Below are 144,179 nucleotides of genomic sequence, written 5' to 3' on the forward strand. Positions count from 1 at the left end.
CCACCTTTAAAGTTAAAATAAAGGAAGAAGGAACACCTGGGTGGTTCAGCGGTTGAGCGTCTGCCTTCAGCTCAGAGCATGATCCCGGGGTCCTGGGATTGAGTCCCTCATTGGTCTCTTTGAAGGGAGCCCGCTTCTCCCTCTGCCTATGTCTCTGCCTCTCTCTGTGTCTCTTATGAATAAATAAATAAAAATAAAATCTTTTAAAAAATCAAATAAAATAAAGGAAGAAATTTTCAACTACGAAACAAGTTTTTAGTAAAAAAGGGGGAAAAGGCAATAATCATAAGAGGATTCTAGGACAGTGGTTAACAGCAAAAGCTTTGCAGTTAAACAAATTTGTTTCAGATTCTGATTCCTCTCTTCTCACCTGTGTTACACAGGGCAAGTGACCGATTCTACACCTCAGTTTTCTTGTCTGTAAAATGGTACTGATAACGTCTACTTTATAGAGTAAGCATTAGCTAATGTGTGGGAGATTTTTCAAACAGCATCTATTATATATAGTAAAGGCTCAATAAAAGACAGCTGTTATCAAACAGTTAAGGTTTATTCATTTACTTAATAAATATTTACTTAACACATACTATATGCCAGTCACTGTCACTGATATGAATAAATGCAGATGGGCCTGTGGCCTCATAGAGCTTCAGGGTGAACTGTGAAGAAGAGCCACAGTCTCTTTGCCCGCCCCCACCATGCCCTTTGAGTGCCTTCCCACTTTGAACTTGGCCATGTGACTTGTGTTGACCAATGGAATGTTAGCCAACATGCTCCAAGCACAGGCTTCAAAAAACTTGTGCTTTGTCCTATCTGGCCGCTCTTAGAACCTCTGCCACCACCACCATGTGACAAAGCCTAAGGTAGCCTGCTGCATGTGACAAACACAAAGGCCCAGTTGCTGCTGTCTCCCTGGCCAACAGTGCAAGCAAAGCCATGCCAGGGGCATTGCCTCTGGCTGACCCACCCCTGACCACAGGCACATGGGGGAGCCTGGTCGAAATCAGCTGAGCAGGCCTAGACTGGAAAACCTGCCTAGCCAGCTCGGAGAACTGTGGCTAAATAAACGGTGTTTGTTTTGAACAAGTTTGGGGATATTTCTTACAAGGCCAAAGCTAACACAAGCTTATGGCCTAGCACAGGGGTCAAGAAACATTTTCTGCAAAGGGTCGGATGGCAAATATTTTGGCTCTGTAAGTCATGACGTCTTCATTGAAACCAATCAGCTCTGTAGTTGTAACCCAAAAGGAGCCATGGATGGTGTGGAAATGAAGAGTCGTGTCTGCTTTGGCCTGAAGGCTGTTGTTTGCTGACCCCCATTCCAGCACAGGAAACGGACACTATTCAAATAATCACAAAAAGAAATATGTACACAAACTATAAGAGCTGCCGTGCAGCCAAGGCACAATCACGCTGCTTGAAAGAATACCTGAAGAACTTGTCTCAGGCTGGTAATGCAGATACAGCATCTTGGTGAGATTCCCCCAGAAGAAAACCCTGAGACAAGGATTTGAGTGAAAGCAGTGTGTTTGGAAAGTGGACTCAGGAAGCATGAGAGGGGAGTGGCGACCAAGAAGAAAGCCCATACGGACCAAGTCAGTGAATAGATACACCGTAGGCCAATAAGGCTTAGTCTGCTGGGGTCTCTCAGAGATGCTGGAGGTCACTGGGCAATGAGGAAGCTAGACTGGATATTCTCTGGCTCCCATCTGCCGTCATTGGCAAGTGGCTTCTGGAGGTGTTCATTCTCTGGTGTTCTGGCCCACCCTCATCCCCCCCGCAGCCAGCAAAAGTACTCAGGCAGAGTGTAGCAGCTCCCAGTAAGAAGCTGAACTGGTAGTGAGGAGAGCCAGCGATGTGGGCGGACACTGACAGCATCTACTGCAGAAGCTTCCCCGTGGGAGTCGGGTCTGAGATGAGCGCTGAGATTGGGGGTTACAGGCAGAGAAGCCACGGCTGACATGTGGATGTGGAGGAGGTCACTTAGGGAGGAGGATATGTAGAGAAATGAAGAGAAGTCTAGAACTAAGTGTTTAGGAAAACCAACATCTAATGTAGGATGAGCCTAAAAAGAGACTGTATTCGTTTCTAGGGCTGTCATAACCAAATACCCCACATTCGATGGCTTAAAACAACAGATATTTGCTTCCTCACAGTTCTGGAGGCCAGAGTCCAAAGACAAGGTGTCAGCAGGGCATGCTTTCTCTGAAGGCTCTCTGGGTGTGTCCTTCCTTGCTTCTTCCCAGCTCCAGGTGACTCGTGGCAACCCATGGCATTCCTTATATTGTGGATGCATCATGCCCGTCTCTGCCTCTCTTGTCACCTGACCATCTGTGCCTGTGTCCAAATTTCCATCACTCTTTGGCTTAGGGCCCACTTCCAATGACCTCCTGTTAACTTGATTCCATGTGCAAAGACCCTATTTCCAAATAAGGTCACATTCCTAGGTACTGAGAGTCAAGACTTCAGCATCTTTTGGAGGGAAACGATTCAACCCACACCAGAGACTGAGAAGGAGCACCCACAGCCAGGAAGAAAGGCCAGAGAACATCATGATGTGGACACCCCCACAGGAGAGCAGCACCTTGGAGGGAGAGAGCATCACAAATACAATGAAGATTGGACTTTACTGGATTCCAAGACATCCACTGGATTTAGAAACATGGACATCGGGGTTCTCTCCAAGAGCCAATTCTGTGGGAAAATCCCAAACCACCTGGTAACAACTACCAACTGCTCTGCCCCCAGAGAGAGCTGTTGCTCCACATTTTTCCAGTATTTCCCTTTCATTGCTGACCCTTTACCAATATTTATCAACAAATGCCATTTGTGTCTACCAAGGTCCTGTCTAAAAAGATCATCCTGGGAGAAGGGAGCAGAAGGGTGCAGGGCTTGCATGGATACACGCATTATTCTATCAATCTCAAAAACAATCCCCACAGGAAGGCAGGATGGGATTATTACCTTCACTTTACACAAGAAGAAACTGAAGCTCCAAGAAGTAGAAGGTTTTAGACTAGATCATGTGGACTTAAGCCCATACACTTGGATACCTTGTTGGGGCTTTTTCCACAGCAGAGCTGGCTTCCTCAATGTGATATTAAGGGCAGTTTAGAAGTTACTTGAGGACAGGTACATTATGATTTCCAGGAGGAAAAGGGACATATTTTTTCCAACATTGGTAGGAATATTTACGGCCTTGCTTTCCTAGGAATAATGAAGGGGGCTAGTGTCTTATGAACCAAATTTACCTTCCTTAAGAGGCTGTACAACCAAATGATCCAAATGAAATTATACAAGTGCTGTTTTCCCATCATCTTAGAGTATTATCCATCCAGCAGACATTTACGGAGCTCCTACTGTGTGCTAAGGCTATTCTCAAGGACTTTGGAATCTGGGGATAGGCACACACATGCATGGGCAGGCTACCTTGGCCGTGTGGAACAACAAAATGATGATGCTTCAGAGAAATTTGTAGGATGCAAAGTCTACAGGAAGGAAGGGGAAGGACAGGAGCAGGCCCCAAGGGAAGAGGAAGGGAGATCAGGCCAGGGAGCCACACTAATAGCAATAACAAAATATATTTGCACGGCATTGACAGTTTATCAAACGCTTTTATAGATTTTTTTTTTTTTTTCACTTAACCTTCACAAAAGTCCCTTGAAAGGAAAACCATAAAGCACTTTCTCCCCATACAGGTAGCTCTAGGAAATGAGATTTCCCTAAGCAGCAGTGTATTCAAAATGAATAAAGTAAGAAATCCACCCATATTATACTACATATTCATTAGACTTGTGAATTGCGTCTGACAGCTCCCGCCTCACTTGGGGGGCGGGGAGGGGGAGGAGGGGCTTTGCCATGCTTAGTCCAAGCAGCACCGCTCACCATCCTGTCTTAAAGATTCCTAATTCTGCCAACTAAACCCTGAAAATTGGTTGAAGCGAGGCCCCGGCTTCCCCCACATTCCGCTTCCTCCACCAAATGTGTGCTACCTGCTGTGACACCTTCCTGTTCTTCCAGATGAGATCACCGGTGTGGGCTCCCCCTGGGAAACTCATTCAGGTGGAGGTCTAAGCAAGTCTCCTAACGTCCTTCCTGAAGAATTGGTTCATGCACAGTTCATTTATCGATCCGTTCATTTGATCCATGCATCGAACGCCACCATCTGCAAGACACACGGGTACAGGTTTTAAAATAGCAAGATGTGTGCAAGATGTGTGGGGAGAAGTAGAACAAATAACTAACATACAGGTCAGAGAGATAAGTGAGAAAGGAAAGCATTTTATTTCCTTAGCCATCACTTACAAAGTGGTGATTATGGGAAAGGAAGTACCCAGGTCCTGCCCCATATGTCACCTTAGTTAATTCTCCAGCAAAGCGGTAGATGCTCTTAACTCTGTTTTACAGATGAGGACACCAAGGCTCTGGTTCCTTCCTTCCATTCAGAAGGGCTTTGTGGAAGAAGTTTTTGTTCCTTTGGGGGTTTCTTTGTTTTGGTTGGTTTGTTTTTGCTGCTGCTCAGGTTTGAAGGTTGCATGGGATTTTAACATATGAGTCGAGGAGGATTCATAAAGCTTGACCTTCGAGCACCTGAGCTTACATGGGTTCCTTTCAATGTCCTAGGAGGAGCCAAGAAAAGTGTTCACATTTTCTCGTGCTTTTGTAAAATTTGCCAAAAGAATGGAAGTGAGCTTTCTTTTTGTTAAAGAAGCTGTCCCACCCACATTGTGCACGCATCAGGTCCCACAGAATCTAGATACTCCCTGCACTGAAAGATAGAGTGAAGGGCACGGGGAAAGCAGACACAGTGAGCTGGAGAAAAGCCAGTCATGCAGGGGGACAAGTGCATGTGGCCCTTTTCATACAGGAGGACTTGGAGGCAAGGCTGGAAAGGATGAAGCGGTGACTTCCCCAACTCCTGGCCTCAAACCCCAGGCCAACCTGCACCTTCTGCGTCCTGTCTTCCTCCTGGCAGCGGTGAAAATGGGAACTCTTCTCCCCAGGTTCTGATCCCCTTCCCTGTAGGGATGGCCCTACAGGGACAGAGGACAGAGGATCTTCCCGGGCCCTTCCCGGGTCTTCCCCTGCTGCTGCTCTGCTGGCCCCTTTCCCCGTGTAACACAGTCAGGATCCCCTGTTAAGGGTGAGAGAGAAGGAAGGAGGGATCGAGGAAGAGGGGGAGGGAGGAAGGCAAGAAGGAAAGAAAACCTCTTTTGAAGATATTTCCTCTCCAGACTCAGTTGTTTCTTTTTCTCCCGCCTTCTTGGCTGAAGTTCTTGACAAATTCATCCTTCACTTACTGTTTGCCTTGACTCACCTTCTCAACCCGCCACTGCCATCAGCTCCTCCCGGGCCAGCGCTAACCCCCCCGAAAACTCCCCCTGCCATGACGGCACATGCTCTTCCCTCCTCATGCACCTTGGTGTCCTGACTTTGGGGACCCACTTCCCTGGCTTGGCCCCCAGTGCGGCCTCTTCCCTGTGTCTCCGGGCAGAGCCCCTCCCCATGATCATCCTCAAACACTGGTGTTCCTGGTCCTGTCTTAGGCCCTCTGCTTTTTCTCCATCATGATGACTATTTCTGCTTGTGTGTGTCACAGGCACAGACGTCATTGCGTCCAAAGCTGAGCCATCATCCGACAACCCCACCCCCTGGTTTCCTTCACCCAGGAAATAGACCATCGTCCCCACAGCTGGCCAACCCAGAAACCTGTGAAACCTCAGATAATTGCCCAGATTTGCCCACTCGACATCTCCAATCTCTCTTGAACCTGTGCGTTTCCATCCACCCCCAATGCCATGATCAGTTTTGCCCAGATTCCTGAAAGTGCTTCTGACTAATCTTCCTGCCTCTTTTCACCCTTCTCTCCAGCCATGTGTCCAAACTTCAAACAGAATGGTCTTTCTAAAATGCCAGTCTGGTCCTATTACTCTTCTGCTTACACCCTTCTGTGGCCCCTCTGGTCTCAGGGCTAAGTGTGACACCCTGACACACTCTGTAAGCTGGACTCAGCACTCCTGCTGCCACCTTACACTTGCAGCCTCTTGCCCCTGGGCTTTTCTCTCTCTCTCACACTCATTCCATTTCCCTGTCCACCTCCCACCTACCTGTCTTTGTCTGCCTCCCCCCATGCCTTCTTCAGGTGACTTCAAGGGACTTTGGACAAGTTTCTGACTTCCAGGAACAGCAGCAGGGGCTCAGGTTTTGTGGTTCCATAGCACCTCCAGTGTGGACTCCACTGCACTGTGAGATCCTTGGAAGAGGGCATGAGGATGTTGTCATTTTGTGTCCACCATGGAGGTCCCACTGCCAAGCACATGGAGGAATGTGCATTGAATAAGTTACAAATGAAAGGGTGGAGGAAACTAGACACCCATGTGCATTGAATGCCAGCCTGGGGAGACTGTTTTAGTCTGTGAGTGAAGTGAAACCACTGCCAGATATGGAACAAGGGAGAGAGTGGACCCCACCTGGTTCCAGAAAGTTCCCTCTGGGGTGGGGTGGGTTGGTGGCTTGCTCAACACAGATGAATCCAAGCAGGAAACCCCGTTAGCAGGCTCTTGCCAGGGTCCAGGCAGAAGGCACCCAACCCGGCGTGGGAAACAGGCAGTGGGATGACAGAAATGTGTGCTCTGTCCTCCAAGGGTCCAGGATCTGAGACTTTGTGCTTCTGCCCCAAACCCTGGTGTGGAGAGCAGATCTTTGCACAGCATTGGGTTGTTACTGGTATATTTGTCGTTATTTATCCAAACAGAACTTGAAGGATGGAATCCACAGTGGCTTGCATGGGGTTGTCTTCCCACAGAGACAGCCTAACTCCAACCTCACCAGGACTAAAAGAATATCTGCAACAGAGGATTGTGGGTTTGGCTTTTTATTTTGTTTTTTAATCTTTAAGTGCTTTCTCATGCCACTTAGGTGCAACTGTCTCCCTGCTCACTGTTCCTGGGCAGTGGCTGTGGCCACCCACAGTGTGGGCCACCAAGCCGCCGGTCAAGTGGCGGCCACCATGCCCACCAGTAACAGAACCAGTCAGGAGGTCCCACAGGCTCTCCACTGGGTGCATTTGGCCAGGAGCTCACATCTTCTCTCCAGCCTCCCACCCAATACAACCTTCAGGGCACAAGGTTAATTTGAACATGATTTGTCATCACCCGGCACAGCCTGGCCGGGGATCCTGTGTTCAGCAGTTTCACTAAGCCTACTATCTCTGAAGCACTTATCTCTGTTGGACAAGCTATTACTGATGAAAGCAGGAAGGGTAAAGATGGGAATGCTTTCACTGAGTTAAATCGGACCGTGTTGCACTCATAAGGTGACAAGACTGAACACAGATCTATGATGGTTGCAGTTCCCGGTGTGGACCTGGAGGTCAGACCACCTGGAATCAAAGCCCAGCTTTTCCACTCACTGACATCATGACCTGGGGTAAGTCATTTAACCGAACTAGACCTCAATTTTTCCAATCCCTGAAATGGGTATGATAAAGGCAATGATGCCCAGGATTTTGATGAGCATCAGATGAACCTGTAGACCCCTTTGGCAAAGGAAATAAGTCTAACTTCTATCGGATTCCCATTTCTGGTTTCCAGGCCTCCCCATCCCCATGGGCCTCTTCTTAGTATTCTTTTATTGTTTCTCAAAGAAACTGTATTCCTTCTTGAAAAGAGTCTCCAGAATGTAACTGACCCTGGAAATGGTCAGTAATCACTTTTCCTTCTCTTGCTTTTTTTTTTAACACTCTTAAAATCGTGATAAAACACAAATGTAAAATCTACTATTAATGACAGTACATTCACAGCATTGTACAACCATCATCACTGTCTTGTTCCAGAATGTGTCATCACCCGGAAGGAAAGAAACCCTGTTCCCATCCACCCCAGCCTCTGGCAACCACTCATCTGCTTCAGTCTCTGTGGATTTGCCAATTCTGGTCATTTCTTACTAAGCGGACTGCTCTTTTTATGCCTAAGACAAAGCTTCATTTCTGCTTAGAAAGCTCAGTCAGGCCTCCCCAGGCCTGAGCCTGGTTTTGCTGCTCTTAACCATATGACTGTGCTGGTTGTTTCACATTTCTTCAACTTGGGTTCCTCCTCTAGAAATCCAAGATGACAGTCACAGGCTCCTCAGACAGGGTTGTGTGAGGAATAAGCAAGATGACACATGTCCAGTACTCAGTAAGCATCTGCCTGTAGTCAGCGATCATTAATGTGATTTTCAATGACACAAGTGACACAGGTTTGTTGAAAAAGATTTAAAAAACAGAGATGTATACATCAAAAAAGAAAACCGCTCATGTTCCCCAAGCACATTGCCGGCTGAAGGTCAGAGACCATGTCTTACCCCAGCGCGAGCCCCCGCCCTGGAGCAGGTGTTGGGGACCAGAGGAGCTGCGCTGCCTCTGCACTGTCACTCCACAGATGACCTTGGACAGGTCACTTACCTCCTGTGAACCCTGTTTCCTCATCCATCACAATGGGAAAACATCTACTGCATGAGGTCGATGTGAGAATCAAAAGGGATGTTCAATGTCAAGTGTATGACTCAGAGTAGGGTCTGAGCAGCCTAGGGCAGGAGCAGGGCCCCAGGAGTGGGATCGAGGGGAGGCAGCACGTGAGCATAGACACAGGCAATGCACACAGGGGTAGTGCAGAGCCAGGGAGGAGGCAGGGCCTGAAGAGCAGTTAGAATTTCTAGAGTCAGAGAGCGGGAAGGACTTTGCAGGCAGGGAGACGTTGGCGAGCCTGGCAGGGCCATGAGCTGATTTCTGTCCCTCGCTCACCTTCATACTCTGTGGCTTCCCTCCCAGGATCCCGTCCATGGCCTCCAGGTCCCTGTCTGTGAGTGGCGCAGAAATGGAAGCCTGGGTAAATGGCAGCAATAATAGTAAAGCTAAGCGAGCACTTCCAGAGCCTTCCCTGGCTTCATCCTCTACTCCAAGAGAACGTCTGCGGTAATGGCCTGAGTGTGAAAGGGGAGGCAGCCTGTTCTCCACGGGCCTCAGTTACCCCAGCCACACCTCCTTGCTGTGTGAGAAGTGAGCCCTGGCTGAGAAAGGAACAGCAAAGAAGGCAAACGCATAGACCTCTATGTTCAGTTCAGAAAGGCTCTAGAAAGTATTAGGGCAGTCTCCCCCGGGAATGGGAACCTGCTGTGTGAAACTCAAACTCTTAGGCCAAGGCTGCATTCTTTCTTCAGAAAGCCAAAGCAAGGCTGCCTCAGCTCAGAATATGTCAAACTTCAATTAAATATAAACTAATCCCTTAATGCATAGCAGTGGGGCTGAACTGGGCGAGGCTGCTCACTGGGTCTTGCCCACATGGCACCAGGGATGTCCAGCTCCTGGCACAGGGTACATCGAGTTGGCTATGGGCACCCCCAGAGCGTGTGAACTGTTGGGAATGATTGCACTACAGGTTGCTCCATCAAACAGAGGTGACTGCACTCGTTCCTAGCATTTCCATGGGCCACAGAACCTGAGGGCAGAGCCACCGCCTGTACAATGTCAAGGAGCACTAAATGGCAAAAGGTGCAGTGGGCAAAACCGAGTCTCATCTCCCCACCACGAACCAGCTGTGTGGCCTTGAGCCAGTCACTTAACCTCTCTGGTGCTAATTCCCATGCTTGATAATGAGCGATTTGGCTCAGGGAATCTAAATTCCTTCTGGCTCAAAATTCCTTGTGGGGGCCTTCTCACATCCACTTTTGGAATCACCAAAGCCTCTGTAGCTGCATATTATTCTAGATAGAGCAACAGAAACCTCTGCCAGCCGAGCTTTGCACTGCCAGCTAGGGATGTTCCTGAAACTGTGGAGGTAAGTCAGGTGAGTGAAAACTCTATCATGAAAGTTCTAGAATCACTCAAAACTTAAAGGGTTAAAGAACCAAGTTCTTTTGCAAAAGGAAGAATACATTGGTAATGCACCAAATGCCCTTTCACCCATTTTTTTAAATTTAAATTTTGACAAGCAGATTTAATAGGCTTTGGAGTCAGCAGAACTGGGTTGGAAAGCCTGGTTCCTGGAATAGTTAGTCACTGCACTTCTGTTTCTTCATCTGTGAAATGGGTGTTCATACCTATTTTGAAACACAGTTAGGAAGATTAGCAGGAATTAGTAAATTGAGTGACCCAGAAAGGTGTTCAACATGAGGTGCCGGCTGCATGTCAGCATTTTTGTGACAGTCTTAAAGCAAGACACATGGACCTCCCTGTTCACCTTCTTTCTAGACTCTTTGAGGTCCTCCAGCACAAGAACAGTTTCTTATTCTCCCTGATAAGCCCCACAGGGTCTTGAATGATGCTGATGTAAAAAATAAATGCAGCATTTAATGAAATTACTTGTTTGCTCTTCCTGAAAGTTTTGCCTTCCCAGAGTTCACACCATCTCCCCCCTTCCTCACGACAGCTTGGGTGGTGTGTTGGATCAGTGTCACAGAATCTCTGCTGCAAGCCTATGAGAACATCCCTTTATGGAGAGGGCTCCGGATGTGTGCAAATCCCATCAGGACACATTTCCTTGCACATGCATGTCCCCCGAGTGCCATGAGGCTTCTGGCAGCCTAAAGGTGGTAACCAGAGGCCTCTCCACTGCCCAAAAGAGCAAGCCAAGCTCCCAGTGGGGCAGGATGTAGTGGACCCTTTCCATTTTGTGCAAGGCCAGACCCAGAAAACCACACAGGTTTTTCTGTTCTCGCTCTTAAAACATGGCTCTAAGTACATAAGAGTCTAGCCCTGCCCTCTCAGCTAACCAGAAAAGAGCAATAAGCAGGAGTGAGAGGGACATGGCAAGAGATGGGCTGAGGACAATGTGGCTGATGAAACTGGAAATCGGCCTGAGAGGTAGAATGGGCGGATGGCTTTCTGAGGAGACACTTTCCACCTCGTAGGGCATCTAACTCGAGCTTCTCCTCACTTTACTTGCAGAGATGTCAAAGCCAGAGTGAAGCCGTGACGTCAGCCTATTGGGAGAATCCGCGGGCAGAGAGAACGTCCGTGGCCCAGTGAAATCCACAAATTGCAGCAGGTGGAACCAGTGAGGTTGCACTTTGTGTTCACACTAGGCCCAGCGCACTCTGAGTGTTTGCCGAGTGAGTGGTTGTGGAAACGCAGCAAGCGGTGAGTGAACTGATGAACTGCAGCAGGAACTGGATGAAGCGAGTACTTCAGGGCTAAGACCACCCATTTCACAGCTTGTTTGCTTTCACAGTTTGTGCTACTTCAGAGTAACACATGAGAGAATGTTTGTTGAAGGGCCAGGATGGGGAGAGGGAAATTTGTGAGCGGGTCCCAGGAGAGAAGGGCTGCAGGTGAGGGGCCAGCTGGCCAGGAAGCAGATGGGAGTGAGGTGGGTGGTGGGAGCAGCTGAACCCAGGGGGGAAGCCCCGGCAGGAAAGGGGGCTGGTCAAGCTAGGGAAGGAGGGGGAACTAGTGCATGTGGGGTGCCCACGTGGTGCTGGGCTCAGGGCCAGGCACTCTTTGCAAGCTATCTTTACGTTCTTCCCAGAACTATGGGAACAACTATGAAGTCAGTTTTGTGCCTTCGGTTTATTGAGGAGGAAACGGAGGCCCAGAGAAAATAAGAGACAATCAAGGTCAAGAAGCTGGAAAGTGAAAGCATTGGGATTTGAACCCAGGTTTAGCCAATTCCAAAGCCAACATTCTTTCCTTCTCTCAGGGCTGTCCTCTGCGGAAAAAAGTAATTTGCAGGATACATAGCATAACGATACACATTCCTCAGGACAATCTCTCTGCCCTGTGTCCTGCCACCTGCCACCCTACAGCTCATCCATCCCCAAATCCCCTTGACCTGCTTTCCACTTCTTCCCATCCCTGGCTCAGCTACTTCCTTAGGGCAGCCCCTTCTCCCTCCCTCCTGAGCCACAGCAATGGCCTTCTGATAGACCACAGTCCTGCTTCCCTCTCACTGCTCACCTCCAGTCTGCTTCCACAAAACCACCACCACAGTGTTCTTTCTAGAATTTAATCTGAAACATTGTTGACCTATCTAGGATGAGGTCTCAATTCCCTAGGACCTGGCCTTGCCTCTCAGCCCAGGACATCTGTCGTTACTCTACCCTCTGTCCTGTACTGGATGGTGGCCCCCAAAAGCTATGTCCACTTGGGAGCGTGGCTTTATTTAGAGAAAGGGTCTTTGCAGATGTAACTAAGGTGAGGATCCTGAGATGAAGGGATCATCCTGCATTACTCAGGTGGTCCCTAAATCCAATGACAAGTGTTTATAGGGAGCAAAAGATGTGAAGACAGGAGCATGAAGGAGAAGGCCACGTGGCAGTGGAGGCAGGGATGGGAGAGTAGGGCCACAGGAGTGCCTGGAGCTGCCAGAAACTGGGATATTAGAGGCCAGAAGGACTCTTCCCTAGGACAGCCCTACTGACATCTCGATCTTGGACTTCCAGCCTCCAGAACCATGAGGGTACATTTCTGTTGTTTTGAGCCACCAAGTTTGTGGTAACCTGTTATGGTGGCCCCAGAAAACAAATACACTCTCCCCTAAAGGGCTTCAGCCCTTCAGGGAAGTAACTAACAGGCCTCTCAAAGCTGTCTGGTTCTCTTTTGGGCATCTGCACATGCTGATCCCTCTGCCCCAAGCACTCTCCACCCCATTATTGTGTGACCAACTGATATTCCCATGTCACTTCTGCTGGAAAGTCTTCCCTGACACAACTGCCAGGCTGGACTCCCTCCCCTTGCTGTGCATTTGAACTCACTATATACTCTTTTTATAATACTTATGATGCTTTACTCATTTTTTTTGTTTGTTTTGTTTAACCCATAAGTTCCATGAGGGCAGAGATTTGCTGTACCCCCAGGGCCAAGTATACAGTAGTCACTTAATTAAATATTTGCCCCCTGCAATATCATTTTTTTCCTACCATCCCACACCCAAATCAAATTTGTCTTCTCTAGACAGGAACCCATGAACAGAATCTACCCCTGTCCTTGGGTCCCTGGTGAAATCTTCCCTTCAGGGTTGAGCGCCCTCCAAACTTCCTGCAGCTCCACTTCCTCCTCTGGGCTCTTGAATCAAGGCTTAACTAACAGTGACTGTAAGGAAGCTATCACGTGGCTTGGGGATAAGCACATCATCTAGGTCAGGTTAGAATTCTTCACTGGGGGTTTAGATGCAGGTGTTCAGAGGAAGCCATCCCCTTCCCTCTGGGCCACTTCCTGGGATGAGGCTGGCTGGCACCATCTTTGTCCAGCCTGGTTTCCTCATTCCGTGAGGAAAGCCCATCCTCTGCCATAAAGACAGAAGTGAGTGAACCCAAGAAAGGGCAGGGAAGAGAAAGAGAATGACTGAACCTAATGCCATCATCTGAGTCCTTGTGCCCTAACACCCCCGGGGCCCTGGCCACCCCAGACTCTCAGACAAATGAGTTAATAATTTCTTTTTTATTTTCCAGCTAATCTGAGTTCACTTTCTGTCACCTGTGATGGAAGGGTCCTGGCAGGTGCAATGCTTCCGTTGCCTGAGAGGCACCATCTGGCCAGTCCTCGGGGCCCTTCTGAGGGGCGGCTGTGGGATCTCTGCTGGAGAGAGGAAACATTGACCCGAGGCTCAGTCTGAAGCCTGTGCTGCCTGACTTCGAAGCACAGACTCTTCTATCTTGGCTTCTCAGCTGCCTCTCGGGAGGCACCCAGGAGGGGGCAAAGCCCAACCAAGGCTGGAAAAGAGGAACATCCAGGAAAAGAGCCTCCAAAGTTCCCCAAATGCAGGTCACAATAACATGGGGTGGGGAGGGAGTAACAGTGAAATCCCAGTACCTAGCAAAAAAATACTCATATTTGTTTTCTTTACAGTTTGAGACACCCTGACTCAAGGAGCCTCATGCTTCTCCACCTTTGCCTTAAAGACCTGAGTCTAACCAGGAGCTTCCTTCACACTGAGCATTTTACGCCTTCAGCAACAGGGTGGTGAGGAGCAAGGAAGGTCTCTTCTTCCTCCAGGCAGGCAAGTGCATGTCCCAGCTGTGACGCTGGAGTCACCTGGGAGGCTTAGCACCGCTGAGTTAGTAGGTGACCCCCTGGCTCATTAGCCAACACTGGCCTTCCCCGTCCCTCCCAGTTCTGGACTAACAGACTCCTGTGTCCCCGCACAGAGGACACACATGTCTTGCCTGCTAAATATGCTCTTCATTGCAGTGTCCTTCCTAGGTCCTAAATGAGGAGAAAGGAAGCGTCTTTTCCATTCACTGTGCTCTGTTGTCTGATCTCCATCAAATTGTTGAAAAATAAGGTCGGCCTTGAATTCCATGGGCTCACTGAGATTTCACAGAATCCTTACCTGGCTCCAAGATCATCAAACGATAGGGAATTTCAGGGAGATCAGATGAACTAAGTTAAATGAAAACTAATTAATATTTTATACTTTAGAAAATAAACGTTATTCTGCTTAACTATTTGGCCACAGATTAGAGATTAGTAACTGCTGTTGAACCACAAAGAACAATACATTATTCTAACTTCCAGATAAATAATATTTGTTCATAGTTTCCCTTTGATTTCGGTAGAGAAATGCAGTGGGACCCTACTGTCCCCACTGTCCCTTCAGCACTGGCCTCATCCCCGCCCCCCTGGAGACCATGCCCCTGCCTCTCCCCCTACTGGGTGGAGTCCCCCCGCTGCTCCCCCACAGAGTGGGGTCTCCCTTCATGGTGCAGGGGTGGAGTCCTACCTCGGGGACCTCAGGCCTTGCGCTTGGCACGCCTATTGGTTGAGAGGTGGGTGCCCAGATCCAAACAGGCCAACCAGAACCCTCCCCCAGGATTTGGGAACCGTAAGTGACAAAAGGAATCTGAAGATAAAGACATGGAAATGCAGAAGCAGTTGGCAGCCCGTACCACCATGTGGACTGAGGGACGGTAAATGCCAATCAGCAGAACGGGAGTCGGAGGCAGGGGGAGAACAGACCCTGACAGCCTCTGAGCTCCTAACTCCAGCCGCTCCCAAGGCCTCCCGTATTGCTCTCTCGGATTCCATTGAATCCAAGGAGACTTATAATAAAATTCCTTTTTGGCTTTACTAGCTTAAGATGGATTTCTATTCCTTGCAACCAAAAGAATTTTAACTAATATAAGAATGTAGGCCTATTTCGGTCTTACTTACATGCTAATCTTTAATTCAGCAACCATTTTACTTTGTAACTTCAGAATGAAAAAAATAAAAGGGAAATATTTGAGTTAGACTCTTGAACAAATTAGTCTGCAATCGTTCTCTTGGATTGTTTTTTCTCACACGACGTTCTAGTAGGGTTTTCCTCCATCCTGGGATGGACAGGATACATGCTAGAAATACGGGGAATGACTAGGTCGGTGGCCTGGATGTGAGTGGAGGAACATGGGATTTTTATGACAGTCCCTAAGAATTTGGTTTTCTTTAATTTCAGAATCTGTCTGTGAGTATGGTGTGTTTCTCTCAATGATCAACATAATTCAAGCGATCTTTGTTCTGTAGACCCATCACCAATCCCCCAGGACACTCCAAATTCCACGAACCACACCCAGGGCAATAGTCTTTGGTGTGCCCCTTCCTATGGAAGCTACTAGAATTAGCCTTTTCATATGCAAGGCCCTGTCCTGTGCTGGAAGGTGGCAGGGAGCTGTCCAACTGGGACTCTGCAAGGAGCTGAACAAGCAGAAAACCGCTTTGCAGTACTAACAGGGATGACTCCTCTGCCAGGTGTCCTCTGCACGTGTTCGCTGCTAGTTAATACGATGAGCGACAACCACGAGGGTGAGAGTGTCCCCTTCATTTTCCCAAAAGCAGGGTGCAGCGTAAACAAACCATAGACTTAGGCGGGCTCTTGCCTAACATCTCTTCAGGATCTCTCAGCTTCCTCCTATCAGAAAACAGGACCCCAGACCTGCTGGGCTTGAAGAGAGACAAAGAAGGACATCCACTTGTAAATACAGTAGACATTAAAAATCCATAGGCTAGTGGAAACACTCACCTGCCCTGCCCGTGGCCCCCTCTTATCTGAGTGAGCGTGCCTTTCATGGTAACAAGGTGAAGCCCAAGTGGTGAGTTAGTCACCATCTCTATTCTAATTGGAAAATATTTTCTGGTTAATCAGCCCAAGTTCAATCAGCATTAAACAGGTAAAAACAAACAAGCAAAAAACCCCAAGAATTTAGAGCTGAAAAAAAACCTCAGAGTCAATGGCCCAAGAAGTGGTTTTTTTTTTTTTTTTTTTTTAAGATTTATTGAGAGACACATGAGAAACACAGAGAGAGAGGCAGAGACATAGCCAGAGGGAGAAGCAGGCTCCCTACAGGGAGCCCGATGCAGGACTCGATCCCAGGACCCTGGGATCACACCCTGACCCAAAGGCAGATGCTCAGCTGCTGAGCCACCCAGGCATCCCCCAAGGAGTGTATTTTAAATATGAAAGGGGTGGGAAATGCCCAGAGAGAATGAAGTCATTTGTTCAAGACTACACAGCCAGGTAGCCAAGGACTGGAGAGTAGTGTGCATGACGCCCTCTCCTAGCTCTAGGCTCTTAGAAAGAGGGGCCACGCAGAACACTTCCTGGGCCCCCTGAAACACCCGGCTAAGGGACAGACCCGCACGTGTGGAGGCTGCAGATGTCCAAGAAATCAAGGACACCAGCTCTTCTAAATTCTCCAGGGAGAAAGTTCTAAGGCGCTGGGGACCATTGTGGCAGGATTTTCAAAGGCCTGCAGCAGGAGCCCTGCTCGCAGGGACACGGTCCAGATGTCCTCATGTCCCCTCTGCAGACACAAGGCTCGCACTGCTGCAGTCCACCCCACACAGCCGCAGAGCTGCATTCAGCTCCTGATCCCCGGGCACACGTTCAAAACACACCTAGGGTCACCGCCGACCTGCCCACCTCGGGGCGGGGAAGGGGGGAGCCTGCCCCACTGCAGGGGCCCCAGGGCTCGGCCTTCTCTTCTTCCCGCCGCCTTCCTACCCTGGTCGCTGGCTGTGGCATGGCACGAGAAAACGATGAAACGGCAGGGCAAACAGAAGTCAAACTGACAACTACCCACACTCGGAAGAGGGGGCCCGATTGCTGAGCAGCTTGAGTGGGATTGTGAGAAAACCATGGGGTTTTCACAGAGCAGGTGGAGTTCAGCGCAAATCCAGAGCGGCTTGCTAATCTTTAGAGATGGCACCTTTGTTCAGTTTCAAGAAGCGCAGTTTTAGGGGCATTTTTTTTTCCCCTTGGAAAAGAGCCTGTAAAAACAATATAAATTTGTTTAAGCTCAAGATGTGAAGCAAACTGATGTCATGCCTTCTCAGCTTTCTGAGTGAGGGACGGCGGTGTCACCTGAAGCTAAGGCTCACCTGAGCAGCATCACGGATCGTCAGTGACTCCCCACTCACCCCTCCAGAGCTGAATCGGATTCTCCTTGACTCACACACACACTCACACACACACACACACACATACACACACACGTCAAGAAATAGCCGTCCTTCTTCTGGGAGGGGGGACAGTTGAACAATGGACGTGGCCAGGCCGAGGGGACTGGGCAGCTGGATCACTGGGAAGGATACGGAGATTTCTCTAGGTGGAGGGCTCCTCGATCCCGGTTATCTCACTCACGGTGTCTGCTGTACGTGTCAGCTGCTACCTGAACAGAGGTGGCAGATCCAGAGAAGCTGGCTAAGAGAAGAAAACTGTTCTCACTCGGGTTCTATAAATTACTCGTATTCTCACTTTGATATCAAGTACGGTATGTATTAGAGTGCATGGTTTTGGCTAGAACCAATTTGGAAGGCTGTCAAATAAAAAACAAAATAGGAAAATAAATCCGAAGTAAAATTTATGACATGATTTTCCTCCCATTACATTCCACTTAACAAATGCATATGTTTTACAATATCTTTAATAATAATTATTAAACATAGTAAAATACTTCCAAACTTGGCTCATTGCATAATTGTACTTCGAGTGAAAAAAATTATCTGAAGCCTTGTCAATATGCCACTTCCTCCTCCCCCAGCTTTTAACAGAAGCAGCCTCCAGTGGAATAATCCAAGCTGTGTTCAAGAAGTTGGCAAGTAGGTCCAATTAAATGTGGTTTTACTGTATTCTGGCGTTTGCATATCTAGTTTGCCAAGAAGTAATCTTTCACAAAAAAAAAAAAAAAAATCTGTACTGGCCCAGACACAGCCTGGATGGTGCAATGCATCACATAACTTTACCCCATGACTAAGATAATCTTTCTTTCTTAAATAGCTGTGGAAAACGTATCATACATCCATCATATTCCTATATGAATCACAAAACACCATCCCTTATGGAGCCTCTTACATTTATACATGACAAACTGAAATTCATCTTAATAGCCCTGTTTATTTTAATTATTAAACTCGAAAGGGGTTCGCTTCTAGCCACCTGAGCTCAATGTATTTATTCAGGTGTACTCCAGTCGGATTATCTGAATGGAGCTGTAAATGATCCTATTGACTATTAAATGCCACCGTGTCAAACTGCAGACCTAGGTACCTGCAGCTTAGGGAGGTGAAATGCTGCTCTCAGCTTTACAGATGAAATCTGGGGCCATTCTTTGCTGATGCTTACATGCTCCAGATCCCTTACGGAGGAGCTGACTCCCGTAGCCCCTTCCAGCTAACCAACGCTCTACGTGAACGATCAGCCGTATCCAAAGTCCAGATGGAAAGCTGTCAACAAAGAGACTCCTTCCGCTCTGCCTACTGCATGATTCATCCCTGGCATGAAGACAGGCCCGGAGATGGCCCCACCACCTTGACTCCCATAGGTGAGCCAAGAGCAGAGCACAGGTGCCCATGCCTCGGGTCAGCAGGGAGGGAGCAGGTCAGAAAATGCAGCAAAACGCACAACCTGGCCTTTGTTAGGAACCATCATGAGCTCATTAAAAACACATGCAGAAATGGTTAAACAAAATCCTCTAAACCTTTTACAAAATTGCCAGTCTATTAGAAGGACTGAGCTCACAGCAAACTCTCCTTCCCAATGTGTGCAATGGAGCAGCTAATGTCCTTTGGACTCTTGTCTATGGCACTGAGCGGCGGGGGGGCGGAGGGTGAGGGGGGACTTGTTTGTTTTTGGCTCTTGTTGTTTTTCAACTTTTTTCTAAACCAAACTCTTAAATATATCAACCCAAAGGACCATTTCACCAAACATGTCTTGTTAAAGTCACTGCCTTTTAAAATATCTATGAAAATCATAAAACAAAAAGGAAGGTTTGTGTCATTATATCAAGGGGAGAGAGGAAAAGAGAAAGAGATGTGTGGCACGAATCCTTTTGTGAAGTGGCATTGCATCAAAGCGCAAAGTGGACTCTCTGAAAGGGCTTCTCGACACCCGCTTATGCGGACAGGATGGGTCCTAAGTCTGTTTCAGGCAACAGGGACTCAAAGTTCCCTTATAAGGAACATAGCAGCTTTGCATTCATCGAGTTGTGAACTTGGACCAGGTGCATCTTCCCCTAAAGGGACCTGTTCGCTATGATACAGTATGACCAGAGTCTGTCCTTGTACCACAAATGGCTCTAACAACATGTAACGTAGTGCATCTGTGATGTGAGGCCGGAGACCGAGATGCTGTAAGCTGTGATCTGGCCTGTGCCACCCTTCCCCTGGTGAGATCGGAGGAATTCATTTAAGTCTCTGGGTAAATCACTTTCGTCTGTGTGCTTCCCTGGGGGAGCTATGCCTGTCCGCTATCATGATGTATATTAATCATGCTGTTGTTCATATTATGACACAAGTATAGACATGACCTGAAGCTTCGGGCTTGGTCCCTTCAACATTAAGGGGGGAAATATCTGTATTCAACTTAGGTTTTTGGATTAGATAATCAGAGAGTTGAAAAGGCTCTGAGAGCTCTGGCAAAGGCACCAACAGTGGGACGTGAGTTATATGAGGTTCGTGTGCGTAAATGTGTGTCCACCTACAAGCCCACCTGGGAATGTGCAATCCTTTCCGTTAGTTACCCTGGTGCTAGAACTTTTTCCGTGTTTCACGTGGCAATTGCTTTCCTCGGGGCCTGCTTAAAATGGAAATAAAGTTGAGACGGTAAGCACTCAGTGGATTAAAATCATAAAAAGCCACACTGAGAAAAAAAAAAAAAGCCACATTGGTCAGAAGGCTTTCTGATAAAGAGCAAGTTCATCCTGGCGCAACAAATAATCACAATGGTAATAGTGAGGTCACCTCAGATGTACAGGATGCCTTGTTTCTGAGTGTGATGCTTTGCACATCTGCTTTGGCATTCCTCTAAGGAAGAAGGCGAGGTGGGTGTTACCACTTTGGTCTTGCAAACGGAGAACCAGAGGTATCAGGGCACGGTTCCTCCCGTGTCATTGGTAGACCTTCCACAACTTTCTCTTCAGGCTTCTTTTCAACAGCTGATGCTGAGAGAAGGAGGTGAGAAACATTCCAAGAACCGAGGCCAATTTTCAGATTAAGTGGAAAACTATTCAATTCTCCCACTTGGGCAGCAAATGAGTTCCGAGGCTCCTGTCTGGCTGCCACCCGGCCATGCCATCATGTTTCTTCTCTCCCTCTCGCACGGCCAGCAACAGCTCTGTCAGCCCCGCGCTCGGTAGCCTGCAAGTAGCAGTGCCTCGTTGTGGTTGAACAAATAACATGTTTTGGAAACCCAAGCAACCCTTTTTGTGGCTGGGAGCAGAGAGGGAGAGCGTGTCAGTCAGCAGAAGAATCCTGCCAGGGTTTCAGCTCTTGGGGAGCCTAAGCAGAGGGCCCGAAACTTGTCCTCCTCTGACACCAGGAGAGAGTGTTCTGCTATAACATTTTTAAAATAGTCGAGAGGATCCAAGTCAGGAAAGGAAATAGTATAACTCCAATCTTGGGTTCAGTTTGTAAATATATATAGCAGACAATGGTAAGCGCAATGATGGTAGATATATAATTACATAATGCAAATTTGATCCCTTGGGCATAACCAGAATGTTGACTTCGGATTCAGACTCCATCAGAGATGCACCCAGAGCAAGGGACTCAACCTTCGTGCGCTCCTAAAGAAAGGAAAATCTCATGTCTGAAAAGATAGATAGCCAATGGGTTGGGGAATGTATGAAATGTTTGCAAAGTCCTCGGAGCCCCTTGCCTTCCCCTGTGCCTGGCCCTGCACCTGCCTCTCCATTTCCAGGATAAATAAACTGGAAATCACTTTTGCTCTTTCCAGCTCTAAGTATTTTTTTGTGATTTGAGATTGGTCTCTGTGGAAGCCCATGTTATACGGCAATCTGTAAGGGGTGGGGGGGATATCGGCCGCACCAATATAGGTCTTCAAATAATGGAGAATAATTGGACCATGAGATTATTTTCAAATTCTGGCCGTTAGATTTCTGCAGTTTGAATAACAAAATTAATTCGTTATTTCAAGAGCAACCAGTCCAGAATGCAAATTTTAAAATTCAGGATACAGATGTAAGCTTGGAATTGTGTTGGTTTGTAATGCCTAAAAGTTCTGTTATTTTTGGAGAGAGAGAAAAAAAATTATATATATATATATATTATTAAATAAGAATAATAATATGAGGATTGATTGCCTTTGAGGGCGTTACTTGACTGACTTTTAAATAGAAACACTTCAATCATTAAAATCTTTCCATGCTGGTCAAGCCTACAGACTGCCTGTATTTTGACTCAAGTATTATTTTTACTGCAAGATAAGCACCTTTACAAAGCAAGTTGAACAAACGATGACAAACCCTCCCTCCCTCCCCCTTTTGCACATAAGTGATTCTAGTACCGCTCTGAGGCATCCCTCAAGTAAAATAACATATAAATAGAATGTGAGAAATCACCACATTTTCTAGACTCCACACTTAGTATGAAAAACAAAACTTCACTGTGCCCCAGCATACCCTCTACTTTTGTCTCCTCTTCACTTAAAGATTTCATCCTGTTCCATGTCATTTGTTGTAATAATTCCCCTGAAATAGGAAGTGGCCCCTTCATCCACATGCTCCAGCCTCCCCTCCCTGGAGATGCGTCCTTTGCTGGCGCAGACTGGCAAGTAGGGCCAATCTCAAATGTGGTTTTCATTTCAAGATTGTTGCCATTACTTCAAAATGGTAGAAATTCAGACACGAAACCAACTTGGTTGGAAGATGCATCGGTGCAAGGGTGTCAAAATCACCCCTTGCGTAAAATGTGCTCTTCTATTATTGATAAGAGGCCATGGGGGGAATGGAGAGCAGACTATGTAAAGTATGAATTATAGTTTGTGTCTCAACAGAAATAAGAACCTGAAGGGATATTCCACGTGCCCCCCTACCTTCACTTTCTTTTGGTTTATTCAGTTGCAAAATCTTAGGGATTTTGAAATCACAAACAAATGCTACACTAAGGGATTATGTATAATATCTAGACTTTGAATGTAAACTTGCACCATTCCTACACACACACACACCGCCCCGGGCCCATCCTTAAGAGGCTCTCTCTCTCTCAAAGGCAGTTAGTTATGGAAACAACTTTATAAATTTGCTCTTCTTGGGATATGGTTCTGGGCTCAGATTTCTTCAACTTGATGAGGACTTTAAATGACAGAGAAACAGTTTTAAAATAGAGGAAACAGATTTTTTTTTTTACACTACGGACAAATAAATGGCACTGACTTCTATGGCTATGGCTCACAAGCAATACATACTTCTCTTAAGTGTTTTAATTATCCGTTATTAGACCATTGTGCTTTTCTGAAAATTGTCCAAATAGACATCCTTAGGAAGCATTGTTGTCTCTCTAGTAAACATGAAACAAGCATTTCAGTACTACCAAACAGCTTGTTCATAGAATACATTTCCAAAGAGATGGTCTACAGAAAAGATAGAGGTATATTTTTAGTCTGCTTTTAAAAACAAAGGTAAGAGACTCACATGAAAAGCCTACATGTTCTTCCTTTGACCAAAGATCATTTCAGAGCATTAGCCATACAAAAATGTATCTTTACTAATCTTCTCAAAGGTAAAGTACACACTGCATTGAGGACGATTCTTTAAATGAAGTGAATATATCCTTATTTACAAATATTTTAAGTAATACATATATTTTAATTACATAGGTTTAAGATGCATTCTTTTAAGCCCGGTCATATATCAAAGTTAGCACCAGCCTGGCACAGCACAGAGAAATAAGCCTATGCCATTCTTTCAAGTGCAGTACTGTTCTCTGTGCATTATGTACGGAAACAACAGATTTAATCTACCCTATAAATGCTTACTAATATTTGAATACATTTTCCATGCACCACTTCCTGTTAACTACAAATATACTTCTTAAAAACTTCAATATTTAGGCCAATATGACTTCTTAAATTCCTCGATAGCCAATATGAAACATGCAGACTGACATTTAATACAAACGACTTGATTTAATGATTAACTACAGAGATTATGACAAACTGTAAATAAGTCATTTCCGTGAATGGACTCTCTATGGGTGTCACACGGCCTCTCAAAGCCACTCTAAATATCCTCACTGAAACTGTTACTCACTAATGCGCTACATTTTAAAGCCAAATTGGGTTTTCACTCTTCTCTTGCCAAAGGAACTAGAGAGAATGCTTCCTATAGCAAAATGCAAGCTCCACTGCAAACCCATTCCTAAAGATTAGAGAGGGAGAGAGCCTGAAAATTCAAGAAAAATTTCAGTTTTCAAGAAATTGTTTTGTAAAGTACCCTGCAAGCCAAGGAAAATACCGTGCTCACATAAACCCAGCAATTGTGATCAACAGTAAACCAGCAAATGTAAAAACAGAATCAGAAAAGTTAACTGGTAAATCCATCTCTCTCTCAAAAAAAAAAAAAAAAAATCCGATTTCAAGTGCTTGAATATTTTAGGAAAAAGCTACTCTGTGAGCCAGAGTTATTTGGATAATTACCTGAACAATTTAGTGTAATAAGGCATTTGGGCTTAAGAGAGAAACTTTTTCAGCTACTGTTTCATTTTTATGACATCACCCTTTCTCGTTACAATGCTTTAAATTTAAAGAGTTCAGCTTCGTTAACAAACTACAAAAATTGGTAATACTCGTTAAGAGGTCAGTTTACAAAAATATCAAAAGTTTAATTTCTAAAATGTCTCTGAAAATAAATTACTATTTCTAACCTCCCAGCCCCAAGTGACATCAATAAGCTCTGATTGGTTTTGCTTAACCCTTCATGATATTAAGAAATCTAAGGAGTAGGGAGGCTGGAAACATGTTTCATTCTCGTCTAACTGAACCGACTGGAAGTCAACAGATAGGTAGTTCTACATTTTAGACCAAAGGAGCACATAGAAGATATTTTGCCACGTTTTGTAGGCAAAAGGTAGAAAAATGTTAACATAAGGGCCAAAATCTTGTCAGTGTAATAACCTTGGACTAGAGCCAAAAAGAAACTCCTAAAAGCTATTTGCTGTAAAGAGACAATAATAAAACTATTGCATTATTTTTTCAAATGGTATCATCTCTGGCATTTTAATGGCAAATGGTTGTACTGAAAACGACTGAGCTCTTCTGTCCTGGATTTCAAAATTCACACTTACACGATTCACTGTATTTATCAGCAATTTCAAGCATTGTAACAGTTAGACAAAAACTTAGATTAAATCTAAAATTATCTGAGTTTCCTAACCAGAGGTATATAAAAGTTTCCTGGATCATATTAGAAATCCAAGAATGTTTGAAGCTTTACCGGAATGTAGTCATGCAATACAGGAAATTTTGAGATCTTAGGACTTTTTTCTGAATTCTTATCTGATACAATGGGATTTGTAAAGTCTAATTTTTGTATACTTGTGTTTCATTGCTGAAACTTGTAAGAGTCAGGGATTTTTAAGTAGCATTACTTCGTGGGTAAAAGACTCAACTGTTTTCTTTGATGACAGTTCAAAACAAAAGATTTCCTTGAAAAATTAGTATTTTGGCCATTTTATTGTGCACCATCATGTCATTTTAATACAGTGTTCACCTTTTCCTAGGCTTCCAATAACCCATTTACAGGTAATCATGACAAGTCTGTTAAAGAAAAATCTCTACTTGATTGACCTATTAATCTGATAACATAATTAACTAGAAAGGAAATCCAAAACCAGTATCCTTAACATTATATATACTTCTCGGATATTCCCTAGGGTAGAACTAGCACAATGCTGGACTCACACTGATCTAAGGCATAACTGATTATCTAAAAAAAACAGATGGTTTCAAAAGTAAATGAAATCACATAGTTAAAATACACTTAGACATCAGCCAGATGTCAAAGGGGGGGATCAATCTGAATGGTTTCCAACATGATTACATGACAAATTAATTTCCTTTTTCTTTGAAACGTAGTAAATGAACAAGTGATTCCTTCACTTCTCTTAACAAGTGTAGTGATTTGTGTACTTAATATTCCATTCGTTCTAGTTTTGCAAGGAATGTTTTAAGAAGTTATTTCTTCCAAGTCACATGTCAAAATACTATTCTTATAATCAAATCCGGCTAAGTTTAGGACAATGCTCCTCATTTTAAATTAGATGCCAGTCAGTGAAACTAAATGATAACTCTCAACATATTCAGACAACTTTTGAGGTACTCTGACCAGTTACCACAGGAACATGAGATCCACCCTCTCCACCCTGCCCCCACCTCCAGCCCTTTTTAAAAATAAGCCTGTTTTAACTGCTGAAGAAATAATTTCGTGGAGCCCTTTCACGTGAAACAACGTTTGGTTGGTTAAAACCAAGTGTGAGCTCCATGTGATAGAAATCCTGCTTGGACAACAACAGAAAAGGAAACACAGGGATTCCAAATAGTAAATTATTGATGGTGCTCTATGATAAAAAAAAAAAAAAATCTTTTGAGATTCCCATCCCCAGCCACCCGGGAGCTTATGAGTGTATTTTGAAGCCCTGGACCTCATTTCCCACTTCTTCTACAGAAGCTAAGAATGTTCACATTACTATTGGCCACGTAATATGAATGTATTTTGTTTGACGGTAGTCATGTAAAAGCGTATCTTTTAAGGCTGGAAGTCATGGGGCAGATGAGCATCAGGATTTTACAAAAGCGCACACACTGTCCAGCACATGTGTGTTCTGTCAATTCTGTCAGTCGGCAGCGTTTCTCACCCTGACACACCCAAGGAGCCCATCATTTAGTCTGGATGATAGCATTAGGGTCCAGGAGTCCTTGAGATTGCATTTGCAAAGTAGAACTTTGTGAGAGTTACAAGTTGGGAACTTCTGAGCTCTCCCAGCAATGGAAAGGATGCATACAGCCAATCTTCAACAATCGAATGCCTGCTAATTTGATTGCCTAGAATTCCAGTCATTAGCCAAGCAATCTTCCGAATTAAGACATCCGGTCTCCTTCAATCTTCCACTTACACCAGAACACAGAATAGGTCTGACCGGTCAACTTAGGACAAAATTACCCATGAAAATGACTTGGGGTGTACATATGAGGAGCTGGTGGCACAGCGTATTAGGGAAAACCCCCACTGCCACCTGAAGTTCTGGAGGTTCATGAGTTTCTAGGGAATGAATGATCTTAACATTCTTGATCTAGGTGCTAGAAAATGGGTCACATTTTTAAAATGTGCGTTAGTATCTTAAATGACTGAGAGCCAAAATGTTTGCACATTTCCACCGGAGTGAGTTAAGGCATCCTAACAATTTCATAAGCCCGGGACAGGATGGATATTGAAAATAACGACGCCCGGTACAATGCGTACTGAAGATCCATGTAGTCCATAATCACAATGAAAATAACACACACGAGGTTCTCAGTTCATATAATTTATTGCAGTTAGCACACAGTTTAAAAATTCACCAACACACCAATAGTACAAAACTAAACAGCATTATAAGTTATTCCCCCCTCAGGAAAATAAAACATACTATGATTGTCAAAGCTAGATGTCAGTCTAAGGTTTAGAACAAAGGAAGAATGTGAAACTAATAAAAGGAAAAAGCAATCACTCACAATGACCACAAAAAAGAAAATCCAAAAGAAAGTCCGTTTTCTCAGACATTGATTGTCTCTTCTAAATTAATAAAAATTATTTTAACATAAACTGTATTTAAAAAAAAAAAAACTAAAAACTCTTCAAGTAACTAAAAATAATGCTCCAAGGCCATTTTCACAGCTTTTTTTGTTTGTTTGTTTGCTTTAAATGCCATTACAGCCAAATTAACACACATTTGACCAAATATTTCCAAAACAGTCCAGCAACACACAATGGAGTTTTCCATTCAGTATCTTAAGCACAAAAATAGGCTATGTTTACAGTAGTTAAGGCGATCAAATTTTAAACAAAAGCAATTAAAAAAAAAAAAGGGAAAAACAGCAAACGTTTTCCATGCTACTCCCATAGACCTTATTTGTAAGTGCAAGACAGGAAAACAAACACTGTGCAAAATGCTTTTGCCCTGCGTGTTGGTCATGAAAACCACACGTTGGGCTGCAGCCTCTGCTGCCCCGATACACAGAGTCCACTAACCCCCTTCCCCACCTAACCCACGTCAATCAAGGCAGTCCAGTCCTTTCAGCCCGGGGCTTTTTCAGTCCATAGAATCTTTTCATGAGTTTGGGGGGGGGGGGGGGAATGAAGGGGAGGGAGAGAGGGAGGGAGGAAGGGAGGGTGGGTGGGTGAGGGAGAAGGAAGAAAAAGAGAAGGGGAGCCCCCAAAAAAATCCCAAAAAAAAAAAAAAAAAAAGAGAGAGAATGACCTATTGTCAATTTGTGCAGTAGTTACTCTAAAAATGCTCAACTGGGTAAATGTGTACACCTAAACTTTTGAGCTGGCATGGGTTTTGTGCAATTAGAAGTTTGTTATAAATGCACACTGCACATGCAAATCTTTAAGCCGTTTGTAAACATTTATATTTTCCTTGTTATGTAGCGAAGTTATCAATTTGCAGCTTAAGTTTTTATTCAGCTTAACAGTTTCAACTTAAGGACAGTGGGAAAGTCAATTTAAATTATATAAAATAAAAATAAAAACAGTGCATTTACGTTCTTCATAACACCAGTTTTTTTCCCCAAACGGTGCTATTTTTTTTCTAAGGAAATTAAATAATTTTAAACTCACTCGTTAAAGTTATACAATGCAAACAAAGACAAAAAATATATTGAAACTCATGCATTTCTGTAGCGTTAATATTTACTTTTCAAGACTCAACTAAGAGCATCAACACAACCTGTCAAGTTCTTTGACACCCCCCCCAGCCCGTGTAATCAGTTACAGTATACAAGAACAGTAATTCACATTTTTCAACACACAGTTCAACACTGCTGAAGCTGCAATATCCTTTTTCATCCCAAGCAAACCTTCACAAAGACAGCGTCCCAGTGATCCCAGTGTACTTTCAGAATTTCTCTCATTGGGAACCGTCAGAAAACCAGAAGTTGCCACAGAAAGTTTTAAGTCAACTGCTTGTTTAAAAATAGATAATCCAGCATTTCAGAAATTTTCCATTTGGGTCTAAAAGCATTCAGGTTTCCAACAGCCAGAAAAGATTCATGCAATTTGTGACATATAAAGAGGCTAAGAAAACTGGAGGGAATTTCTACTCTGAAAAGGAAAAAACAAAAACCCAAACAAAACCAAAACAAAACAAAAACACAAAACCAAAACAAAGTGGAAAAAGAGAGAGAGAGAGAGAGAGAGAGAGAGAGAGAGCGCTCAGAAGACAATGCAGTGTCGACAAAATTAAGCCCTGTGAAAGCATCTTGTGATAGGACGAGTTGTTTCCAAGGTTCTTATTGGCTTCCTTCCCCTACCCCCTCGAAAGAAAAAGCCCTCTCTAGTCTCCGACTTGCTCGAAAGTCTCTTTTACCAGAATGCTAAATTAGTGAGAGTCTCATGCTACTCTAAAGTGCAAAACCGAGTTAACACCCCGACGTTTTAGTTCCAGGAAACAAGGCTGCTTTTAGACCGTACCACAACTAGATAGAGATCTATGTATATATATGTATATATATATATTATTTATATATATATAAAATTATTTCCAGAGTTCTTGAGAGCTATCTTCTAAGGTCCAGTCTCTGACAGTGGGCAAGCTCAGGGCTTCGCTTTTGACAGACAAGGAGTTCACCAACTCACAGTGGAACTTGCGGATGTGTCTGTACAGGTCCCCGGACTGCGTGAACCTGCGCTCGCACCACTTGCAGGCGTGCGGCTTCTCGCGCGTGTGCACCACGGCGTGGCGGCTCAGGTTGTGCGAGTACTGGAAGCTCTTGCCGCACTGCGTGCACGTGTAGGGCTTCTCGCCCGAGTGAGTCCTCTCGTGGCGCTTGAGCGTGTACATGCACGAGAAAGTCTTGCCACACAGCGAGCAGGTGGGCACGTTGACGTCGGCGGCCGGCTTGCTGCGTAGCCCGTCCTGCTCGCGGAAGTGCGTGCTCAGGTGGATCTGCAGGATGTGTGGGCTGGGGAAGACCTTGTTGCACAGCGGGCACATGAAGATCTGGCCGGCCGGGCTCAGGATGTTGGACACGTAGGGCAGCAGGCTGCTCTCCATGCCGCCCTCCACCGGGCCGCGCTCAGCGTCCGGGGTCATCATCTCGTCGTCGCTGGCTTTGTCGTCGCGCTCGAGCTCCCTCAAGACCGAGTCCTCCCTCAGCGGAGCCAGGTGGGCCGGCTCATACTGTACCCTGGCGTTAGTGCTCACACTCTCTTTCACAGCGCTATGTTCCATGTCATAGTCATTAGTGCCAACCTCGCTCTCCTCACAGGAAGCCTCTTTCTCCACCTTCACCTGCACCAGGTTGCTTCTCAGCACGTCCTGTGAAGAGAAATAAGAGCTGTTCAGATTTTCAACTCCCGAAAGGCTGGACTTGACAGACAGGTCCAGCACACAGTCAACATCTGCCGAATCCCTCACGGAGGTGACAGACCTCTGGGACAAAGACTCTGTGGAGCTGCAGGGGCTGGCGACTGTTTTTCCAGCTGCTGTGGCGTGTGGCTCGGCCTCCCCGCCTGCCGGGGGGATGCCTGCCGAGTCGGAGGGCAAGCGCATCCACATGTTCCCGGGCTCGGCCGCCAAGTCCCTTTTGCTGGGCAGGAGGTTCAGTTTTTCGTCTTCGCCCTCGTCCTCGTCGCTGGGCAGATCGCCGGCCATGTGGCTGCTGCCGTCCGAGAGGCTCTCAACTTTGTCCGAGCAACTGGAGGCATCTTCCTCCTTCTTGGTGCTGTCTGCCTCCGTGGTGGCTTTCTCTTTCAGCTTCTTTTTGCACACTTTGACAATGTCATACATGTGGAGATAACTGGCAGCTGCTAGCACGTCTTCAATGGGCAAGTCTTTGAACTGGAGTTTCCCTTCATACATGAATTCAAGCAGGAGAGCGAAAGCCGGGGCTGTAACAATGTCGCTGTTCAGATGAACAATGTCTCTTTTGTCCAGCTGGTCCTTGTAAAAGAGGTGGAAATACATGCTGCATGAAGCCAGTACAGCTCGGTGCGCGCGGAACTGGGCATCTCCCACCAGAACAGTGCAGTCACAAAGGAAGCCCTGATGCCTCTGCTCGCTCAGACACTGCAGCAAATGTCTACTGTGGTCTGGAAACTCCATACTGTCTTCATAACCTGGGGAGAGAGAGAGTTCTCATGAGAGCCTGCTCAGGAACAACTTTCCAGTGCTTTAGCCCCGTGCAAAAAAAAAAAAAAAGATAGTGACAGTGATTCGGCTCTGGCCGCCCGAGGTACCAGTCCCTGAATTTTAATCAGGCTCTGACCCGGGGACTACCAGATGACTCGCACAAAACCTAAACGTGAGAAGGGGGAAAGAAAAAATAAAGTGCACTTTTCAAACTTGCTCGTCCCAGCCCAACAGTCCCTGACGCATCTTCACCTTCCTGGAACTTTCAGGCAAGTTTTAAAAGTCTTAATTTCAGTGCAGTCTCTCACCGAGATTAAGAATTGAGATCTCTTTCAGAAGAAGTGAACCTACTCATCAAATCATGTCCCACAAAACCTACAAAACAGCTTTAATTTCAAAGGGAACAGCACATAGAACAGACAAAGAAAAGTCCCAAACACATTCTATAAGATTCACAAAAACTTGTTTGACCGTCCTTTTTATTTTATTACTTTGGATACATGACTGCACTTAGAAAGCACAATTTTAACACACACACTGGCTGAATCAAGGAGGAAAAAAATGAAATCGCATAATTAGCCCAGAAATTAGCAAACAACTCACTTTTAAAGTCAGAGTGTTACAACAACAAAAGCCCTGTGTATAAAAACAGATGTTAATGCCTTAGGATTTGCAGGTAGAGCACACATGTACGAGATCAGAAAGAGCTACACCAACAGATGGAAAAGATCATCTTTACTATGAACAAATCCAAATATTTTTTAAATGAATTGAGGGAAAAAAACAGTAACATTTCTTTGTAAAATCTGTATATCCAGAATATTAGGAACCAGAAGGGCTTCTCTTAACTCTGCAAATTCTCATCTAAACTTTGATCCGGTGCAAAGCAAATGAATTCCATACTGAAATTATTTCAAACTTTTAAATGAAGGCATATCGTATTCAAATGAAACTCAAAAGCTGTACAGGTTCAACACCCCCCTCCCCCCCCAAAAAAAAGCCTTGCAAGAAAAAGAGAAACTATTTTTTTTTTCTGACTCTGCCTTACCTCATTCAACAGAAAATACTTTGTTTCAATAAAACTTGATATATTTTGTTTTCCCACTAGCTTCTATTCTTTCAAATCTGCATTGCTGCCCTTGTTTTCTGGTGAAGAAGGGTGAAATGGAGGGAGAGGAAAGGAGAAGATGTACAAAGGGTCAAAATTCAACTCCTTAAAAAAAAAAAAAAAAAAAAAAAATCAAGAAAACGCGACTTCCCCTTTCCTGTGACCAGAAGCGAGGTTCCACACCAACCATCTCAGAGAGTGCATTTGGGGAACGGACACACAGCAATTTAATATTCCAGAAATTACCTCCCTTTCTCTCCACTTTGTCCAAGATGGACTAAACTTTCATCCTAGCCCCCAAATACCTTCCGCACGATGCCACCGCTAGAATAAACCAAGATTTACAATACAATCACTTTAAGTGCCCCACAGCTAACATCAATCCTAATCCTTGAGAGGGCTAAAAATAAAGATTGGAGGGCAGCTCACAAGGTAGCCGTGATCAAATTAGGAGGCTGGGAGGACAGAGAGGGCCGAAGAAGGAAGCTTATAAACATCTGATCCAGCTGACTGTGGCCATATGGCAGCTGCTGCCCAGATAAAGAGATTAAGAATAGAGGAGTGCGATTACAGCTGTCTGGCCAATTCAGGCAGCTCAAATCTACAAGTTCTAAATTAGTCGCTAACACAAAAACTCCTGCAAATAATTATTGTTATGCTGAAATAAAAGCTCTCTTAAATATATATTTGAAAGAGAAATGAGGAAACCAGTCAAACTATTCTCCTGGGGACAAAAGTTTTTTTTTCCCCCTTTTTAAAAAACCTTCGGTTTCAAAAGCACTACAGCTGTATGTTTCAGCAGTGCTGCTGAATGTTTTGAAGAATAAAGTTTCACAGTGGAATTAATTACACAACAATCTAGCTTCTTAGCTAGAATAATCTTCTCATATAAGTTTGAATGCTGGATTCCAGACAGTTTACTATTTCTCTCCCCCCTCTACCCCAGAAGCAAAAGGAATCTAAATAGCAGTGAACAACAACAAAAAGCATTTTAATCCCAAGTGATCTCAAAAAGCAACATCTCAAAGCCTTTCTTAACATTTCAAAACTTGAAATATTTCTGTGTATTAAAGTTATTTACTTGCTCGAGCAAAAGGGATAAAAATTAAAACTACACAAGCCCAAGACTTTCAACTCCAATAAGATGTTCATTTAATACTCGGTTTCATATATTATTCCTAAACTGGGTTAGAAAAGTAATGTGATTTTTTTAATTAAATCAACAAAACACCAAAACAGAAATATGCTCAATCTAATCTCTTGCTACTCCTACCTTTAGGACACATAAACCTGATTAAGTCCTTTCCTCTGGGTCTCGCTGGCTCCAGGTCTGTTACATCGGTGGAAAAAAAGCGGACTAAGAGAGACAGATGCAAAGTGGAGATGATGTTAGAGAGGAATAAGATACCTTCTCCACCACAGATCCGCACACACTAACTCCCTGTCTGTGTGTTAGAATAAAAGGCTGAGGGATGGCAGGCTGTCAGCTGCTCTGACATCATGTTCAGATGGAAATGCTACCTCCAGCTGTGCTCCTTTTAATGCCATATGCTACTCCTCTACACTCCTGCCACCAGCTTTTTCTTAGGAGAACTTTTCTCTTCTGTTAGTATAAACAAAATACTTCAAAGTCTCCCTTTTTTTCCAAACTTTCTAACAGAAAGAAATTGAAAAACTCAGCATATGGAGTTCTACTGTATTTATGGAATAGCAACACTTCTGTCTTAAGTTGGTGGACTGGCTCACATACTGACAGCACACTCAAGCCACGGTGCTATTCAGGAAATCCAGATTCACTTTTATTCAACTCCAACGTTTAGTTTCAAAGGCAGCTTAGGGATATTTTTAAACCAACCCAATTGACATCTCCAGTCCCATTTCAACATTATTACGGTACTTTCATTTTTTTTTTTTTTCCTGCCAAGATAATGGCATACATGTCTCAATGCTGGGAGACTATACAGAACTATTACTACAGCCGGGTTCACCTTATTATTTCCCTCTTAATTTTAACTATTTGTGTCCTACAACCTACTCAATAAAATTTCTACATTGCCACTACATGCAAATTTCAACTCTCACTATCAACAAGGTGAAACTGCACTTTCTGAAATCCTGGAAAGTACTTCAGTTCAATGAGACAAATTAATAAACTGATACAACCTGCTACGGCCGCTTAAAATGAACACTGCACCTGCATATCTGATCTGACTCTCCGCTCAGGGGAGAAAAAAAAAATAAAAAAAAAAAAAAGCAGAACTTTGTCTTCCCCTTGATCTGTGTCCCATAACAATCTTTTTTTGGGTCACTCTGTGATGTTTCGTGATCACAAGAAAACCTTTCAGCTTTCAGTAAGAAGGGGGGGGGGCAAGTCTAGTAAGTTTGGGAACTTTTCAGCTCGACTTTGTGGGTCTTTTTCTAATGGCTGATGAAATCATAACGTAACCCGGGCTGGGCTGCCCCGTGCCCTGCAAGGTGCTGCGACATCTGTGAATGTCAAAGCCATCCCCACGGGCTCGGGAGGGCGAGGCGCAGCGCAGGCCCGAGGCGCGAGCGTCGCAGCCCTGCTGGTCACCGCCCGGTCCTCACCCGAACACCGCGGCACAGTTAACCAGTAACAAACACCGGCGTCTCCGTCCAGTCTCCCTCGCTCTGCCAAAGTCACAGACCGAACTTTCTCTAACTTCGCGGTGAATGACAGGATGACGAACGCCTATTGCGGGAGGCACTCTTCGGGAGCCACATTCCTTCCCAGCCACACAACCTATTCTCCACAAATGCCCTCGCCCCATTCCAACGTATCAGACATTAATCACCCCATTTACCCGGTGGGGTGGGGGGTGAGTGACAGTTTAATGAGTCCCAAGCACCGCAATGGGCCAGCGACTCCCACCCCACAAATCAACCCCTTCGCAGTCCTGCTACCGCGGGGTCCAGGGACGGACTGTGAGGCTGGGCTTCTGTTTCTCCCGAGGGGTGGGGGCGAGGGTGCGGAGTGGGGCCGGGGGTGGGGTGGGTAAGAAATGCAAATCTCCACGTAGTTCGCCGTGCATAAAACACACGGGGAAAGAGGAAGGTTAAACCACAGGGAAGGAGGTGGAGGGCGGAGAGCCGGTGCAGCAGGAAAACACCTTCCACAGCAGACGAGAAAACAGACCCGGGTCACGGCAACAACAAAAGAAAAGTCGTAAGAAGCAGCCCGCGGGAGGAGGGTGGCTGCTACCGCTTCCCCGACGCCGCGGCGCGCGAGCCCCCGGGGCCTCCCGGCAACTGCACCAGCCCGGGAGGGGCCCCTCCCCCGCCGGCCCCCTCCCCCCCGGGCGCCACTGCAGCTGCACCGGTCCCCGGAGCCGCGGCCGTCCCGGGCGCCGCTGCAGCTGCGGCGGCTCCCAAGCCCCCCTCCCCCAGCCCGCCGCCCTCCGCACCCGGGAGGCGCCGCCGCAGCTGCACGGGCCGGGAGCCCGCCCCGCGCCGCAGCTGCACCGGCCGCGGGGAGGGGGGCGGGGGGCGCGGCGCGGAGCCGGCGAGCCCGCACCCCGCCCGACCCCGCAGCTGCGGCGGCCCCGTCCCCGCGCCCGGCCTCCCGCAGCTGCGCCGCCCCCCGCCGCCCCAACCGCTCCGAGCACACAAACTAAACTCCACTCGCGGGGGCGCCCCCGGCCCGGCCCGGCCCGCCCTCCGCCCGCCCCGGCCCGGCCCGGGCCGCACAGCTGGCGCCCCCCGCCCGCCAGGGGGGCCGGGCGCGGAGGGGGCGCCGGGTCAGGGGCCGGGGCGGGCGCCGGCACTCACACGGAGCGGCCCTAAGTCACCGCGTCCCCGCCGCCGCCGCCGCCGCCGCCGCCGCCGCCGCGTCCTCCGCCTCCTCCTCCTCTTCCTCCCGGCCGCCGCCGCCGCCGCCGCCGCCGCCGGACTTGGTGGGCTTCCTCCTCCTCTGGCCCCCCTCCCTCCCGGCCCCCCCGCCCCCCAATCCCGGCTCCGTCGCCCGCTCCCCCTGCCCCCTCCCTCCCTCCCACCCACCCCCGCTGGCAGCCGGAGGAGCGCGGCGGAGCGAAGAGGGCCCCACTCTCAACGGCTCCCCATGGCAGCAGCCCAGCGGCGGCCGCAGCCTGCCAGACACAGCGAGGGAGCGAGCGAGGGAGCGAGCGCGGAGCCGCCGGCCGGGAGGGGGGGCGGGGAGGGGGGGCGGGCGGGGGAGGGGGAGGGGAGGGGGCGGGAGGACGCACCACGCACGCACGCGGCGGCGCCGGCCAGATGTTCCCCCCCGCCCGGCCTCGGCCCGCCCCTCTCCTCCCCCTGCCTCCCTCCCTCCCGGCGTTGGGCCCCTGCGATTGACCGTAAGCGGCTGGGCCGGCGCTCCCCGCCCGCCGCCAGCGCGCAGCCTCCTCCAATGGGAGGGCGGCCTCGCGGGAGGGCGGGGGGAGTGGCGGGCGACCGTCGGACTGACAGGAGGGCGCAGCCAATGGGCGAGGCGGGCCGGAGCTGCCGCTCGCGCGAGCCAATCGCGGGCAGGAGCTGTTGCGGTGGGCGGGGCCCGGGCGGGCGGGGGGCCGGTAGCGAGGCGGCGCGGGGCGGAGTCCTCGGGCGCAGCGGCGGCGGCGGCAGCGGCGCCCCTCTGGGTGACTTGGCCGTGAGAAAGTGAAAGGAGCCCGCAGGCGGCAGCGACAGCTGCGCTGGGAGGGGCCTGTCTCCGGGCTCCGGGGCCTCGCGCGCCCCGGGGGGGTGCGGCGCGACCTTCTCGGGGCGCACCGTGACCACCAGAAACACACTTTTAAAAGCGCTGGGGCCGGCGTGCGCCGAGTTGCGCAGGTATCCTCGGGAGGCAGGGCGCGCGGGGACGCGGGGGACGCGGCGCAGTCGTGGCCCGCCCGAGCGCGGGGAGCGGAACCGAGCGGCGCCCGCGCTCCGTCCCGCCCCCCGCCCCCCGGTGCAGGTCGGGGCGCCGCGGCCGCGGGCTCCGGGAGGCCAGTCGGGGCGTCGCTCCCCGGACGAGGTCTGGCTCCGGGAGACACGCCTGCGGCCCCCGCGGCCCCGGGGCACTCGCCCTCTCACCAGCACACACTCCCAAGCGACCAAATTCTAGAGAACTCCGGTAAAATTGGTAGTTGTGGAAGCCGTAGCCGGATTCCTTAATTGGTACGTATCAAGCCACAGCGTTCAGCCACCGAGGGAAGATGTGAGACAGACTGCGGTGCCGCTGTCCCCTCCCTCCAGAGGAACTTTTATCTGATCCTGCCTCTTGGCTATGAAAGTGGGTCCATCACGGCAACGGAGAAATGTAGAGACTTCGCAAGAAATTGCAAATCTTGTTGAGGCGGGGATGACAAAGTGGAGCAGCAAGGAGAAAAAAAAAAAAAAAAAAAAGGTTCAAGAATGTACAATAGCAAATTGCACAGTAAGGAAGTCAGTGCACTAGTAATTGTCACATGAAATGTGTTTATTCTTTGCTAACTGAACCGGGACTGGCAAGCCTGTTGCTAACCAACTTGCCAGGAGACCTTTCAACTGAGCAAAATGTGCTTTCACTTTGTTCCAGGTCAAATGGGTAAACTAAGTTGAGAGCATTGTGTGGGCAAATCAGACATGTTGAATTACTAATGAAGTCCAAACAGGAGCACGTAACATTCCTGGAGCTGAAATACAGTTGGGCTGTCCTGTTAGAAACAATCCGATGTTCTCTTTCCTGGGCTTTTTCACATGCCCTCGGGATGGATCACTGAGATCAAGGCCATCCTGTGATAATTAGTTCCTTAGTTCATGAAACATACCGTTGTATGTACGCTTTTGGTGAATTCTAGATCTTTTAGTCTATTGGTAGAAGGCCCAATTTCAGTTTGCTCTGTTTCCAGTTAGGGAAATTTGTAAATTTTCTTGATGGATGCAACATACTATTAAAAAAAAAAATGTGAAAAGGAGCACATGCTTTGCCAACAAGTTGAGGAAGGAAAAAGGAATAAAATGTTTGCATTCTCAGAGCTGTTCCTCACCTAAGAAAAGTTCAAAATAAGGAAAATAACAGATCTCTGGATGAACAGACATGAAGCTATTGTGTCAGGATATTAATAAGTTCGTGAGAAAATTAGATCCTCCACGAAAAGTTTGGAAACTTAGCTCTGTGGCATAGAGAGCAAAATCACAGCTGTACCAAAGGGTTTAATTACCTAAGTAGAATAACAGCCCCGGAGATGAGCCAGGGGTCTGACACGTCGATGCCTCCGAAGTTGTGAGCATTGTTTCCTAGATGGGGCAGTCATTACTAGAATTCATTTTTGAGAGCTGAGTTGTGTAGCCAGAAAATATAGATTAAATGGATATTTAAGGAAGCAAGTATGTCATCCCTCAATTATGTAAAGGGTTTTATAAATTTATGAAAATGCATGGAATATTCATACGTTGTCAGAATCAATAAAAACATTTCTGGAGTATTTATTGTGTTCAAGAAAGGCATTCTGATGGGATGTGAAAGATGAACAGAAAAGCAAGAGGCAGGTTCTCTCCTTCCTGGGGTTTAAATGGAGCTGGGAAAGAAATGGTGTGACTGTATAAAAATCTGGAACAACGGAGAGACTAAACAACAATATAATATGAATGTCAGAGCTAAATGTAATATTCAGTTGTTACAATCATCTTCCCCCGGCCCCTGGTGAGGCTGTATTTTTTCTGCCCCATTTTTTACGTTAAGAAAATGTTTTACTCTCTGAATTTATTTGAAAGTGTCATAAACTTACTACAAAAATGATCCTTTTAATCATCTTTGGAAAATCATCAGCATACAAATTGTAAATAAAACAAGACTGATGTCAGAGGTGTCATGACACAGAACAATTACTATTTTTACTGAGTGCTCACTGGAACTGTGGAAAGTAAGAAGTCAGACCCAAATAGCCCCCAGGGTAAGCTCCTCAAAGTGGGGTCTATTTACCTCTACCCAACAGGCTTAGCAAATTAACAAGATTAAAAAAAAAAAAAAAAAAGCTGCTTGACAGAGTTTGAAAGCCAATATTTTTTTCCCTCTCCCACAGTGAGGAGAAATAAAGTGTAAAAAGTACAATCTCTAAACTATTAGAAAAATGTTCCATTACTTTCTTCTGAAAAAAATCCCAATCCTGTACAGTTAACAGTTAATGCATACTTTTCTAAGAGTCCTGAAATTTAAAATGACACGAGCCAATCTAACCGTTCATGGTTAGATTTCTCACCAGAGAACAAGTTTTATGTTTTAATAATACATGGATTTCAAACAATAACAATCTAACACTATAAAATGTTGACAGACCAAATAAAGATTTAATTTGATGGGCAACTCCATAAAATGAATGTCTGACTTTTAAATGTGAACCACAGGTCAAATCTCTGAAAAACTTAACATCTTTGTTAACACTTTGTGAGATAGGTCATGTCAAAAAAGTTATCCCTGCAATTGTATGCTTTATGAACTTCATGTATAACTGGGGTCTTTTTTTCTTAAAAAGTCAAGGAGGCAAGCATTAAAAATAAAAGACCAGATATTCCAAAGTGCAATATTTTACATATAAGATCTATAAAACGTAACAAAATGTGGGTAGTGGTTAACCTGATTTTGAATCTAGAGAGAAAAAATATACTGAATTGAAACGTGTTAAAGCTTCTTTTAAGCCCAGACTCTTTCAATGTCATAGCACACATGAAATTCTATTAACTTGTTTAGATTCTCTCTCTCTCTCTCTCTCTCTCCCATTCTCTCTGGCTTTCAGAAATGAACAGGTTGAAATGGCCTAAAGATAAAAAGACACAGAATCACAGCTGAGACCATAGTTTTAAAAAAAGTAGGTGAACAAACTGGAACACACACTACAATAATGACGTGAACAGGGAGCATATTTCCCCAAAGCATGGTTTTTAAAAAATGTGTATGTTTATAATTCTGCAAAACATGTTATATACCAAATCATTCTCTGGGTTATAAATGCTGTAATACTCGAATCTATTTCTTAAATTCCTCAACTATGATAAGCCATAAATAAGAGATAATTCATCCTGATTCTCAGACCTGACGACAGAAATAATATTATCATAAACTCTTGATGAAAGATCCTTAGCAGATTTATACAGGGCGCTGGGGACCCATACACCCCCTACACTGAAAGCAGAAAGAGCCTACACCAGTAATTCAACCCTGTTTGAGGGTTAAGGGGAGAAAAGGAGCAAAAGATACAGTCTTCCAGTGCTTTTATGTGACCATCATAAATCCAGAGACCGCATAATGGGTGAAGGAGGCTGATAGGTTAGGCTGGGTTGACACCCAGACTAGCCACCCACACCTCTAATTTTCTGTCTCTCTCCCCACTGCCCACCTCTACTCTTCCTAAACAAAATAAATTGGGATGGACAAGTCTACTGCCCTTGAAAAATCACACAGAAACTCCAACACCCAGATGTTGGAATTGTCCTGTTGCTGTGGAGGCTGCATTAATTCGGATCAGTAGAAGATGCATTCATTTAATCTGTGGAGTTTTTTTAGATTTAATTTTTAAAAATTAATCTGATGAAACATATCACTTTTCCAGATGAATAGACTCTATAGCAGAAAGATCTGATATGAACCTCTGATATTTATGCCCCATTTTTTAATAACGTAAATCTTTGAGTTCTGTTTGTCCTAAAATTCTGTAAAATATATAGTCAATAGGGGTAGTTTGTTTTGTTCAAAATGAAAGAATAAAATTTCTAAATATGTAAATGCTAATATTCTTAATTATATTCAGTTGCTTAAATTGGGGCTTGTAGAAATTCAGTGCAAATGAACTTAGCTAGAAAAGCTGAAGAGAATTAGATTTCCAGTAGGTGTTGTCGCTGTGCACCTACTAGGTGCCAAGTGGTGTGCTTCCAACCAAAAGAAACATCTGCCTGTCCACATTTCACTGCAGGAAGAAGTTTTTCCTGCCTTTTATGTTTGTTCCACCCTGCAATGCAGTACTTTCTTGGACTTTAAGTGGGCAGAAAGGAAAATGATGCATCCCAAAATTATTTACTGAGAACTTACAATACATTAGAGAAATGTGGAGCTCCCTTTCATGGGTCTCGTCAAATTTCCACCGTGTGCTAGGTGCCAGCAATACACGAGGCAAGATCATCCCTCCCTTCAGGACTTCATTATGTATAAATGTCACTGTGAACACACTAGACAAAGAGACAACATTTCACTTTTTGTGCAGTGGCTAAGAAATGCATACCGATCCTAACTATTAAAATGATATAAAACTGTCTTAATAAAAATCTTTTCTTACACAGAAATTCTATACATTTAATGCAAAAGTCTTGATACATACCAAATTCAAACTATTCCTGGTAATAAGAGCAGACAGAAGGTAAAATCTCACTCCAGAAATTTACTTCGCCCTTAGCGATAACATGCAACTCAGGAAGTTACTTCCCTCACAAAGAACTAGCATTTATGCTTAAGACTAAAATGATTATTTTTAAAGTACTCATTTTACAATGCAAATGTGTATCTAAATTAAACTCAGTAAAAATAAGCATTTTAAATTGAAGCTGCAGTAATGACTTTACGGGAGACAATAGGAAAAGTGGTTCTTGAATATGAACTCAGAGAAAACAGGCTTCAGATTTCTTCTATGTGTCGGGAAGCTTTTGTTCCCTGGCTCTGTACCTTTAATGTATTGGCACGTGTTTAAGTGAGAACCCATTGCTCTGAAGTTGTTTTTACAAAACTGAGGCTTTTCAACAAGATCACAGCAAAAATAAATAAATAAATAAATAAATAAATAAATAAATAAATAAATAAATAAATAGGAGGTTGTGAGTCAAAAACCCTCAAAAAACAAGAAACTGACAACCGGTCCACATTGCCAAGCCATGCCTTAGCTCGTGGAATACGGGACAGGTGCAGGAACACAAGCTCACTAAGACAGAACAGCAACGAGAGTCAACAAAGATGCGTGCATAATAGAGCATTTTAGACAGAAATACTAAGAGAGAAGAGCAACATAGGAAATAAGAGCTTCATAGGGGAGAGGTAGGGCTATTAAAGAACAGTGAGAAGATGGTGGCAGTCTAGAGGGATAATGGAAGAGAGATGAAGAAAAGGAAAGATCCCAGAAGGAAGTGGTCTGTGGCTAGAGGCCTTGGTTTGTGGATGTGGTGCTGGTGGAGGTGGTAGCGGCAACAAGGTAAATATACGGAGATGTCGATATTCCTTCCTGGCCCTGCTGATCCTATGCCACTGTTTTGTTTTTGTTTTTGTTTTTGTTTTGTCAGCTCATATCTTGCTCTTTGTCCTTAAATACTGCTTTAAGAAATAGCCAGCCCCAAGGTAAAGAGAATTAGAATATACTTGGTATTTAACTCTTCCTAAGACATTAAATTGTCTCATCAGGGCAACTGCCTACTGCATAAGTGTGTGAGCGAGCACATGTCTCTAGATCATTAGTTTATTGGTTTTTCTGATAAGACCTGCTTGATATGAACCCTTGTAACGTAGCATCCGAGTTTCAGAGCACACTCATTACATGGTATTCGGTTTGACCCTATGGAGAAATGGTGGGGAGGTTTTGACATTTCATTGAGGAATATGAACTACTTATCAACATAACTAACCATATTTTAGAAATTCATTCATTCAACAGTCACTAAACATCTAGCATGCATAAGGCCTGGCACAAAGCACATCAGCCTGCATATAAAACATCTGGCCAGGATTATGACCAGATGCATGAATTAGCATCGAAGAGAGAGAAGACTGAACTGCTGGAATCAGGTGAACCAGGAAAAATTGCCATGATCTAAGATATTGACTCTATGTTTTGTTTACTATCTTCCTCAATAGGATCTAAGCTCCCCTCATTTGGGGACATCTTCTATGAAAGTAACAACTGTACCCTTAGCAAGCACCCAGAATGGTGCTGGACATAGAATACACATTCAAGAAAGATTTGTAAGCAGAGAGGGACGGAGGTGGGAAAGGCAGGGAGGAAGGGAAGGATGGAAAGAAAGAACTTACACCTTTACGTTTTTCCAGCTGGAGGGAATAGCGGTGCTTTACATTTACAACTGCTTCCTTCAAACTCAGGAAAAAGTGAAAAGTACGGCTGATTCTACAGATTACCAGAAGACTGTCCATTTCCTTTCTTGGGAGTACTCTGACCCAGGAGAGAAACAACCCAGACGGATGTGGTGCAGACTTTACTTCTGGTAGAATCATAGCAATTCCCTAGCATATGTAAAGAGTATTTCATCTTTGAGGCATTTTAGAAATGAGTTATTGAGCAATACCTCTTATAGGCAGAAATTTTTTTGTTATTTTTGCAACTGGGAGAAGAATGTTTATATGGAATGGCTAAGTGGCTTGTTCAAGGCCCAAGATTGAGATTGGTGAGTTGCAGAACGAGTTAGTCATCGATTCATTAAGTCATTGTTCTTCAGATATTTAGGCCACTCTGAAACTAAAAGAAAAGCCTCCATTGTTTTTCAACAAATTAAAATCTGCTGTGCCTTGAAAGAAATACAACCTACCAGGTCTTTATCCTTAAGGGCAAAGTCCATGATCTCAACGGAACCACACAGACAAGTTAGACATAGAATGAAAGGAATCATTGCTGACTTTTCAAGTGTAGCTCCAACTGGGTACAAATGCCACTGGTGGACATAAAGGAAGGAGCCTCCCAGCAAGGGATATTTTCCCGTCCTACAGATCATACTAAGACAGTAGGGTCCTAATAGCAGTAAATCTGGTGCAGAGGAATCTATAAAACTGTATATATGGGTGCATCCTGTCACTATGAAATATAAAAGATTAGATTTTCATTTGCATGGTTTGCTGGGTTTTATTTGGCAGATACAATAACACAGGCTACGCAGAGTCCATAAAACAAAGTGAGAACAGCAGCTCATTTGGTGGCAGAATGTAATGGTTATGGCTAAAGGGCTTCCATAATTTATCTCAAACCCTTATGCCTACATTTATTGTTGTGTAAATGAAAATCAAACTCTCACGGCCATAAGGAGGGATCTGGTCCGAAATTTGATTGAGATCCTTTCTTCTCACACAGCTTCTGAGATTAGCAATCTGTAACACTTAAAACAGCTACAAAAATATCCAAAAAGAGGCCACTTTACCTAAGCACACTAGTGCTTCATTACTCCAATTGTGCTTCTCAAAACAATCCTATAACTCCTGGAGGGTGAGCATGAGTGAGTACTCCTGGCCCTGTTCATTGTTCTGACTCCGGCTTCCTCGTTAGAACACTCCTCAGCCCTGGTTAAGAACTAATGTTTAGCATTCGGATGATGTTCCATGCAAATAATACTTGGGGGTGGTTGGGGGTGTGTTGGAAGAGGGCAATAAAGCAGAGTCAAAGCATGTGATATTGGCCCAAACCATTTCATACAAGTATGGTGTCTTTTAATATTATTAAAAGTACTTATTTTATAGCATATATCTACAAGATTATATTTGAATTCATGATCTTTAATCACTTTATTCTTGTTCTGCTGCAAGAGTAGAAACATTGGCTCTCAAACAAGAATGCTCAAGGCTGGGCATTTTTCTGTGTGAGGGGTAGATTTCTATTTTTTATTTTTTTAAAGATTTAGACTGGAAATATAGTTTGTTACAGAGAAGTCTGTACCATTTTATCAAATGTACATCTGGATAAGGTTTAAAAATATCAGTGATTATCACACCAATGTAGTGGGAATGGAACCATATGACAGGTGTAAGAAATAACATTATAGTTTTATTTTCTACAGATAATATATAACATATACAATATTGATATGTAAACATATATTTTATAATGTTAATAAAAATTCCATACCATTCAATGAGATGGAAGTGTTTAGTATGTCTGGGCTATTGTTATACTCATAATTAAAATTGTCTTAAAAATGAAGGAATAAATTAACTCATTTTTTAAATGACCAACAGACCGTCAACATACATTTTAAATGGATATGAAAATAAATAAAAACATATGGCCTAAATTTTACCAACCATGAACAAGTTGTTAATTTTGAAACTGGGTTATCCCTCTTGGTCTTAGAAACTCTTCATTATTTTTAGGTAAGTCAATATGCATATTAAAGTGATTAGCTCAAACTTTCCAAATATGAACATTTTATGCCATATAGGTTGTTACTATATACATACATGAACCAATTTGGAGAGGGAAGACAAAATTTTTTAAGTTATTTTAAGCCACTTGTGAATGCAAGTAAAGAATTCATTTTCCAAATCATGAGATAACTGACAGACTTCATCTTGCTTTGGGAGTAAACCCATGGCACGTGCATGTGAGGTGTGCGCGTGTGTGCACGCCTGTGTATGTGTGTGTGTGTGTGTGTGTATGCATCACTTTCATTGCATAGTCCTCAAATTTAACAGGAAACAATTACAAGAAAAAAACAAGGAACATTAAAAACCAAATAGATTATTATATATTTTCATTTCAAACTGAAGTGTTACTGTCATGAATCATTATAGTCTTGTGTGTTTGCTCTTCTCAGGAAGATGTTTCCAGGCTAGTCCACATACATCTTTAGTCAGCTGACCTTGATGGCCTTCTAGTGGCTGCAGGAAAGATCTGGCAAGTGGAAAGGGAAAAAATGGTAAACTAATACTGATTAAGAGACTTTCAGAAAGAAAGAGAAGAAGAGATCAAAGAGGAGGGAGAAGAAAGGATGAAGACCAAATAAAACTAGGCAAAGTTTTAGGAAATGAAGCAATTATACAAGTTTTCAGTCAGTTCATTTTTCCTAGCACAGAATTTTCTTAATTGGAAATAGTATGTCCTTATATTTTAATTTAAAATCTTCCTTCGCTAGACTAAAACAAGGCACCTAATGCCTCGTAAACATGAATATTCAAATTTTAGAATCTTAATAGCTTCAGGGCCATGCTACTGTTTGGGGTTGCCACTCCACTAACAGATGTGCGGACTGCTGAAAAGGAGAGAGAAACAAGTAAGGGAAAAAATGTTTTTTTTTTTCCCTTTCAAAGACATTCTGCCTCGAAGGAGCATCACTTTCTAAACTGCCTGTTACCAAGGCAAGTAGGTGCCAGTTTGGTCAGAGTGAATATCCAGATTCTATGATCCTAAATGAGCAAATGGAGTGATTTCTGTGTGCCCCCACCTCCTTGCTATATGTGTCTTCAAACCTTACCTCCATCACAAATAATTGGGTTTTTGTTTTTGATTTTTTTACTTTTGGGTTCTTAAAGCATATTATTCGTAGTAGTAGTATTAGTATTGTGATCTCCTATAGTCCTTTTCACTCAAAATTACAATACAGGGGACTATGGCCAATGCTATGCAGATGGCCAAATAGATAATAAAGGCTCAGTTCATGAATAATATCCACTCAGAAAGAGGACAAAAGCAACAGGAAAAAAGAGCCCAAATTGGACAAAATGTGCATGCTATATTTAAAAAAAAACACACACGCAATCATTGTCAGAGATCATTAAGGGTGCCCTGTAGTTTTAATGATATGCCAGTGGCACCAATTTGATGTGACTGTTTGCTCTTATAGTCAATAAAAAAAGTCATAACTGCCATCAAATTTAAATTTAATTTATTTTCTACACAGCCCTTTCTGTTTTCCTTGTTTTTTTTTTCTTTTATAACATTAACACTTTTTTTGTTAAAAAATGTGTGAAAGATTAATTTGTAGAATGAGGGGGCTGTGGGTGCACAGCGCAGGACAGATGGTGTGGGTGGGACATGGCAGTTTGCGTCTGCGGCATCATTTTGTTGTTGCTATTGCAAGTGAGCAAAATAAAGCTATGCTAGCACGATCCTGTCTTTGGGGGCCCCTCAGATAAGGTGTGTGGCTTTTTCTTATGTTGGGCCCTGCTACTGGGGACACAGCCACCCCCTGCACCACAGCCAGCCTGCTCATGAGCCTTGTTAGCCAGAGAACGCTTGGATTTTAGAATTGCATTTATATAGAATTCCACCCAACTTTTGTGTACAAAAGAATGAAATATACTCTTCCTTAGTAAGCCGATTATTTTGAAATGAATTTATGATCTGTCCTCTCTGAGATCCTGTGTTGTAAACCCAAAGGCATGAAACCATAGATGCAAAAAAAAAAGGAGTGATTTTTTTTTTTTTTAAAGGAGGGGATTTGGCGGGGGGTTTGCACCAGTCAGAAATTCTACTCACATTCACAGCGAGGGAGATATGGCGCAGGTTTATATTCAAAGGTTCAGTTTTTGCCTTGGAACAGCCCTAATTTACACATAAGTATTGTAGGAGTTCACCATTGTAAAGGTTCTTAGCAAAGAATAAAGCAATTACCAGAGAAAATCACTGTCATATGGCATACACAGACATTTGAGAAAAAGTAAAACTTTGAGAAGGAGGAAAAGGGGAATTCAGGACAGCATGTGGGAGGGAAGATTCGAGTTCTTTTTATGCACAAAGAGATCCATTAACAATATCTTTATCGGTTTCCTTCTTCCTTGTTAACTGAACTGACTCGCAGTGCCCAGAATACATGAACGTGATTGCAAATAAATGTTTTGGGAGGAGGAGGGGGCAGTAAATAAGTGAGCACGTGAAAATGGTTAGTGGTTGATTCATGGCAAGATGGAACTGCCTGATGAAAAGTCTCCACCAAATCTGTGCCTCCAATGGGTGCTTCTTGTCCTCGGAAGGCAAGATGGCCCATGAAAGGATGTTAGCGGCCACAGAGTCAAGCACAGTCCCTGAGCCGTTTCAGGCCTTGAGACCAGGGTCTTCTGGTGGACAGGATATTGGGGTTCATTTTTTTTCTTGTTTTGTTTTTCATGAGAGACAGAGAGAGGCAGAGACAGAGGCAAAGGGGGAAGCAGGCTCCATGCAGGGAGCCCCATGCAGGACGCGATCCCAGGACCCCTGGAACACGCCCTGAGCTGAAGGCAGACGCTCAACGACTGAGCCGCCCAGGCACCCCTGGACAGGATATTTGGCATTCCAGTCATTTCATAGCACTTTGTTATTTCCCAGTTAGACGGTAGGCTTTCCCAGAGAGGGATTGCCCCACATCAGGCAGTGCTCCAAGAGGGCACTTCACTGACACCAGCGCGAGGGGATCAAGGATCTGGTGGTGAGTCATGGTGGAGACAGTGGCATGTAGTGGTGTTAGGCGTGGGGTTTGGTGGCAGGCAGTTTGCAGGGGGCCTCAGGCTGCCACTAGCTCTGTGATTGGACCCGAGTTACCTTAGTGTATCAGGACCTCAAGCACTACCTCTATAAAGACAGATGACAGGGCGAGCATGTACCTTCCTTACAGAATTAGTGGGGAATCCAAGAGTAGCCCTTTGGAAAGCATAGTCCTTTGGAAAGCTGGCAGGTAGTTCATTAAGGCCTTGTTTCTTGGACTTTGCCAACACCTGATGTCCAAAGGCACTCAAAACCCCAAATCTCTGAATCTATGAAACATTTCCTCTGTGTCTTTGGGGGCCACATGGGCAAATACAGTGTTAGAATTTACATGAGTGGATAAAGAATGAGGGAGAAGGATAGATACAATTTTAAGGCCAAAAATACTCTATTACACAGGAGGAGGGCATTACTGACATCATAGGAAGTAAAGGGGAACCCAGTGTATGTGTTATACTCCTGGAAAATATGGTACACCTGAAGGAAACAGGATAAAGAAAGGGGTCTACCGCATACCTAATTGAAAGACAGTTCTCTAATATTTATTTGTTCTATCAGTTTCTCCATGATGCTACACGATGGTGCACCTTGTAGAAATGGAGTACAGTGAGTTCTTACCATTCACTCACACAACTGCACACAAACAGACTCAGAATAGAGACTAGCTATCCATAAATCCACAATCACAATGTTCATCCTCCTTACACTAGCTATACCACAATCACAATGTTCGTCCTCCTTACACTGAAACAATTGTAGACCCTGTAACTAATTCTTTTGTGCATCCTGATATACAACACGGAAAGTATCTTTACCCATCTCTTGTCATCTGCCATCCTTCTGTTTATGCCCCAAACACTGGACAATACTTCATTCATTGACTCTAGAGGAATTCTGATGGGCTGAGATGATGATGGAAATGAGAAGCTATATGTACTACATATATCTAATATAAACAAAAATTTATATGTATATACACAGATGTATGTCCAAAATGATCCCCTCACAGTAAGAAGTTCATTCTCACCAAATGTAGTAGAGGTTCCTGGAAGTCTATCCCTTTCTTTGTCAGCAGTAAAACACTCCATTTTCACTAGGTACATTGCTGCTACAATTAAAAACTACCTTTCCTGGCTTCCTTTGCAGATAGGTATACTTAGATGATAAGCTTTGGACAATGAAATATAAGTAGAAACGTTCTATGGCACTTTATAGGAAGCCTCCCTTTAAAAAAAAACTGTTAAAATGCCCTGTGATCCCTTTCCCCTTTGTCCTTTTCTACTCCCTGGGATATGGATGTGATGGCTGGAGCTTGGGCTGTCATCATGGACCATGAGAATGAGAGCCACACTGTAGAGAGGCTGGAGAGGTGACGTAGAAGAAGCTTCTGAATTTAATGAGTTCCTAAAGTGAACATACCAGCCCAGCCTGCTTCTCGACTGCTTCTAGATTTTGTTTCTATAAGAGAAAAATCCTGTCTATCTTGTTTAGAGCCTGGTCATTTAGAGTTTCTTCACGTATAGCTGAACCAAATCCTAACTCATGCTTTATCTATGCCTTTCCCTAAAGCACAGTGAACAGTACGGTTTATGTTACCACTGAAGTTTACACCTTTAAATGAAATACAGTATCTTATAAGTATGCCAACATGACAAAGGCTATCTTTAAATATTAGATTCTAATATACTTGCATATTTAGTATATGTAAAAAAATATTAGGTAGGGGAAATAATGCTAGCTGTTAGAACAACCACCCTCTCCTCCAGTGGCTTCATGAAAAGTGTCTTTCTGATATAACAGTCTGATGTGGACTGCTTGAGACAGCGGAAGAACGTGAAGGCCTCTGTTCCTTGCAGCTATTCCAAGATCAAGGTTTTCTATCTCAGCCATCAGAGACTTGGGCCGCCCATGCCTCAACAAAAGAGAGCGTGCGTAGGATCATCCATGGGAGATATTTAATGGTCCAAGCCTAGAGTGACTTTTGACACTTCTGACCACATTCTAGCAGACAGAACTCAGCCACGTGGCCCCAGAACAATTGCTAGAGAGCCTGGGAAGCGCAGTTTCCCTGTGTTTCAGGAAGAAGAGAAGGAATAGGAGCATTAGTTCTCCTTTCCCAAAGAAATAAACAGAAAGTAGAGTTTCTAGTATCCCTGTTTCTACCTCCTGTTCCAAAGGCCAAATTCAACAAGCACCGCATGCTCAAGGAGACAGCTCATCGTGTGGCAAAATAATTCTTTTTAGGTCATTTTGTAGGGAAACATCTAAGACTCTCAATGTTTCTGATCATGGAAGATGGGTTCCCTAAAGAGTGTGACTTCAATCTCAAGCTCTGGCCAACTACCCTTGTTCCTTCTCGTAACACATTATGTATATGTATTTAGATACTGAACACCCTTAAATTATTTTGCATGATATTTATAGCAAAACCTTATAGACTGGTTATGGTTAAAAAGGACCGAATCCAACTGCTCTAAGCACTATGCACAAACTTTTCCTATAATATACTTAGTTCAATATACTTTACATTTTTTATCAATACTCTTTAATGAAACTCCGAAATAATTTCATAGCTAGTTTTTTTCTTATAGGTAAAACAGAATATTCCTCCAACATGAAGTCTTTTGTTTTAGTTTGGTTTTTTTTTTTTCTAGTTTGTAGAGGTCTACTTGACAAATAAAAACTATATATATTTAAGGTAGGCAACATGATGTTTTCATTTTTGTTTTCCCTTTACCTTTTGACTCCCTTTACCTGTTTCTCCCACCCTCCACCCATTATCTCTGGCAACCACCATTCTGTTGTTTTAGTTTTGAGGTTTTGTTTTATTTTTTAGCTTCCTTGTGTAAGTGAAATCATATACTATTTGTCTTTCTCTGTCTGACTTTTTTCACTTAGCATGATGTCCTTGAGGTCCATCCATGTTGTCATAAATGGCGATATTCCCTCCCTTTTTTGGCCAACTACTTTTCTTTTCGTTCCCACTATTGTTCTTTCTCCTTGTCCATGTGCTTTTTCCATGATGAGAGGTAACTCTTTAGCATATATGGATGACATTAAGAAAAGTTTCCATAAGTCTACATATTGCTGAGAAAAACAGTTTAAAATGTGTTTAAGTGGTGGCCTTGGAATATACCAGACAGGGTAACAATGGGTCACCAAGGCAGATAGAGATTTTTCCATGTTTTTCCTTATACTTCTGTTGAATATTTAATAGGCTTTGTGATTATGTGCTGACACTTGTGAGATATAAGGTCATTTAGGATATTTTTAAGTTTTAGACCCTCCAAAAACAGATGGGGGAAGGATAAGAGAAAGCAAGAAATGACAGAGATAGAGGACAGATAAATGGGTGGGTGGGTAGATAGATAGATAGATAGATAAAACCCTATTTTTCCCTAGAAAATCAATCATGATGGTTTTATTTAACCACTATTTCCCTTGAATTCTAGGCAACTATCAAAGACAATCCATTTGAGGAAACATGATTGAGATAAAGAATAATAGAGTCAAGAGTACTCAAGTCCGAGATTCCATTTCAAACTGAATTCCTAGTTTGTAGCCTGCAAATAGGACACGATATTGCCCATCACCTTTTATCCTGAGAATCCTTCCTTCATTTGAATAAAAAGTTTGCAACCTCCATTTTCAGAGCTGTCCAGAAGATGTTGCTACTATTAGCTATTATTTCCTTTCATGGTTTGGTTTTGAAGTTTAGCTGTCTTCCAGAGATTTGAGGCATCTGATAGGCAGAAGGTACATTTTAGAGTATTTGTCAATTTCTCATGTGAAATTCAAAGCAAGCTTTAATGTCTTGGGTTGTTCAGTTGAAATGTAAGAGTGCATTAAAAATTACTGTATTAATAAAAGAAATCTGAAGTATTGATGTTCACATAGGAGAAAGAGGAAATTATAAAAAATACATTTGTAAAACCAAGATGAGTTTTAAGTTGAAAATGGAAAGGCTTCTAATTGCTGTTTTGTTTTGTTTTGTTTTTTAAGATTTTATTTATTTATTCATAAGAGACACAGAGAAAGAAGCAGAGACATAGGCAGAGGGAGAAGTAGGCTCCCGTAGGGATCCTGATGCAGGACTCGATTCTAGGGCCTCAGGATTACAACCTGAGCCAAAGGCAGACGCTCAATCACTGAGCCACCCAGGTGCCCCTAATTGATTTTTGTATGTCTTAAGGAAGCCCCAATTTAGAATGATTGGGTTTAAGATTACTTGTGCCACATGTTAGGATTACTTGTTACACATCTAACAAGTCTGGCACACAGTGCAGCACTCAAATAGTTTTTGAAAGAAGGTAAGGTTCCCAATCTGTATAAAGTAACCATTCCATTCTTATCTATTACAAAGAAATCACCAACCACCTGCCAGAATTTTGTGGCCTAGAAAAGGAGAGATTTTTCAGCTCTCTATGGCTCTGAAGTTTGGGAGAACTATCAGGAATTTTCCAGGATCCCAGTGCATTTTGGGAAAGAACCAGAGCTGGGCTAATCCCCTGATTCCCTTGAATCTTTCTCCATGTATTCAGGCTTGGGGGTCTGACCACAGGCATTGGTTGCAACTTCAACAACTTTAAGTGCTCATTAGAATCATTTTTCACAAACTACTGTTGCCAGGATCCCACTTGAGCCTTACTGAAGCCTTGTCTCCAAGGGGAAGGTCTGGCCAGGGAATCCAGGAATGTGTGTCTGAAAAGCCTTCCTGTTGAATCCATTACTTGTCAAAGATTGAGAAATGCCTCACCTCTGCAGGTGAATGAAACACAGCATTAGCTGGGGTTTTGAATGCACTTGTCATAGCTTTTGGCCACCAGCTAGGTATAAAAGGACAGGATCATGTTCTTGCTCAAAAATGATTGCATGATCCCTGCAGTCTCTGTCCTCACCTCTAGGAGGCAGGGTATAGTCTGGGCATTTTTATAATACACCCCTGTGTCAAACACTTGCATCTTAGCTATAACCCCTAACCATTTGGACTGCGTTCCTGTGAACATATGAGCACTAGAAAAAAAGAAAGTTTGAAAAAGTGCAGGTGGACTGTTAGCAATTAGAAAACCATAACCGACAGTCTGGACACTCATTTAATACCATTAAAAGAATTAATTCATTTCTTAGTAAATAAGAGGCTAGAGCACGAGGACATGCGATTAATGTGTGTGTATGTTTTTTTATTTTTTTCAATTAGAAAATCCAGAAAGTAGATTATAGCCAGTTAAGAACAACCTGGTCTACAACCAAAGACATGTTCGAACAAGAGGCCAAAGTCAAAGTATTGGATTACAATTATGAGACTATCAAATAACTAAAAAGTGGGATCATTCCCTTCCTCGTTTTTCAGGCTTCTCTTAGTATTGCCAGGGCTTTAATAAATTGCAGAGAGGAAGATAAATAGGACTACTTGGGATTAATATTGTATGGTGTTTTTAGTTGGCCTGCTGTCTTTTTGATATACTGATTTCCACCCGTTCCAAGCCTTTTGATAGAGAGCAGTTAAACTTGAATGAACACAGTCTTCTCATCCAGTGTGCCTTATCCTCATAACAAGAATGAAGTGTGCTTTTTTCCCCTTCGATAGTTTATAAATAGTCCATATAAAACTGCCCATTACCTTTTTGTACATACTAAGCTCGTTATTGAAAACTTACGCCCCCTCAAACCTCCAGGCCTTTCTGCATCTAAATGAAACTCTTTGCACTTAAATGTATATGGCAGGAAAAATCAGTAAATGCTAATATTCAAACCCCAAGGGGGCAGCCTGCACACAGATGAAAATATGACCGTGTACATACAGAGTTTTGTTGCATGACACCAGGCCTAGAGGAGAAAACCAAAGCCTGCATAAAAGATTTCACTCCAAGAAGTAGAAGAACCCTGTACTCGGGCGTACCTACATTCATCCATAAACTCAAAAGAGTCTGTAGCAATCCTGACATTGTTTCAAACCACAGCATGAGATCAACAGCACATAAGCCACAGCAAAATTTTTTTAAATTCCCATTTACTTAATAATACATATCACCAACTTTGCAGTCAGATGTCAAGGCAACAGGCAAAACAGGTTATTTTTAGGAGTCCAGCCAAGGGCCATTTTGTCATTCATGAGTGGGTTCTAAGAAGGCCAAAGCCAAAACATCAAGACGGGCCATTATCTGGGCAGTGGCTGCAGGGCCAAACTGCCTCACAAGGGGAGTGTCATCGACCGCACAGGAAACTAGATGAGAGACAACATGTGGTTAATACGGGCCCATTACTGTGATGAGAAAAATAACCACGAGCAGGAATGCTGATAGTGGTGGGAGCGTTTCATATTGAGAGAACGGTGTAAGGATTGGTTTGGATAAAGACATGGCCAAGGGGTCTAACATGCAAAATGTATCTGAAGGCTAATATGCTTCCTTGGAAAGAGATTTAGGTAAGGGGCAAACATGGTCTACATCTGAAAGGCAATTTACTTGCTTCCTATTGTTTTCTAACTGCTACCAGAGCAGCAAGACCATGGTTTCCAGTTCTCATCAAGATGAATGATGGCAAGCAGGAAGCTATTTCAGGCTTGTAGAATGCCTTTTGGATGTGATATAACTGGGGTCTGCGGGAAAAGAATGGCAATAAGAAATGCCTCGGGAAGTTATGAATACAGAGTGCCTCATTCCTTCATTTCTTTCCCCCATAAGGCTTTGTTGAATCCTCTTCCCGACGCATGTACATGCCCAGGTGAGGGATACCAAGATACATAAACACTGTCCCTGCCTTCTGGGAGCCTTCATTCATACCTTCGTCATCATTGTCATCCCCATCATACCCCATCATCATCATCATCATCCTCCTCCATCATTATCCCACGTCATCATCATCATTCCCCATTGTCATCATGTCAGCAAATACTCCACACAACAAATACAGCTCCCTGATTTTCCCTTAAGAGAAGGAGGCTGAGATGTCTATAATTGTCACTGATACTCAGTTTGGGATGATGATTCTCATTTCAAACAGTGCAACAGAAACCAGGTTACTGGCCACATTCCCTTGGGTGGAGCCATGAAACTAGTTCTGTCCGTCGGGCTATGAACCGGTGAATCTTACAGGTCGAAACTCAGAAGGAGCAATGCTCAACCTTCCAGCTGTGTCTTCCCTTCATTTGCCTGGACAGTTAAGGAGGGCTCACGGCAGTGTGGCAGACCTGCAAGATTGGCCTGGATTGTCGAGCTACAGCTTGGTGGACAGACGCCCGGGAAATCACCCAGCCCACAGTGGACTTCTTAAGTGAGAAATAGCCCTTTGTCGTATGAAGTTACCGAGACATTACTGCACTACAGCATAACTTATCCTGCCTCATACCATTAATAAATGTTTGTTTTGCTTAGGACTTTTAGAGGAGACGAGAAATCACTGCCTCGGTAGATATGGAAGGAACTTTATGGATTAATAATCAACTCACCCAGTGCAAATAAATTTCCCAGTGGAAAAAAAAATCAGCTTTTCCCCTGTGTTCTTTCCTTTCAGTCAACCCCAGCCACACCAACTCTTCCCCAGATGGTGGGCTTCCTCATGCCTGGCTTCTTGGGGGGAACCCAGGGACCTCCAGTGTATCCATATCACTTTTCTTCTTGGTCTACTGGAGGCAATATGGGGATTTTGCCAAGTGAAATCTCCTACTTAAGAAATGAAGGTAAAGTGAGTACAAATGTATAGAAACAGATGGATTTGCTGGGTATAGATTTCTAATCAAAGTGTATTTGAGCCTCATCTTCCAAAACATTGGCAGGATATTTTTGATCCTTGAATTCTGAATCTATTCAGTGAAGGGTAACCTTCCTTAAATGCCTAATGATGTGGCCCTATGCTAGCTTTGTTTATTCACCCCAAATTATGACAATGTATGAAACACATTTCTTTCTATAGAATAATTATATTCCTTATGAACCATAAAAATCTTCAAGAGCAATATTCTCATTAATAATTTGTGATTTTTAAAGCACTTTGCATGTTCAAAGTCATAACTATAGTATCATGAACAATAATAGTCATCATCATATTTTAAGCCTATTCATGCACAGAAGAGAGTTAGGAAGTTCTTTATAATGTAAATTATTCCTAAGCTCTAGAAATTCAATTTACACTTACAAACATTACTTAATTTTAAATTCTTCTATTAAAATATATAATTGTTGGGGCAACAAGCTCCATATTTAACTGCCAATTCTTCCAAAAAAAAAATACCATACTGAATCTTACTTTGGGTGAGAGATAAGTGACCACAGATGGAAAGTTAATGCTTTCAGGGCATGGCTTAACTCCCTGGAAGAAGTAAATCACATTTATTTCTTGTTAAAAAAAATTAAGTGCTTTTCTTCTTGTGTGTACTATGTGTTTTAACCTCCCATAAACCCAATGTTTCATAAGGGGTGTGGTATAGTGGTTAAGAGCATAGACTTTGAAGTTAGACTTGTGGGTTTTAATTCTTCCTCTGCCATTTTGCTAGCTGTGTGACCTTGACCACGTTCTTTGATCCTCCTGGGCCTCATCCTACCTGTAAAACAAAGCTCCTAATAGTCCCTATCTTACAGCAGTACCTGATATATACATGCAATGAAAATGCTTGTTGATTAAAAATAAAATTATACACTAGACATGAAGTAGAAAAATGGCAAAAAACAAAATACCTGTCTTTGATTCTCAGTGAGGCTTCAGAATTGAATAATGCAGAAAAAAAATTTCCCCTGCCATCCCTCATTATGGCTCCCCAAAAAGCAATGGGAACAGAAATAGGCTGTTTGGGGAACTCACATTCAGGGAATTCTCAGACTTTGGGTAATCACAAATGGTGAATTAACCCCTAAATATGCCAAAGTTGCCCCAGGTTTTCTAGGGCTAGCAAGGTCTCCTGGGGCCCTGACGGTGGCAGTGAAGCCCACACCAGCGAGCACAGCACAGGTGCCCACTGAGAGTCTAGGTCCATACTTGCGCATTGTGGTTACAGAATTCAGAAAGCTCTGAAAACCAGAAGTTTGTTTGTTTGTCTTTAGTAAGTAAAGAGCAAACTCACCTGTCATCAAAACTTGTCCTGAATGGAGATGAGGCTATTTGAAGACTTTATTTTTCTTAGTGTGAATCTTCTCTTGCTTTGCTACAGAAACAATAATGCCTTTGTTTATGGGTGCTTCCCCAGAACTCGGTGGAATGTTATATGCTTCATATATGTTTTATGTGTTCCATGTTTTATGTACCATATTACCTTCTTAAAATCTGAAAAAGCCTGAATTCAAAATCCCATCTGACACAAAGGATTTCAGTTTGGGGATTGTGGACCTTGACTTTCTTAGGTGTCAGATGGGGAGGTCATTGACAACTCTGCTGTCTCCGGTGTTGAGATGTGAGCTCCATGGAATCTTTTCTCTCACTTCCTCAAGGCCAGAAGGTGGGAACAGGAAGGGAGCCTCTGATGACAGAGAGAGTCTTTAACAAAATACTAGAGTCTTTAACAAAATACTAGAGTCTTTTCTCCCAGAAACTGGTTCCAAGAGGGCTGCTGTGAAGATTTACAAGGGGTGGCTGGATGGGGACCAGGTCACAGGAGGTGTGGGTAGTCAAACCCAGGAGGCTCAGCAGCAGGAATGTTCTGTCCTCAGTAAACCTGGGCTGTGAATAAGAGAGCAGTCCCAGGAGGAGTGTGAGAACACTGGCTAGACTCGGCCACACAGAGGTCTAACAAAAAGGGTCTGCTGCCATTCAACGCATGTTTGTGTCTGCACCTGATCACTAGGTTCTCCTCCAAGCTCATCCACCTCGCTTACTTGAAACATTCTGGAAAGAAGCCAGATAGTTAAAGCAGTGGGCAGTCAATTCCTCCTGCTTATCATGGGGATTTGCACCCTGTCATCACTGATCACATTTAAGCGTTGGACATCTAGGCTTTCTACCTATAAACTCGCAATCCCTACAAATTGATGTAACCCCAGTGGCCCTAGGGACACTGCTACTTCATGAGACCTGACATGACTGAGACTCAGAGCCCTGAAGCCACACCTTGTAGAAATCAAAACCCCTCCCATAGTGTCTATATATTCCTGGTGGAGCAGGCTTATTGTTGTCGTGATAACCTCTTCCCCTAGAACTGTGTCTGCCCTCTTCCAGTGACCCACATGTGCAACACAATTTCTACTCACAGAAAAAAACCTCACATAGAGAAAGTTAAGTATGCAGCAGACCTTGTAAAGACCTGGAAGGAGGAAAGGGGGAACCCAACAATTTAAACAAGTTCAACCGAGGATTAGACACCACAGTGTCAAAAAAAAAAATTGATTGTAGGGATATACTTCACTGATCCTTTCTCATCCAGCTCAGGACTCTAACCCAGCACTGCCAAACAGAAAAATAATTCACATAAACAACTGAATACCTTCTAATGGCCACATTTAAAGATTAGTATGTTGGGGCACCTGGGTGGCTCTGTCATTTAAGTGTCCAACTCTTGATTTTAGCTCAGGTCATGATCTCAGAGTTGTGAGATAGAGCCCCGCATCAGGCTCTGTGCTGAATGTGAAACCTGCTTGAGAGTCCCTCTCTCCCCCTCCCTCTGCCCCTACCCCTTTCCCTCTGTTCGTGCACTCCCTCTCTTTAAATAAATGAATAAATAAATAAATATTATTTTGTTAATTTTAATACATTTTATTTAACTCAATATTATTATTCAGTATATTAGAATTTCTAGATTATAGATTCAATATCTATAGAGTTGATGTAATCAAAATTTTTAAAGTATTAATTAAATCTTTGACATCGTCTCTTCCATAAGGCCTTCCACACAGTGTGCATTTTACACTTAAAGCACACCTCCATTCAGACTTGCCACACGTAGCTGTGGCCACCCTGTGACCTGGTGCTCCCTCCAGGGCTACCTGTGTCCCCAGCCTCTTCCTCACCACCCCCAATAGTCTTAGAGGACACTCAATCCCTCTTGATTGTAGGAAACCCTTCCCTAGTTTCTGCTCCTGTATCACAGCCTACTTCTTCTTGGTCAATTTCCATTTTTAAAAAGCCTATTTATTTAGAAATTGGACATTCATTAGAAATTTTTTTTTTGGTTTCTCCACTTACATCAGAAATTATTATTTATCATGATTGTGATTTATCATTTTTATCATGATGCCTTCATGATCTGACAGGTTGGGAGACTTAACTCTAAAAGTTAAAGATTTATCACATTCACACAGCACAGAGTGAGCCCATGACTCCTGAAGGGTCTCCTTTTGGCTCCAAAAGTTAAGAGCACAGGACCCAGAGCCCCCGACTGCTGAGACTGCTGACTTATTCTCCTGAATTCTTCTCTGGGTCGATCATCAGCTTCTACCAGGCCCCCGAAGTCCTAGGCTCTGTCTCGCCTTTTCTCTTCTCTTTCCCTACACACTCTGGTGCTTGAACCTCTACTTGGGCCTTTTGCCTGCAACGCCAGCACCTGCTTGAATCCACCTTCCTCTCCACAGCCTGGATCCCCGCCCAGAACACATACTAGCTCCTCTGAAGTCATTATCTCTATTAACCCCAGGCACTTTTGGTCCTAGACCTCCCAGGCCCACATAATGCCAGTCACCACACTCCCCTGAGTACTGAGTTTAAAAATGCAATTTCAAGACTTTACAATCAGAAGTTGAATGTTACACGATAATTCTCCTAAGTTGGTAAACACTGTTTGAATGTCTGAGAGAACTAAAAGAGTTGCAATATTTATGACTTCCAATGTACTAGATTTTCAAAACTTTAAGATCATCCATTGGAAGATTTTGTGTGCCAGAATCATTAGCTTGCTGGATCAAGCGTTTGAGGTCGCTTAGGAAGAAAATTAAATGTGCTAAATTTATCACTGCAATTTAAGAGAAACGAATAATTCATGTAAATGACACTAATGGCTCAAGGGGTATTTAGTCCTTTCAAGTTGAGTCGATCGAAAACTAATCAAAGTTGTTTCCTCTTATTTTATATAAAATGTACTAAATTTATAAAGAATTGTAACATAAACGTGAAGGCTTTGGGAAACTGGGCTTTTACATGTGTAATTTTAATGACCAAATATTCATTAAAACCCCAGGTGTGTTGTGTTCCTCAAAAGGGAGTGGGCAGCATCTTAACACTTCAGCGTCCATGATGGCCCCCATAGGGCCTCTACATGGCTGAGTTTCTCCAAGATGGCCATGGTCAAGAAGTTTCCAGCACTAACGGTAGCTTGGTGATGGCTCAGGAAGGCAAGGGGTGGGGCCAATGAGCAGAGAGTTGAGGGTGGAGCACAGGAAGATTGGCCACCCAACCCGACCCCCTCAACCTTGAGGGGGTCTAGAGTGCAGAGAAGTGCCCTTTCCACATACACCGAGTCTTGGCGATGTCCTCAGAGTTCCTTTGTGAGTGGGTCCTTCTCTGCTCTCAAGGACACGCATTAGCTCCAGTTGTACAGTGGTGCCAGCCAAGGCTCTATGAGATTCAGTGACATGCTCTCTTAGCCCCTTTGAGCTGCTATAGCAAAAATACCATAGCCTGGGGGACTTAAACAACAAATAATTATTTCACACAGTTCTGGAGTGTGGGAAGTACAAGATCACAGTATTGGCAGATTTGATACCTGGTGAGGTATGCTCTCTGGTTCATAGATGGCCGTCTTCTTGCTGTGCCACATAGTAGATGGGGCAAAGGAACTCTCTGGGGTCTCTATTATAAAGGCATCAATCCCACGCAGAGGGGCTCCACCCTCATGACTCATGACCTCTGAAAGGCCCCACTTCCTCAAACTATCACACTGGGGATTAGGTTTCAACAGATGAATTTCTGAAGGATGTAAACATTCAGTCTATAAGGCACACTCAAGTCCCAGGACAAGGGTGACAGAAACACAGATCTGTGCCTCCTAGCTGCCCTTTCTAATGCCTGCACATCCACCATCTGTAAATATCAAACACAATGTCAATGCAAATACAAACTTTCATGGAGCAGAAAGGTCCCACCTAGCAAACTGAACAAAGCCACAAGCATATAGTCCGCGGATATGCTGAGATAAGGTCCAGAACATACTGGTCATGGCTTTAGTGCCTCTATTCAGTGAATGTGACTACCATCTCTCTCAGTGGATTCCATTTTAATGACACAGCCCTGTCCCCAGCAGGAGACTATCTGGTGAGTGTAAGTAGGGCCCACAGTATTAAAATCACTTTAGGCCTCATAACATCATAGACACTCCAGGATGGTAAGAGTGAAGGTTTTGTTAGTTGATCATGTTAACCAGTATTAATTTTTACCAAAGCACAGCTTCTCTATAGCAATTCAGGACCACCAGCTCCTTCACAGATGAAGCTCTGCTTTTGAGGAGAATGGTGGTATGATGTGGAGGAAAGGGTATTTCACAGATGTTTACTGGAAAAGGATGGAGAAGAGAAAACAAAACAGGAGAGCCATTAACCCTTGTGTTTGTTTGTTTCAGAGCAACTATAATTAGGAGACAAAATAGAAGATCAGTAGATAAGAACCAGTTGTCATTTTACTCCTCTGCCTGTCATGCCTTTTTGCAAATAGCCAGACTCAGTAATTAGGACAAGAATGAATTGGCTTGGTTTGGAGGAAAAGCAGTTTCTTCCCCCATCCAGCTAACCCTTGTCACTTATCTGAATTAAAAACAATAATGTCCTATGTAGGGTTGTCCAGTGTCACAAATAAAATATAGGACACTTAGAAAAACTTGAATTTCAGATAAAAAATAAATAGCCATCTAATAGAGAAGTATATTCTAAATACTGCATGGGATATAATGCGACATTTAGAGCACACTAAAAAATTATTTTTAAATTTTCATTGTTTACGTTAAATTCAAATTTAATAGGGTGTCCTGTACCTTATCTGGCATTCCTAGCTGTATGGCCACTGGGCTTAGATGTACACCTAATAATATATATTTTTTGAATTAGCATTAATAGAAAAAAAATCACAAACATGTATTATAGGCATAGTCTTCTCTAGCTACCATTTCATACTTGGATAAAGAGAACGTTCCCAACCTTATAGTTGTTATCCTAGAGAAATGGAGGAATTTGCCCAGGGTCACCCCTTCGATATGCAATGGAGCTAGGATCCAGACCTGGGCCTGCAGGAGTCTAAAGCCTGCTCTTCGTCATGACCCTGCATCACCTCTCAAACTCTGAGTTGATAACACAGGCAACCATTGCTTTTACTCTTATTATTATCTTGGTAAAATACACACAATGTAAAATTTATCATCTTACCTATGTTTAGGGTGCAGTTGAGTTGTGTTGAATACATTCATATTGTCATGCAACTGAATTTCAGAATTCTTTTTATCTTGCAAAATGAAAACTCTGTACCCATGAAATGACTCCCTATTCCCCCTCCCACAGCCCCTGGCAGCCACCAGTCTACTTTGTCTCCATGAAGATTACTGTTCTAGTTCACTCATATAAGCAGAGTCATGCAGTATTTATCTATTTATGACTGGTTTATTTCACCTAGCGTGATGTCCCCACAGTTCCTCCATGTTGTAGCAGGTATCAGAATTTGTGTCCTTTTTAAGACCGTATAAGATTCCATTGTATGCCTATACATTTTATTTATCTTTTCATTTGTCAGGGAACACTTTGCTTCCACCAAATGCTTTTATTAACATGGGTGTGTACAAGTATCTGTTTGAGACCTTGTTTTCAATTCTTTGGGGGTATATACTCAGAAGTGAAACTGCTGAATCATATGGTAGTTCTATTTTAATTTTGAGGAACTGCCATAGTGTTTTTCACAGCTGTTGCACCATTTGACATTCCCACCAAGAGTGTGCAAGAGTCTCAATTTCTCCACATCCTCAATGTCACTTATTTTCTGGAGTTTTTTGTTTGTTTGTTTTTGGTAGTAGCTATTATAGAGAATGTGAGGAATCACTGCTTTTTATATCCATGATAAAGCCAAATAAAAACTATTATAGTTCGATTTATTTTTTTTTTTTACTGATTTAACTATTTCATTGAAATCTGCAGACTGTTTTACCAAGTTACTCTCTTTGCTACCATAATTAATGCTAACATCAGTTACTTATTGATAATAATGACTGGTATGCACTGAGCACCTGCTGGAAGCAGGAATTGCCTGAGTGCTACACAACCACTCGCTTGTCCAGGCCTCACACCACCACCACAAAGTGGATACTTTCTTTATTGTTCCCATCTGACAAGTGAGAAAAAGATGCTTAGAGAAAGGTTAAGTGTCTTGTCCAATGTTATAAAGCTTTCAAAGCTCATAAACCCAGGTAATCTGACTCCTACTTATGCCCCTATCTTTTGGTGGATCTTGAGAAGAAAAACATCTTCCAAATCAAATGGACCTATTTGAGGGAAAATTAAAAATTTGTTGGGGCACCTGGGTGATTCAGTCGGCTGAATGTCTGACTCTTGGTTTAGGCTCAGGTCAGGACCTCAGGATTGTGAGGTTGAGCCCCACGTGGTACTCAGCTCAAAGTCTGCTTGTCCCCTTCCCTCTCTCTCTGCTCACTCCCACTTGTGCTCACACATGTGTGCATACATACACACTCTATCAAATAAATAAATACATCAATTTTTTAAATTTCTCGAATCTTGTGATTTTTAAATAGGACACTTCAAAATACTTTAAAGCTTCTTTAAAAAAAATCTTTATTGAGATATAATTCACCTACCATAAAATTCACCCATTTAAAGTGTACAACTCAATGGTTTTTAGTGTGTTCATAGATTAGGGAACCATCATCACAGTCAATTTTAGAACCCTTTTATCACCTCAAGAAGAAACATTGGGGGACATAATCCAAGATGGCAGCATAGGAAGACCCTGAACTCACCTCCTCCCATGGAAAGACTGAATGTACACCCACATATAGAGCAATTCTTCCTAAAGAAGAAGTGATTTAACCGCTTCTGCACAACAAATAGAGCAAAACTACATAGAGAAGGGTAGGAGAGAGGGAGACATTCTAAGGAAAGCCCACCCTCAACATGGTGATCTGCAATAAGGAGGGATATCAATGAGGGGCTCAGAGGCTCAGACTCCCCCTGCCCCAGGCACAATGAAAAACAGCAGCTAAAAAGTAACCAGAGTATAAGTGAAGGAAATCTATTTACTAACCCCAGAGTGTCAACCAGATAGGTTGGGAACTGCTGGGACTCTCTCCAAGGTTGGAAGTGCCCATGAGTACCATTTTTTACATTTCCCCTCCACATTGATAGCACAAGGTGGAAGCAGAGTCCAGACACTCTCACCAGCCTGCTAAGGCTGTCCTACCTGGTCACACCACTTCTAACCATCCCCCCAGGTGGCCCAGTGAGGCATTTCCTGCCCTAGGATTCCATCGCCCACACCTGCCCCAGCTCCAGCCATCCTACCAGCGTAGCCCCGGTGTGGCATGCCCTGGGACTGCTTGTTCTGTGCTTGCCCTTGCTCTAACCATCCCACCAGGCAACCCCAGACTCCCTAGACCATGTTTATACCAGCTCCAGCCAAATTGCCAAGGTGGCCCTGGGAGCCCCTGGCTTGTGCCTGCTCCAACCCCAGTTATCCTGCCAAGGCAACCCTGACACAACATGCCCAGGGACCCTCTAGCTCACATTTGCTCTAGCTCCAGATGGCCTGCTAAAGCTGCCAGGCACATGCAGTCTACACAAGAGGTGCTCTACACAAGGGCACTCCTTTAAGACCCAGAGAAGTAGATGTCCCATCTAATTAATAGAAACAAATACAGAAAGTCAAAGAAGAAGAAGGAGGAGGAGGAGAAGGAGACAGAAGAATATGCTCCAAATGAAAGAACAAAATAAAACCCAGGAACAAACTCTAATGAAATGGAAATAATTTACATGACAAAATTCAAAATAACAATTATGAAGACTTCACTAAATTTAGGAGAAGAATGGAAAAACACAGTAAGAACTTCAAGAAAGGGTTATAAAACATAAGAAAGAGTCAATCAGTGCTGAAGAATCCAATACTGAAATGAAAAATACACTGGAGGGAATCAACAGAAGCTTAGATGATACAAAAGAATGGATCAGCATTCTAGAAGACAGAACAGTAGAAATCAACCAACCAGAACCTCAAAAAGGAAAAAGAACTTAAAATGTGAGAATGGTTTAAGGGGCCCCTGGAACATCAAACATACTAACATTTAAGGGTTCCAGAAGGAGAAGAAAAAGACAAAGGGGCAGAAAACATTATTTGAAGAAATAATGGCTGAAATTTTCCCTAATGAGGAAAGAAAACAGACATTCAGGTCCAGGAATCAGAGTCTCAAACAAGATTAACCCAAAGAGATCTACACCAAGACATGTTATAATTAGCATGGCAAAAATTAGAAAGAAACTTACATAGTCACAAACAGAATTTCAAATAGTACAAACAAGAGAAATCCCATAAAACTATTAGCCAACTTCAGTAGAAATTTTGCAGGCCAGAAGAGAGTGGCAAAGATATATTTATTTAAAGTGCCAAAAAAGGGAAAAGCTTACAACCAAGAATTCTCTACTTGACAAAGTTATCATTAAGAATTAAAGGCGAGATAAAGAATTCCCCAGACAAGCAAAACCTAAAGGAGTTCATCATCACTAAATTGGCCTTGCAAGAAGTGTTAAAGCATCTTCTTTAAGTGGGAAAAAAGTCCTACCTAGAGATAAGAAAATATGTGAAAGAAAAAAATGTTATCGATAAAGACAAATATATACTAAAGACAGTGGATCTGTCACTTAAACAGCTAGTAATGAAGGTTAAAAGACAAACATAATAAAATTAACTTTATCTATGATAAGTGGTTAAGGAATACATAACATAAAAAGATGTAAAATATGACAGAAAACAAAAGGTGGGGTGGGGTGGAGTAATAATGTAGTGCTTTTAGAATGCATTCAAACTTACATTACTATTAGCTTAAAATAGATTGTTATGTACATATAGGTCAGTATATGAACCTAATGGTAACCACAAACCAAAACTTACAAAAAGTACACAAAAATAGAGAGGAACCCGAATATAACACTAGAGAGAACCATCAAACCACAAAGGACAATACTGAAAGAAGAAGAAAGGAACAGAGAAGCTGTACAAGGCAACCAGAACACATTTAACAAAGTAAAAATAAGTACATACCTATCAATAATCACTTTAAATGTAAATGTACAAAATGCTCCAATCAAAAGATACAAGTCAGCTGAATGGGTTAAAAAAAATAAGACCCGGCAGCCTGGGTGGCTCAGCGGTTTAGCGCCACCTTCGGCCCAGGGTGTGGTCCTGGAGACCGGGATTGAGTCCCATGTCAGGCTCCCTGCATGGAGCCTGCTTCTCCCTCTGCCTATGTCTCTGCCTCTCTCTCTCTCCCTCTGTGTCTCATGAATAAGTAAATTTAAAATTTTTTTAAAGACCCATTTATATGTTGCCTATGGGCGATTCATTTCACATCTAAAGACACACACAACCTGAGAGTGGAGGTATGGAAAAAGATTTCCATGCAAATAGAAATGAAAAGAAAGCTGGAGTAGGAATACTCATATCAGACAAAATAGCCTTTAAAACAAACACTTAACAAAAGACAAAAAGACATTATATAATGATAAAGGGTCAATCCAAGAAGAGATAACATTTGTGAATTTTTAAATACCCAACAAAAGTGTACCTAAATAAATAAAGAAAATAATAACAGACATAAAAGGAGAAGAGGACAATAATATAATAATAGTAGGGGATTTAAATACCCCACTTATAGATAGATCATCCAGACAGAAAATCAATGAGGAAACAATGGTTTTGAATGACACATTAGACCAGATGGTCATAACAGATACATACAGAGCATTCCATCCAAAAACTGCTGACTACATATTCTTTTCAAGTGTGCTCGGAACATTATCCAGGGCAGATCACGCATTAGGCCACAAAACAAGTTTTGATACATTCAAGAAGATTGCAATCATATTTAGCTTCATTTTTTACCACAAAATTATGAAAATAGAAATCAATTCCAAGGAGATAAATGGAAAAAACATGAGCACATGGAGACAAAACGAGATGCCAGTAAACATCAATGGGTCAATAAAGAAATCAAAGAAGAAAGTAAAAGAAATCTCAAGACAAATGAAAATAGAAAAACAATTTTCCAAAATCTATGGGAAACAGCCAAAGCATTAAGATTTGTTTTATTTATCCTGGGTAAGGGGGCAAAGGGAGAAAGAAAGAGTCTCAGCATGGAGCCCAACAGGAGGCCCAAACCCATGTCCCCATCATCATGACCTGAGCCAAAACCAAGAGTCGGACATTTAACTGAGTGTTCCAGCCAGATGCCCCTGGCCAAAGCATTTCTAAGAGGAAAGTCCATAGCCATACATGTCTACCTAAAGAAACAAGAAAAATCTCAAATAAACAATCTAACTTTATACCTAAAGGAACTAGAAAAATGCTGCTGGGAAAACTAAGCACTTAGATGCAAAAGAATAAAACTGGGCCACCATCTTACACCATTTACAAAAATAAATTCAAAGTGATTAAAGACTTGAATGTAAAAATTAAATCCAGGGCAGCCCAGGTGGCTCAGCGGTTTAGCACCACCTTCAGCCCAGGGCATGATCTTGGAGACCCAGGATCGAGTCCCAAGTCAGACTCCCTGCATGGAGCCTGCTTCTCCCTCTGCCTGTGTCTCTGCCTCTCTCTCTCTCTCTCTCTGTGTATTCTCATGAATAAATAAATAAAATCTCTTTAAAAAAATTAAATCCATAAAACCCCTAGAAGCAAACACAAGTAAATAAGCTCTTTGACATCTTAGTAACACTGTTTTGTGTCTTTTCAGGCAAGGGCAACAAAAGCTAAAATAAACAAATGAGACCACATCAAGCTAAAAAACTTTTGCACAGCAAAGGAAAGCTTTGATAAAACAAAAAGGCAACCTACTGAATGGGAGAAGGCACACACCTGATAAGTGGTTAATACTCAAAATATATAATGAATGTATATAATGTAATATCGAAAAAACAAACAACCTAATTAAAAAATGGGCCGAGCACTGAAACAGACATTTTTTTCCCAAAGAAGACATACAGATGGCCAACAGCCAGAAGAAAAGATGCTCAGCATCACTGATTATCTGAGAAATACAAATCAAAATCAAAACCACAATAAGATATCTATCACCTCACACCTGTCAGATCAGCTGTTATCAAAAAAAACAAAAAAATAACAAGTGTTGGTGAGGATGTGGAGAAAAGGGAGCCCTTGTGCACTGTTAGTGGGAATGTAAATTGTTACAGCCACTGTGGAAAACAGTATGGAGATTCCTCAAAAAAATTAAAAATAGAGCTATCAGATCATCCAGCAGTCCCACTTCTGGGTATTTATCTGAGGAAAACAAAAACACCAATTTGACAAGACAAATGGACCCCATGTTCATTGCAGAATTATTCATGGAAGCAAGCTAAACGTCCATTGATAGACATGTGGATAAAGATGATGTGGTCTGTGTGTGTGTTTATATTTATTCGTTTGTTTATTTGTTTATTTATTTTTACTTACATATAATATTAATCAGCCATAAAAAAGAATGAAATCTTGCCATTTGTGACAACATATTTGGACCTAGAGGGTTTTATGCTAAGTGAAATAAGTCAGATAGAGAAAGATAAATACTATATGATTTCACTTATATGTGGAATCTAAAAAACAAGTCAGGGGCTTCTGAGTGGTTCAGTCAGTTAAGGGTCTGCCTCTTGGTTTCAGCTCAGGTCATAATCTTGATCATGAGATCAATGTCACATTGGGCTCAGTGCTGAGTGTAGAACCTGCTTAAGATTCTCTCCCTCTCCCTCTGCCCTGCCCCCACCCCTGTTTGTGTGTGCTGTTAAAAACAACTAAATAAAAAACAAAACAAAACAAACCAGTAATACCAAAAAAACAGACTCCTAGATACAGAAACCAAACTGTTGGTGACCAGAGGCGGATGGGTTGGGCGGGGGGGGGGGGGGGGGGGGGTAAAATAGGTGAAGGAGATATTAAGAAGTACAAACTTCCAACTATAAAATAAACAAGTTATGGGGATCTGATGTACAACATGGGGAAGATATAGTCAATAATACTGTAATCTTTGTACGATGACATATGATAACTAGACTTTATTATGGGGATCATTTCAGAATATATAAAAGCATTGAATACCGTGATGTCCACTTGAAACTAAGAAGATATTTTATGTCAGTTATATCTGAATTTAAGGAAAAAAAATGTTTATACTCTTTAGCCATCACCTCTTATCCCTTATCTCCATCCCACTTTCCACCCCAGCCCTAAGCAACCACTCACTACTCTACTGTCTCTATTTTTCTATTCTGGATTTCCAAATGGATAAGATCATACGCTACATGGTCTTCTGTGACTGGTTGCTTGCACATAGGCCTAATGTTTTCAAGGTTTATCCATGCTGTAGCATGTAGCAATGCTTCATTTTTTTATGGCCAAATAAAATTCCATTTATGAATACACCACATTTTGTTTATCCATTTGTTCATTGACTTTCATCTACCTTTTGGCTATTACAAATAATGCTGCTATAAATATTTGTGTATAGATTTTTGTGCAGACATACTTTTTCATTTCTCTTGGATATATACCTAGGAGTGGAATTGCTGGATTATATGGTAACTCTATATTTAATCACTTGGAGAATTGTCAGACTGTTTTCTAAAGCAGCTGAAACATTTTATATTCCCACTAGCAGTATATAAGGCTTCTGTTTTTCCCAATCCTTGCCAGCACTTGTTGTTATCTGACTTTTTAATTCTAGTCAGCCTATGCGGTCTGAAGCAGGATTTCATGGTGATGATTTGCATTTCTCTGATGACTAATGATGTTGAGCATATTTTCTTATGCTTATTAACAATTTGTAGATCTTCTTAAAGAAATGTCTATTCAGGGATCCCTGGGTGGCGCAGCGGTTTGGCGCCTGCCTTTGGCCCAGGGCGCGATCCTGGAGACCCGGGATCGAATCCCACATCAGGCTCCCGGTGCAAGGAGCCTGCTTCTCCCTCTGCCTGTGTCTCTGCCTCTCTCTCTCTCTCTCTCTCTCTCTGTGACTATCATAAATAAATTTAAAAAAATTAAAAAAAAAAGAAATGTCTATTCAGATCTTTGCCCATTTTTAAATTGAGCTATTTGCCTTTTTAATATTGAGTTATGAGCTATTTACATATTCTAGATACAACTCCCTTATCAGATGTATAATTTTCAGATATCTTCTTCCATTCTAGGGATTATCTTTTCATTTCTTGATGGTGTCGTCTGAAGCATAAAAGTTTTTAATTTTGATGAAGTTCAACTTACCTATTTTTTTCTTTTGTTGCTCACACTTTTGGTGTCATAAATAAGAATTTTTTGCCAAATCCAAGGTCATAAAGACTTACTTTAAGAACTTTATAGTTTAGCTCTTACATGTAGGTCTTTGATCCAGTTCAGTTTAATTTTTGTATATGGTGTGAAGTAAAAGTCCAACTTCTTTTGCATTTTGGCTCTCCCCACACCGTTTGTTGAAAAGATTGTTCTTTCCCCATTGAATGGACTTGATATCCTTGTTTAATATCAGCTGACCATAGATACATGGACTATCTCTGGATTCTTGATTCTATTCTGTTGATCCATATGTCTATATTTGTACCAATACCACACTGTCTTGATTTCTGTTGCTTTGTAGTAAACTTTGAAATCAGGAGGTATGAGTCTTTTTACTTTGTTCTTCCTTTCCAGGATTGTTGACTGTGGTGGGTCTCTTGGAATTTCCTATAAATTTTAGGATCAGCTTATTGTTTTTTACAAAGACAGCTGGGATTTGGAGAGAGATGGCTTTGAATCTACAGATTAGCTTGAGGAGTATTGTCATCATCAATAACAGTAAGTCCTCCCATCCATGGACATGAGGTGTTTTCTATTTATTTAGATCTTTAACTTCTTTTGATAATGTTTTGTAACTTTCAGAGCATAAGTTTCTCACTTCTTCTGTTAAACTTCTCCCTAAGTATTTTATTCTTTTTAACGTTATTCTGAATTAAATTGTTCTCTTAATTGCATTTTTGGACTTTTTTGTTTAGTACAAGTACATATGTATGTAATTGCATTTTGTGCATTGAACTTATATCCCGAAACCTTGTTGAACTCATGCACTGGTCCTAACAGGATTTTTTAAAGTGGAATCTTCAGGATGAGAACTTTAAAACTTCTTGATTTTGTGGGAGAATCACTGATCTCATGAGATTTGCTTTCAGAGAATAATTATTACCTCAGTAGACCATAGATGAGATCCAAAATCAAATTAAGAAAGTTAAAAAAATCTGAAAACCACCAACAAGAATTCTAAGGTAGAAGTTAATAGGCCATTATGGTGGAGTCTCTCATTTTCAGTAATATTAGGATTACAGATGCCAGTTGGTTAGCAAAGGAAAATGCTTCAGAGCAAGACAATCCAATACAGCTTTCAGTGATGGAAATGTATTATGTCTGTATTGTCCAAAACAGTAGTTCCTGGCCACATGTAGATATTTAAGTTTAAAGTAATTAAAATTAAATAAAAATTGAATTTAAAATAATAATTTTAAAGTAATAATAATTTAAATAAAATTTATTATTATTTTTAAAGATTTTATTTATTCATGAGAGACACAGAGATAGAGAGGCAGAGACTTAGGCAGAGGGAGAAGCAGGCTCCATGCAGGGAGCCTGACGTGGGACTCGATCCTAGGACTGCAGGATCACGCCCGAGGCCGAAGGCAGGTGCTCAACCGCTGAGCCACCCAGGCATCCCTAAATAAAATTTAAATTTCCATACCACAGTCACACTGGCCACATCTCAAGTGCTCAATGGCCAGTCATATGGTATTAGGTAGCACAGATATAGAATATTTCCATCATCACACATAGTTTCATCAGATAATTCTGCTCTCAAGTCTCCAGGAAAGAAACCACTGGGTTGGAGGGACATGAGAGGAGGAAATGGTATTTTCATTCTTCAGTGATTCACAAAAAGAGCCAATTCAGTATACTAGGTGATCTATAACTCTTACAGATATATTAGAAGAAAAGGAGATTCACAAATAATGCTCTGCCCTGTGCTCTTTAAGAAAAGCAAAAATGTTGAAGAGACTGTCTTTCTTCCAATGGATAGTCCACATGCAGAAGAATGAAACTAGACCACTCTCTTTCACCATACACAAAGATACTCAAAATGAATGAAAGATCTAAATGTGAGACAAGATTCCATCAAAATCCTAGAGGAGAACACAGGCAACACCCTTTTTGAACTCAGCCACAGTAACTTCTTGCAAGATACATCCACGAAGGCAAAAGAAACAAAAGCAAAAATGAACTATTGGGACTTCATCAAGATAAGAAGCTTTTGCACAGCAAAGGATACAGTCAACAAAACTAAAAGACAACCTACAGAATGGGAGAAGATATTTGCAAATGACATATCAGATAAAGGGCTAGTTTCCAAGATCTATAAAGAACTTCTTTTTTTTTTTTAATTTTTTTTTTAATTTATTTATGATAGTCACACAGAGAGAGGGAGAGGCAGAGACACAGGCAGAGGGAGAAGCAGGCTCCATGCACCGGGAGCCCGACATGGGATTCGATCCCGGGTCTCCAGGATCACACCCTGGGTCAAAGGCAGGCGCCAAACCACTGCGCCACCCAGGGATCCCTATAAAGAACTTCTTAAACTCAACACCAAGGAACAAACAATCCAATCATGAAATGAGCAAAAGACATGAAGAGAAATCTCACAGAGGAAGACACAGACATGGCCAACATGCACATGAGAAAATGCTCCGCATCACTTGCCATCAGGGAAATACAAATCAAAACCACAAGGAGATACCACCTCACACCAGTGAGAAGGGGGAAAATTAACAAGGCAGGAAACCACAAATGTTGGAGAGGATGCGGAGAAAAGGGAACCCTCTTACACTGTTGGTGGGAATGTGAACTGGTGCAGCCACTCTGGAAAACTGTGTGGAGGTTCCTCAAAGAGTTAAAAATAGACCTGCCCTACGACCCAGCAATTGCACTGTTGGGGATTTACCCCAAAGGTTCAGATGCAATGAAACGCCGGGACACCTGCACCCCGATGTTTATAGCAGCAATGGCCACAATAGCCAAAGTGTGGAAGGAGCCTCGGTGTCCATCGAAAGATGAATGGATAAAGAAGATGTGGTTTATGTATACAATGGAATATTACTCAGCTATTAGAAATGACAAATACCCACCATTTGCTTCAACGTGGATGGAACTGGAGGGTATTATGCTGAGTGAAATAAGTCAATTGGAGAAGGACAAACATTATATGGTCTCATTCATTTGGGGAATATAAATAATAGTGAAAGGGAATAGAGAGGAAGGGAGAAGAAATGGGTAGGAAATATCAGAAAGGGAGACAGAACATGGATGACTCCTAACTCTGGGAAACGAACTAGGGGTGGTGGAAGGGGAGGAGGGCGGGGGGTGGGGATGAATGGGTGACGGGCACTGAGGGGGGCACTTGACGGGATGAGCACTGGGTGTTATTCTGTATGTTGGTAAATTGAACACCAATAAAAAATAAATTTATTATATAAAAAAATAGAGTTTTTCTAATGTAAAATAAAAAAGAAAAGCAAAAATTGAACAGAGAAAACAAAAAGGAATTTATATTCCAGAGAATCATGATTTTGCAAACCTAGTGTTAATTTTAAAGAAAAACAGTTTCGGGTCAAAAACCATGGTGTTTCAACACTTCTCTATGAAACCTTGCAGATTCTCTCTGCCTCTGGCTACAGTGCTTGAGACCTGTGTTCAAGTTCAAACTCTACGCTTACAGGTGTTACCTTGGGCAAGCTACTTAACCTGTGTCGAGTTTCTCTCTTCTGTAAAATGAGAAAAAGCATTTAAAGCACTTAGATGTGCATCTAGCAAATAGCCGGCACTACATACCTATTAGTTATTATTATTCCTAGATAGTGAGACAATATTGTAGAGGAGAGTAGTTTGTACTTAAAACCCTTGAAATGACTTCTCATTGCTTATAGAGTGAAACCCAAGGTTCTCTCCTTTGTTCCCAAAGGGCACAAGTCTGGTCTGTATTTTCCACTCAAGTTTTCTCTCTCAGAGGTTCACCTGGGATTCTCAGCTTTATTAACACCATGCAGCCTGTAGTTTTTCCAGAGACTATGCCATTTTAGATTTCCATGACTTGTTCACCATTCCTTCTACCTGGAAGCGCTCTATAGTCTTCTTAGCCCAGTTAACGTGCTGATTCTTTAAGCCTCAAAGACAGTGGGTTAGGAGACTCTGGTGGACTCATTCCTTCCCCACCTGCTGTTTTATTTTGAAATTATCTGGTTAGGTGTCTGTCTCCATCAACAAGTAGAAAACACTAATACTGTTTCCTCTCTCCTGTTGTAAAGCATTGGATAGAAGAGGTTTGATTAAATTAATTCCTTTCAGATTAAACAAAAACTTATTTAACAGTCAATAGCCTAAAGTTTAGCCTATGCTCCTTTTCCTATAGCACCAGTCTTTCTGATACAGAAATCCACATGCAAAAGTCTCCTCTCATATAAGGAACAAGGAGCTCTTGCTGTCCTGTCTGAACACGTAGGGGACACTACGACAAGTAGAGAATTAGCCCCTTGTCCAGTGCAGTAATACCATCTAGACTAGAAAATTTCTACCAGAAGTACTTAAGAGTCCTGCTATTTAAAGTCAATCTGGGTAATATAAAGTGAAACTGGTTAAAGAGATAAGCTTCTTAGAAAAGGTTCATTTAAGGGGACACTTTAATGCTGGAAATAGAAATTGCCAGCTATACGGAAAGACAAAGCTGTATGGAGAGACATTCTGGGGCCCCTGGAACCTTTAGCATCCTCTGAATACAGAAATTCATATTTTTCCAGGATGGACATCAGTGGGTCAGTTTATATCTAATACTGTATCGGATGAGTAATATCTAATATTATATTGGATCATGTATTCTGATGAAGACAATTCAGGAGTTTGGTCCCACAGATTGTTGAGGTTACTTCATAATAACTACAGCTACATGGCACCCAACCTCTGGGGTTTTTCCAATATACAGCATAAGATAATCAGGAACGACAAGCATGGGCCATGTTGGATAAAGATGCGTGATTATTCCCCATCACACTCCTCAGGCTCATTCAGCTCTGTATCTGTAATGACTAATATGGTGCTTGGCCCAGAGAAAGAACCCAGAACTTCTTGTTGAGCGGGAGAAGGAGGAAGGCCAGGGAAAAAAGGAGAGGAATAAAATGGAACAAAGAATGGTCCCAGGCCCCATAGGGCCCAGAGATGGCCATTACCCAGGGACTTCCAGGGACACTTAGGAACGGTAAATGGTCTCTTTCATGCCAACCAACTATAAATGAAGTCCTCTAAGGCCAAAAGCACAATAGTTGAATTAACTCAGTTTTACCAAGAGCCCTGTTCTTCAATTTGACCATCTCTTTAGCAGTTACATAGACTAGTATGTATTTTATCAGCTATAGGAGCAAGTAACACTGTAATAATCTTGAAAGTTGTCATACTAACCCTTTCCCAATTGTTCATAGCTTTCTAAAATTTCAGTGTTTGGGCTATTTCAGTGCTTTCTCTATTTGCTATCAGTCCAAATGTAACTTTTGGAAGTTGGAGGAAAAACTCTCACATTATTTCTAATTTGATAAAAATTAAATTCTCCTCATTTCCCCCTTATGGTAACACACAAAATAAGAGTAATATACAGAACCAAGTATCTTCTCAAGGTAAAACAATAAGAATTTGGAGTTCAAGTTAGGAAATACTGATTAGTCTCTTTTTCTAATAAAAAATAACATTGTTTTAAAGATTTATTTATTTGAGAGAGAGAGAAAGCATGTGCAAAAGCAGTGGTGGGGGAAGGGTCAGAGGGGAGAGGAAGAGAGAGAGAATCTCAAGCAGACTCCCTGCTGAGTGTGGAACCCCATGGGGGGATCAGTCTCACCTCTCTGAGATCATGACCTGAACTGAAGAGTCAGATGCTTAACCAACTGAGCCACCCAGGCGCCCCCCGAAATAACATTTCTGATACAAGTTTTACTTTGCCTTTTTACATAGGCATAGTGACATTTTACCTTGAAACAACCCAAAGCTCCAGTGCTAAATTATGTTTTCCTTCAAGGAGGATATAATTTCACATTCAACCAGCACAGCAATTTCAGGCTTACCAATTAGGTCTGTAGAAGGAATTATCATTCTTCTAGTTATGATCCTTCTTGCCTCACAGGAACTGCAGAATGAAATGGAAGGGTCCATAGAAAGGTTGGGGAGGCAATCTACCAGAGTAAAGGAAACTGGATGCTAAATTTTGAAAGCACCATTAATAGTTGCTGTGCTTTGCATTCATAATTAGTATTCCTGCTTGGAGAGGAGGTATTTCCAAACTTGGACTTTGCATTGATTAAATCTGGAGTGTCATTTTGCCTCTTAATCTCTGTTGGGGCTGGCACAGAGTTTGTTCTTTTTATGGCTGGCTCCAGTGAACAATAAAAGTAACCGTTTGAAAAGTCAAATAACAGGAGTAGTTTTTAAGAGACTAGCAGCCAAACTGATTCACCAAGCTGGCCCCCTTCCCAGGAATAAAAATAATGCTAGGTAGTTGTAGTAGCTGTTATCCCGAGTGAGAGCAGGATGATGATACCCAGGATTCGCAACTGCATGGCTGGGCGGGCGGGTTAGAGAATATGTCTAGGACCAGGGCACTAATGGAGGTAACCGGGCTGCAGCAAGCCCTGCATTAAGTTGGTACATTCAAAGTTGCCATAGAAACCTTCACTGAATGTCCTCACTTCTGCAGGATTGATTTGATGTTTAAATGTTAATATGCCTTCTTACACTTAATGATATGTGAAATAAAAAGCAGAGAAACATGGAAGGAAGAAAGCAGGGTCTGATGTCTGAAATACTTGAGCATCGAGTGGTTTTCCAATACTAAGTTATCCTTTTAAACCAGTGCCCGAAGAAGGGGTGGCGTGGGGAGTGGTGGCTGGGAGCCGTTTATGGGAGTCTTTATGCCTCTGCGTCCAATGCCGCACTCTGAAAGGCACTGCTGCAATTCAGCTAACCCAGCTTGTACTTGCAGCCAAATGAAATGCAAAGTTGCCTTTCAATAGCAAACCTCGAGGAGAAATGCCAGTTTACAAGCGTGAGAAGTTTCAGCTACTGTAATTCCATATATTCCGCTTTTACACCGTTCAATGTCCATGAGAAAACATTTGGAGGCTCTGTAAAGCCGGTTACATTATCAATTAATCTATAGTATGTTTTAAATAAATATTTCTATTAAATGTAACAAAAACCAGCATTTGTATTGCTTGCACCTAAATTATCATCATCACTGCAAAGCAGATGCGGAACGCAAAGACGAGGCAAACAATCGGCACTGTAATTTGCTCAGTAACATTGTTTTAGATCTAATTAGTGCTTAAGCAGATCCTTTACAAAAATGTGAAAACTGCACCAGGATGTAATTGTTTAATGAATTTAGTGCAAAGCACATCTGCATAAATTCCATTTTAGCTGGAAAAACTAAGTTCAACTGCTATTTGCTCCAGAGCCAAAACATTGTGAATTGTACCCACTGTGCTTTAGCCCTGCTCTGCTGGCTTGGATATTTCAAATAAATACTACAAAGTTAAAGCCTCCAGCTGCAGACCAACCCATCTGTAGATGTTTGTTATATTTGGCAGTATTGTAGAATGATTGTGCCTTCCTGCTGGAAAAAAGGGGGGGGGGGTAAAAAAACAAGGTTCTGTCAGCAAAAAAAGTAAAAGTTTGAAATATGCATCACCCGACAAAAGTGAAGTTTTGAATCTGAGTCTAGTTTATCTAGCAGTGAATTTTAAGCACCTGTTCGCATAGAGCCCACCATGTAAACCTAAAGATATCCTTTTTCTCCGTTCTCCCCAAACATTTCATTTCGGTCAAAATCACAGAAAAATTGAATTGGACGGAAGTTCGAAGGAGATGGAACTTGAGCTTTTCCTCAAGGTTTCAGGGCTTTCACTAGACACTTCTTGCGATCAGTGTTTAAATATAAACATTCATCGCTTCTCCAAAAAGAGACGAGTTAGTCACGGGTGTTTACATGATTGGCTGGAAAGGTAACAACACTTTCGCAGTGTTTGCCTTTGGGTTTTGTTTTTCTGTGTTGCCTTCTGCCTTTTTTGGGTGCAGCACAAATAAATGCATTGCCGAACCAGAGCTGTTTGTTCTAGTAAACGCCTCGGGTACACACAGGAGGGGAGAGGGGGAAAGGGAGGGGGTGGACGGCAGGATGGAGATGTTTGTGCCTGAGTCGAAAGAATTTTGTAAAACTCTAAACTGCAAATCTCATGTTTCCATCGTTCATCGTTCTAAATGCTCCTATTTAGGCTGAAACATCCTTAAAAGCATGTGGTCCGTGTTCCGATTGAATGAGACGTGTGCGGTTTCTGTTGGTTCCTATTGCAGATCCGGTCTCAGACCATTTTGGGTTAAGGTTCCTGGGAAACAGATTGGGAGGCAGAGCTACACTGGCAAGAAGTTTACAAAGCTGGAGGGGTGAGGGATGGGGGTGCCGCGGACCCGCCCATGACGGGGAGAGGGGACCAGGACTGGGCACCGTCAGTGCTGTTACCACAGGGCTTTGGCCACCCACACAGGTGTCCAGGGCTGGTGTCTCTTTTCAGAGCTGGATGGGATGAGGCAAAAGCTCCAGGTCTTTTCAGCCCCACATCAAGGAGACATTAGATGCAGGGGCTCCCAGGGCAGGACCCTGGCCTGAGAGGGCAGCTCCCTTTGGCCCCAGATGTGGGGGTGCAGCTAGAGAAGTTCTGCAGCCAGAGCTGCTGGAGGTGAGGTGATGACCACCTGGGTCAGGATGGGGGATCTCAGCCGTACACCACATCCACTCCAGTCCTGTTCTGCACACTCAGGTCCACTTACTTCATGTGGTAACTTCACACCAACCAGGAAACCAGGCCTCTACAAGTCTCCTTGGTCTCTTACCCTGGAGAAACTTCAAGAGGAAGGGTAGTGGGACAAATGATGGCCCCTGCGGCTGTGAGTGGCCTGGACTGCAACTGCTTGTCATCTCCACCTGCCCCCTCCACCCATTCTCCATCCTCCTCACTCTCAGTACCTCTTCTGACACAGATGGCTTACCTGGTAGGGTGAACCCAAGCCTCATCCCTCGGCTCCTGGCCACCCTGTGCTTCTCAGGCTGTGCATGCTGCGCTTGTATATCAATACAGTTTGCCAGGGCAGCACCAATAGATGTCACCATAGATCACCTGGAGGCCAGCAAATTCTCCCCTGCCTTATTGTATGACAGCAGCCCTACCCAGCCCTCTGATGATCAATTATTTCCGCCAGGGTGGTAATTCCTTCCGCCAACTTGTGGTGAGCAGAACCCGGGCCTGGTGAGCCTGTAGGCAGCCTCTATCCCTAAGGTCTATGCACCAATGCACCAGCCCTTGGGTGACTAATGGTAGAAGCTGGTTGGCATCCACTGGCAAGTCATTTTGTATCTGGGTGGGTAGGTGCCTCTTCCATAGCAGGTGCCCTTCGGCGGGCATTTAACAGGTACTACCATAGTTAGAGCCCTGTGTATCTCCCCCCAAGTCCTCATCCCTGATATTTCTGGTTTATTCCTTCCTAGCCTATGGCCTAGACTCTGCCTTTCTCTTGAGTCTCTGCAGGGGCCACTTCTTTTTTCCTGAAAGTAAATGATCAAGTACATAGTCCAAAGATCCACAATGGAGGAGGATTTCCCCTTACTTCTTTCAAGGCCACTCCTAGGAGGGGCTATAATACAGTCATGACCTATTTTGGCTTGCACGTGAAGCTAATCTAATTCTTCCTTATGCTAAGCTTGGCCTTCTTCTTTTCAGTTGATCAATAAGGGACCTCATGAGCATCCATGTGACCATAATAGATGTGAGCTGAGGGAGGAGAGTTGGTGTGACGGTGATGGGTGGCATGAATGTCTGGACCACCCGGTCATGGAGTTTCCTTTTGTCCACTTTCCCTGTTCATGTCTCATCCTGGATGTACTGTTTCTGTCTTGTGATGGATTGCTCCTAGGCCTGCCTGACCTTATGACTTGGTGGGTCGGACAGAACCCAGATTATCACAGGCAGTTCTAGCCACATGGTCACTCAATGTCCCATGGTTAGGCACTCCATCTCAACTAGGATCCATTAGCATGCCAGGAGCTATTTTTTCAATGGTGTATAATTCTCTGCTGCAGATGGCATGGCCTTGTTCCAGAACCCGAGGGGTCCATGTTGTCAATCTCCTATCGGGCTTGCCATAAACTCCACATGGCATCTTTTCCCACCACGGATACCTCTAATAACAGAGTCTGCTAGTCAGTCATATGGTCCAAGAAGCAGGGCTGCTTGCTTCTCAGCCTAGATCTGATGCAGAGCTCTTTCCTGATATGGGCCCCACCCAAAGTTGACAGCCCTTCATGTCACTTTACATGTTACATTACCCTGTAAATGTATCAGGGTAGTATTCCCACATGGTAAATGCGGACTTCAGAACCCAAAAAGGCTTACAAGTGGTGTGTTTCCTTCTTAGTGAGGAGAAGTACCCAGTGCATTATCTTGTCATTTACTAAATGTCCACAGATAAGATGAGCTCTTGAATCCCTGTAGGGTTTTTTTTTATTGCCTAGCCTCTGGAGCACATGTGTCATCAAGGTCTCCAATTACTTGCCATATCCTGCTCATGTGGACCTATTACCTTGGTGTCATCAGATTAGCAGACCAATGTGATGGTCTGACAGTCCATGTTCCCTTTGGATTAAATTATTGCCAAGAGCATAAGAGTTAACAGGTTGAGGGCAAGTTTGTAAGTATATTCTGTTGTCTACTCCATATGAATGTAACTGCTTCTAGAACTCTCCTCTGATAGAAATGGAAAAGAATCAGACAAGATCAAGGACACATACCATGTACCCAAGGTTGTGTTTCTCTCCTCTAACAATGATGACGATGACAACAAATCTGGAATGACAGGAGGTATTGGTACTGTTCCTTGGTTGAGTCCACAGTAGTTTACAGCTTCCAGAATCTACAGGGTCTTCATAGGGCTCAGACTGATGGATTAAATGTGGGCTATGATTAGAACCACTACTCCTCAGATACTTTAGGTCTTTATGGGCGGCGCTAATGTTCTACTACTCTCTGTAGGCTACAATATCATTTTCATTTAGTATTTTTGCTGGGGAGTTGGAGGCAGTTGCTGAGCTCCCTGCTTAGACTTCTCTATTATAGTAGTTATTGCTCCAAAAACTCACAAACCAAAGAGAACCTGAAGTTCCATCAATGACCAAGTAAGCCCATTCCAATTACACATTATGATACTGAGGAAATGACCATTTGGAGAGTTCATTGACCCAGTGGACCTACTGTGAATCAGTCCAGGTCAAGGCCTCCATTTATTACCTGGCTCCCATATGCCCTATTCTAATAGGAGCGTGATGATGCAGATTGGGTCATGGCATCTGCAAAGAGTAAAAGTTTTACTTCTTCCTTACTGATTTGAATGCATTTACTTCTTTTTTTAAAAATTTATTTTTTTTTATTATTTATATATTTATTTATTTATTATTTATTTATTTATTTACTTGAGAGAGTGTGTGTATAAGAGCAGGGGGAGAGGGAAAAGGGGAGGGAGAGAAATCCTCAAGCAGACTCCTTGCTCTGCCAAGCATGGAGCCTGACCTGGGGCTCCATACCACGATCCTGAGATCATGACCTGAGCCAAAACCAAGAGTTGACGCTTAACTGACTAAGCCACCCAGGTGCCCTCTTTTATTTCTTTTTGTTGTCTGATTGCTGTGGCTAGGACTTCCAATACTATGTTGAATAAAAGTGGTAAGAGTCAATATTCTTGTCTTATTCCTGATCCTAGGGGATAAGCTCTCAGTTTTTCCCCATTGAGCATGATGTTAGCTATGGGTTTTTCATATGTGGTTTTTATTAAAGCCATATATGGTTTATGATTCCCTCTAAACCTACTTTGTTGAAGGTTTTTAGCATGAACGCATGCTGAACTTTGTCAAATGCTTTTCTGCATCTATTGAAATGATCATCTGGTTCTTATCTTTTTCTTATGGATGGGATGTGTCATGATTGATTTGTGAATATTGAACCAAGTTTGCAACCCTGGGATAAATACCACTTGATCATGATGAATGATTTTTTTTAACTTATCACTGGATTCAGTTTGCTAGTATTTTGTCAAGGATTTTTACATCTATGTTCATCAGAGATATTGGCCTGTAGTTCTCTTTTTTTGTGGTATCTTTATCTAGTTTTGGTATCAGGGCAATGCTGCGCCTTCTAGAATGAATTTGGAAGTTTTCCTACTTTTTAAATTTTTTCAAATTCTTTTTGAAAAGAATAGGTGTTAACTCTTCTTAGAATGTTTGGTAGAATTCACCTGTGAAGCCACCTGATCCTGGACTTTTTTGTTCATTGGGAGATTTTGATTGCTGATTCAATTTCATTGCTGGTCATTGATCTGTTCAAATTTTCTATTTCTTTGGGCTTTAGTTTTGGTAGCTTATATGTTTCTAGGAATTTATCCATTTCTTCTAGGTTGTCCAGTTTTGGGGGTATAATTTTTCATAATATTCTCTTAAAATCCTTTATATTTCTGTAGTTTCAGTTGTTACTTCTCTGCTTTCATGTCTGGTTTTGTTTCTTTGAGGAGTCTGGCTAGAGATTTATCAATTTTGTTGAACTTTTCAAAGAACCAACTCCTAGTTTCATTGATCTACTGTTGTTGTTTTTTGTTGTGGTGGTTTGGTTTGGTTTGTAGATCATTTATTTCTGCTCTAATCTTTACTATTCCTTTCCATCTGGTGGATTTGGGTTTTGTGTGCTCTTTTTCTAGCTCCTTTAGGTATAAATTTAGGCCATTTATTTGAGATTTTTCTTACTTCTTGAGGTAAGCCTATATTGCTATAAATATCCCTCTTAGAACTAGATTTGCTGCAACCCAAAGGTTTTGGACTATTGTGTTTTCACTTTCATTTGTTTCCATGTAATTTTTTACTTCTTTTTTTACTTTATCATTGACTCAATAATTTTTTTTGGTAACATGTTGTTTAACCTCCATTTATTTGTGTTCTTTCCAGATTTTTTCTTGTAGTTGATTTCTAGTTTCATTGCACTGTGGTCAAAAAGATGCATGATGTGACTTAAATCTTCTTGAATTTGTTGAGATTTGTTTTGTGGTCTAATATGTGATCTATTCTGGGGAATGTTCCATGTGCACATGAGAAAGATTATTCACCATGCTATTTTAGGGTGGATATTCTGAATATATCTGGTAAGTCCATGTGACTCAGTGTGTCATTCAAAGCCATTGTTTCCTTGTTGATTTTCTGTTTAGATGATCTTTCCATTGATGTAAGTGGAGTATTGAAGTCTCCTACTATTATTGTGTTATTATCGATTAGTTCCTTTATGTTTGTTACTGTTTTATGTATTTGCATGCTCCTTTGTTGGGTGCATAAATATTTACGATTGTATCTTCTTGTTGGATTGACACCTTTATTACTATATAGTGCCCTTTGTCTGTTGTTACAGTCTTTATTTTAAGGTCTATTATGTCTGATACAAGTATTGTTACTCTGGCTTTCTTTTTGACCTCCATTTACATGATAAATGTTTCTCCATCCACTCACTTTCAATCTGTAGGTATCTTTAGGTCTAATGGGTCTCTTGTAGGCAGCATATAGATGGACCTTTTTTTTTTTTAATCCATTCTGTCATCTTCTGCCTTTTGATTGGAGCATTTAAACCATTTAAATTCAAAGTAATTATTGATAGGTATGTATTTATTGCCATTTTAATACTTGTTTTTGTTTCTGAAGGTTTTCTCTGATTCTTTCTTGTCTTTAGTGATATATTTGGATTTATTTCTCTTTATTCTTTGCATACTTACTAGTAGTTTTTGATTTGTAGTTACCATTAAGTTTATGTATAACATCTTCTGCATATAGCAGCCTGTATTGTTGATGGTTGTTTAAGTTTGAACCTTTCCTTTACTCCTCTCCATGTTTTAGGTTTATGGTGCCATATACCTATCCTTGATCAGAAGCAATGCTGCATGGAAAACTATGATAGAGGATAAGGTATTCTATAAGTACACAAATGGTAGTTTTGGCAGAAACTCTGTATGGAAGGATGCAAATGTATATCCAGATTAAGTGTCTATTCCAGTAGGAAGAAAACACTGGCCCCTTCATGATAGAAACAGTGTAATCGGGATCCCTGGGTGGCGCAGCGGTTTGGCGCCTGCCTTTGGCCCAGGGCGCGATCCTGGAGACCCGGGATCGAATCCCACATCGGGCTCCCGGTGCATGGAGCCTGCTTCTCCCTCTGCCTGTGTCTCTGCCTCTCTCTCTCTCTCTCTGTGACTATAATAAATAAATTTTAAAAAAATTAAAAAAAAAAAAAAAGAAACTGTGTAATCAACCTGCCACCAAGTAGCTGGCTAATCACCCCAGGGAATGATGTCATATTGAAGGCTCAGTATTGGCTTCTGCTGCTGACAGACTGGGTACTCAGCAGTGGTATTAGCCAGGTCAGCCTAGATGAGTGGTAGTCCATTGTGCTGAGCCCATGAACAGCCTCCATCCCTGCTACCATGGGGGCCACTTTGTTTATGATCTTATTGGGCAATGATAGGTGAGGCTAGGGAAAGAGATTGACCAATATCCACAGAGTGGGTCAAATCATCTACCCGGTTATTAAAATCCTCCTCTGCTGAGGTTATCTTTTAGTGAGCATTCACATGGCACACAAATATCTTCACATTTTGTTCCATTACTTCTGATCATACATAAAGCATTGCTTCTGATCAGGGAACTCAGTGTGGGAAAGCCGCTTCCTCTGTGATTAAGGAGAACTCTTTCGCTGGCAAGGAGATTCAACAAGATTTAGGGGTTCACTGTCCCCAACTTCACCAGAGTCCTCCCATATCCCCACACCAACGCATAGGTCCCACTCTTTCCCAACCGAGCCCTCACTTTAACTGTAGGAATGCTGCAAGGCTGAGAGTTCATCTTGCATTGTAAATTCAGTGGTTATGGGAGGAGGTCTTGCATTTGATTTTCAGCAACTGAGCCTCGCTGCTATAGGAGATAAAGCCCTCCTTCAGGATACAGACAGGCTCTTGGATCACCTCTGTGGTGCTTCTCCAGCTGGGAATCTGAAGGCTTGAGTTCATCCTTTTCCCTCACTATTCTGTTCAGCAACATTAAAAGCAACCAACTGAAGTCATTCCTTAGTTTTCCAGAAATGTTCCAAAGGGTCATAAAAGGAGTTACTTAGCCCCTTGTTTCTTATAAGTGGCCAATTAGGAGTATCCAATGCAAACATTTTGCATATTTTTATAAACAGTTCTGTGCTCTCTATTGGAGATAGAGTCATTCTATTGGAGATAGAGTCATTTGCATCTTTAATCAGATTAGAGAGCCACTTTCAGAAACAACAGAACTAATTCAGGAAGTTCATCCTTAAAATTCTGTTTCTCTAAAACCTCTCTTGGTACCAAAATCTGTATTACTCAGAACTCCCCAGAGTATTTCATAAAACCAATAGGATGCATGTACACAGATATATACATGAGATTTATTATAGGAATTGGTTCACACAATTGTGGAGGCTCACAAGTCCCAGAGTCTGCCACAATCCGCAAACCGGAGAACCAGGAAAGCTGGTAGTATAATTCAGTCTGAGTCTCGGGGTCTCAGAATCAAAGGAGCCAATGGTATGAGTCTAAATCCAAAAGCCAAGAAGTAGGAGCACCAAAGTCCAGAGATGGGAGGAGATGGATGCTTTAGTTCAAGCAAAGAGAGCTAATTTGCTGTTCCTTTTGCCTTTTTGTTCTACTCAGACCCTCCACTATCCTAAGACTCGTGCCCATACCATTGCCTCTTGGGGATTTTGGTAAGAGAAAGGGGTGTAGAAGGTTCAGAAATGATCATTAGACAATTGTTTGTTATTGGTTTTATTCTTTGCTTTTGTCTACATTGACAGATAAAGGGGAGAAGTAAGAGGAGAGCAACAATTTTACTCCAGTGGTTTCCTTGAGTACACATTTACCACAGTCGGCTTGCACTCTCTTTGCCAGAAAATATGTGGTTTTCAAGGTCTTCCTTTGTCTGTTTGTTTGTGCCTCTTGAACAAACTACACTTTTGGACCCCAATCTTCAGATTCCCTCCTATGCTCACTCTGATTTCTTGCCTTTTCTTGGTTTTAGGACAAATGTAAACTGATTTGTGTCAACATTTGTCATCATTTGGACACATAAAACTTTACCTATTTTAGGATTTCCTCCTACCTCACATCTGAAGAAAGATTGTGAGATCACATTTACTGGTAGTAATTATTTACAAATAATTATTGCATAACCTATTAGAAACCATGTTACTACAAACAGGAAATCTAACCTTTACACCAGTTGGAGAAGCTGAAATTGACAGGATGCAGTATTGTAATAGGACTGAAGAATTGGAGAGATGTTTAGGAACTCTGGCAGAGCATCTGTTATATGCACACATCATATCCCTCACTAGGTATTTGCCAAAATATTTTTGCCTTATCAGAGCTTATCAGGGAACACTGCAAGTAAGTGCCTCCAAACTAGCCCAACGAAGAGAACAGAGCCAAGCAGCCTTCCCTGGTCAGTTTGAGAGATGACTACAGTGAATGGTAGAGCCAGTCAGCAGCCACTGACAAGAGAGGAGAAAAGTAAATGCCTGCACTTAATATAGAATCTTTAATCTTTAAGGGTTAACTTTCAAAATGATTCACACCACTTGGAGAAATGGACACACTAAGAGGGTGAAGTTTAGTAGGGACCAGAGTGCTGTATTCAAGTTGGGAAGCCAACCTCACACATCCACATAGGAAGGTAATTAGCTTTGCTTTTATCATAAAGCAGTATGGCCAGTTGATACTAACCTTGACCACCTGCCTGGTGTAGTGTTTGTCCAGTGTCTCCACTGTAGATTGACTTTTCCTCCCTTTCCACACTATCCTCTTTGGAGGGACATCATTATGAGCAGCCTACACTTAAGGCATGGAAAGTTACACTCCCCACTTCTTGAGGGTGGAACAAGTACATCAATTTAGAATTCCTACATGCAAGAGATTTGTCTTTATGACCTCATTTATTTACCTACTTACTTATTCAATAATTTATTCATATCAGTGTGGACTCATGGGTATTTATTTTATATTTCATGTTATGACCCAATACTACTTTATTTATTTTGTTGCTCATATCATTCCAACTTTGGCAGTTGGGGGATAGAATATGTTTTTTAAAGTCATATCAAAAAAAATCAAAAAAATAAATAAATAAAAATAAAGCTATAATCAGTTGGGTTTTCCTTTTTGTTTTCTTTTGTTTGTTACCAAAAAAAATCCTACTTAATATGTTTTCCCCAAAGATCTTGCTAGAGCATAAGATAGTAATGAGTTAGTTGTGTAGTGCTTTTAAAAACTTTAGCAAGGTATGTACAAGTAGGCACATTGCCTTAAAACCTCACATTTCCCCTTCTTTCTATATTACTTTGCCTGTTCTAATTAGAAAAAAAAAAAAAAAAGCAAATCATCCTACTCAGGAAATGAATACTGGTCTTTGACCTCCTACTAACTAGCCGGGTGGCTCATAAATACAGCAATCAGATTAACCAGACCAAAAATTGGGACACTACTGTCACCTATTCTATAAATATTCGCTCATGTATAGATCCCATTGGTAATTAAATTACTTTTGCTAAAAAGAGTGAAATCACAGGAAAAGAGATACAACTCACTGAAAATACATATCAGCCAATATTCTATTTTAATATTTGCCCTGAGAATTTCTTTGGAGAGCCTCATGTGTCTGACCCCAGCATCAGGCTAGTCTCTGGACCTTTCTGACAGGAGTTTCCCAATCTATGAAAAGAGGATGACATGTCTCAGTACTGAGCTACAGGGTTTATTTGTAAAGATAAAAATGAAATAACTGTGAAAATGCTTTTAAAAATTTAAGTACTATACAAATCTAAGGTATCATTATTACAATAAAGTGAACTCCCAATTATCTAAATTTATGAGCTAAATAGAGTATTGGTATAACTGAGCACATACCACTTCTTTTTGTTTTTAAGCTTTTATTTATTTATTCATGAGAGAGACAGAGACATAGGCAGAGGTAGAAACAGACTGTCTGTGGGGAGCCCCATGCAGGACTTATCCCGGGACCCCGGGATCACGACCTGAGCCAAAGGCAGATGCTCAACCACTGAGCCACTCTTGTGCCCCTAGTACATACCACTTCTTTAGTCCTTTTATAGCACTGGAAATCTCAGATTCAACACAATGTTTGAACAAAATGAACATCAAGAGCAGGTGAAAAAGGGAAAACAAGTCACAAAATGGCAGCAGAATGTACGGCTGTGTGCAGACTGAGGCGTTGTTGAGGGGATGATGACAAGGGATAAGAAGGAAGTGGGCAGGTCGAGAATAAAATTCAGCTGCTCTATTCTTTTCTGGCATCAAGGGACGCAGCCACCTCTTCCCTAACCAATCACATCCCAAGTCACTGTCTAGACCAGTGGCAAGTGTGAGGCCTAGAAGAACTCACTTTGTCTTTTGTTGGAAGAGCTCTAGTTGCAATGCCTGGAATGGCCATTAAGAGAAGGGCTCTCCCTCACTAGGTATTTGCCAAGTTACTGCAAAGCTGTGCCAAAAACTGAGGGAGTGGGGGAGGGGCAAGATGCGTCTGGCATAATCAGATTACGATGAATGCAAGTATGGTTAAAGCACGGGGAAAAAAAAAACAATTTCTAGTGGCCTATGGGATATTTGCAGACTTTGGGGGCGAATGACTGTAAATTTTTAAAGTAATTGTCTATTTCTAAAATTGGAACACTTCACAAAAAACCTACATTTCTGGCTTCTCATGAAAGTGTGAGATCTGGCAAATCTGATGCTGACTTCTCTCCCGGGGACTCAGCTGGAGCTGAATGGTGGCAGCCTTGTCCTTGGCCAGAGAGTCTGGTTTCCCAGAGTCCCCATACACCTTTTATTGTTCCCAACCTATTCACCCATTTAAAATACCTGTGTGACCTTGGTTAGCATTTTGAGCTTTACAACCCTGTTACTTGCAGGAGGGGAAGAAGCCATGAGGAGAGGTAAGATAAAGTCAAAGAGAAGGGAACCAGGTTCACAGCAGGATCAGCTGAAAGGTTAAAGAAAGGGAAACAGTGTTTTCAAAGATAAAATCCACTGGATAAATAATACGCATTTGATATTGGGAAATACTCCTGACTAAAGATTTTTGAGAAAAGATTAAAGAGAACCCAGCAGTTATCTTTCTGTGCTTAAACATAGCTAACATAGAGAACGAACCAGGTGTGCTTTATCATGAAGAATTTTGTGAAACACACATTTACAAAACCTAGTTAAGGGCTCAGAACTCTGAAAACTACTAAAACAATTCCCCCTCGCTTAGGATACCATGATAACAACTATTCTAAAATTGCCTGAGAACAATTTCCTGTGCTCAGTTCAGCAGTGGATTAAAATCAATCAGGTATATTTCAATTTCTGAAAAAAAAGAATCTACTTGGTGTGAATTTCTCTATCAAAACAAAACAAAACAAAACAAAAAAGCAAAAAAAAAAAAAATGTGATTACATTCAAGTCCCAGGTGTTAGAATTGTAAAAGAAAGAATGAAAAAAAAATTTTTTTAAAAAAGAAAAGAATGTAAAAGGGAGAGACCAGCTTATATGGAGATATCTGAGTAAAATAGCCTAATTTGATTTAAAATATTCCGCATATGCCCCCGAAGCTCTTCATATTAGGAATAAAATCGCTGCAAATGAACTGGAGCCACATGTGGCCAGAGAGGCTGACAGTGAAATCAGCAAGAAACTGCTTATTCAGCCTCTTCAAACAAAAATGAATTGTTTTGATGAATGAGAATTCTTTAATGAATTACCATATGACATGGCAGTAATTTTTTCAATGTCAAGCAGAGAAAGTTTTCATTTGTCTTTTGTTTGGCTACAGCCATTTAAAAATAATGGAAGGTCATGGCCATTGAGACAACACTTCCCATTATGGCCCTCCAAAGACAGGATGTGCCTACATTAGGCCCAAAGAGAAAGGGGCAAGGTGGGCGAGATTCTCCTGAAATCTCCAAGTCTCTGCCTTGTTTCTGTGTCATGTGGAGATGCGTGCCTACATTTAATGAATCCAGTGGATGGCATTTGGATACAAGTGGAGTTGCGTCCAGATTTCACACTTTTTACATGCTCACCCCATGTGTTGTGTGGCTACATTTGAAACTGTAGGTACCAGGTTGGCGACAGTATATGAAAAACTTAAAGGATGACAAGTGAATGGTGGAGTGGCTGCCGGAGCCACAGTTGGAAAGGAGAGCAGGAGGACACCAAAGGCCACAGCAAGGGGCAAATGGAAGAGAACTATCAAAACCAAAGGTCTGGAGCCAGTAGGGCAACACCAGATGTTTCCAAAGGGTTCAGGTGTGCTCTGGCAAACATAGCACTGAGGGGACCCATCAGGACATCTTCTTAGGCTTGACATTTGAAAGGCTGCCACTCAGGCCCCCTTTGGTGCTCATGTGGACATTTATAGCCTTTTCTGCCCTGTATTGACCTCCTCCCCACACTCAGTCCCCCTGGCTTTTTGTGGGACAGGCCCCACCCCTGGCTCCAGGTGGGCGTGTGATCCAGGCCAACTAGAACAAATGGAACTCAATCCAAGACTTTTGTTGAGACTGTCGAGGAAGGGGAATTCTTCCTACTGGGTGTCTTGAGAAGGAAAGACTCAGTAAGAGGGTAGCTACTGACAGCCATTTGCCACCATGAGCTGAGTGCTTCCCTAAAACCAAACTGACCCACAGCAAAGGTAAGCAGGAGCTCATCAGCTCATCAGCTGATCTCTGGGCCTCATACCTGAAGCATTTTGAGTTGGGATTTCATTCACTTGCAACTTGAAGAGTCCTAACTAATACTTATCTTCAATCTATAGAGTGATTCAAGATAAGAATTGATTATACTTATCACTAGCAGTGATTCAGGAAACAGTGCCAGACAAGAAGAGAGAAATGAATAGTCAGGTTGACAGAAAGAGACAAAAACACACATTAGGTGCAATACTGCCATCTTGGTGAATCTGCATTTCTGTCACAGGTGGTCTATATGGCTTACCCTTTATAAATCCTCACTCTGTGTTTCATTAGGCTAATTAAATCACTCCCATATTCTGAAAGTTAATGAAAAATTATTACAATGGAATACCAGTTTGGTACTCTGGCTACTATAATGCACTGCATAGCAGAAAGGTAAAGTTATTGTACAATAAAATACAGTTAAACTGGACTTTGGTACATAATGAGTGTGTTTTCACTTTTTATTTAGGACTTGTATATACAGAATCCAGAGTGATCTGATTCTGTGAAAAACTCCTCTTCTTAAAACCTTTTAGTAGCTTCTGATTGTCCTTAGGTGACAATGATTACCCAATGATTATCCAATATGATTACAAGGGTACCCACCATCTGGCTCTTGCCCGTATCTTGTGACACATCTCCTCTCCCACCATGCTGGTCATGTCTCAGTTTTTAGAACATGCTATGGTATGTATATCTTACCTTTACCCCTTGCACATCTTGTGTTCTCAACATTTCCCTAAATGTTGCTCCATTATCTTCCCTAGTTATCTCAAATCTTAGCCCTCCTTTCCCCATCCTCAGACAAGATTAGTGGTACTTCTGAACTTTTGTCTCTCTTCCCCTACCTTGTCACATTTATGGAAACTCAAATTGCTTTCCCTTTTAGTTAAAAGCTCCTCAAGGGCAGGATTGTATTCTTCTTCTTCTTCTTCACCATTATTATATCTTCACTGCCTGCATTAAATAATTATTCAATAAATATTTGTCCAGAATGAATGAAAAAATTTCAGTGCCTTACAAAATTTAATAAACTGGCAAATAAGGCAATCAGAAAAACAGATCATCCAGAACTATCAGAGCATGATGGTTAATTTTACGTGTCAACAAAGATAAACTCAAAATGGATGAAAGATCTAAATGTGAGACAAGATTCCATCAAAATCCTAGAGGAGAACACAGGCAACACCCTTTTTGAACTTGGCCACAGTAACTTCTTGCAAGATGCATCCACGAAGGCAAAAGAAACAAAAGCAAAAATGAACTATTGGGACTTCATCAAGATAAGAAGCTTTTGCACAGCAAAGGATACAGTCAACAAAACTCAAAGACAACCTACAGAATGGGAGAAGATATTTGCAAATGACATATCAGATAAAGGGCTAGTTTCCAAGATCTATAAAGAACTTCTTAAACTCAACACCAAAGGCACAAACAATCCAATCATGAAATAGGAAAAAGACATGAACAGAAATCTCACAAAGGAAGACATAGACATGGCCAACACGCACATGAGAAAATGCTCCGCATCACTTGCTATCAGGGAAATACAAATCAAAACCCAAGGAGATACCACCTCACACCAGTGAGAATGGGGAAAATTAACAAGGCAGGAAACCACAAATGTTGGAGAGGATGTGGAGAAAAGGGAACCCTCTTACACTGTTGGTGGGAATGTGAACTGGTGCAGCCACTCTGGAAAACTGTGTGGAGGTTCCTCAAAGAGTTAAAAATAGACCTGCCCTACGACCCAGCAATTGCACTGTTGGGGATTTACCCCAAAGATTCAGATGCAATGAAACGCCGGGACACCTGCACCCCGATGTTTCTAGCAGCAATGGCCACAATAGCCAAAGTGTGGAAGGAGCCTCGGTGTCCATCGAAAGATGAATGGATAAAGAAGATGTGGTCTATGTATACAATGGAATATTACTCAGCCATTAGGAACGACAAATACCCACCTTTTGCTTCAACGTGGATGGAACTGGAAGGTATTATGCTGAGTGAAGTAAGACAATTGGAGAAGGACAAACAGTGTATGTTCTCATTCATGTGGGGAATATAAATAATAGTGAAAGGGAATATAAGGGAAGGGAGAAGAAATGTGTGGGAAATATCAGAAAGGGAGACAGAACATAAATACTCCTAACTCTGGGAAACGAACTAGGGGTGGTGGAAGGGGAGGAGGGCGGGGGGTGGGGGTGAGTGGGTGACGGGCACTGAGGGGGGCACTTGACGGGATGAGCACTGGGTATTATTCTGTATGTTGGTAAATTGAACACCAATAAAAAATTAATTTATTAAAAAAAAATTTACGTGTCAACTTGACTGGGCCAGAGGGTGCCCAGACATTTGGTTAAATATTAATTGTGAATGTGCGTAGGGTGTTTCTGGGTGTGATTAACATGTATTTATTTATTTATTTATGGATGAGATTAATTAATTAATTAATTAAGAGCTCCTCTTTCTTATTGACTAATTTCACACAGAAACAGCATTTGGAAAAATATATACAATTTCTCAAAGTGGAGCCCATGAACCTGGAAGGGCTTTTCAGAAAAGGTAACTTCCTGAACTTTACTTCAAAACTACTGAATCAAATATGTGGAAATAGGACCTATGCATGCATTTAAACAAAATCCCCAGAGACTGTGATGCACAGTAAGGTTTGTGCATGACAACATGCACAAGAACATAAACATGTTGATTAGCCTGCCTCTCAAATATCAGATGTCTGTAGTATACCCTGGACATCCCTGGGTATCATTCTTTTTTTGCTTTTAATCCAGGTGTAATTGGCATACAGTGTCATATTAGTTTCAGGCATGCAATACAGTGACTGAACAATTCTAGGGTTTCCTGGGTGGCTCAGTGGTTGAGTGTCTGCCTTTGGTTCAGGGCATGATCCTGTGGTCCTGGGATGGAGTCCCATATCAGGCTCCCTGTGGGGAGATGCATAAGCTCCTCTGCCTATGTCTCTACCTCTCTCTCTGTCTCTCATGAATAAATAAATAAAATCTTTTTTTTTTTAAAGAACAGTTCTATACATTATCAATGTTCATCACACCAAGTGTGCTCTTCACCTACTTCCTTCACTTTCTTCTCCTTCACCTACTTCCCCCATCCCCTATCCACCTCCCCTCTGGCAACCACCAACTTGCTCTCTGTATTTAAGGGTCTGGTTTTTGTGTTTGTCTCTCTTTTTCTTTTTTTGTTTTGTTTCTTAAATTCCACATACGAGTGAAATGAATGTCTAACCACTGCCTCAGTGCAAAGATTTGGTGTTTTGGTTAGAGCAAGAACCATATGCCTTAAAATCAGATGTGAGGAAACAGTTATCATTCTGTTGTGGAAAGTTTAAGAATAAGATGTGTGGGGTGCCTGGGTGGCTCAGTCAGTTAAGGATTCTTGGTTTCAGCTTAGATCATGATCTTAGGATGGTGGGATCAAGCCCCATGTTAGGTTCCATACTCAGCACAGAGTCTGCTTGAAATTCTCTCCCTCTCTCTCTGCCTCCCCATACTGTTCTCTCTCTCTCTCTCTCTCTCAAATAAGTATATGAATGAATATATAAATAAAAGAATAAGATATATATTTTCACCCAGACTGAAGTCCAATTTCCACATCAGTGGAAGCTTTGGGAAGAACCAGTGTCCTGAGAGAAGAGTCCCTGACTCTTCTGTAATACTCATCTTCAATCTCAGTGTGAGCAGTGTGCCTTGTAGGGGAGATGTCTGATAGTTCTCCACAGCAGTACTCAACTGCAGGTGATTTTGCCTTCCAGGTGACATTTGGCAACGTCTTCAAGGAGGTAAGTGGACTGACCCAGTGGATGGATGATGCCCCCTCTGACACTGGGAAGCTGGTATAGCATGGTGGGACAAGGTGGCATCAAAGCCCAGAAGACTCTCAGAGTGCTCTTGGAGATGCTTAACAGACTGAGCCACCCAGACACCCCTACATTTTTTTTAACTGTGTTGCCTATTAAATTTGAGAATTTTTGATGAATAAGGGATATCTGATGGGTAAGATGCTGTAGGCTAAATATTGGATTTTATTATGTAGTGACATAGGTGCATATGATGTAGAAAGTACAGGTTAATGTGCACTAATCCAATGAGATCCAACAAACAAGCAAAACTGGGAATCCCCATCTTAAGCATTGAAGGAAGTGTCTTAAATCAATATGTAAGCGGCTGCTAGGAGTGAGCTCAGGACCACCAGACCATCCATTTATTGAGCCCTGTCCCTCCTCCTGCTTCCGCCTAACCTTAGGAAAACCCAGGCGACTTAAAGTAGGACATCAAAAAAAAAAAAAATAGGACATTCCACATGACAGACACAGACCTGGTCACAGCCTTCAAGTGACCTCCATAGTGTCTAAGGCCATGGTCCATAAACAAAGGAAGGTGGCATACAAGGGAAGGACAGAGTGTAATGATAGAAAGTAATAGCTTGGGAAAGAGAGGTATAGTGACTCCTAGTCATTTAGAAAGACATCTGATTAACTCTCAGTATCCTCTTCCCCTTTACCTTCTAATGACCAAACTCCCAACACTTTAGCTGGGCAATAGCTACCCAGTGAAAGATTTTCTTTCCGCCACCTCACTGGCAGCAGATAAGGCCACATGAACAGATTCTGGCCAACAGGCTGTGAATGAGAGGGGCATCTGCACCTTTTGTGTTACATTGTTAAAAGGGAGCCATTTGCTGCAGGTGGTGGACTGAATAATTGTGTCCCCATGAAACTCATATGTTGAAGGCCTAACTCCATGTGCTGGTTTTAGAGATGTGGCCTTTGGGGGGGTATTATGTTTAGATGAGATCTTATCAGTGGAGACCCCACAATGGAATTAAGGGTTTTATGAGCAGAGGAAGAAACCAGAGCTCTTGTCATGTGAAGACACAGCAAGAAGGTGGTTATGTACAGGCCAGAAAGAGGGCTCTCAGTGGCACCTGATCCTACTGGCATCCTGATCTCAGACTTCCAGTCTACAGTATTCTGTTATAGCAGCCCATGTTCACTAATGCCCATGCTTCCTTTTCTTCTCTTCCTGAGGGCTGGAACACTGGCATAGTGCTCGTGAGCAGGTTTTGATCAAATGGATGGGAAAAAGCACCCCAAGGGAAGGCAGACAGCAAGAAGGAAGGAGTCTGGGGCTCTCGGATAACATCATGGAGCAGAGCCAAGGTACTATCCTGGATGCCTTGCCGGCTCAGACTTTTTTATAAAAGAGAAAGGAATCTTCTATTTGGTTTAGCCTTTTACAGAGGTTTCATCTCTGTAAAAACAGCCAAGCCAAAGCCAATGTACTAACTAATAAAGACAAAGCTCAGGCCCTAAGCATGATGAAAGTGCTCACAGATCCCAAGTGGCCCACCTTACTTCTGGCCATTATACAGAGTGGACTCTCATCATATCTTGAAAGTCAGCAATAGTTTCCAAATAAAGGCCTATGGATCGGCTTTGTCAGAATCAGCCAGCCAAGGGGCTTTTACAAAACTTGGAAGGGCTGAAACAGCTATCATTTTATCCAGATGATTCTGGAGCATAATACTGCTCCCAGGTGTTTGCTCCCCTCGGGTCCTAGCCCCTGAGGCTCCCATTTCACACCTGCATCTGTGCTTCTCCACGCTGGTGTCTGCTCCAAGCCTCTTTCCCAGCTCACCATCTTTGGCCCCTACCTGTTTCTCAGCAAGTGCACAGCTACCCCAAGCGTAGGATCGCAACACCTTCAAATTAGAGGCCCTGATCCCCTCCCAGCGGCAGCCTGGAAGACCTCTCTCCAGAGCAGCTTGCTTGCCCCATAGTGCCAGCCTCCCTGCCAGAAAGGGGGCTGGAACACAGAGTCCTGCCTGGGTTTTATCTTGCCATGGTCGGGGGGCAGGGTGGGGAGGAGGCATTTTTTTTTTTTTTACCTCGTAGAAAAACTAGTAGAGTGTTTTGTAAACAGGGAGCTCGATAAATATCATTATCTGACTGAATGATATCTTCTGCCTACCTTTTTGACATGTGTCTGTTTGTAAGCTCCAGAGGAATCAGAGAAAACTAAAGGGAAGGACATTCAAACAGGTAGTACTTGTTAGCCAACCCTGATCAATATTGGGGCAGAAATCCAGAAGGGTGGATATCAGTGGCTTCATAACTACAGTGAAGAATTTCCAAGATTAACCCATCCTGTTCTTCCCTCCTCACAGTCGCTGGGATGGGACCCGGTACTTTTACATCTCTGCCCAGTTATTTTACCTTATGGCCTTCTCCTACCAGTCACCAACTAGTTTAGAAAACGTTTTTTCCAGTGCAAGAAGTCAATGCTCTGTGGAGGTAAACCAAGTGGCCCATTAGGCCATTAGGGCTAACAGAAGTAGAGGACATAGCTGGACTTTAAGGACCTTAATAGGATCTCATAGCCTACCTTCTTCCAGCATTTCTTCTCGGTGAATAACACCACCATTCATCCTGTTGATCAAGCCAGAAATCCAGGAGGGACTCCTGGCATATGCCTCTCCCTCAGACCTTGCCCATATTCAGCCAGTACCAATTACATCGATCTGCCCTGCAGCCATGCCCATGGCCTACAATCTTTCCTCCTCGATCCCGCAGAGTGGTCTCTCAACATGTGATCTGTGTTATATCTCTTCTTAGAATTGCTCAATGAGGGGCACCTGGGTGGCTCAGTCACTTAAGTATCTGCCTTTAGCTCAGGTCATGACTTCAGGGTCCTGGGATCAAGTCCTGTGTCGGGCTTCCTGCTTAGTACAGTCTGTTTCTTCCTCTCCCCCTGCCCCTCCCAGCCTCTCATGCTCTCTCTCTCTCTTTCAAATAAATAAATAAAATCCCCTCCCCCCCAAAAAAGAATTGTTCAATGACTTCTCAGATTTACTTTTAGGACAAAGACAGAACTACCCCTGGCCCTAGACAGTCTGATCTCTGCCTACTCTCCTGTTTTACCACTTACAGAGTGCCGGTATGTAGGAGACCCTTAATATTTGTTGAGGAATAAATATGCCACGTCTAGCTGCTGGTCAAATGAATAAATTAATTAATACATGAATGGAAAAATGAGTAGCTACCTTCCCCTTTGTTTTTTTTTTTAAATCTTTTTTTTTATTTTTATTTATTTATGATAGTCACAGAGAGAGAGAGAGAGAGGCAGAGACATAGGCAGAGGGAGAAGCAGGCTCCATGCACCGGGAGCCCGACATGGGATTCGATCCCGGGTCTCCAGGATCGCGCCCTGGGCCAAAGGCAGGCGCCAAACCGCTGCGCCACCCAGGGATCCCTACCTTCCCCTTTGAAGAAGAATCTCTATCCACCAACAGAGTCTCAGGGGTCTTCATGCCATGACTACAGACACAAGGCTCTACTTAAAAATTAGGTTTTACTGTGGTCCAGTATTCTGGATCTCAATTTGCTTCTCTCATTTTACATCTAACTCTTGGCTTCCTTTTCACAACCCATCCTGGCAAGGATTCTATCATCTCATGCATTTATCTTGACACACAATCTTATTTCTCAGGACTTAATAACTGAGCGGTCTTCTGAATACATTGTCACTCTCTCATTGCCCCTACACCATCCAATGTTGTCTATTACCTGGGCCTCCTTTCCTTCTTCCCATGTGGGTGTCTGACATCTAGTCTGCCCTAGAACCACAGGACAGACCAGCATTGGACAGACCCACATACAGCTGAGGCCCCACCAATCGCATAGACACTAGTTCAATATCTTTTGGAAAGATCCCGGACTTGGTATTTTCACTAGCTCTCCAGATAATGTACTGTGCTGCATCTGGGCTACAGCACCTACTTCATACCTTCCAGGAGTCCATCTGCTGGTTCTCTGCTTTCAGCTGTGCATCTGCAAGCCAGGATGCTAACTTTTTCTAGTTTAATTAGATAGTCTAAGGAAATAGCTGTCTGTCTGATACAGTATTTCTTGAGCCATCAAAATGTTGTTGAGCAAAGTCTCATGGATAACATAGGCCAAATTTTAGCAAAGGCCAGAATTTTAATAGAACAAGTAGGCGGGGATCCCTGGGTGGCTTAGTGGTTTAGAGCCGCCTTCAGCCCAGGGTGCGATCCTGGAGTTCCAGGATCGAGTCCCACATCAGGTTCTCTGCATGGAGCCTGCTTCTCCCTCTGCCTGTGTCTCTACCTCTCTCTCTCTCTCTCTCTCTCTGTCTCTCATAAATAAATAAATAAAATCTTAAAAAAAAAGAACAAGTAGACAATAAGACTCATTCTTCAGGCTATACCATGTATTGTCAGAAATACATGGTCATTTTATACTTTATTTTTTAAATTATTTATTTATTTATTTATTTATTTATTTATTTATTTATTTGAGAGAGAGAGAGTTGGGCGGGGGGAGGGAGAGATTCTTAAGCAGACTCCTCACTGAGCACAGAGCCTGATGCAGGGCTTGATCTCATGGCCCTAAGATCATATCCTGTCGTACACTTAACCAACTGAGCCACCTAGGCATCCCATGATCAGTTTATACTTTAAAACTCCAGTTATCACTGACATAAAAGAAAGTCTTATGTATATATTAGCATAGAGTTGGTGCAGTATGAGTGCTCAAAAAATATTTTTTGAGTGAAGAAATAATTCAATTGCACTCCCCCTTACCAAAAACCACCCTCTCCAAAAGTTGTATTACTGGATTGCCTTTTGAAATCAGAGCGGGCAATTATACAGATGGATGTCCTCACAAGCATGCTCCCATTTTCTGAATTTGGAAGTTGAGAGCCATGCACCAAACAAACTGAATCCTATCTGCCTCAGAATGGAGTTACTGGCTGGGCTCGTGTCTAGGCTTCTGAGATGAAATATTAATCAGACCATTGACTGAGTTTGGAAAAGGTCTCTTTTTGTACATATACGGTATTAAAGTGCACTTAAAATCCAATGGCTTGCACATTTTACTCCAAATGTCCTACCAATTGAACACTGGAATAGCTTCGGTTGAAATCAAATAAGTATTTCTTTCGTATTGGGAAAGACAAATGATGATATGTTTAGACTGAATAACAACAAAGTAGCATAGAATCCTGACACCTTCCTCGAAATCTAACCCTGGGTGGAGACCCCACAGAAGTGATTGAGAGGCCACAGCTGGAGGACTCCAGAGCTGAGCTCCACAACTAGGATTGGAGCAGTGTGGTCTGGAGTTGGAGAGGGCTTGAGCCACTGGATTCCTTCCTCCCTATGGTTCTCTTCCCATGTATCGCATTTATCTGTGGAAATTATTTTATGCAGCAACATCAGCCCATCACCTTGGGAAAGTGGAGCTGAAAAGGCCACATGAGGGCAACATCAGTGCCCGTCAGAATAGGAAACATGGGAGAGAGGCAGGCAGGCTAGCAGGATGCTGAGCATCTTCTCCTTGCTACTCACCTGCAACCACCTCTCCTAGGACAGAAGTACTGGGGGTGGGGGAAGGTTCCCTAAGGAACAGATGATGTCTATAGGAGGGAACACAGGGAGTGATTGACCAAGTCAGCAATAGGAGATTCTGTATACTTCGAGGAGAAGCCTCACCCTCCAAACCTATTTTAGGCTGAAAAGCATAATGAAAGTTTTCTCCCTTTGCCTCAGCAAACATTGGTAGTCAACATAGCTGGGAGTCCCAACAGAAGAAAAGATGAACTCATAGAGAAAATACCAAAACAATTGTTCCAGACAGAGCAAAAGCAACAGGAAAGAAAGAACAATAATTTTATACAGGCATAATTAGTAGCCTCTAACATAAAGGGGAATCATCAAGTAGCTATGGAGGTAAAGCTATTAGAAATACTGTATACAGAAAAACATAATTTTCCAAGTGAAGGATTCCATGGATAAATTAAATATCAGAATGGATATGGCTGAAGAAAGATTTGGTGATCTGGAAGATTAGATAGAGAAAAGGAGACTGAGAGCAAAGAGGCATAGAAAGAGGAAGTAAAACCATCATTGTCTGCATAGTAGGGTCTCTAAGGAGTGAAAAAATAAATTAGAAGAAAAAAATCTGGAGAGATAATTTCCCAGAATTAAAGGGAGAATGTTTACATTGAAAGGTCTCATCCAGTGCTAGACAAGATCAAAGAGGTTGGGGAAAAAAAAAACATAATTGTGTGTTTTTTCACCACAGTGAAATTGAGGAACATCAAAGCTAAAAGAACATTCATTCTAAAAGCTTACAGAGGGAAAGAACAGATCACCCTAAAGAAACAGGAATCAGGCTGGAATCAGGATTCTTAAAAGTAATAAATACCTTCCAAGTATTGAAATAAGGAACTTTGAACCTTAACAATTCTATTCAGTCAATCTTTTATTTAAATGTGAAGACAAGAGGATGCCTAGGTGGCTCAGTTGGTTGTGTCCAACTATTGTTTTCAGTTCCCATTGTGATCTCAGGATCATGAGATCAAGCCCTACATTGGGCTCCATGCTGGGCATAGGGCCTGCTTGGGATTCTCTATCTCCCTCTCTCTCTTGCTCTGAAATAAAAAAAATTTTAAAATTTGAGGACAAAATGAGGACATCATGAAGCATCATGGATCTAAGGAAAATTTGTGCCACAGATTTATACCTCTTTGCAAGATTTCTTTGGGATATGCTTTAAGAAGGGAATTTAATCCATCAAGGAGCCACAAGATATTAGGAAATAAAAAGAAATAAAATACTGATATATGATATAGCATGAATGAACCTTGAAAACATTAGTCTATGGGGTGCCTGGGTGGATCATGGTTGAGCATCTGCCTTTGTCTCAGGTTGTGACCCAGGTCCTGGGATCAAGTCCCACACTGGGCTCCCTATGGGGAGCCTGCCTCTCCCTCTGCTTATGTCTCTGCCTCTCTCTCTGTCTCTCATGAATAAATAAATAAAATCCTAAAAAGAGAGAGAGAGAGAGAGAGAAAGAAAGAAAGAAAGAAAGAAAGAAAGAAAGAAAGAAGAAAAGAAAGAAAGAAAGAAGAAAGAAAGGAAAGAAAGAAAGAAAGAAAGAAAGAAAGAAAGAAAGAAAGAAAGAAAGAAAGAAGAAAGGAAAGAAAGAAAGAAAGAAAGAAAGAAAGAAAGAAAGAAAGAAAGAAAGAAAGAAAGAGAAAGAAAGAAAGAAAGAAAGAAAGAAAGAAAGAAAGAAAGAAAAGAAAATATTAGTCTAAATAAGCTAAAGGGCCACATATTATATGATTCTATTTATATGAAATGTCGAATAGGAAATCCAGAGACAGTGAGTAGCTTAGTGAGGGCCAAGGGCTAAGCAGGGAAGGCGAGTAGTGAATGCTAATGGGTACAAGGTTTCTTTTGAGGAGGCAATAAAAAATGTTCTGGAATTAAACAGTGGTGATGGGTACACGACTTGGTGACTATACCAAAAACCACCAAATTGTACTCTTGCAAAATAAACTTTAAATAAACTCAGAAATACATTAAGAAAGTCGAGTTAAAACAAAAAAAAGCAATAATCTACCCCTCCCTTCTCCCAAAAAATATCTCTAACATTTCAGATTTAAAACTCCAGACAATAGCAATGTGCCAGGAGGAGAGAGTGGAGGAAGAAACAAAAAGCCTACTAAGAGATTTTTTTCATTCAAGAGGAAGACATAAATATGCAAAAGCTTTAAGCATTGATAGTGAAAAATAAACATAAGTAAAAATCTAAATAAATCTGGGGTAACCACCAGAGAAATGGCATTATCAGGTCTGGTTGAGATCAAGCATATATATATATATATATATATATATATATATATATATATATATAATACATATATATAGTATTTTTGACAAATTGCTTTCCTCTTATTTCCTTTTCATATTTAGTAAATATATACAAGTAAAAATCTATTTCGTATTTATCATAAACTAAAATATTTTCTGTTTATTTTCTATGTATATTTTTACAGAAAATATATTTATAATGCACTATGTTTCTATATAAATGCATTATAGTGTATATTTTTAAAATTACACTTGCAGATCTGTTACTTTCATGTCAAGGTAGTAAATGGAGCGTTAGAAAATTTGTTGAAGACCTTTGTGTTTGATGCAGCTGAGGATTAACTGCTCAAAACCATCTTGCTAACTCTGGGAAATGAACTAGGGGTGGTAGAAGGGGAGGAGGGCGGGGGGGTGGGAGTGAATATGTGACGGGCACTGGGTGTTATTCTGTATGTTGGTAAATTGAACACCAATAAAAAATAAATTAAAAAAAAAACCATCTTGGCATATCACCCCGCTACCTGATATTTTTCTCATTTACTTCTCCATTTACTGTTTACTTGTTTGTTTCTCATCACTGGAGTGCAGTTTCCATGAGAGCTAGGCCACAGCCTGCTTGTGACCAAACCTATCCTGCATGCCCAGAACGTCTGGGCAAGTGGGCCACTCATGAATCACGTCTGTCTTCCCATGTTACTGGCCCATGCAGAACCAACCAGAAGTGGCTTCTCCCAAAGAGCCAGGCCAGTTCAGCTCTGAGCCCCCACAAAATAAGGATGGGAGGATTTCAAAGAGCCCTGGCACTGTGGCCAGAGACCTTCCACCAACTATAACAAGAAAGGAGCCCCTCTAATCACTTAACCAATGTGGAGGAAACCTCTTTGGAACAAGGGGCACTGAAGGAGCTGTGGGCTTCACTGGCTTTGGATTTGGATGCAGCCTCTGCCAGTAGGCATTGTTCTTCTGTAGAGGCAGCACATGAAGAGTCCCCGACTGTCATCTCATCCTAGCCACAAAAATCCTGTCAAAACCCTGCTGAGAATGATAGAGCTTTGGAGACAGACCAGCAGAGGGAAGAAGGGACTCTGAGGACTGCCTGCAATACTTTCTCAGCAACCCAAGCCATAAAGAAGGCCACCCTGGTTACACAGGATGAGAACTCCTTCCTAGAGCTTGCTCTAGGGAATGAATGAAAAAAATTTCAGATGTCTAAGGGTCACACCATCAGCAGTCAGTAAACACCTGATACATAGATGAAGAATGAATGCCTACTCCAGTGCCTGACTCACGGCTGTCATTCAATTATAGGTAGCTCTTAGGGAGAGAGAGAAACAGAAGACCCAGATCTGAAAGACGAGGGTCAGGAACAGCAAGGAACTTCTGAGGGTTCTCTACAATATTTATGAAAATAGATGTGTATAAAATAAATTCATTTTGGGGAAACATATTCCTTTGATAAAGTGATTTCTTGCTTGATAAAACATTCACCATACATTTGCATTAAAAACTAAACCTTTTTCAAAATAGCATTTCACATATCACAAATTTATTTACATGTCACTTTCCTGAGCAAATTTTTTGCTTTGATTGAATCACATCTGTATTAATATTTTAATAATATGGAATATGTGAGTAAATGCTTACTACTTCACTGGGGGAAATGAAAAAAATTAGCCTAATTACAGCAGGAAGGACTTAGGGCAGGCATGAGGAAAAACACATTGATATTAAGGACAACCATGGAAACAAAAATTCCCTATTAAATTTGTTATGCACACCTCTTCACATAAATTATTAAAGACACCAAATAACCCTCTGACTTTAGTGGGCTATTTTGGAATCAAGAGAGCCAATTAGGGGAGATCCCTTGATATTCACAATTTCTATATTTTACAAATGTACTTCCGATCTCGTTATTGCAAACTTTTAGATCAGAAGGGAATATGAATGGTCATTTAATTGAATCTTAGCATTTCACAAGTGGAATATGAGACCCCAGGAGGCTGAACTGATTTGCCAAAGGTTGTGCTGCCAGTTAACCATTCATTCAGGACTGGATGCAATTCTCTAAAACACCATTTCAATGCTGTTTCTACAGCATTGGGTGATAGTATTACCACCCTTTTATGCTCTTGCATTACTGTTCTCTGAAGTCTTAATTCATTCAGCTACATTCTCTATATTAAATCCAAATTGAACCTCAGACCCCTTCCCTTTGCAATCTTCCCTGCTCAGTGTCCACAGCCCACAATTGCTTAGTGCCCTTTTCATTTTACTTTGTTGAAAACATAGTCTTACTTGGTACGAGCTGTAGTTCTTCCAATATTACATCCAGCAGAAAATATATTCCACATGTTTAATAACAATACTCCCAATATTTGATTATAGCAATAAGGTGTTATAGGTGTAAATCATGACTTTTACCATCAAAACCATGATTTTTAGAAATGGGAAGAGTAGTGTGGGAAAATATTCTCACCACTGGTGAAAAATCACGTTTTCACAGGGTTTGCAAACAGGGAAATATTTGTGGTTTTGTCTCATATGTTTAGCTTTTTTTTGGCAAAAGCAAAAGGCAGTTTTCTTTGCAATAAAAACGGCCTTTCGTTTTCGCCAATGCTTCACATCCATTTTTGCCAAGCAAAAAGCTGTTTTCCCAGGAGAAAACAGCTCAAGCTGAAATAAAAGTGAAGCACAATTTGTAAAATTTCCCTCTTTGAAAACAAAAATCACACCCTCAATGCAAATGCCACCTAAGGGGCCTTGCACAGAGAAAGATAATGGGAGAGTCATGGTTAAAATACATATAAACAAGCTTTCTAATAAATACCAGAATAAGCCCAAAGTCAGAGCCATGGTGAAAACATATATATAAACAAGCTTTCGGGGCAGCCTGGGTGGCTCAGCGGTTCAGCGCCACCTTTGGCCCAGGGCCTGATCCTGGAGACCTGGGATAGAGTCCCACGTTGGGCTCCCTGCATGGAGCCTGCTTCTCTCTCTGCCTGTGTCTCTGCCTCTCTCTCTCTCTCTCTCTCTCTCTTTCTCTCTCTCTCCGTGTGTGTGTGTGTCTCTCTCATGAATAAATAAATAAAATCTTTAAAAAGTTTTTTAAAAAATTAACAAGCTTTCTAGTAAACACAAGATAAGTCCAAAGTCATACGGGTGGAAGTTTTTATTTTTAAAAATTTTTTAAAGATTTATTTATTTATTCATGAGAGACACAGACTGAGAGAGAGAGGCAGAGATACAGGCAGAGAGAGAAACAGGCTCCATGCAGGGAGCCCGATGAGGGACTCAATCCCAGATTCTGGGATCACGACCTGAGCCAAAGGCAGTCACCAAACCGCTGTACCACCTAGGTGTCCCGGGTGGAAGTTTTTAAATCATGCTCAGAATTACTGCAAACAGTCCAGTTTTCACTATGTGATCCAAATGTGCCTCAAGAATACCTCTTAAAATGGAGCTTGTTGGATCCACCTGTCCCAGTTACATTGATGGCTTCTGTGCTGATAACAACGTCTTACATTCTTTTAGTATACCATGATCATGTTGATACTTAACAAAACCATGAAAATTAGAAAAAAACAGGCATTACCTCCAGCTTATATAAGCTAATTAGACATTTAATGAAGAGGAAGGTGCTGTTGGCTTGGCTAATGGCTGGCTTGGAGGACACCGAAGCTCACTAGTGCTTTTTTACTAAGGTGACCAAGGTGCCAAAACTTGGGCGTGACCCAGGTGTTATGACTCCTTCTTTGTGCTTTACCCTAGGACTCTTTGTAGTAAATTCCAACCAGGAGTTCCTTATGTGTCATGGAATTTGATTTTATTTCTGTTCTACTTCATTTTGCTTTGCATTTTTCCTATGTAATATGATACCTGTGTATCCTTTGAAGTATCACAGCATCTTCAGCTGGTTATTCTTGCTGTTAGAAAGACAAGCCCTATAGAAAATTTTAGTTTTGAAAAAAAATCAGAAGTTTCCAATAGCCATGTCAATTGCAAACAGATGAGATAGCAATTGCCACCTTTATAGAAGTGGGCCATTTATTACATAGAAAAATAGAAAGATTGAAACCATTTTTAAATAATAGCAATGTTTAATGAGCTATTCTTTGAGACTTAGCCTCTGGGGAAATTTTTTATTGAATGTATTCAAACAAAAGCTGTAACCAGATTGCAAAATGACCATCAAGTTCTTAATTTGTTTAAGATAAAATTACTGATTCTAAAACTCTACCTTTATCAGAATTATTATTGTATAGCTTATTATTTCACACTTGAGCAGTCACAAAAAAATGAGTAAGTACTTTGCATAGATTCCAACCCAGATGTGAACAATTCGGTAAATCTCACTGGTATGCCACAGACACATCTCTGCTCTCCCCTGCTATCTGTCCCAGTCCTAGCTGTCTTCTTTGAACAAGAGCTCAAGTCATATCTCTTTTGAGAGCATCATATTTCTCAAGTCTTCCACCTTTCTCAATTTCTCCAACAAGTTGAGTTCATGCTATAAAATTTACCATGGTATCACAGAACTGTCATCTTAAAAATGGTAAATATCATATGTGTATTTGCTATGTCAAAAAATTAGGGGTGCCACCTGGGTGGCACAATTTGTTAAGTGCTTAACTCTTTGTTTCAGCTCAGGTCACATAATCTCAGGGTCATGAGCTTGAGCCCTGCATCAGACTCCATGCTCAGCTTGGAGTCTGCTCAAGATTGTCTCTCCCTGGGCAGCCCAAGTGGCTTAGCACTTTAGTGCTACCTTCAGCCCAGGGTGTGATCCTGGAGACCCAGGATTGAGCCCATGTAGGGCTCCCTGCATGGAGCCTGCTTCTCCACAGGCAGGCCTGTGTCTCTGCCTCTGTATGTGTGTGTGTGTGTGTGTGTGTTTGTGTCTCATGAATAAATAAATAAAATCTTTAAAAAAAAAAGATTGTCTCCCCCTCTTCCTTTGCCCCTACCCCACCAACATGCATCTCTCTCTCAAATAAATAAATCTTTCTTAAAAATTAGGAAAAGTATGAGTTTATGCTAACCAAGGCCATGTATAAATCTAAAGAGCTTAAAATAAAGCATTTATATAATTGCTCCCTTAACAATTTTAACTGTATAATTGCATATTGCTTGAGCTACTTCAGACATGTACATTATTTATTATATCTTCCTAACTAGATTGATTGTAAGCTTCCTGAAAGCTTGAACCATGTCTAAACCTTCTTAAGTCCTTTTCAAGACTTATAACAGCGCTGTGACACAGCAGATAATAAGTCAATAATTATTGATCCATAAAGAAGGATTTAGTTGGACACACCTCAGTTTGATGCTTCCCTTAAAATTCTAAATAAATAGTGGAAAGACCACTACTTGCAAAGTTACACATCATTGCATTTTATCTCAAAAATCTCAATTAATATTATTTAGTCACTTTATACTTTACCCATAATTACCCACTATATTTGTAAAGAGACGATTTCACAGAGGCAGAAATGGAGCATACCCTCTGGTAGTAAACAGCAATTTGCAGTAACTAACTGTAGGGTTGGTACCTTGGACAGCGCCTCAGCATCAACGGACTGAGTGGCATATTTGATTAAGTGAGCCTTCAGAAAGCAAACAACGAAGAAAAGAGGAACAGGCAGGGACAGGAGCAGCAGGACAGTGATATTCAATTAGTGCATTAGTGCACTTCAGAAACCCCTAGGGCACCACTTGGAAGCCCTGGGCTTCCTGTCTCCTTGTATATCATGGGAGGCTGGGGGCTCCCCAGAGTCTACATCAGTCAGATGATGGCAGGACATCTGGAGCATGTCTTCGGATGCTGGGTCACCCTACATTGACAAGGGGAAGAGAGGCAGGGCCAGCTCCAGCCATGTGGCTCTAACACTTGTATGCTTCTTCCCTCCAGTACACAGTGTGGAAGGGCCATCAGTTCAGCAAGGGCAGGATGGTGTCTGTCACCCTTCCCTCTCCAAAGTAAATGTTAAGAAGCTGACATTTATCAAAATGAACAAACACCTGCTGCCAGTGAAGTGTGCCCTGAATAAGGACACATAGAAGAGCATCTAGAGAGTTTGTGATGAGAACCAGGGGCTCTTGAGACAGAGTGCCTCCAAATGCAGGCTTTCACTCACACTGTGCATGACATTTTATTACAACTAGCTACAGCCTTGAGGAAAGGAAGTCCATGATCTTGGTGTGGGGAGATAGGGGAAATAATATGCAGGTTCTTCTTGAAATATAGCCCAGAGTCTCAGCCTTTTGTTCCTTATTTCTCATATACAGCAATTCATTTATATTCCACTGGGCTTCTGCACATAAAATTCATCTCTGTGTGGGTGGAAGTAGCCCCAACTTACTTACTTCCGTGCTGTTCACAGAGTTATTTTCATTATTGGTACATGATGTGCTATCTCTGTAACTCACTGTACTTGGAGAAACAGTGTTGGACTCTGGAGGGTAAAATCTAGTTTAATTGCCTTAACTCTCTTGTTGCCATCAGGGCAAACATTGCTCTCCATCACCCTTCATCACATGCCTATATTGCTAAACTTGGGTCTACATCTTCAATAATAAAACTGGTGTGGATTTCAGTGACTTAGAATTGACATGGTGCTAGTGGTCTCCATTTCTATCACACAAATGCAAACTGCTAACCCAATTTTGTATGTTCCATGCCCCATGCTGAGAAACATACTCTGACACCATGCAAGACCTCAAACATAATTTCAACTATCTCCAGGTAAGGATTTGGTCTGGTTTCAGGAGACTGAGCTAGTGTTTACTGAGTGCCTTCTATGTGATAGACATTTCCACAGGTCTTATTTCATTAATTATGCCAACAACAGCTCTGGAAGTGAGTATGACCAATCTCATCTTGTGGAAGAAAAAACTGAGGCATAAAGGAGTTAAATAATTTGCCAACAGCCATGCTGGTAATTAAGCAGCAGAGCCCGGATTTAAATCCAGGACTGGGGATCCCTGGGTGGCGCAGCGGTCTGGCGCCTGCCTTTGGCCCAGGGCACGATCCTGGAGACCCAGGATCGAATCCCACATCGGGCTCCCGGTGCATGGAGCCTGCTTCTCCCTCTGCCTATGTCTCTGCCTCTCTCTCTCTGTGACTATCATAAATAAATAAATAAATAAATAAATAAATAAATAAATAAATAAATTTTAAAAAAATTAAAAATATGTAATAAATAAATAAATAAATAAATAAATAAATAAATAAATCCAGGACTGCCTCTTTCCAGTGTCCCCATTGGTCCCTTTCTCTCTGCTGTGTTGCCTCTCCTAAGGCGTGTGGGACCTTGGGACAAGTGTTGCCACCAAGCATCATTTGGAGTGCAGCAGAAAGCCAGGTAGACCCTGTTCAGGAAGCCATGAATGCTTTCCTTACTGCCCCCTGCATAATGCTGCGGTGCTTGCAGAAAGAAGCAAGCCTCTTTCCATCAACCCCTTTGGAGGAGGCTGACTACAGAGGGATCACTACACACTCTTTCTAGTATGTTGCTTAGGCATGGTAAGGCACTGTTGGCCTTAAATTACCACCCAATTTCCTGCTTACATAGATAAGAGAAAATACTGAGGATATCCTCAAAACCAAGATCTCACAGTAAAAAGCATGAGCATTTTCAGCCTCTGCAGGTTCTGGAGCCAACCTCTCCTGGTTCTAGTATGTCTCTGTCACTTGCTAGCAGACTGATCTTGGGCAAATAAATCACTTCCCTTTTCTGTATCTTGGTTTCTCCATCCATAAAAATGTTAATGACAATAGTATGTATTTCACAGGGTTGTGATGGGAATTTAATGAATATGCATAGCACTTACATGATACCTGACCTTGACCCTGACCCTTAGAAGGGGCCTTTAGCTATTGCCACCTTGTGGGCAAATTTTCCCTTTGTACTTGTAGCAGTGACCCTGGTAGAGATTTCCTTGCTTCTCCTAGACCCAGAGCATGGCTGACCAGGAGTCTTTATGAGTACTTAGATTCACAAGGGCTTGAGAAATGCAATTTTTGTTTTCTGTATCATGTGCTCTGGAAGCAGGCCTAGGTGCCTTCCTTTCTATGGATTTATTCCTCATTTTAGGCCTCTGTAATTTGGGAAACGCAAGGGAGCAGTGCTAGATGCCTTGTACTGGTAATGCTCTTTGAATGAGAATGGAACCTACTTCACATCCTCCCCACTGGCTTTTCCCTGACGTCTACCATGACAACATTCTATTCTATTTCAGCCCTTCTGTAGGCCGTGGGTGCATTCCATGTTCTACAATTGTTTTACAGGATCCAAAAGAATTATTGAAATGAAGGCTCTTGACCTGAAGGACCTTCCAGCCTGTATCCTTTCGTTAGTGCTTCAATTTCTTCTGCATCTGCAAGAATCTAACTTATCGATTTGTTGTTTTTCTGATGGTACTACCCTGGCATCTGTGTGTATATTCAGATGAGTTTGCTGAAGTTGGCAACGTTTATAATATCCTGATAGCTTGATATAGTCGTACTTAAGAAACATGCGTGAGTGTATTCTAAAACAATGATTTTTAATGTTTCTTTCCTCCTCCATTTCTACAAGTAAAAATGTTTGGAAAATGCGCGATGCAATATTTCTATAAATGATGTCCAACATTTAACAGATATTGGTTCACCTTTGTGGGTCTAGTATTGTTCTCAGCACTGGAGAAAATGTGAAGAGCAAGTAGGCACGTCCTCTGCTCTCAGGGAACATGCGTTTTAGGGGAGGAAATAGTCAACAAACAGGCAAAAAGGCAAGATAATTTGTGTACTAGGGAAGAAAAGGAGGAAGAGGGAGAGGAGGAGGAAGAGGGTGGGCAGAGACAATAGGGTGATATGATAGAGAGTATGTTATAGAAAAGGTAACAGAAAAAAGAAGAAGAAAGAAAGAAAGAAAGAAAGAAAGAAAGAAAGAAAGAAAGAAAGAAAGAAAGAAAGAAAAGAAAGAAAGAAAGAAAGAAAGAAAGAAAGAAAGAAAGAAAGAAAGAAAGAAAGAAAGAAGGAAGGAAGGAAGGAAGGAAGGAAGGAAGGAAGGAAGGAAGGAAGGAAAGAAAGAAAGAAAGAAAGAAAGAAAGAAAGAAAGAAAGAAAGAAAAGAAAGAAAAGGTAACAGCACCAGGGCTAATGGAGACTGAGTAAGTGGGAAAGTCCTTTCTGAAGCAGTGACATTTACATTGAGACCCAAAAGAGGAGAAAGCCAGCTAGAGAGAGTTAGGGGAAGAGTCTTCTGCCAGAAAGCACAGCAAGTGCAAAGGCCCAGAGGCAGCAAAGACAGGATATTCAAGCCAGAGAGAGCATGCCTTTGTGGCTGAAGCTAGGGGAGCGGCACAGCACGAGACTGGAGATGCCGACAGCAGCCGGATGAGGCAGGGTCTTGCCACCGCGGCAACAAGTTCACACGTGATGGCAAAAGCATGTTTAGCATGTTAGCAACTTGCATCGAGGCCTCCTGGCTCCACACAGACATCTTTCCTTCCTTTGACCTGGCGTGCTCTTCCTTCACATTTTTCAGCAGTACTACAGTAAAGAAGAAAATACATAGGGAGGAGCAAGTTTTAGAGAAACTCTGCCAAATCCAGATGGAAAGGGAAAAAAGGAAATCTTTAGTCTGAGCACTGATTTTTACAGCTGAGGTAGCTCTCATATGGTCTCTTGTGAAGACATAGATAGGTCAGTGAGGAGCAATTTAAGCTCCTTTGAGTAACAGTTTTAACTGCTTTAAAGTGAATTATAGGTGTCAATAATGGCAAAGTTTATCTGTTAGAGATGCATCCAAAATCTCAGACATAATTCACCAATTAATTCATATAAATAACATAACTTTTTCCAGTTCTAGACCTGCACTTAAAATGAGATAAGGCTGGGGCAGCTCATTTCTCTGTCACATGCAAAAAAAAGAAAAAGGAAAAAAAATCAGAGTCCAGTGTTCAGAAGCAAAATATAGAGTGAAAGGATTGAAGAGATCCTTTAGATAAACTAGATATGAAAAGATACCTTAGATCCTTGCCCTGTGTTAGTTTATACATTAAATGCTATTGCCCTGTTCAGAGAGTATCTATTTCTCCTAGGATGTGGTCCGAACTCTTAAATAGCTGATCAAACAGTCTTTAGAAAATTAATGGCATTTATTGTTAAGGTCTTCCATTTTATTGTTTGCTTTAATTTATCCAAAGACTCTGCTCTGTTCTTTGTATCATTCAAAATGAAAAGAATAAGACAATCTTCTATAGCAACACCACCCGAGAATTACTTTTCCCCACCACAGTGAATAGAAGGCAGGGAAACCTCTTGATTTAGGGATAAGAACTTTCTCTCCAGCAGATTTAATTAAATACCTAAATGTTAATAAAGCATTTGTCAGTGGATTATTTAATTACTTTGAAAGCCAGTACACTCCCCGATGTTCATTTTCCTGATGAGGAAGTTGAGAATCACATCGGTATAGGAAATAATCTGTAGGACAACGCATTTTACAATCTCTAGCCAGGAGGAAATCATCTCACCTTCTTCTCTTTCTTGTAAAACTCATGCTAATATTGTCCTTCCATGTATTTGAAGCCAGGAAATAAAGGTCTCCCTGAAGTTAGAGAATAAAATCACTTCTCTGACAGATCCTTTTAGAATGGGCTCCAAATTGCAAAATAAAAAAATACAGCATACATCTCTTCTCTGTATTTATATCTTCTGTATTTACATCAGAAGGGAATTTTAATTTAGGAAACACAGCAACTTGTATTTTAAGAACAAATTAGCCTCATTAGCTAGTACAAAATGCTGCTCCTCCAGCTATCATTTTGAGATTTTCTTAAAATTAGATTCATCTTTCCTTTGCCATCAGAAGCCAACCCTTGGATTAAACGACAGCCTCCAGCCACACATCGAGATGACACGGCAGATCAATTGTTGCTTTTGGTCACTGCCTTTGCAGATACCAGAAGCATCCAAAAGGACGGGAAAGATAAGCCATCTGCCACAAGCACTTATAAGGGGAAGTTTTTAAATGGGCACCTCTGGGCAGAACTTTGCAGAGGAATGGGCATCCGGGGAGGGTTCTCGGGTCCTGAAAGATGAGCAGTTCCACTGAATTCTTCAGTGTTGAGGGGTCAAGGCCAGGGTGAATAGAATGGCTTTGGAATGACAAGTATGATAACAATGTAAACTCATATTTTTCCAGACTGGCGCTCCTCTTACTCCCCTAAAGAGATAATCTCATAGTTTTTATTCACAGGAAATTTTCCTATTTTCCTTCTTGTCAATTTCGGTCCAGTCAAGCTAGGGTCTATACTTTTATACTAATTCCGCTTTAATAATTCTGGATTCGTAGGTTAAAGATCAGGAAAACAGCCTGAAACTAAATGCTTCAATCTTGAGACTCTTAAGCCAAATCACACAGTCCATTTTTCTAAAAATCAGTCCATCACCTGTTAATCACTTTTGTTGCTTTATGCTAATTTCCCCCTAGTTCTTCTATATCTGTGTGTTCCCAAGATACACAGACCTGAACAGGATATTCCAGGTGTGTTTCTGCCAAATGAACTAAATTACTCCACCTCTCCCTCATGATGTGATGTCTCTACACATACAGCCCCAAATCACATTAGCTTCCATGGCATATTGCAAACACATCTAATTTGTTGTCCACTCTCCCTTGGTCTCTCTGGCATCACTGCTTTCTGGATTTTTCCCTCTTGCTGCTTACTTTTATAGCTTGTTTTTTCCCCCTCCCAAGCATTGGGGTTACAACTGTCTATCTTAATTCTCATTCTGTTTGATTCTTTCCATATTTTTAACCTCAGAAAGCCCATGCAGCATTTTTCTTTATTCACTGGTGTGTTCCCAACTCTTCTTGATTTAATTTCATCTGTAAATCTAATTAACATGCTGTTTACTACATTTTTTCCAGGTTACAAATGGACACGCTCAGAAAAAAAATAGCACTAACAGGGATTCCCAGGGCTCTTCTCAGCACCTCTCCTACTGGGACAGCCTCAGAAAGTGCAATTAACTTTCTTCAGCTCAGGGGATGGCTGCTTCAGCCACTTTACACCATTTTGATGGACAGCTGGGTCTCTCCCCTAATCAGCCAATTTGGAGATGGAACAATTATAAAAGACAGCAATTACCGAATGCAGTCTGTCATTGCGAAGATGGAGGCTGAGAGGAGGAAGAGGAAAGAAGAAATGGCCCAAGTTTAGACTCAGATGATTAAAAAAAAAAAAAAAAAAAGATCTCAGCCCTACTGTACAGGAGGCTTCTGCAAAGCAAAGAGAGTCCTAGCTTCAAGTAGGTGAAAACACTGATTTTCCAGCAAGCCTCCAGTTCGGCACCTAGCCTCTCAGGAATCAAAGATTAAGGATTGTTTTTCATTCTTGTTGTTCTTAAAGATTCCAAGAGTTCTTTAGAATCCTGCTCTGATATTAAAACAGTTACTCTTAAGGTTATCCTGGTCCTTGCTGCTATTTTTTGGTTATAATCTAAATATACTTCACTTTGCTTTTTAAAGATTAATTTTTTTATTTTCATTTATTTATGATAGTCACAGAGAGAGAGAGAGAGAGGCAGAGACACAGGCAGAGGGAGAAGCAGGCTCCACGCACCGGGAGCCCGACGTGGGATTCGATCCCAGGTCTCCAGGATCGCGCCCTGGGCCAAAGGCAGGTGCTAAACCGCTGCGCCACCCAAGGATCCCCTCATTTTGCTTTTTAAAGTGAATATAATGACTGCCAAGATCTTCTTGACAATGACCACAAACCATAGAGCTTTATCCCTTCATTGCTTCCCCTTCGGGCTCAGAAATTTCAAGTTCTTGATCTTTCCCTCAATTCGCTTAAGCAACTGTCTCAAAAGCACCATATGTTTTTCTCCATATCCAGTGAAAAGACCAAAAGTTGGGGTCCTAATCAGGGAGAAAACATTATTTCTCAATTTTAATGGTCATAGGGGTACCTCGGTGGCTCAGTATGTTAAGCCACTGACTCTTGATTCCCACTCAGGTCATGATCTCAGGGTCGATCAAGCCCCACGTGGGGCTCCATGCTCAGTGCAGAGTCTGCTTGGTATTCTCTCCCTCCATCCCTCCAGGGGCTCATATATGCATGGACACACATGCCTCCTCTCTCAATCTCTCTCTCTAATAAATAAATAAATGAATAAAATCTTAAAAGAAATTTTAATGGCCATAGTCTTATTAGAAGATTAGAAAAATATCCTAAGAAAAGCAATATGTACCTCTATTTAAACATGTATTTAATTAGGAAGATTTCTAATTCAATTTTTTTTTAAGTATGGAAGCCAGAGAATAAGAAAGGCAATTCTTCTAAAAAAAAATGGGTCAACAGCAGAAGTCACATTGAAGACTAGTGGAGCTTCATAAGGAAATTCCTCCCAACACAGTTTGGGCATTTATCAGGAAGGAGAAAGTACATAAACTAAAGGGGTGGTTGCCAGGGCAAACTTTTTCATATTTGAGGAAGTAAAAATCTTAGATCGAGAAACCAAGGATCTTACAGGTATTCTATAAAAGCCTGTACCTTATTCCTCTCCAACTTTATTGTGTTTTCATAAAAGAAAGAGAAAAGAAGAACATATAAAAGTCCAGCTCCCCTGCGAGCATTAAAAGGAGGAAAAGGTTTTTAGTTGAGAGATGCACGAGGGATGAGAATCATGGCAGTCAAACGTCCTCCGCCAGGTAAACAGGAAACAGACTGTACAAAGCTTTTGACCAAAGATCACTGGAACCTAGAAGCAGGCGGAGCGCGTTCAAACTGGAAGCTTCTTCAGCACTTCGGACAGGCCTAGGCTTCAGAATAATCAAAGCTCTGCGGGCAGCAGTAAGTGAAATTCTTTCTTTCTAGACAGAATGCAGTAAGTTCAAACTGGATTTAACAGTGATCCTGATGAAAGTCTTTGTCCTTTATTGCTGGTGTGGCCTTGCTTACGACATGTGACCTCCCCCAGCTCAGCTCTCTCATCTGTTCAAATGCTCTCTCCCACCGGGCAGTAGCCACCATCAAATGAACTTAAACTTCACGCAGAAATAAGACATTTTTCATAATTAAGGTTTTAGAAAAACTTGAAATGTTCCACTGTTGCCTGTTGCTGAGAGTGTTTATAGTTACTATGAATCACCACTGGAAAAACACTGAATTTTATATTCATTAATCCTAGACCAGTGACATTAGCACTTCCATTTTCAAGTAAATCAGGAAACAGAATTAAAAATACTAAAACATTGGAGATGTCTGTTAAATATGTAATTGCATATACCTCTAATTGTATTTATCTTTAACAATCTATTAAAACAATCAAATTTAGTATGTGGTTTATCGTAGGCTTTCAACCTGAATGTTTATAGTTTGGAATCAGGTGTCTCTACATATTTTGCTATATTTCTATTTATTCTTTATCAATGATCTACAATAAAAAAACAAATCATACCACATTGAAATTATCGATTATTTGACTATCACAATGATGAATTTCCAAATAATGAATAATAGAATAGTTATATTCATTTAGCCATCAGCATTCCTGAAACCACTGGGCCAATCGCTTGTAGACTGATTACATATCAATGAACAGTGGACCCAATTTGGTCACAAATATGGCTGAAATTAACCAGACTACAAATATTTAGCAGCAGCTGTAGAACTGCTAACTGATCAGTGAGCCTGCAACTGGCCCATGCATTTGGACATAAAAAGCAGGTTATAATCTAGATTTAGACTCCCACAATATATATGTATGTTATGGAAAAAATTCCAGGGGTGTGTGTGCACATGTGTTGATGGAAACTTGATGTTGCCCTTTGGCAGTTCCCTAATAAAATTAATATCAAAGATTTTTTGTTAACAATTGAAAGACTCCCTGATGATTATACAAAGACACTGAGACATCCATATGTGAAAAGAAGCTTGAGAATTGATTAATATAGTCTTAGGGATCAAGAGTATATGCACCTGAACTCACCGACCAGTCTTAGCATCACTGAGAGTGGACAACCAGATACTGTATGCTTGATGGTGCAATAGGGAGTAATGACACAGCAGCAATGATGAAATATTCCTGCCTAAGCTGGACCATGAATCTAATCAAGCCCACAGCTCCAAATACTGACATAGGGAAAATACAGAGATAGGGTTAGATCAAAAGTCTTTACAGGGAAGCAACTAATCAAATTCAGAGTGAGGGCATACTAAGGACAAATAACCTGGTTTATCCAACTATCAATGAAATGAAAAGAGAGGGATTAAAATAAGCATAAGAGACATAATCAGGGACGCCCGGGTGGCCCAGTGGTTCAGCGCCGCCTTCAGCCCAGGGCATGATCCTGGAGACCCAGGATCGAGTCCCACGTCGGGCTCCCTGCATGGAGCCTGCTTCTCCCTCTGCCTGTGTCTCTGTCTCTCTCTCTCTCTTTGTATGTGTCTCTCATGAATAAATAAATAAAATCTTTAAAAAAAAGGGAGAGACACATAATCAGGAGTCTATTTGGGACCTACTTCAAGCAAGCTAATGGTATAAACACACCTCTGAGATAAGTAGGAGACTCTGAAGATGGACTAAGTGGGATGAGGTCAAAGAAATATTGTTATTTTTGGCCACTGTATTTCAAAAAGTTGTGCCTGTGTCTTAGGGATGAACAGCAAAGTATTTCAGGGTGAAATAACATCCTGAATTTTCCTGAAAATACTCCAGGAAAGGGAAGGGGGAAGTGTGAATGGATGACAAGGAGAAAGAAGCAACAAAATTGGCAGAATAGTAATAATTGGTAAGTCTAGGTGATGGACACCCGAGAGCTCGTTATCCTAGTCTATCTGCTTATTTTGTAAGTTTTTAATATTCTTGTACTGAAACATATTTAAAACATGAGTAAATGTATCTACACTTCAATTAGTTGTTTATTCACATGACACAATGATAGTTATCAGCATAATCATTTTGGAGAATCAATCATGGCTTAAATCTGGCTGGTTCTACATACAGGTCGCCAATAATAGCCCACTAACGTCCATATAGGACTACTCTGTTTCCATAAGGAAAAAAAAAACCCACCCCACCTAATTCTTACCTGCCTCTCCTTCCCTCCTTTCCTGTCTCCGACAGAGTAACAAGAATAGGTCATTTTACAGCATGTTTTTGCATCTCATCAATCAGAGCACAGTCTTCTGCAGGTCTGGGGCAGGAAAGCTCTGCCTTCACACAAACAAGCTTGGTGCCCCACCCAGTGCGCTAGTGGATGCTCATGACCCCAAAGAGGAGCTGGGGCTGATGTGTATTTAGGGACCATCGGGACCATGCAGGGAAGGTGGAAGGAGATCACGTCTGAATATAATGGTTCCTCAGTGCTTGAAATTAATATGTAAATTTCCCCTGGATTTTTGTTCACATTTATAAGTGGCTTTGTTTTAAATAATATGCTTAATTTTTGTTTACCACCTCCCTACCCTAAGTCTAGGCAAAAACTGTATTCCAGGTTGCCACGTGCAGAGAAGAGAAGCTGCCCCAGGGACGGTGGAGAGGCATAATGTGGAGCAACTGTTTGAAGGGAGGAATGAAAGCACATCCTGATGTCTTGGAGCTAAGAGAAGGAAAAGGATATTTACATAAGATGAGATGCCAATAAATTGGAAAGTTCAATGTGCTTAGAAATAGATAGTGGCTGGGACAATGATAAAGGAATCACATTGCTACAGCAGATTGCATCTTTCATGTTTAATTTTCGTTTAATTCCTGAGGAAGGCAGAGGCTCAGAGGAATGACTCACCCTCATCCTCTTCCTTCAGAAACACTCCTGCCGACCCAACGGACGCCAAATCCTGGAAATACCCCTATCTGTTACGCTCCTGAATTGATCGTTTTTCATACGGCATTTATTGATTAGAAGCAATATTCATCTGAGGTTCAGCCATGAAGCAGTGTTTCAAACCAAGCGAGGAGGTACAAGGTGGACATTTCCAGCCTGTTTGGCTAGGGATTCATCTGTCATCATCTTTGTGCCCGGAGAGAACAGTAAGCCCTCTTGCCTCCTCCTCTCTTAGTTTCTCTATGTCACAAAAGTACAGTTAGAAAATTAAGGTATTTTATCTGTTTGAAGCAGAAACATTTTTTGTCATCTCAGTCAAGAAATGAACTAATGTTAAGTGATAGAATTCAAGTTCTGAATAATAAGAATAGTTTAGTTGGGTTCAACATGAGGTTATAACAAAGCAGAAGTAATGGAAAAATTGAAATCAAATATGCCTAAATAACTTTACACTGCTGTGGGTTTCTTGTTTAAATTAACTATAGGTAACAACATGCAAGGGTCATCCGGAAACAAAGACAGTATGTTTTTAATGACCAAGAACCTGACGTCCAGTTTGAAATAATTAACTATTACTGTAGTAGTTTCCCAAAAGTCTCAGGACACATATAAAACATTCACAGTGTTGCACTGATAATAACTAGAAGGTGGTTTATTATGCCGGTTTTAGTTTAATATAAGCTGGAAAACCTAAAGAAATTTTGGGTTTACTTGAGGATAAGGAGTATATAACATCCAACTAATCTTTCGCATCTATGATTTCCCTTGGGGAAGGAAGCTGGCTAACATGTATGTGTCGAGTTTGAGGCTTTAAGGAGGGCTGAGACCTAATTCATTTCGTTTCTTTCTAATGGAAGATTTGTCCTCAATAGAGAAGGTAATTAGTGATTTTTAAAAATTTGGAATATAGGTATTTCTTAGACCCTAGGTTCATTTACTCATCAGGAATTGATGGAGCACTCACTATCTTCAAGAGAATGTGCACATAAATTTAAAAGCCCATTACCTAATCTTTTCTTATGTTTTTATTATTTTATAGTTAGGTAATACTATTTGGCTTTCCCATAATATGAATAGGCTGTCATGACAAAAATATAAGAAGAAAACGGTGATATTTCTAGCCACTAACAAACAAGTGGCTTTGTTCTTTCAACTTTTCATCTGGTATTAAATGTCATTGCCCAAAAGATTATACTATATTGTATTTTTAATTCAAGCCCAAATTATAGCATTTTAAATGAAATTAGAGCCAAGTCCCATTGGTATTTGAAAGTGGCAATTCATGATTTCTCCATATTATGTATTCCAGCATTTTTTTTTCCTGTTTTCCCAACCTGTTCTGTAGACCGGTTTCCAATTCTGTACCATGTCTTCAAGCGTGATTCTACAGGAAATTTCACATAATTGGGGAATAGTCCCTGTATTTCAGAAACACATCGCAGCTAATTTGATAACAAATTTCACTTTAAATGCAAAGTGTACTTTTATTTCCAAAAATCTGACCTTTATTTCCCACAAAACTCCTATGAAGAAATTCCATTCATGAATTTTATCTATGTCTGAACAAAAATATCTAATTGCTTCTCCTATGAAATCTGTATTTATCAATTATGGCTTTCTCAGGGAAATTCTAATTTGCAAAAATGCTCTATATTCCAAGCTTTAACAGTTGGAGGTAGATGTCCTTAAGGATGGAGGGGAAAAAAGTTCTTTTTTAAATGGCACATTTACTAATTATAAAATGCTCTTATCGCTTTGCAGCCAAAGCCAAAATGAACATGTGCCTTGTACGAAGAAATCCCAGGATTGTCACAACTTGTGCCAGCTGTTGAGGTTATGACACCTGTGCCAGCATCGCCAGCTCTGCCCACTGTCATCTGTTCCAACTGTTCCATCTGCACTGTTTGTACCAATTCTCCCATTTCTGCATCTGTACCTTCTGCAGAAACGTTTCCAACAATGCCAGCTGTGTCATTGGTGCCAAATATGCCAGATGTTCTATTTGTCCACCCTGGGCCAAATCAATGCAGTTCTGTGCTCATTAGTCTTAGCTGGTAGATTCTATTTTACAATTTTTTGAGATGTATTTAGATTGAATCCAGGCAAAAATCCCCTTCACAACAATTTCACATCTCTCTATCTATCTTTTCACCACCCAACTTTACCTAACAGAATAAAGTTGGTCAATGCTGTCTTGATCGTATGAAACCCATTCCCAAGAACCCATTCAACATTAATTGTGGTAGGGCATCTCCTACAACATGAAACGATAGAGAGGAAAATACTGCAGAAGCCCCTGAACACAACAATAAATTGGCAAAGTAATTAAAAAAAGAATAACTTTGTTCTGATAACCAAATTGAAAATGCTCAAAAATCAATATGTCGAGCTGATTAGAGTAATCTGTGGCATAATATTCTATTAAGCTGCCTGTTTATTGGTCTTTTAATTGACAGAGTTACACATGTGGATTGATGTGTGTGTCATACACTCCCATTCTCTGCGTTCTGCCCTGCAGAGTATTAGCCAAGGGTGCACCCGGGTGGTAAGGCCAGGCCTTTGGCCCTGGCCCTTTCCCAGTAGAGCTAAGCAAGGTCAGAAGCGTGCCCTCCGGCCAGAAGCTAACTCTCTTTCCTCTCTCAAATGTCAATTTTACCAGTGCCAACACAAACCGTTCTTTGGGTAAGAATGAGCTTTCATCTTTAAAGTTGAAAAAAAAAGTATTTTCATAGTCTCAACCTCAATATTCAACATCACTGCAATGCAAAAAAAAAATATATATATATATATATAGTACTTTTTTCTTTTCTCTTTTCTCTTTTCTCATTTAGGAAAGACTTTTTTTAAGGAGCACCAACATTGAATCTCTGAACATTAAACCAGTTTCCTTCCTCCAAAATGGTTTTCAGAGGCAGAGGATGAGCCAGAGTTTGTCATTTGAAAACTGATGCTCTACCAGGAATGTGACGTCCAGAGGATAGCATCTACCTCCTGTTTTTTCAGCTTGGATTATTTAACCCGACCTTTCCAATGATGAGAGTTGCATCTATTCACTATGCTTCAAAGCATTGATAATGACGTTCCTGACAACAGATAAAATGGCTTGCAGTCACGTCCAAAGATTTGTACTCAGTCTATACAAGTGACAAGCTACAGTGAGGAAATGCCTCAACAACTTTATGAGGCTTCAAAATCCACACAGAAAACACTAAGCTGTAACACAATGCATCACCAGGTTACCATAAAACAAATGAATTTGTCTAGGTCTTAGGCTAAAAATCCTGGTGACATCATTTTTTCCCAGATAAAGGTGGACATGCTGACGATCCAGCCCCACGTGGGCCACAGTCTCAGGATATGCCAGTACTCATATACAGAAAGAATACCCTCCATTCAGTCACACTTTTGCCTTAAAAGGTCAGTGATTATTTTGTCACTGTCCTGAGTCCTTTGCTCCACTACACAAATTTGAGCTGTCTCTGATCTTTTCACTTCATACCTTTTCATAATCTTCTCTGAACATGGGAGGGCACTGAACAAATATCGATTAACTAAAGTGGTGGCTCTCTATCAAAATATGCTCAGTTCCTAGCTTGAGGGATCTGGTCTGAGTTTGATGACCTTACTTCTAGAAATGCAACAGACTTTTTCAATTCTAATCCCCTATGTTCCAAGATGCCAAGAGCAAACATCCTTAATTAGGATTAAAATAGTTTGATGACTCTTTGGGAATGCACCCTGTACCTTCTCAGAACATTTTAATTAATATAACTTCTGCTCCCTGCTGACAAAGACATTTCTGATGGTGTTTTGGCCCAACATATTTACCGCCTTCATTGATGTGAGTCATTTGAATACTTGGAGGAATCCATAAACTCCGTGGTCTCATGTGAAATACAGAATTGAATGTTACAAGTGCCAGGTAGGCATACACAGCGGAGAATACTTTTCATCACCTATCAGGCCTTTTTTTACAGAAGTTTTTAATACAGTGACCACGAAAACACTCAGATCTATAGGTAAGGGATAGGAAACCACACACTTCAAGGTTCCAATGACATGGTGGATCAAAAGATCCAAATGATTTTGAAGTTTGCTCTCATGACTCTTAGCTTCTCCTTTAGATAGTTGCTTCTCTGGAATGAGTAAGTCACCATGGAAAGCAATACTGTTCCTTGATCCCTTAGCCACTTGAAGTAAACAGAGTACCTCAGTCCTCTTAAGTTTCTTGAGTATTTTCTACTACTTCCTCAATCTCATGGTCCACACTTTCAGTTTGGAAGGATAACAAATCCTAAGGTAGTTGCCTCATTATTAGGTGTATCAGTATACTCTGATTCTTTAAATCACAACTACGCCAGCAGTTATGTGATCAATATTTAGGAAAATGCTACACAAGATGGCAATAATACCCCAAGGAGCTATGGCTCCACCAGTACTATTGCTGTCATTTTCACCATTCACTTACTTATTTTCAGGGAAATGCCATTGCTTGACTCATTAATGTTCCAAGCCTTATGTTTGTCTCCTAAAAAGTCCCCAAACCCAGGGTCAATATATGTAGAGGAGCTGTTTATACTTACAAGTGAAGTCTGTCAAAATGCAGAAGAGTTTGAGGAAGTAGGAAAAGAGGTTAATGGAAAACAAAGTAGGGCAAGAGTAGAAAATAATAAATCACTGCACCAAATCAATATGAGAAACGGACAGAAGTGGACTGCCTTGGTTAGAATCAAGGAGAACAGAGATCATTAGCAGACTCACAGCTCCAATCAGAAAGCAGGTCCTCAGGCAGCCTCAGTGGCCCAGCGGTTTAGCGCCACCTTCGGCCCAGGGTGTGATCCTGGAGACCCAGGATCAAGTCCCACGTCAGGCTCCCTGCACGGAGCCTGCTTCTCCTTCTGCCTGTGTCTCTGCCTCTCTCTCTCCCTCTCTCTCTCTCTCTTTCTCTCGAATAATCTTAAAAAAAAAAAAAGACAGCAGGTCCTCAGAGTTTAAGTGACATATCCAAGCTCACACAGCTTATTAATGGCAAACTCAAGTGTAGAACCAACCTATCCTCAGGTTCCTCTTCTGTAAAATAAAGATGATAAGAGTATAGAACAGGTAGAGTTGTGCAGGTTGAGTGTATCAATGAGAACCAAGCACTGAGAACAGTGTCTGACAGGTGGTAAACACTGTGAGTTGGCTCTCACCATCATCATCATTAGGATACTCGATTTTTACTTTCCTTGGACCATATGAACTGTATCTGGCAAATCTCAGCATCAATTTAAAGTCACACTCTTATCCTCAGCTATAAATCATCTTATTGCCATGTCTATAGTTTGACCATCAGATTTGTACCATGAAAAAGGAAGTTGGAATAGGTCTAAAATTAAGCAACAGTCCAGCTGTTTTCAGTATCATACCTGGCACACAGTGAAGACAATCAAGACAGAGAATGCTGAGGTGCCCATGTTAATGGAAGGAAGTGAAGGCATGATTAATCTAGACCAATAAAGGTCACAACAACGTACTATTTGGCTTCAGAAAGAAAGCACACTCTCAGCTGTTAGCACACTCACACGTCCTCATGCAGGTACTTTCCTGTTACCTTTCTGGGGCTAACCACAGGCATACGGGTCCTTGCTAAGTAACAGAAAGAATAAGACTACAGAGGTTCCAGAAGAAAAACTCCATTCCAAATAGAATCAGTCAACCATGTTGGGAAATTAGGAGGGGAAGACAGGAAGAAAATTATAGTAGCTACATAATAAAACGAATGTCTCCTATTTGTAAAGCACTTTAGACTTCCAGTTCTTACTATTAGCCTCTGATTTCTGATTCTAGGCTTCAGTATTGGATGGCACATTAGAATCACCAGGGTGGGAGATCTCTAGACAACTGAATCAGAATCTCTCAGGAATAAGGACCAGGAGCATATGCTTTTAAGAGACTCACCAGGCTATCGGGATGCACTGGGATTTTGTAAGCCCAATCAGTGCTCTTTCCTCATTAGAGCAGGTTCTTAACAGAGAATTTAAATTAATTATGTAGAACTTCAGGACACTAAGCTTTAAACACCAAATGCTACTTTGTGAAAAAGGTTTGGATCAAACTGGGTTAACTTGTCCTTTTTTGGCTTCTGTCTTCAGAGTCATTTCTTGTCTCATCTCAGTACATTCAAGTTGGACTGAATCACAAAAGCCAGAGATAGAACATTAGCTCCTGAGCTTCCTCCATATGCTCCTGTAGGAGTTTGCCTTGCAGTTAACCTCATTACAACTCAAGATCCATCATAACAAGTGTTGAGATGAGTGATGATCAGATGGAAGCATGTCAGAGAGACAGGACACTGCACTGGTGTTTAGTACAACTGCAGACACACGAAGATACCTATATCCCTTCATTGAAAGCAAAGTCTGAATCCACAGCGGTTGGACATATACTAGATGATTTTTTTCAAGCAAACATTTCAAATTGTGTGTAAAGCAGTTCATAGCACTTTTATGCATGGAAGTTGAGTCCCACCTATGACAATGGCACACTTGTGTGGCCCAGATGGCTCACAGGTGCACCAAGATGGTGACCCCTTCATCCAGGGGGCAGCCAGAACTTCTGGGCTAGTCGCCTTCAGACATTGGCCATACACATATTACTACTTTCTGTATGTGCCACGACATGAATAATGTTGTGGAACCGAACAGCACAAGCCAAGCACTGGTGTGGCACTCTCTAGACATCTAGACTCATGGACCAGTAACATTAAGAAGAAAAAAAATAGAAGAACCAATGTGGAGTTGCAAAGTTGTTATTTTAGATGTTAATACAAAGCAACTATTACCTGCAACTACCATTTTGTAAAAGAAAGGGGATGGTGGAACCGTTTATTTCTAAAATGCTTTTATTTTAAAGTAGCTCACATCATGCAAGAGCATACTGGCCAAACACATGGGGTCAATAAAACATTTTATCAAGAGTATTGAATCTTTTCTTCCCACTTTTTATTTTATAATTTTTCAATCCTATTGAAAAGCTGAAATAACATCACAATGAATATTCATCCCCTAAATTCTAGACATTTGTGCACATTTGCTTTATTGCTAGCTTTTCTTTCTATAGAGCCATTTGAAGATTATGATGTCATGTCACTTCACCCCTAAGGACTTTGTCCTGCATCTCTAAGAAAACAAATTCTCCCAAACAACCACAGTACTGTTGTCGCATGAAAATCAACATGAATTCAATGTCACCTAATTCATATTTAAATTTTGTCAGTTGTTTTCAAAAATCTCCTTTATAGATTTTTTCCCATTTGAGATTTAATCCAGTACCATACACTGTATTTGGTTGTTATATCTCTTCAGTAGCTTTTGATCTAAAATAGTACCCCCATGTGTTTTTTAAAAATCATTTGTTTCTCATGACATTGACTCTTTTGAACAATCCAGGCAAGCTGTCTTGTAGAATGTTCTACATTCTGGATTTGTCCATTGACTCATGCTTTGATTCAGGTAGAAAGGGCATTTTCAAACTCCTGAATATATAGCAAAAACATAATCGAGACTAAGTGAGTACACTGAACTTAATGGAGAGATTCTCTCCCTAGTTTTTATTTTACTTCCTATGGAGTGTCAATAACTTAGTCACAAAATGGTCCTTTTGCACAGGCAAGCATTAGGTATCCACCATTCAGTAGAATAAAAATGATTTCAGGGCACCTGGATAGCTCATTTGGTTAAGGGTCTCTTAATTTCTGCTCAGGTCCTGATTTCAGGGTCTTGGGATCCAGCCTCGCATCAGGCTACACACTCAGCAGGGAGTCTGCTTGTCCCTCTTCCTCTGCTCCCCCATCCCTTGCTCTCTCTCTCTCTCTCTCTCTCTCTTTCTCTCTCTCTCTCAAATAAATACATTGACAAACGGTACCCCTGAAAAAGATGCCAGGTCTTCAGAAGACTGACCTAACTTCTGCCAGGGTTCACTCACAGGTTCTAGGGCAGTTACTCATTTCGATAAATTTGTTAGGCTGAAAGGGCCTTATCTTACCCTGGATATTGTCTCAGATCAAAGTAAAATGTGGTAGGGCTCAAGATCCACTCACAGTTGATAAAAAGAAATAGAATTTGGTCCCTGCTGACTTGCTGAGAGCCCCATGCTTACCGCTGTTGGAAGTTGGAAGACCGGAGCCAGGCTTGTAGATAAAGCAGGGTAGAGAGGCTCACGATGCTACATCAACCACCTGCCTGCTTTGTGAACTTGCTCGGTGCCAGCAATGTCCTAATTACCACATGCCCTATTTATTGCAGAGCTTTTCAGTGGTAGACAATAAAACAGAAACACACTCGAGCGTGAGCACAAAGTTCTATCGTGGTACCCTGACTTCCACCAAGGGACTTCCTTAGTTATGCTGATTTGGATTATGGCACGTGACCACAGAGTCCAGGCCAGGGACAGACTCCAGGCAGGACCACTGCTTCCTCTCTGGAGTAATGGTTCTCCAGATCCACCCAGCAATCTTTGTGTGGTGCCAAGTGTTCTCCATCCATGGGGAGGAAGAGAGCCTTTGGCAGGGATGGGGAGGGGGGCTACCTTCATCCCATCACATGCTTTCCCTCCACCCTAACCAGGCGCGTTAACAGTGAGGGAAGAAAGAAGGGCTGCCTCCCTATAATGGCTTGTTGGTCCGCCAGCTGCGCACCCCCCCACCCCAGTGATGGGGATGCACTACAGAGCACAACACAGGGCAGTGCACGCCCAAGTGTCACAGGGCAGATGCCAATTTATTTTAAGTGGACACTCACCTGCTTCTGAAAAAGTCTTGCCCAAGGCTTACAAAAACAGACACTTCTCACCTAGGTTACTCCACTTCCAGCCAACTGCCCTGGCATCTGCTCTGGGCCATTTCTGAACTCACTGCTTGTCTTCAGCCTCCTCGGGGGCTGCTGCTCCAACTCAGTTCAGCCAGGGATGGCAGAGACTGCACTGTGTGTCCATGGACTCCCCGAGGCCCAGCACAGTGTCTTTCCGTTGATTTGGTCACTGAGTTCTCATCCCCGCTCTATCTCAACGGAGGCTGAGCAGTGTGGACGCAGAGAGAAGTAAGGAGGGGCTTCAGTTTGACTGATAATCATCAGTCTGGGGATATAGTGAATGTGTGTGTATATTTACACACACACACACACACACACACACAGTGACACAGAAGGTTGTAGGAGTCTCACTAGAGGGAGTGACTCAAGCTGCCTGTAGTCAGTGGTCAGGCCATGAGGGTGGAAGCCACAGAGGGAGGTGGTTCTGCTGGAGGCAGAACAAAGGGCATGTGTTTTTTTCAGGAAGCAGAGGTAGATATGGTAGGTAGGCTTGAGATGGTGATCAGTGAGATAGGGCAGGATCAGAGGAAAGAATCAACTGTAGGAGGTTTCTAGCTCAAGCACGCAATCCAAATGGCATCATTCATGCAGCAAAATTCTGAAAGCCTAGGTTTGGGGTGGGGCAGATGAGCCATTTATTCATTTATCTTTCAAAAATACTTTTCTTGGGATCCCTGGGTGGCGCAGCGGTTTGGCGCCTGCCTTTGGCCTAGGGCGTGATCCTGGAGACCCAGGATCGATTCCCACGTCGGGCTCCCGGTGCATGGAGCCTGCTTCTCTCTGCCTGTGTCTCTGCCTCTCTTTCTCTCCTGTGACTATCATAAATAAATAAAAATTAAAAACAATATATAAAAAAAAAATAAAACAAAAATACTTTTCTTTAGCACCTACTGTGTGCAGGGACCTGTTACTAGTCTTGAACGTATTGATTTTGAGGTGTCATTAAACCACCCAGAGGAGATGATGCTTTAACTGGTTTTAAACATGAATCAAGCTTGAAGAGTGCTGAGAACAGAGATCTCTGCTGGGAAATCATCCGTGTTCCTCTCTGGGCAAATTCTGATTCTTCAAAGCCTATTTCCCTTTGACTGTATCCTTTCAGTGAACACGCTGGCTCCTTAGCTGGGTTACACTATATTCATTTAGCATACTTAGGAATTGTCAATCTGCCCCATTCCCCATGCTACGAGAAATCCTGCATCTTTCTATTATGGTTGATGGAATTACATTCTGAATTCTAGAGTTTTCCTACTATCCCAGCCTGAGTCTCGAAGCCAGTTGTTCCTCACAGGTGAATAACAAACTGAAAACCGAGTCTGGGTACAAGATTGAGACCTAAAAAAATGTACAACGCTTAGGAATCTTTCAAACAAAAAGATCAGATTGTACAAAGGAGTTTCTTTTCTGATCTCTTGCTATAATATTATCTACTCTACCATGTTATGGCCAGTACATTCCTCTATTTTAATAATGGCTAATTTTTGCAAAAAACAAAAACAATACAATACAATGAAGTGTGTTTGTAATCTAGATTATGGACAAAACCACAGTTTGTGATTTCATCTGTGAGACCAGGCACCACCAGCCCTCTTGTGAAAGCTTATCCTAACTTCCCACCTGGTAAAACTTGCAGGCCACCGATCGTCAAACAATAAAATTAGATCAGATGTCATTGTCTCCTTGATAGAACTCATCAAGCCAATAGCCAAACCAAGGAGATACATTTGTGGAAGATACACCAGGTTGTTTTGCTGATGTCACTTAATTGTCACTTAATTGAACTCACATCCTTGGCAGGTATCGCACAATGATCAGATCCCTGGTAATGAGTTATTACCACCACAGCAACACAACCCAGGGAGACCAAGTTCTCACCTCTGGTAGCAAACAACAGTGCAAGCTTCTCTGGCCCATCCCCTGTTGCACAGAACTCCAGTAAAGCAGGACCTTGCCTTGGCTGCTGACATTCCTCTGGAGTTCTGTGCATCCCATGAGATGAAAAGTCATTTGTAAGGTCTCAGACATAAGCACAGGTGTTTGTAAACCCTTCACAGGGCAATCACTGTATTAGAGACCCAACATCTAATAATCCGAATTGAAGGATTCCTTTGAAGCTGTGTTTGTTTCCCAGGGCTGCCACAATAAACTACCCCAAAATGTGGCTTCAGGTGACAGAAATGGCAAAACATGAGAGACTTCTAACTCTGGGAAATGAACAAGGGGTAGTGGAAAGGGAGGTGGGCAGGGGGTTGGGTCGACTGGGTGATGGGCACTGAGGGGGGCACTTGGCAGGATGAGCACTGGGTGTTATGCTAAATATTGGCAAATTGAACTCCAATAAAAAAAAATTTTTTTTAAAGACAACAGAAATGGGGAAGGAAAAAAAAAGACAACAGAAATGTTCTATCACAGTTTTGGAAACTTGAAGTCCTAATTCAAGATGTCTATAGTGCCACGCAAGCTCATAAGGCTCTAGGGCAGGATCTCTCGTTGCCTTTCTAGCTTCTGATGGTTGCCAGCAATCCTCATTGTAGCAGCTTGTAGCCGCATACCACCAATCTCTGACGTCACATGGCATTTTCCTTGTGTGTCTGTGGCTACATCCAAACATCTCTCTTCTTATAAGGACACCATCACTGGGTTAGAGCCTAGTCTGACCTAGTATGAAATTGAATACATTTGCAAAGACCCAATTTCTAAATAAGGTCACATTCACAGGTACCAGGTATAAGGGTTTGAATACATCTTTTGGGAGGACATAATTCGACACACAACAGGAAAAAAACAAAAACCTATAGGGTTTTAGCCTTTGTTCTTTAATAAAAAAAAAAGTAATAAACGGAGGGACAGAAATAGTTTTTAACAAAGTCAAGATGCTACAAAGTTTAAAAGAAAGTTTTAAAGTTATATGAAATAGATTTGCATTATAATTTAAACATATATCCTAGGGGTGCTTGGGTGGCTCAGTCAGTTGAACATCTGACTCTTGATTTCAGCTCAGGTAGTGATCTCAGTGCCATGAGACAGAGCCTCAGGTCAGTGAGGAGTCTGCTTGAGATGCTCTCTCTCCCTCTTCCCCTCCCCCACCCTACTTAAATGCATGCACGCTTGAGCTCACTCCATAAATAAATAAATAAAATCTTTTTAAAGATTTAAATAAATCCTAAAAATGAAAAGATATAAAAATCTGAAAATACTATTAGCATGGTTTGATTTTATTTTGAGCTTTTATCATGAGAGTCAAATACACTGATAGGACTGATGGACACTTACAGAGACAGAAGCAATGTCTGGGGGCAGTGTCTGGGTGATCACTGTGCAAACAGGAAAGTGGAAAGAACTCTTTGGGACCCCCAAGACTAGATATATGCTTTTAGCACCTCCAGAGACTACAAGCCATTTCCAACATTTAAGACTCCCATTGCAGAAACACGGCACATAGGGTCAGACGACCAAGGGTCTACACATACATGCAACCCAGTAAACTATCCCCGTGTCAAGCATGAGGAATGCGATAAGTGCCTCATATAACTTCACACTGGGCATGGATGTGCCGCCCAGGCTTGTGGTCTAAATCAGCGAGGGCAGCATTCCACACGGCTTCAGAAAGAATTACCGTAGATGTTACGCTTTTATACAATCATCTCTTTCAGTGAAACCAAATTGCTCTATCACCTTTCAATTCAGGTCATCGCAGACAAATGTTTTCAAAGCAATTTTGGTCCCGAGAAGCAACATTTTGCTTCTCAGGACCACACCCTGCCTGGATAGTCACTTGGACAATCATAATTTTCTCATGGAACTAAAAGGGTAAGGATTAGCCCCAGGATACTGGAATCTTGAACAAATGGATTTATAGCCGCTCTAAAATTGCATATACACTCTAGCAATCCAGCTAATACCTACGAATCATTGCAGATATAAAGGGCAATCAGATCGTCAGAGAGCAAAACTCGGACAATATTAAGCCACTCTACATTTGGCTTTCTCAAAGTCAGGCTCACTGTACACTGCTCTCTGCCAAGGTAGGCTCAAGAATAAATGAGCAGTCAGTCTTTCTGCCATCCACCTGGGCTCGTGTGAAATAGTTCCAACCTAGTTTCCACCTGATTGAGAGCCGACAGACACTTCAGAGATTGCCTGGTTCAGGGCAGAAAACTTGTGAGCCAAGCCTCCCAAGTACTGGTCATCACCTCGACTGCTCAGGTGCACAGGAGAATTTTCCCAGGCCATCACGGGAGGGACATACTAAGATTGCTCTGTCCTATTTCCTTTGCCGGCTGCAACCAGCAGTTGATATTCTCAACGTCTGACAGTAGTTCCTTGCTTTCTCCCGGGTCCTCTTTCCGAAAGTTCTGACTACTCTCCACAGGCATCCACTCCACTGTGTGTTTGCTTTTCCCACCAAGAGATGGACGCCTCCTTCCCCCAACCCCCACCCCAGGCCATACTTCAGTGTCTGATGCATGGTAAACACCCAGAGTTTTTGTTCAATGAAAAAATATTTCTAGAAAGGACAGTACATAAGGCCTGCCTTTACAATCTGAGTATAAATTCATCCTACTGAGTCTATCTCACAAACTATTTGGGGAGTGAGGTGTGATGTGGGTGCATTTTTTTCCACAGGGACAGCAGGAAAAATGGAGCTTAGAGGTAGGGATCTATTTAGGAAAAATATAGGTTGTCAGCAGCTTCCAATCAACAAAGGGGAGGAATCAACATTGGGATGGGGTATGTGACCACTAAGGGCTGAGGGGCGACTTCAGGCTGTTTCTCCTCCCGCTCTTCTCAGCAGATCTGGCTGGTTCCAGCATACAGGGATATAAAGTGCACTGCACTCATGTCACCAAAGGTTTACCTGTCACAGGCTAGTTACCAACAGTGAGGACGATTCTGTCTCATGGGGGAAGTTGAGCAAAGTCCCTGAGCCAAGAAAGCATCCCCGCAGCCATTCACCAGAGGAGATAGAAGACCCACCACTTGTCTGGCTTTGTTCTATCTTCACCCTTTAACTCCGTGGCTCCAACCTTATTCCAGGTTTGCCCTGGTGGCCACTTTCCCCTCCACTACAGCAAGGACTCAACACATGATCCAAGTTTGGTGCCTCTTTCCTGTGTTGGGTAAGGTTAAGTCATAATGTGTATGAGACGACTTGCACACAGTCAGAGGTGCCATGAAGTGAATGGAGTGTGAGATGCAGGCCTTTCTCTTGCCCGGGATTCTGAGGCTCGGGGAGGGTCCTTGGCATTCTTGCCTTGGTCCCTGTGAAATGTTCTCCATGTGTGGGCACACGTACACACATACGCATGGGCTTCCATTCTATAAATTTGGGCCAGCACACGAGGATCAGTTCCTGATCTCACATATAAGCCCTACACACCATTGTCCTTCTCGGACTAACTACGCTGTAGGCAGCCTGACCTGGCCTAGAAAACTCCATTCCCCAAATCCCATCCCTTAGGCTCTTCCCAGGCCCCTCCACCCACATCCCCCATGTCTCCCCATCTGTTTATCACAGATTACCACTTGTCTCTGATCTCTCTGAGTGTTTCTTGACCAGACTCTGGGGTTGTGCAGATAAGAGCTTTGTCTCTGTCTTGGCTTGCTTCTTTGTTTTCGCTAAGATTTCCTCTTTCTAGTCATTTCCCCCCCCCCACTGAGAATACAGTTCTCTCCTGCTTTTAAAGGCACACGTCATGGTACAAAATAGAATTCTATTTGGTAGGAAAAATCACAGCACTACTGAAGTCTTAATGTAAAACTAGGCAGCAGAATTCAAGGTCAGTCTGATAAGGCAGATTCCGAGCATTTTTTTACCTCCCTTTGAAATAACTTGAATTAAATTCTGGATTACTAGTTAACCTCAGTTATTCAGTTACTTCATCTTCACTCAGGCATTTCTCCCTGCCCTTAGGTGATGGCAGGGAAGCAGGTTTTATGACCTCATCTCAGAGAAACCTTTAAGTTCATAAAAGGAGTGAGCTCTTTCCTGCCCCAGGACGTTTGAACTCATTCTTCCCACAGCCCAAGGCACTCTTACCTAACTCAGGAGCTGACTGGCTCCTCCTCACCCTTCATAACCCAGCAACAAACATTGCTTTTTGTGAGATCTTCCCTATCTAAAGGAGGCCCACTGTCATTCTTGGAATCCCTGGGGGGCGTGCAGTTGGTTAAGCATCTGACTCTTGATTTTGGTTCAGGTCATGATCCCAGGATCCTAGGATTGGATCCCTCATTGGGTTCCCCACTCAGCTCAGAGTCTGCTTACTCCCGTGTGCTCTCTCTCTTTCTCTAAAACAGATAAATAAATCTTAAAAAAAAAAAATAAAGGAATTCCACTGGCATTCTTTCTTCGCTCATTTGGTTTCCTTATCCTAACATGTAAATATATATATATATATATATATATATATATATATATATATATATATTTCTTTTCCTGTGTCTTCCTTCAAAACATAAGCTCCAGGAAGGTCAGGGCCACACCCATCCTTTTCTCCATTATACCTACAGCACAAGGTATGGTCTGAGGAAAGATTGTCATTGCCATGAGAACACGCTGAATCACCTTATTAGCCTTGGCTTTTCTCATAGTCCTGACAAGGGAAGCATAGGATGTTGTCCCAGGCCTCCGGGAGAGCTCTTCCTAAATGGGCAAGAATGAGGGAACTTTGTTATTAGCATTGTCTCTTTCAAAGTTCATGAGATTTCCTTTGGGGTGTTACTGGTAATGGCATGGCTTGTCCAGGGTTTCCATCTTCTCTCTACCCGTGATTTCCCCAGCAGGGCTCACTTACTGCCTCGGAAAGGATGGGCCAAGGACAACAGACACCATATGGGACTGACTGGTCTTGCCTAGTTCCAGCTAGGGCTCCCCTCCACTTGGGACAATGGAGTTTCAGGAGACAAAGGCATTGCTTACATAGCTTTCCCCCAGAGCAGAGATGGGGCAAAAATCCACCAAGGACAGCTCCTCTGGGCCTGAGGGAGGCAGCGGGGTTCTTGTGTCCTCTGCCCACCAGCTCCTTTGTTACAGCTTAGAGCCATTCCTCCTCTGTAATAACTTCAGACATTCAGAAAGCCAGTGGAAGAGTATATTGGGTTCAAGGTCAGGCTTCACTCACCCCCAGAGCTCAGAGACTTTACTTTGGAATCCAGTGTCTCCGACCTATGCCTCACTGTATTGGGAATGTAACAGGGCTGGGAGTGGGGAGCACGTTCAGCTTCTCCTATCAGGAATTTACTGTCAGGTCAAGTCAGTTAGTCTTGGCAAAACATTAACTTGGAAGTTATCGATTCTGGCTGCCTTTTTCCTTCTATCAATTCCTACAAAATCAGATGTTTATATGGACGCTTGCTTAGAAGATCTCAGAAGCTAGAGCTTGTCTCGATGATTAATGGCAACAAAGTTGGGTCTTCCAACGTATTGGGAATTTTTAGGACTCAAGTCTTCCATTAGCCTTGAGGAATATGGACATTCTAAAAGAGTTGCAGTCCAAATAAAGCTCAGAAACATGTTCCCCAAAACTTTCATTCCAGGGCAGTGCTGAAGCTGGCACAACTCGCAGCCAATGTGCCTGGAGCCAGGTGTGGAGGTGGCTCAGAAGGCGGCCACCCTGATGCTCCCGTCCCTGCAATAGCTAGCAGGGAAAATGGCCAGCAAAGGTTCACATTTGATGCAAAATGAACTGCTTCTCAGGAGTTTTGCATGACTGTCAGAGTACTGCTACCCAGGGAACGTGGCACATCGGTGAGAGCAGGTTAGTTCAGAGAGTGACCGTAAAAGAGCCTTTTGAGATATCAACATGGTATTGTGTTGTACTTGTATTTTTGGTATCCACTGATTGAGAAGATATATAATGACAAAAGATGCTATGAATTCAATAATGCCATTAAATGGACTTATATCTAATTAGATACAGAAGCACCTACACATATTTTAGGAGGAGAATATATCCACTCTACTTTCAGCCTCTGATAGACATATGGGAACCTGGACCATTCAAAATGTCTTGGTCCTGTGCAGGCATCATAGCCTTCAGGTTCTAATCATCACTCTAAGATAAAATGTCGAAGGGACTAGCCCCCAGGCATGATGCAGATGGGCATCAACAGGTTTGCTCCATGGGGTGACAAACCCAGGTAGTAATCATGCCCTCAGGAATCAGACGCTAGGTGGATGCTGAGACTACAGATCCAGGAGTGGGAGGCATAGAGCAAGAATCAGCTCCAGAGAGGAGGGCTAGTAAATGCCACATATAGTATAAAGAAATCTGGCTCGTCTCAGAGCAGGACTCTGCTCAGTAAAGGCCATTAAAGGTAGAAGTGCTAGAACAAGGCAGGTGGAGGATGGATGGAGCAGCACAGGTCATGGTGGGACACAATACTTTAGGGACATATAAGAGATGCGTGCTTACCTCTGGGGCTGGTTGACAGCAGAGGACATCAGGTGGGGGGCACTTAACAGACGTGGCAGAGCCATGGCATCTTAAGTCTGCTGGGCATTTGGTTTAGCTCTCAGAGCTGCCGGGTGGTGGATAGGGCAGGGATGGCAGGTATCCTTCTATTCTCAGGACTGATTCAGGACCTGGGGCCAAAATGAGTCCGCCAGTGGGGGCGTCAGAACATTCTGTGAGAGGAACTAGACAGCAGCTTCAGAGGCAACAAGCCTCTGCCCACCGGCCTGAGAGAAGGACAGAACAGCTCAGCCTCATGAAACCTCCTCACCCAGACCTGAAACACACTAGCACATGCTTCTCAAGATTCTAAGAACTCAAGGATGTTATTTAGGACAGAAGAAGAGAGAGACAAGGACTCATCCCTGAGTGTCCCCTCTGTTTGCACTCTTCATGCGTAATTATATTCAGTGGGGAAACATTAATACTCAGGGCCTCACTTCCAAAGCAGAAAGTAAGGGTGGAACAGTTTTATGGGCAAAATCTTTGTGGGCTCCCTTTATTCAGATCCTTATTGTAATTCAGGAGCCAAAAGCTTTTCCACACCGCCCCCACAACTCAGGCTGGAGCTGCCTCTCCACACTGGAAGAAACAGCTCCTAGAAACAGCTCCCCTCCCCTCACCGCCGCAGAAACAGTTCCACATCCTTTGTCTCTGCATCAAAAACAGGATGATTAATGTCGATGATGGTGATGCTTAAAAAGGGATCTCTGAGACCCAGGGATGTTATCTAACTGCAAGTGTCTCAAAAAATGCCTTTCACAAACCTCAAAGCACTCTTCATCAAACACACCCAAGGGAGCAGCCACGAAAGGCCTGGACAATAAATTGAGATGACTAGTGTTCAGAATAGTAAAAAGTTCTAGGAACGGCCAAAAGTCGAAACAATGCCTCGATGTGGGGAGGGAGTTCTGCCCCAAGACTTGCATTCATGGATGGTAATAAATAAAAACTTCAGAAAGAAGGAAAAAGCCTGCTGAGCCAGGAATAAGGCAAGCACATGGCTGGTCGGGAGCCTCGTTATGACTCTGATGGGTGACACACACTGCCAACCCCCCCTGAAAAGGATTGCATTTTGGCAAGAGAGGATTATAGTTTCTTCCAGAGGAAATGTTCAGGTGCAGCCCCAATCCTCTTTCTGTTCTGTGTTGGATCAAATCCTTTTGAGGCAGTAGGATCCTTACTCAGACTGATGTTTCCCCATGGCCCCCATTGCTAAGGAAGTCACCTTTGAGTAGAACACTGATTCAGGCACAACCCTACAAATCAGATGGTGTAGACTCCTAAAGCATGAAGGAAAGCCAAATTTTTTTCCCTCCTGCCATTCAAATCACAGGACAGAGTTTCTATGGGCAGGAGGAATCATGGCCAGCCCTCTCCTGACTTTATCACCTCCCCTACCAACACAGGTGAAGTTTGAAATGTATGGTTCACCTCCGAAGTCACCAGGCTTGAATACATGGTAATAAGAACAGTACTAACTGTTGGCCACTTACTCTCTACTACGTGCTATTTATATAAAAGTTACTACATAATGGTTTCTGGTGTAGGAGATCTGTCTGGTACCTACCCAACCTTACCACTCCACCCTGATCAACCTTTTCCCCATGAAGCCCAAGCAACACATGACAAATTGACCCCATTCTCAACTCTGGAGGTAGATGCTTATGGGTCTAAGTGAATCATAGTGAACTCATTCCCCTTGTCAGAGATTGGCTGAGGAATGCAGATAAGCTCATGGCCTTCTTCTGGCATCTGTTTAGGGGTGGGTATGTCACCTAAGTTGGTCAACCAAACTGTAAGGGAGGACTTCTGATCCATTCTTTCTCTCTCCCTGCCTCCCTCACTCCCTCTCCCTCTGTCTTTCTCATCTGGGCATGAACAAGGAAACATACTGCCCCTACTGCTGCTGGTAGTCACCTTAGCACCAAGAGGGGAGCCATTCTGAGAAAAAAAGCTAACACGGAGATTGGTGAGATCTAGAATCACCAAGAAGTGGGGCCGGAGCTCTAATCATACTACACCTAGAGCTCACCTCACCTCAAGACTTCTTGATATGGGAGATGAGGGATGCCCATATTTCCTAAGCCAGACAAATGTTCTGTGACTTATGACCGGAAGTACCTTCACTGATAGATCTGAGGCAAAGTTTTTTTATTTCTCTCTCTTTCCGATCCTTCCTTTTCCTTCCTTCCTTCCTAAGGAGGCAGCTCTGCTGCTTTTCTAGCCGTGTGAACTTAGGCAAATCCTTTCACCTCCCTGGTTTTCAGTGTCTTTCATATTTAATGAAAGAGCTGGACTAGGATGATTTGTAAGAACCCTTCAAACTGTAACATTTGTGGTACAAAGATTAAATAGTATAATACTTCTACTCAAAAGACAAGTGTCATATTAAGTAGGTAAACCACTGAGATTAGTTCAAACTAGTTCAAGCTGAAGGCATAGAGTTGCCAAGGCAATAAAAAAAGAAGGTTTGAGAAGACATGAAGCAAACTCCCATACACAGCAGGCTTCAAGTCAATGAACACAGAAAATCAATGAGGCGAAAACCATGTACCCCTGAGAATGAATGAGGTGAAAATAAATTGACCACAAAATCGTACGTTCCCTTTTACACTCAGCCAAACAGACACTCTTCCCAGCCACTCTGTTGTGCCTCTCGGCTCTGACACCGCCAAAAAGATAAGGAAAAAAGGACCTGATGCCTTATTCATGAGCAAATAATAGCAGAAAGCACTAGAATGATGGGAGAAAGAAGGAATACCGTTTGAGGCAAGGGGCTCTGAGAGTCAACCTCAGTGCCATTTTCCTTTTCCTTTCTACATTCTAGAGGACATTTTGTTCCTACTGAGTCTCCAGCTGATTGCAAAGACCAAAGACTGTCTCCACTCAGAGTAGTTTTGCCCCAGACAAGTGTCATATTAAGTAGGTAAACCACTAAGTTTAGTTCAAACTAGTTCAAGCTGAAGGCATAGAGTTGCCAAGGCAATAAAAAAAGAAGGTTTGAGAAGACATGAAGCAAACTCCCATACACAGCTGTTGGGGGGAAGGCTTGCTGCCCCTCCAACAAGACAGGGATGAGGTGAAGGAATCTAGAGCGCAAGTGACTAAGTGGCAGATGATCTGGGGGTGAAAGCAGGATGCAGGGGGAAAAGGCCTTCTATGTTCCAGGTAACAGGCCACAGTGAGAGCTTGGAGCAGTGCCTTTGGGACCCAAGTCAGGAAGGGAAGAGGATGCTTATTTACACTTTCTAGGATTCCCAGCTTTTAGCATCATCCTGGCACAAAACGAAATTCTACAAATAGTTGCTGCATTGATGACTAAGGTGCATAAAAATACATCTAAACCAATGAAGATGCTTTATGGCATCAAGGTATCAGGGAAATTGAACAAAAGTAGGAGTTGTTGGGACTGTGCCTGAGAAGACTAATGGACAGGGATCTGGTGCAGCCAGAGAATATTGATACTAGTGGTTCTCAACACTAGTTGCAACTTATGATCACCAAAGGAGATTAAAAATAACAGTCATGAGGCTTGAGCTCCACCCCAAGAAATTTTGATTTGGCTCATCCGGGGCAGGATTAAAGTTTGGAAACACAGGGTGGGACGGGGTGGGGTGGAGGTGAAAGCACTGTTCTGATCAACTCTATCTACTTGCTCTTGGAGTCCACTCAAGTTTGATAAGCAGCCAGCAGGTGCTTTTCTGAGGAGGAGCAGGTCTATGCTTTTGTCTCTGCACACTACCACCAGAACCGTCTTCCCAAAGCCCTCTCCTCTCTGAAATGACTGTCCATCGTTGGCAGGTTAAAATCCTGAAACAAGTTTGTGGCTTTCTTCTGCCCTCCCTTCTTGTGATTTGTCCAGAGCAGTGTCATACTTCACATTTAGACATGACCCTGGGTGATTTCTGAACTTCAAATGAAGGTTAAAAAAAAAAAAAAGCTTCAGAAAATTGAGTTATGAGCATTTGCTTCAAAGGGAGAGTCCAAAAACAAACCAACATAAAAATTTCTCTCTTGGTGGACACATTTGTAGGAAATTCTGGTGAAAGATCATTAGATTCTTGACTGACAGTCCACTGAGTAGGAAGCTAATCTCCCAAAGGCAGGCTCTCTTTAAGCTCATTAAAGTTTATTTTTAAATTACTTAAGCATTTTATCAGGAATATTAATTTCTTCCCAGAAGGAAGTTGAGAAATACATCATGAGAAATACATCAGTTCTATCCAGACCAGGTTTGGGACAATTTTTCCTTTCTAAGGAATATCTTACAACTCTCTGACAAACCGAAGCAACTCTCTCTGCTTTAACTTCTTTTAAAGCAAATTGAATCATTCTGGCACCATCTCATAGTCAACCCTAAAATCAGAAGACAATGAGTGATGTTTTCCAGCTTTCCAGAAAAAAAAAAAAAAAAAAAAAAGCTATCTGATCAAGATTTCTATACCTGACAACAAATTATTCAGATGTAAGAGCAAACTAAAAGCATTTTTTGTTATGGAAGGATTCTAAATGTATTCCATTTTGTTCTTTCTGAAAATCTCACTCAAGGAGGTACTCTAGCAAAACAAAAATTAAATCACAAACATTTCTAGAAAGAAGGAAGCAACCTGTAGAGGTTACCGTAAATAATCGATATAGGTGATGACAATGTTATTGTGAAATGTAAAACAAGTGCTGAGAGAGACTTCTTACAAAATAGAAGGAGTGAGTGAGAAAAAGCAGCATCACTCTCTCCTCCTGCCCTGGAACATTCTTGTCCTCCCAGTTTTTCGTAGTACTGCCCAAGGCAGTGTGTGGGTAGGTGGTGTATGGTAAGACCACGAGTCTTCTGCTTGGGGTGCTAAATTCTTTTACAAATCGATTTTAGTGTAGAGCAAAATACATTTTCGTCCAGCAGCACCAAAGACTAAGATGTTTGCAACTCATTCTTAAACACGTGTGACCCTGTAAAGATACTCAATAAATGAAGCAAAAGATTATAGTGAGGATGGAAACATGAAAATGACTAGCATCTTGGAGTTTTGCCCCACTAACATCAAAGCCCAGAGCAGAGTTCAATTCTTCCAAAAAGCCTTCCACGAAGCGTCCACTAGAAGAAACTGCCTGACACATTGTGGGCCACCCGTACATGTTTTATTGAAAGGCAGCAAATATAAACCAACTTAGCTGCTTTACCTTCCCACAGTGCTTTTGTAAGTCACCTGCAGCCACAGTAAGCAATTGGACACATTGACCTCCACTGGTTTGTTGGAAATCAAATCACAGAACCCTGCTCCCCACCCCTACCACCCCCACCTTTCAGTAGGACTGCTTTGCGCCTTACCTGCCCTCGGGGAACAGACATGCCTGGGTGAGGATGGCCAGGTGGGGGGGCTTGTGAACCTCTCCAGCCAGGGGAGGCGGTTACCAAATTACCAACTTGTCTCTCTCCTCTCACCACTCGCAGGCATTGAAAATGTTAAGCGAACACCTCATTCCTTACACATGCGCACACGCGCACACACTTTCCCTGTCTCCCACCCACCCGGGGCCAGGCGCTGATCCCAGCATTCTGGGTAGCCGGAGGCTACACTGACGGAGGCCACGTGTGACCTGGGCTCCTGTGGCTCCCAGCAGCCCAAAGCCACTCAGTGTTTCCGCAGGTGGAAGAGAAAGCCAGGGACCCCACTAGGGTCCTGGTGGTGCTTGGAACTGTTTTCTCACCCTCGGCCCCTCGTCTGCGCAAGGACGCGGTACAGGCCGGGCGCAGCCGCAAGCGCAGCTCGGCTGCTCAGATGCGTGAGTCCTGGACGCCCCGGCGGTCAGCTCCGCAGCGGGGTTTGCAGGCCGCTCCACATCTGCTGGAGCCTTCGGTTTCGCAGTCTTCCTCTACCTCTCCCAGATGCGGCCTCTCTTCAGACGCCCGAGGCTCAGCGGTGCGCATTCCGAGGGAAGCGGAACCGAGCCGGGCCTGGCCTTGCCCCGCGGGCGCGCGGCGGGGGCTGCGGGCCGGGGCTGCGGGCCGGGGCTGCGGCAGGTGCCCCGGATCCGGCCAAGCCCCCGCGCTGCGTGCGCCTCGGGAACCTTCGAAGGAACCGCAGGAATGAGCCCTCTCGGCGCTTCTCCCCCGCGCCCACGGCGCTTTCGCCGCCCGGGCGGGAAGCCCTTCCCCGAGCCCCGGGAGGCACCGAGCCCGGGGTAGTCCCCCTCCTTCGCCAGGTCCAGAGACGCTGCTCCCACACCTGCTGCCGCCCGAGTGGAGGGGTCCCCGCCAGCGGCCGCCTCCGCAGCCCCCCCCCCCCAGCTCTCCCGCACACCCGACCCGGGCGCGGCGGGGCTCCTGCTGGGAGCGGGGGTCCTGGCGCCCCGGAGGTCCCGTGCCCGTCCTCCCTGACCCTTCCCGGGAAAACACTTAGGACTCCTTGAAAGGGAAAGAGGCCGCGCTGAAACAAAACAAAACAGAACAAAAACAAAACAAAAACCTGAATCCCAGCTAAGAGGTCCCGGGGGAAAGGATTCAGGGTTAGGGGCTCTTTCAGACCGACTTACTGCGCTCAGGGCCAAGCACTGAACCAAAATTCCAGGGGTGGGAGTGGGACGGGGAGCTGGGATTGGACTCTCTACCCTGAGAGGACTGCTGGTCTGTAATGTGCTACAGGAGGCCGCAGGGCAAAATTTAGACTGAGAAGGGCCCTGTGGGGCCCTGGGTGGCCCAGGGGTTGATGGGGGGACTCCTGGTTGGGCTCAGATCATGAGCTCAGGGTCTGGAGATGCATCAGGCTGAACGCTCAGTGAGATTCTCCTTGAGACTGTCTCCCTCTCTCTGGCCCTACCCCCCACCTTACCCCTCCCACTCCCCCCACCACCCCCCCCCCCCCCGCGCGCTAATAAATACATAAGTAAAAATCTTTATTTAAAAGGGGGGGGGCGCTGTACTATAAGAGAGACAAGGAAGTTCTGAGGCAGGTGGAGAAAAGCAGCCAGTCAGCGAAAATGATAAACTGTCACCCTAACACCATCAGTAAGCCAGGGAATGTTTAAATTGCTCGAGCACAATGTATCATTCACTCTCAGGGCAATTCTAGGAGTGTGAGGAAGACCAAGTTATTATACCCATTTTGCAGATGAGGACACTGAAGCACAGAGGTATTGAACCAACCTGCCATTGAACAGAGGTCAGAGCTGGGAGGAGCTCCCTTTGGTACTGCTCCTTTTCCATCTTGTAAAAAAACCAGGCTAGGTGGCAGGCCTTTGGGAACTTACCTGGTTTTAGGTAAATTCTAGCTCCACTGTTTAGACGAGCCACTTAATCTCTGAGTCCCAGTTTCTTTCTCAGGAATGAGGACAGTGATTGTTGACTTTTCAGGAATGCTGTGAAAATCAAGTGCAATAATGTAATGTGCACGCAGTTTGCAAAGTAGAAGGGAAGGCACTTACCAAGTATAAAAT

At 42.5% G+C, this 144,179-nt stretch overlaps 1 protein-coding gene and 2 long non-coding RNA genes across 12 annotated transcripts; 1 reads left to right on the forward strand and 2 right to left on the reverse strand.

Moving 5' to 3' along the window:
• Nucleotides 1-26,751: 26,751 nt before the first annotated feature.
• On the reverse strand, nucleotides 26,752-35,623 carry ZBTB18 (zinc finger and BTB domain containing 18). 5 transcript variants are annotated; one of them, XM_072830339.1, is made up of 4 exons: nucleotides 34,272-34,651; nucleotides 32,956-33,039; nucleotides 29,874-30,561; nucleotides 29,410-29,761 (listed from the first exon to the last, which is right to left on the reverse strand). In XM_072830339.1, the coding sequence occupies exons 2-4, from the start codon at nucleotides 32,966-32,968 to the stop codon at nucleotides 29,752-29,754; spliced, it is 711 nt and encodes a 236-aa protein (XP_072686440.1). In that variant the 5' UTR covers nucleotides 32,969-33,039; nucleotides 34,272-34,651; the 3' UTR covers nucleotides 29,410-29,751. The 5 variants fall into 5 exon arrangements, with proteins under 5 accessions (XP_072686437.1, XP_072686435.1, XP_072686438.1 ...); XM_072830336.1 differs by lacking the exon at nucleotides 34,272-34,651 and adding an exon at nucleotides 35,472-35,487 and having other exon boundaries at nucleotides 26,752-30,561; XM_072830334.1 differs by having other exon boundaries at nucleotides 26,752-30,561; nucleotides 34,272-34,654.
• A 1,475-nt stretch (nucleotides 35,624-37,098) lies between these two features.
• On the reverse strand, nucleotides 37,099-87,064 carry LOC140635541 (uncharacterized). 4 transcript variants are annotated; one of them, XR_012032856.1, is made up of 4 exons: nucleotides 86,900-87,064; nucleotides 80,865-81,011; nucleotides 40,702-40,838; nucleotides 37,099-38,197 (listed from the first exon to the last, which is right to left on the reverse strand). It is a non-coding gene; the product is annotated as an uncharacterized lncRNA (long non-coding RNA). The 4 variants fall into 4 exon arrangements; XR_012032857.1 differs by having other exon boundaries at nucleotides 37,104-37,567; XR_012032859.1 differs by lacking the exons at nucleotides 37,099-38,197; nucleotides 40,702-40,838 and adding exons at nucleotides 77,648-78,408; nucleotides 78,851-78,923.
• Nucleotides 87,065-110,910: 23,846 nt separating this feature from the next.
• On the forward strand, nucleotides 110,911-126,394 carry LOC140635539 (uncharacterized). 3 transcript variants are annotated; one of them, XR_012032855.1, is made up of 6 exons: nucleotides 110,911-111,142; nucleotides 114,542-116,468; nucleotides 119,114-119,649; nucleotides 121,205-121,345; nucleotides 122,275-125,021; nucleotides 125,578-126,394. It is a non-coding gene; the product is annotated as an uncharacterized lncRNA (long non-coding RNA). The 3 variants fall into 3 exon arrangements; XR_012032854.1 differs by lacking the exons at nucleotides 122,275-125,021; nucleotides 125,578-126,394 and having other exon boundaries at nucleotides 114,542-118,408; nucleotides 121,205-121,783; XR_012032853.1 differs by lacking the exons at nucleotides 122,275-125,021; nucleotides 125,578-126,394 and having other exon boundaries at nucleotides 121,205-121,783.
• Nucleotides 126,395-144,179: the final 17,785 nt, after the last annotated feature.

Source organism: Canis lupus, chromosome 6 (assembly GCF_048164855.1).
Source record: "Canis lupus baileyi chromosome 6, mCanLup2.hap1, whole genome shotgun sequence".
NCBI classification, from domain to species: domain Eukaryota; kingdom Metazoa; phylum Chordata; class Mammalia; order Carnivora; family Canidae; genus Canis; species Canis lupus.